General features: G+C 41.8%; 6 protein-coding genes across 9 annotated transcripts in view; 5 read left to right on the top strand and 1 right to left on the bottom strand.

Annotated features, from left to right (window-relative positions):
- LOC107388056 (retinol dehydrogenase 13) overlaps positions 1–7,508 on the top strand; it is a 9,633-nt gene extending 2,125 nt beyond the window's left edge. Inside the window, exons 3-7 of the mRNA XM_015963408.3 lie at positions 70–225; positions 682–786; positions 884–1,096; positions 1,228–1,329; positions 7,099–7,508. Of these exons, the coding sequence (XP_015818894.1) occupies positions 70–225; positions 682–786; positions 884–1,096; positions 1,228–1,329; positions 7,099–7,385 (863 nt within the window). The 3' untranslated portion in view covers positions 7,386–7,508. The remainder of the gene's footprint in view (positions 1–69; positions 226–681; positions 787–883; positions 1,097–1,227; positions 1,330–7,098) is intronic.
- Positions 7,509–15,647: 8,139 nt separating this feature from the next.
- On the top strand, positions 15,648–19,660 carry decr2 (2,4-dienoyl CoA reductase 2, peroxisomal). 2 transcript variants are annotated; one of them, XR_001573263.3, is made up of 10 exons: positions 15,648–15,820; positions 16,040–16,138; positions 16,239–16,307; positions 16,790–16,841; positions 16,934–17,069; positions 17,385–17,509; positions 18,672–18,765; positions 18,844–18,948; positions 19,069–19,361; positions 19,479–19,618. XR_001573263.3 is itself a non-coding variant. In XM_015963409.3 (10 exons), exons 2-10 carry the CDS (start codon positions 16,041–16,043, stop codon positions 19,511–19,513), a joined length of 903 nt encoding a protein of 300 aa, XP_015818895.1. In that variant the 5' UTR covers positions 15,648–15,820; position 16,040; the 3' UTR covers positions 19,514–19,660. The 2 variants fall into 2 exon arrangements, 1 of the variants encoding a protein (XP_015818895.1); XM_015963409.3 differs by having other exon boundaries at positions 19,069–19,257; positions 19,479–19,660.
- A 4,147-nt stretch (positions 19,661–23,807) lies between these two features.
- On the top strand, positions 23,808–45,678 carry rab11fip3 (RAB11 family interacting protein 3 (class II)). The gene is made up of 14 exons (XM_015963410.3): positions 23,808–25,403; positions 31,537–31,630; positions 33,997–34,073; positions 36,057–36,229; positions 38,527–38,727; positions 42,799–42,936; positions 43,848–43,883; positions 43,965–44,058; positions 44,153–44,397; positions 44,548–44,629; positions 44,728–44,865; positions 44,981–45,136; positions 45,216–45,356; positions 45,430–45,678. Exons 1-14 carry the CDS (start codon positions 23,973–23,975, stop codon positions 45,541–45,543), a joined length of 3,120 nt encoding a protein of 1,039 aa, XP_015818896.1. The 5' UTR covers positions 23,808–23,972; the 3' UTR covers positions 45,544–45,678.
- A 3,990-nt stretch (positions 45,679–49,668) lies between these two features.
- Positions 49,669–84,066, top strand: telo2 (TEL2, telomere maintenance 2, homolog (S. cerevisiae)). The gene is made up of 20 exons (XM_015963415.3): positions 49,669–50,157; positions 50,238–50,515; positions 50,601–50,669; positions 52,005–52,152; positions 52,253–52,355; positions 52,435–52,503; positions 52,583–52,724; positions 52,817–52,953; positions 53,078–53,157; positions 56,737–56,838; positions 56,947–57,035; positions 57,145–57,236; positions 57,326–57,442; positions 57,521–57,592; positions 57,683–57,853; positions 78,276–78,367; positions 78,480–78,579; positions 80,992–81,056; positions 81,148–81,263; positions 83,534–84,066. The coding sequence occupies exons 1-20, from the start codon at positions 49,817–49,819 to the stop codon at positions 83,653–83,655; spliced, it is 2,505 nt and encodes an 834-aa protein (XP_015818901.1). The 5' UTR covers positions 49,669–49,816; the 3' UTR covers positions 83,656–84,066.
- Positions 84,067–84,683: 617 nt separating this feature from the next.
- ift140 (intraflagellar transport 140 homolog (Chlamydomonas)) lies at positions 84,684–121,193 on the top strand. 3 transcript variants are annotated; one of them, XM_015963414.3, is made up of 30 exons: positions 84,684–84,821; positions 85,230–85,387; positions 85,460–85,681; positions 85,780–85,901; positions 86,114–86,244; positions 86,329–86,504; positions 87,926–88,017; positions 88,206–88,312; positions 93,632–93,774; positions 93,851–94,054; positions 94,135–94,207; positions 94,307–94,398; positions 94,485–94,612; positions 94,701–94,818; positions 94,903–95,024; positions 95,107–95,242; positions 95,353–95,484; positions 96,221–96,444; positions 113,440–113,617; positions 113,973–114,163; positions 114,245–114,340; positions 114,434–114,566; positions 114,633–114,776; positions 114,842–114,970; positions 115,082–115,264; positions 115,343–115,546; positions 118,773–118,985; positions 119,169–119,335; positions 119,985–120,126; positions 120,527–121,193. In XM_015963414.3, the coding sequence occupies exons 2-30, from the start codon at positions 85,241–85,243 to the stop codon at positions 120,701–120,703; spliced, it is 4,326 nt and encodes a 1,441-aa protein (XP_015818900.1). In that variant the 5' UTR covers positions 84,684–84,821; positions 85,230–85,240; the 3' UTR covers positions 120,704–121,193. The 3 variants fall into 3 exon arrangements, with proteins under 3 accessions (XP_015818900.1, XP_070401665.1, XP_054605118.1); XM_054749143.2 differs by having other exon boundaries at positions 84,693–84,821; positions 85,190–85,387; XM_070545564.1 differs by lacking the exons at positions 119,169–119,335; positions 119,985–120,126; positions 120,527–121,193 and having other exon boundaries at positions 115,343–115,561; positions 118,773–118,902.
- Positions 98,810–108,564, bottom strand: tmem204 (transmembrane protein 204). The gene is made up of 3 exons (XM_054749145.2): positions 108,083–108,564; positions 106,359–106,514; positions 98,810–99,897 (listed from the first exon to the last, which is right to left on the bottom strand). The coding sequence occupies exons 1-3, from the start codon at positions 108,342–108,344 to the stop codon at positions 99,653–99,655; spliced, it is 663 nt and encodes a 220-aa protein (XP_054605120.1). The 5' UTR covers positions 108,345–108,564; the 3' UTR covers positions 98,810–99,652.
- Positions 121,194–142,908: the final 21,715 nt, after the last annotated feature.

The following is a 142,908-nucleotide window of genomic DNA, read 5'->3' as shown; positions in this document are numbered from 1 at the left end:
TAGGTGTTGATTTGTTCCCAAAAGGGACAGCCTCGTTTATGCTGTCACTAATCTTTCCTGTGTTTCCAGGAGGTCGGATCATTATGGGATGCCGTGACATGGAGAAGTGTGAAGCAGTAGCAAAGGATATCCGAGGGAAAACTCTGAATCCTCATGTTTACGCATGTCACCTTGACCTTGCCTCAATGAAGTCTATCCGAGAGTTTGCTCAGAGAATCAACCGAGGTGATGAAAGTCAATCTGACTCTTTTTTTGATGGAAAAACAGAAAGCAGCAATCCCGAAGACAGATTTTCAAATATCAGGGGTGTGTCTTGGCAAGAATGTGGCTATACGATATTTATCACAATATATCGTGATACTAAAATCCCGACAATATCTACAACTTGTAAGACTGAATTTAACAGGAAAAACTCAGGCCAGACACTTCCAAAACACGTCCACATCTCTGAAAATTGTTGTTCCGACAGAATGAAGGAAGTAAAAACTGCTGCCACCTAGCAGTTGGAGTTTCAATTACACCCAACAAAAAATACAGTCAATTTTTTCATGTGAATTCTCAATAAAATATAAAATCAATACACTGTTTTAATTATGGATTCAGTATCATAACACAAAATATGGCCATATTTTATTATATCAGCAATTTCTTGCATCCTTTTCCAATATGGTTGTAATGCAGAGGAGGACCGTGTGCACATACTGGTAAACAATGCAGGAGTCATGAGGTGTCCAGAGGGCAAGACGGAGGATGGTTTTGACATGCAGCTTGGAGTTAATCATTTAGGTAAGGCTGGTAAATCTGGTAGCTGTGAAGCACCCAAACACTTCTGAGTAAAACTTCCCCTACTCTGTGATTAACTGGTGCGTCTGACTTCCTCCAGGACACTTCTTATTGACAAACCTCCTCCTGGACAAGTTGAAAGAGTCTGCCCCCAGCAGAGTGATCAACCTGGCCTCGCTCGCCCACATTATAGGAAAGATGGACTTTGACGACTTGAACTGGGAGAAGAAGAAGTTTGATACCAAGCAGGCGTACTGTCAGAGCAAACTCGCCAATGTTCTGTTCACCAGAGAACTCGCCAAGCGCTTGGAAGGCGAGTTTACAGGCTGCTGAAAATGTGGGCATGTGTGGGAGGGAAGTGTGGCCTGTGTTTATGATCAGCCATGTGTGTGTGTGTGTGTGTGTGTGTGTGTGTGTGTGTGTGTGTGTGTGTGTGTGAAACAGGCACAGGGGTCACAGTGAATGCTGTACACCCAGGAGTTGTTGCCACAGAGCTAGGGAGACACACTGGTCTGCACAAATCACCGTTCTCCAGCTCTGTGCTCAGTGAGTATCTGTCTTTTGTTATTGAACTGTGAATTCAGGCAAATCAATAAATGCTCACCTAATGCACAGTTAGCAGCTGCCTGGAGCTGCGTTCTGTCGACCCAGACGCCAGACTTCTCAAGGAGAACAAATCTGTCAGTGTACTTCAACAGAAATGAAAGAAATAACTCTAAATGTCCTCTCCATTCGAGAAGTTTCACTTTTGTAGCTCCTGCGTTGTTTGTTCAGTTCTCTTTATTTGTCGTTTTTAAAGAGGCTTTCATTGAACATAGTTCATAAGGGAGAGTACATAATATAGTAAAATAAATTTTTATTTCTAGTGACAAAAATAAAATTAAAGAAATGTATTCTCTTCATACATATTTGTAAATTGAAAAAATATTTAGGTCAAGAAAAATAGACAGTGGCACGCAAAAGGCGGCCCATGGGCCGGATCTAGCCCACGAGCCCCCTCTTTGTGGCCCCCGAACCCCCCTCCTCAATGGCCGGCCCTTAAACTCGTAGGACATTTTAAATGTGGCCCTTGGCCACTTCAGCTAGTTTTCCAGGAGCACTACTCAGCCTAAAACAGCTCTGTACTGCGTGGTTTGAGTCAGCCCATCTCAGTGTACTTTTGTTCCCATGGCAGCTCCATGACAGAAAGTGGGTGCGCCCCTTATAAGTGTGGGGGAGGAAAAGGGGGAACCCTCGGCACTGTGGGATTTCTACTCGTGAAAAATAGCACGAGGGGATCAGTAAACAGTGTAATGTAACTTGTATCCTCCACAGAAACACAACTCAGCTGAAAAATGGTGGTGTTGCTGAACATTTTGCTCAGTTTTGTGGCTTTTTGTCAGACTCTGAACCAGGAAATGGCTGCAGGCAGTGAAACAGAAGGCAAAAAACTCCAGTGACTCCACCCCCCCAGTCAATCAACGGCCTGAATCATGTTGCCGGCCTAAAGCCTAATTTATACTTCTGCGTCGGGACGCACGCATGCCATTTTCCGTCCTTTCGAGGGCTTTCTGACAGGGTCGCGAGGATGGACGGAAACGAGCTCTTTTCTAAACATTCCTCCGTCGAGACCAAGAACGCAAGCTTGTGATTGGTCAGGAGGCCGCCATTGTCGACAGCGTCGCCATTGCGCCCTCAAAAACGTACAGAAAGCCGGGGATATCTAGCAGCAGACACGGAGAAGCTTGAAGAATACCTCATGGAAAAACTCTAAAATATGAACGTTTTGTTCCCCCATGACTGGATGAGTGAAAAGATACGCAGCAAGCGTTTTATTTCTGTACAGAAATGACGGGAAACGTGGGTTTAGTGGCATGAAGAGGTGGAGGAGGATGAGTGACAAATTTGTCCGTGTTTAAAAAAAAAAAAACAATATACCGTAAATCCTCTAATACAGGCCGGTATTCAATTAAAGGTCGGGTCTCCAATTCTGGCCGGTGTCTGAGTCAGCGGAGGTAAATAATGGCCGGTCTCTTATTGTGGCCGGATGGCATGTGGTAACAAGCAAGTACTAGCGTCCCAGCGGCATGGTTTTAGTCCCCAAATCAACCAGCAGGAGGCAGTAGAAGTTCACGCAGACCTTTTTTAGGCCTTTTCTTCAATGCTTTGTAACGCTACAGACACGATCCTCTATCACGCTCCTACCACACAGAGTCACGGTGTCAGTTAACCATGCTAATTCAACCCGCTCCACAGAACACACATCACCTTCCCTGTGGCTTACATAACACTCACAAAACATGCAAATCAGCACATAGGAACTAGCAGAACGATAGGAAACACATATAACACAATACCCAGAATGCACCTGGCTTACAACCCCAGCCAGGTCATTACACTATCAAGTTCAAAGAGAACGTGCTGATTATGCTGCAGAACACTCTGGGGAGCAGCAGTAGGGGGTGTATGAACTACAGTAATCCCTCGTTTATCGCGGTAGATGCGTTCCAGACCTGGCCGCGATAGGTGAAAATCCGCGAAGTAGGGACTCCCAGCATGCCCCTCGCGGGGATTCCCTTCACGTCGCACCTACGTCACAAACCGCGGCTATAAACGGAAGTCGCCTTTCCAGCTCACCACTCAGTCATCGTTTCTTCAGATTCACGATCAGAGTTTCCAACCTACCGATCAATCCAACGAACTATCAGCTCATAGTAAGTTATCTTACTTACTTACTTCTGGAAAGCCCGGCATTTCCGTGTCACTTCGTTGACGCTCGAACGCTCGGGGGTTTCCTAGAGCACCGACGCTATCACTTCCGCGTCTGTGAAACCACGCTCCCTATTGAATTATCGTATGATCACATTCTCTTTTTGGGGGTAAAACTCAAGTGCCGGACCGTAGGTACTGACACGCGATCGTTCATGTCGGTTAATTTCCTTTAATGTTTTCTGTCTTTTATTTGCGCCTGATGTCTATCGCTGCTGTGGAGCGGGGCGCTTCACCTTGTCCTCCGACGCACAGATCACAGCAGGGAGCGCTCAGCTGTTTTCGCGGTCGGTAGATCTGCCTCCTGAGCACGGCCACAGTAACAATCAGGTGTCGCCACCTCAAAAACTAATTTAACACGCGATCGTTCATGTCAGTTCATTTCCTTTAATGTTTTCTGTCTTTTATTTGCGCCTGATGTGTTTCGCTGCATGCTGTGGAGCGGGACGCTGCACGCATCACCTTGTCCTCCGACGCACTGATCACTGATACAGCCGCCAAACAGCGAGCGCTCCGCTGTTTTTGTGGTCGGTAGATCTTTTAGAACTGCAGTTCAAAGGTAACTCATGAGGTGAATATATATGAACCCAGGTAGCAGTTTTTCTTTAGGATTGAGAGGAGATGCAGGAAGATGATAAACAGACAGGACAGAAAAATAGTCAAATAAAAACAAGTTAGTTTTTGTACCTGCTGTTGCAACAAACAGACACCATTGAAGGTCATCAGAAGTGAGGAACAGAAAATGAAAATTATTTTAATGTTTAGAGCAGCAGGAACTCCGAGAGGCTGCAGGCGCATCAGTGAGCGCTGCGCAGGGGGAGGGGGGAGAGGGCTGAAGCAGGAACTACCGTTGTTAAAAGAAATGTGTTTAACTTTGAAAATGTGGGCGCACTTTTAATTGTCAAAAACTCCAGCGAACCATTAGTTCATTTTGCTCAAATGGAAATAGAGGCCTGCCTCTAATACTGGCCCTCCTTCCAATAAAGGCCTGGAGCTTGATGAGCTTGAGTCAAATACAAGCCCGGGCCTGTATTAGAGGATTTACGGTAAACACACTATCTTGGACTGGGTACATGACAGGATATCACAGAACAGCGCTACGCCCTCTGTTGTCCTGGCGGGGACACTCCCCAGGAGACGGAGAAGGATGAGGGCAAATTGTCTCCCATCTGTGCGTGCGTGTCTCTCCCTCGTGGAGCTGATGGAGAAGTATAAATTAGGCTTAACTCGGACTTGCCAGGTACCTCAACAGAGAAGGGACTAAAAATAGAGGAGAAAGTAGAGGGAAAATACCGAACCAAGCCTGTGGGAACAGCGGTCGGTCCATGCTGCATCGGTCTGAGTTGCTCTGAATAGTGTTCCTGGAAAACCACCTTTATATTTGAGTACCCCTGATTTAGATTTTAGATTGTCTTGAAATTTCATCAAAATAAATAGAATAAGTTGAACTTTTTATTTTTATATATTTTTTTGTTTGATCTTGCATTTTTAAACATTTTACTTTTGAATAATTTAGCAAACAAAAACAAATAGGGACAAATTTGTTTAAGCGACAGTGTGTATTTTCCCTAGCGATGAGGGCAGTACATGCCTAAATCGTTGCAAGCAAGCAGTATTTTGTGTTTGAGTAAGACCTAACCAACGGATGGCCATTTGGGTCAAAAATCTCTGGGAGTGCAACCTCCAGCAAAGTGACACACATCAGACTCCCTTTTATCACTGGCAACAAGCGAAGAAGTAAATGTGTAAAACAACGTTAATGAATGGCAAAACAGTTTTGTAACTGTTGGTTATAAATCAGTAAATGCATTTTGTCCTCACAGGCTCCCGTAGAAGGAAACACAACATCTAATATGGTGTCGCTCATAGACCAAGTCCCTCTCCCATGTGTTTTAGACCCAGTTTTTATGGTTTTATGTTACAAAGCTGTATATTTTTCAACAACTGGACATCATTTAATTCATTTTCAACAACATTTCTATGGATATTTCCAGAGATTAATGGTAAAAACTACACATTGTCTCTCTAATGTTGCATTGTGTCATATTTTCTGTTAAAAGAAATTACTTTTTTTTTATTTAAATGTATTAAATTAAAGTCAATCGTTATTGTCCACCAGGGTGAAGTCCTTCCTCTAGCTCACCAACACACAATTAGAATAAAAATAACGTTAAAAGACCTAAACACAACTATGTAGCAACTACTACATATTAATTATGACCAATAAGATGTGATATTCCATACAAATATGAAATATCAATCTGATTGATCTTTGAATGTTTAATCAGAAGATTCTAGGGTTCTTTGCTTATTCAGGGATCATAAACACACTTCGTAATAATTCAGACAGAGTCAGTATGTAGTTTATAAAATGAATTTGATTGTTGTTCCTAAACTAATGATACATGACAAGATATGAATAATGAGATGTGGTGTGGTGGATGTGAGGTGTTGTGATGGAAGCTAGATGTTGTAGCAACCGTTCTTTGTATCTGAGAGAAATTGTGAAATCTGGGTGTAAAAGAATTTGTTGTTTGTTATAAACTAGAGAGTTAGTTATTGATGAAAACCTCATCAGACACCAGTATGTAAGCTTACGATACCCTTGTATGAGTTGCTGCCGGAGGGTTGCGGTCAGAGTGGTGAGGTCACCGGACGTCGAAACCACAATACTCAGAGATTAGTAGCTTCCTCTGAGTTCAGCTTCCTCGACTATGAGATGCAACCCGGGGTCTACAGGTTAGGTGTGAAGTAGCTCTGAAAAGAGCTGTTGTGTCTGTGATCACTTGCAGCGTCGCAGAAAGGTTTTGACTTAAGGTCAAAGGAGTTTGTTTCAAAAGAGGCTTCTTTCCCGATTTGGCTGAATCAGGGCTCAGCTGGAAACTGAGTTACTCGGGAAGTAAATCCTGTTTTAATAAACTCATTATTTATAATTTCTGGTGTATTCTGGTAAATCAGAATGTGCCATGTCTGGAAGGCTTTACCAAAATGTTCCTCAGAAAGCCACGCCATCCTTCAGATACAAGACGTTTTTAACCTTAATCTTATTGTAATGTGTATGAGTGTAGATAATGATTGACTTGTTAAATCAAACACATACTGATTTATGAAATAAATGGATCATTGTAAGAACAATATTCATTTTAAACTCACTGGTTTAAGCACAGGTTATTGAAACATTTCATTTAAACATCTTGTTCATCCATCACATATGATTATTTAACTCATAACATCGTGGAGTCTTCACTTATTCAGAGTGAAGAATGTTGACGTCTGGCATTCATGCAGAGAGAATAGGACCTTGGGAGAGAATGTTTGTTTGAATGTTTTGTCTTCATGGAATGTCAACACACGCTGAACAGAACCTCCTGGTTCTGGAACGCCAAATAGAAAGTGGATTTATGCTGTAGATTAAAGGTTATTATGTTGATCAATATATATACCGGTAGATGAAAATTGAGCCTTTTGGACGTTACAACTAAATAAACAACATATTTGTTATGTTTGTTGTCCTTTTCTGCTCTACGGTGCTGTAGCTCACAAAAACTTCAACCTCCTGTTCCACAGGTCCTTTTTTCTCCCTTCTGGTGAAGGGTCCAAAGCTGGGGGCCCAGCCTAGCGTCTATCTGGCCGTAGCCGAGGAAATAGAGGGGGTGACGGGCCGGTATTATGACGTGATGACCGAAAAGGAACCAGCGCCTCAGGCCCTGAATGATGAGACAGCTCGCAGGCTGTGGGAGGTCAGCAGCAGGCTGGTGGGTTTGGAGGAGGAAGGACAGCTGAGCCCGTCAAACCCATCAGCAGAAAGCCAAAACAAAGCGGGACTGACAGATCCAGCACAGACACCCATGTAAAGCCCTAAATCACACATCAGTACTGAGAGACCTTTAGACTGTTTTGACCTCTGGAGCAGCAGAGGAAAACGACCTTTGAGCTGTTCCAGGCTTCTAGGAACATTAAAATGTCTGAAACCATCACCGTGACTGGGTAATGGCAGTCTTCTGTCATTGTGTCTTTTGTCCTGCATGAAGACATTTTCTGTTTCCAAAGGGACTTTTGAGCTTTGAGTTGATAAATAATGTAGAAATCTAAAAACAAAAAGACAATGCAGCCTTGATTGCTGCAGAACACTCAGGGATTTAAGGCTATGTTATTAATTCATTGTGTTTTATCTCTTCCTCTTTGTTCTGGTATCCGCCAACTTCATCCAGTAAAATGTCACCTATGGTAGAATTATGTCAAATTGAAAAATTCAAAGCAAATCTAATCAAATCAAAGATACTTTATTAATCCCAGAAGGAAATTAGAGTTAATTGCTTGTTTAAAAAGAATACACTGAGATTGTAGCCTTCATTTGAAAGACAACGGTAGAACCCGCCCCACAACCGAGAGCCGTCAATGGAGCATGGCCAGACTAAATAATACATTTATTTAGTCTGGCTTGCCAGGCTACTGAGATTGTGCTTGGGAATGAAAAGGTACTTCCAATAAGACTAGGAAAATGAAAACCTAAAGTTTCTAAAACTTTATCACCAGAACCCCTTCCTTTCACCACATCACCCCGGTTCTCCAGCAGCTTCACTGGCTCCCAGTTAAATTCAGGCCCATCTTCAAAATTCTCCTCCATACCTTCAAAGCAATCCACAACCTCTCTCCTCCATATATCTCAGACCTTATAAGTATTCACACCCCATCCCGTTCGCTCAGATCTTCTTCTTCTATCCATCTTGCGGTTCCTTCTGCCCGTCTCGCTACCATGGTGAGTAGAGCTTTCAGCCGCTCTGCTCCTCGTCTCTGGAACTCACTTCCCCCAGACATCAGGAACATCGACAGTTTTACCCTTTTCAAAACAAAACTCAAAACACATATGTTTAAATCTGCCTACAACCTCTGATTTTATTGAACTGTTTCTCTCTGTGTTTTTTTTTTTCTTGTTTGGGTTTTATTATTGTTTTATTGTATTTTATTACGTGTTTTCTGTCAAGTGACCTTGGGTGTTCTGAAAGGCGCTTTTAAATAAAATGTATTATTATTATTATAAAACCCATCACTCCTAATATTAAAGCATACATAATTGAATACTTTTGCAAAGTGGGAAAATTAGGAATTAATTTAAAATATAAGTGTCTTTAAAATTTTACATTGTCTTCATCTAGCCTGACAAGCCGTGGTACGGGCTCTCCTGTCTTTCAAACGATCTCTGCATGCTACTGGACATTAAACAACGTGACATACTCACCACAACAGATGTCGGTAAATGAGGCAGTCCACTGTTGAAGAAGGTTTAAAATGCATCCCTTTTCTAAATAAAGGACTTAAATATATCTGCTCCTGATTCTAAAAAAGCTCAAGTCCAAATAGTCCAAAATTGATGTGAAAGCCATTTTAAACAAGCTGTCGCCATCTTGTTCCACGCCATCACATCTTCGTGCCCACCAGAAGAATTGAGGGCCCTGATTGACCCACAAAACCAATAGAGCACTGTGATTGGCCCACCACAGTGGACCAATCACAGTGCTCTTATCAGTTTAAAACCCTTATAGAGAGTTGTGATTGGCCAGCCAGAATGCTGCTGGGGTCTGCAGAGGTTCTAATGGAGCATTCCTATAGACCAAACTTTGCAAAGCAAGAATTTGTTCTAGTTCACTAGGCTAATGTTCAGCAACAAACTGAAATTACTCATCTTTGTTCTTGTTTTTACAACATAATGGCTACCAAGACTTCTTTTGAAAGAAAAAACTGCAAAAATAGCAACTACCATATTTTCCGGACTATAAGCCGCTACTTTTATCCCACGCTTTGAACCATGCGGCTTATAATGAGGTGCGGCTTTACTGAAGATTTTCCTTCACCTGTCAGGGGGCGCTTTAGCAGAAAGTGAAACAGGTGGAAGTCGTCGTCGTCTTCCTCCGCTTATCCGGGTCCGGGTCGCGGGGGCAGCATCCCAACTAGGGAGCTCCAGACCGTCCTCTCCCCAGCCACCTCCACCAGCTCCTCCCGCAGGACCCCAAGGCGTTCCCGGACCAGATTGGAGATGTAACCTCTCCAACGTGTCCTGGGTCGACCCAGGGGCCTCCTGCCGGCAGGACACGCCCAAAACACCTCCCCAGGGAGGCGTCCAGGAAGCATCCTGACCAGATGCCCAAACCACCTCAACTGGCTCCTTTCGATTCGGAGGAGCAGCGGTTCTACTCCGAGTCCCTCCCGAATGTCCGAGCACCTCACCCTATCTCTATCCATTTCCCCAGTATGTTCTTAACTGTGGAAACAGACAGCTGAAACCTCTGTATCCTTCCCCTAAGCCATGATGATGAACAATCTGTGTTTTCGGGTCATGTGAGAGTTGTTTTGAGACCCCCATGTTGCTACTCTTCAGAGAATATTCAAAGAGGAAGGAAACGTACAATTGACCCCTTAAATACTCTTTCTCATATTTGGATTCACTTGTGAATGGAGGTCAAGGGTCATTGAGCTTGCCAAATCAATTTTGAGTTCCAATGATTAGTTCTAAAGATTTTGGAGTTACACAAACTACCCAAATTTATGCAGCTGCCTAATTTTGGAGGGAGGCCTAGCTCCGATTGTAGCCACAGCCACGATGGCCCACCAGTAGCCACAAATGGCTATGACTGCTATCCCGTAGCTATGAAAACAGGCAGTTTATAAGTACAGTAATTGAAAAATGTGTTCATATTTGAAACTTTGTTCATATTTGATATTTAATGAATGTTTTTGGTGCACTTTGAACTTGCGCTCCATATTACGCTAATGTGGCTGTGTGGTGCTCTGCCCGTAGTACAGTAGCTATGCTCATAGCAAATTGGCTGTACCCGTAGCCACTGTGGCTGTAGTTATAGCCACAGTACAAGGCAGCTTGACCAAGATAGCAGCATTGAGGCAGTAGCAGCGCTCCATGAGCATCTCTTCATTACACTAGTACTAGTTGTAGTACTACTACAACTCACTACTTCAACCTAGCTTATACCACATAATTATGAACCTCACTCACATCTGCACTGTTTAAAAATGGACTTCACAATATCAACTTCTGTACTATTTGAGGTTCTTTTTTAAAATGTTTTTCTAATTTTTTATTCTCTCTGTGTCTTATTGATTTTTAGATGTTAGTTTTGGGAATTTTGTTGTATTTACTTTTTATCTTCTATCTGTGTTCGACATGTTTGTATAACGCCGGTTTAATTAACTAACATTTTTAGTGTACAGCGCCTTGTTTGGTTGTAATGCCTTGTGAATGCGCTTTATAAATAAAATTGGATTGGATTGGATTGGATTAGAGCTGAAGCTCAGATCACCTGAGACTGCAGAGGGAATGTGGAGGACAGACACCTTTAGCTTGTTAAAAAAAACGTAACGATCATGGCTTCAATCAAAATAAAAAGCAAGTTACAGTATGTCCAAGATAAACAGAAATCTGCAGCAACGCAGAGACCACCCCATACCTCTTTTATGCTTCCATCTCATAATCTTTCATAAAAAGAGCAAATCCTCCCATCTCCCACAGTCTGACCACTTATAAACAACCTACCTGATGCCGCCACAGCATTGCAGCAAATTGACAACATTGTTTTGTAAAAACGGCTAGTGACTGACAGCAACCTGCATTGTTTGGTATCGGCTCATGAGTGGCCGAGCCAACTGGAGGCATGACCGAGAGTCGGCTGGAGTCAAGTGCAGCACAGTAAAGTAGTAGAGTACCAGCAACGCCTGCAATGGCTGATTCAAAGTCAGCAAATTGCAGAGTTTTGACCTGATGAGCAGCACAATAATGACAGTTCTAGGCTGAATTTTTACATTTGAATTAGGATGCACTAAAATGTCAAAATAATGACTACACAAAAGTTATTGGGGGTAACTCACTCTTGACTTTATTTGACTCTATTTCACTATTTTAAAACATCAAATGTTGGTTACGGTTGAGGTGTACATGTACAATTTTAGTTTATAACTTTTGCTAGTCAGGATGTCTCCTGGAGGCCTCCCTGGTGAGGTTTTCCGGGCACGTCCAACCGGGAGGAGACCTAAGGGTAGACCCAGGACACATTGGAGGGACTACGTCTCTCACCTGGCCAGGGAACGCCTTGGGATTCCCCCGGAGGAGCTGGCCCAAGTGGTTGAGGAGAGGGAAGTCTGGGCCTTTCGACTTAGGCTGCCCCCGCGACCCGACTCTGGATGAGCGGATGAAAATGGATGGATGGATGGACGGATGGATGGATGGATGGATGGATGGATGGAACTTTTGCTAGTGTTTAACATGATGTTTTGATCAATTCTATAAAATCTCACAACATACCACTTCATTAAGGAAAAGGCTAAGAAGGTGAAAACCTGTTCCATACATTTGATATCCAAAGAGCTTTGTGGTGTTGATGGAATTTACAGTGTTTTGTCTGCGGGTAGTCAGGTCCTTGGCATGTAACGCCATCTCTCTGCCAAACATTACCATACAACCTGCACCATTTTACCGTCTCCACCTTTTTACATACAAGTCGTGATGATTTCCTCCACCTTCATTGTTTCATCATCCTGGACATTTTGCCTTTACTTTTGGCCATTTGTCCCATCAAAATTTTTCTATTTAGATTACCAAAGTAACTACAAAAAATAAGGCTCTGCCAAGGAGGTACACCTGACACCCTTGACCCATCATAACATTAATGAATATGCTCCAGATGAGTTTCTGTATGAGCTTATAATCTATTGAAACAATTTATGTTAAGAAGAAAGGAAAGTCTGCAGTTCCTAAAAGTTTGGACCGGATCCATTAAACTTTTGCTTTGGAAGTCTCTCCAAAAAAAAAAAACCCTAATTAAATTAGAAAAAGCTCTCATCTTATTTCCTGATGCTTTCAGACAGCCGCAGCTGCATGTCTGAGAATGATTATTTGAGGGATCCATTGCAGCCTTCATCTTTCTTCGGCTCCTACTCCCAAAGCACAGATCAATACGAGACACTCTGTCCTAATGCACACGGATCTGCATCAACTCTGAAACTGGAAACCCCAAATCGTTTCAGCCAGAGCTGGTCTGCTGGTGGAGAGCCTTGTTGGTGCCATTTTAGAAGATGACTGATGTTGTAGATCAACCAGATCACAGACTTCTATGCTTAATCAGACTCTATATTCATCTTGATCCTCTGGATTTATTTCAGGGTTGTTTTTGTTCCAATCAGTTAAAGTGACATTGTGTATTTTTTTCTGGTGATAGCGGCAGTAGATACCTTAATTGTTGCATGCAAGCTTTATTTTTGTGTTAGAGTAAAACTTTGTCAATGGATGCCCATTAGGGTCAAAAAGCCTAGGAAAGTGCAAACTTCAGCGGCATTTTCAAAACGATGGTGAATCAGAAGCCAGCAGCTACTTCGGGGGCAAATTTCAAGTTTAAATGTAAGTCAACTAATTTCAAATGTTTTTTTAGATCCAAAGAAGTTATCCAAGGTTGGTTAGTTGCTTTGTAGTTGCAGCTTCGGTGGCTAGCAGGTAGTAACTCACTTAAATATTTAGTTTAACAAACATAAAAATTTTAAAAATTAAAGGCTTGTTCTATATTTATATTGAAACTTATACGTACAAAATATAACATTTTCTCCCGTGTCATGTGACGTGCTTCCGTGGTGGTCATGTGATGCAAGTCTGTTCCATTTAACTGTTTTCTTTGACCAAGGAAGGACAGTGTCCTCATAAGCTAGGCGCCTGGCCTCGCAAGGCTAGGTGCCTTGACATTGAGAAACACCCTTAGACCCGCTTCCACGTATTTTAGACCTGATTTTTATGGTTATATGTTATGAAGCTGCCTTTTTTTTCAACAACTGGGCATCATTTAATGAATTTTCAACAATATTTTGGTTGATATTTACAGAAATTAACAGTAAAATCTACACATTGTCACTTTAAGTCTCACACCTTCAGTATTTTTCAGATTGACAATATTTGTTCTAACCTCAAAACATCAATGTCAAACTTTTCTGGGTGTGCTGGAGCAGCAACAGGTGACATGAACACAGAAAAAAACATGTTTATTTCAGATAGCATTTGGCAGCTATTCCTGACACCAATCTTGTCTTTTAGAAACCTGCATAAGATCATAAGTCTGCAACCTTTACAATCCAAAAGGTCATTTTCCCTCTGAGTACACCTAAATAAAACTTGTTTAGAGCTGCAACTGTTAAAGGACCTTTTGAAAAAAGGCCATTAATAGTTTTTGAGAAATATTTATATTTATTTTTAACTGTACTATTTTCTGCAATTTCAGCTGTTAACTTTATTTTCTCTGTAAGTGTTTTTCTCCCCAGAAGAAGCTACAACGACGTTCTGCTGAGCTGTGGTGGCCTCAGGGAGGGGGCCTTCGACTAGCACACTGCTGCTAACCACTTAAACATTATCCCTCTCCTGATAATAACTTTTTGCTTTCCTTGACGTTGGATGTGCTTCTGCTAGTTTATCCGTTTAATTATAGATCCACCAGGACAAATACAATAAAGTTTATCTTTCACCAAATAGAATATTTACTAAGACATCACAATATAACTATAGACACATTACTTGTCTTTGTGTGTGTGCGTGTGTGTGTGTGCGTGCGTGCGTGTGTGTGTGTGTGTGTGTGTGTGTGTGTGTGTGTGTGTGTGTGTGTGTGTGTGTGTGTGTGTGTGTGTGTGTGTGTGTGTGTGTGTGTGTGTGTGTGTGTGTGTGTGTGTGTGTGTGTGTGTGTGTGTGTGTGTGTGTGTGTGTGTGTGTCTGCCTGCTCTGTCTTCTCGATCCCCAGTGAGTCGTGGAGGATGGCTGCTTATACTGAGCCAGGATTCTCTGGAGGTTTCTTCCTGTTAAAAGGGAGTTTTCCTCTCCACTGTCGCTTTATGCTTGCTTAGTATGAGGATTGCTGTATAGTCACTGACACTAGTCAGTGACTTGATGCAATTTGCTGGGTTCCTTATATAGGAAACATTATTTCTGATTGGCTTAATGAACTGACCTGAATTGGAATGTTTATTATGTGAAGTGCCTTGAGACGACTCTTGTCGTGATTTGGCGCTTTATAAATAAACTTGAATTTAATTGAATTGAATTGAATAGAAGATGACTGTGACAACAGAAAAAAAAAGTTTTTTTTTCAGACTTCCGAGACAACCTTACCACTTTATTTGTATGGCGCAATTAAAAACAGCATGAGAGCTGACCAAAGCATCTCCCAAACAACATAAAAAAAACTGTCATGTAAAAATGTAGATATAGCAATCAGTAAAAACTGATCAAACACAGAACTCTGAGATCAAAAGGATTCTGGATTTCTTCTGGGATGACATTCAGAAAATCATTTTTTTCCCATCTTCTGTTTAACTGCTATTTTTATATTAGGATTTAAAATTAAGAAAAACGATCACACTTTTTAATGTTTATTTGTTTTTAATGGGATGCTGATATTTGTGGATAATAATGTCATAAAAATAAATAGATCTGTTACTGGTACTTTTACTGTCATTGTATTGTGGAAATTCAGTTGTTCTATGAAAAAAAATAACTGAAAAGCTGCTTAAACTTGCATTTTCTATTATATCTATATTTTCAGACACAACTTAGTGTTTTATCCTGTTCGTCACTTATGGCTCCAGACCTATGGTTTAGATATTTTTGATGGGAAGTATGTGTCATGAAATAGTCAGCAGAACAAATGAAAGCTAACAATGTCAGTTTTAGAGGGAAAACGGTTGAATTATGAATAAAACATCATTTAAAATCACAAGGTAAATAAACAACAACAAGGTTTTGGACTGGGAAAAACTTTAGTTTAATCATTTTCTAGACATTTCAGAAAGATAACTATCAATTTGATTAATATGGGTGATCATAATATCTTAATGATTAAAAACACATTATTTTATATTTATAATTGTTATCGTCCGTATTCTGCTTTCTACTATATCACTATTAAATAATTATATATGCTCAATAATGTTTGGGAAGGACAACTTTATGCAAGGGAGGCACGCGTCCCCCCTCTCCCCTCTGGGATCTCCGCCTATACATGTGAGTAAAGTACAGAAGGGTTGCATAAATGTATGATCTTGAACGTTACCCTGCAGTACTTCATTACCCATGATGCAACAGTTAACAGATGACGGCAGAAGTAAATGTGCAAAGTTCATTTCTGTCCGTAAAGAAAAAGTCCTTGCTTCGCCAGAGGAACAGATAAATGTAGACAGGTGGCTTTGGCTTCAAGTCCTTGTTGACCCACGTTTGTTTCGTAAGAGAAGAACTTTGTTGAGCTGCAAAAACCAGGTAATCCCACGTAAACGCTTTGGGTGCTGAGCTATGTCGACGTAAGCATCAGCGGGTTTCATCGGTTTTTGAATCAGATTTAATAGAGTAACTGTTAAAACCCGTAGGTTACAGCTTGGTGAATACAAATATGAATGTAAATAACACGAAATTAGCCTTTTTGCCTGTAATGTGCAGTTCGCACTAACATGGTGTGTTTGCATGTATTATTTTCAAAAGCATGGCAGAAGCAAAAGCTAAACAAGAGCTGCCTGAAGACGTTGGCTCTGACGACTGTCTGACGTCATACACCTACATTTACAGCCCAGATTTACTAAAGTAAGAATGCAAGTTCATGCTTTTTATTATTTCTATACGTGCTTCTCTCAGTTGCACGTTTATTTTGAATGATATCTAACAGAAATGTTCTTTCTAAAAGAGATCAGGTTGCTTTTATCACAGGAGGAGGATCTGGAATTGGACTCCGCATAGCTGAGGTCTTCATGAGGTGAGGACTGCCTGCATGTGTTTTGATACAGTTTGTGAAATATCAACGCTGTTTCTATTGTTTCGTGTACTGAAAAATAAATACATCTTTACATTTTCACTATAAACTTATTTTCATTTATACACTGCAACCCCCCACCCCCACCCCACACACAAAAAAGTCACACACTCTAATAATTCGTTGGACCGTGTTTAGCTTTGATTACCAGATTTATTTCCATCCAGTGTTGCATTAATGTTTCTCCAAGATCTTACATTGATGATCGAGTCTGCTGCATAAAGCCTTCTGCAGAAGAGGCTCCTACCCATTTGCTTAGTTAAATCCAGGTGGCCACTTTGTTTATGGCTGGGCAGTGTAACATCCTTGGCATTGCATTTCCTGTCTTCCCTTCCTTTTTGATTCCTGTGTTTTCCACACATACTATGAGCTCTTTGTGGTCATTTATCTCCACAGTGTTTTATACTTTTAAAAAATGTTCTCAGGCATGGCTGTGATACAGTGATTGCCAGCAGGAACTTGGACAAACTGAAGGAGGTCCGTTCTAATTATTGCTTCTGTATTTGTACATATCCGCCTAGTCTTCATCGATGTTGTCATGTTTATGTGTAATGATCACTTCTTCGTAGGCAGCCAAGAAGCTGTGTGCTGCATCAGGACGCCGCTGCCTTCCCGTGTGCATCGACGTGAGGCAGCCTGAGAGCATCGTTGCTGCTGTGGATGAAACAATCAAGCAGTTTGGTCACATAGACATCCTTATCAACAGTACGTGATGAATGTAGCTTGTGCCAGCACTTTGAGTTGATCACAGATGCTTTCTTTAGCCAATTTAGGTTGAACAACGAGGGCAAAATTCAGAGGGAAAAGAGTTTGGATTGATCGTTAACTTTTCTTGCATGTTAACGTTCTATCTTTGCTCCCTTGTTACCTAAACAGATTAGATGCATTACTGCAAGATAATTTTCACTAATCAGATTTAAATGAATAGTTAAATATCTTTTATACGTTTGTTTTGTTTTTAATGATAGATTTGTATTATTTCATAGTTTTTGCTTCTTTACAAAATGTATTTTTGCACAGATGCTGCTGGAAACTTCATCTGCCCAGCCTCTGCTCTCTCCTTCAATGCCTTCAGGACCGTGATGGAGATAGACACCATGGGCACATTCAACACCAGTAAAGTAGTTTATGAGAAGTGGTTTAAGGTAAATAAATCTCTCGTGTTTGTTTTTTCCGTGCATTTATTAGTTTATTATTCATTTTTGCATCAAAAAATGTGTGTACTCACCTGAGTGCTCCAGCCCCCGTGTTTTGTATTTATTATTATTGTCCACAGTTGCTGTGTGTTGCTGGAACACTGTTGTTCCACCAAAAGGGGGCAGTAAAGATTAACAAATAATTTTAAAATTTGTTAATTTTCAACATTTTCACAGTAATTTTTATTTAAATATTTATTTTCAAAAAATTCACTAACAATTTTAAAGGTGTGGGACCTTGAAAACCCATGTTTTAATTATTATTTCAGATCATAATCAGTCACTCTTGAGTTTTTCATGCAGGCTGAGCATGAAAATAGTCTCCTACACCTATCTCCTGCATTAGCTTCTGATAGAAAATAGGCAGTGAAACTCTAGGATTAGAAAATCCTGACAGATCTACAACACACTGTCACTTAACATTCATGGGTTCACCCATCTTGAGTCACGACAGGGAAGGCTGTTGTTGGTTTAGCGTCCAGGAAACAGCAGAGAAATCTTGACTAGTAGAAACTAACCGCTAGCATCAACAACTTCACTTCGCAGAAGCTCCTCCAGGCTTGTGTTATTTGTGGCATGGAGAATTCAGCTGGCGGAGAAAGTAGCTTCACGCGACAGGATGTGGAATCTTATTTGACATCTTGCCTCTGATTGGCTAACAGCGTGATTCTACCACTGACTCAGTTTGCTTTGCAACGTTGATGCTTTATCTCCACAAATATTACAAGCCTGCCATGTTATGAAGTTGCTAATGCTAACAGTTAGCTTCTACTAGTTGAGATTTATCTGTTTCCTGGATGCTAAACCAGCAACAGCCTTTTCCCATCATGAGTCAAGGTGGGTGAGTCCATGAACATTAAGTGACAGTGTGATGTAGATCTGTCAGGCTTTTCAAATCCTAGAGTCTCACAGTCTGTTTTCTATCAGAAGATAATGCAGGAGATAGGTGTTGGAGACTTTTCATATTCAGCCTGCAAGAAAAACTCTGATAATCAGAAACAATAATAAAAAAACTGATTGTCAGTGAAGGACCTCTTTAATAATTTCCCTCTGTAATATTCTGGTGTGACTTTTAACTATATTTGTGATAATGAGGGTATTTTGTGTGTAGGATCATGGTGGAAACATTGTCAACATCTCTGCAACTCTTGCATACAGAGGGCAGGCTCTACAGGTGCATGCTGGCTCTGCCAAGGCAGCAAATGGTGAGAGCTTATTTACAGAAAATAACATAAGATGAATGTACAATTCAGACAACTTCATGTTGCTCGTTTTGTCTCCAGACGCCATGACAAAACACCTGGCTGTAGAGTGGGGGCCCAATGGTGTGAGGGTAAACGCTGTGGCTCCAGGTCCCATCTCCGGCACAGAGGGCTTTCGCCGACTCGGTAAAGACTTCCTACATAGTGCCGTTACTGGGATTCATCCAACAAGACGGTTGAACTGCATGAGTTAGACCAAACCAGTAATATTAGTTGAAGTTGGAGTTTTTCTTGTAAAACTGTCAGGTGGTTCTCATATGGAGGCGACTGAGTCCTTCCGGTCCATACCTTTGCAGCGAGCTGGAAACAAGACTGAGATGGCCCACTGCACGCTTTTCCTGGCTAGCCGAGCATCTTCCTACATGACTGGTGCCATCATGGTGGCGGATGGTGGCGCCTGGCTCACCTCAGCCAATGACGTCTCCATGCTGTTGGGTATAGCCTCCTCTAAATCTGCTAGGCTCTGAGCTGGGGCTCTCCTGTCCTCCTCCGGACCCAGGTGTGTTGGAGGAGGCACAGCTTGAGATCCAGGAGAGACAGTAAGACTGAGAGTGTTTCTGAGCCGTCCTATCCATCATCTCTGATTTAGCGTGTTCAATTCTTTATATCACAGCAATATGCTAATTAAGACTAATACTTTACATCATTTCTTACAGGTTATTGGTCATCTGAAAAGAAGAGAGACAAGTGAACAAGTGAAACTCTTTTTGCAGGAGCACTGATGTGCATTGTGACATAAATCAATGTTTTCCATTGTGCACCAGGGCCGTTATTCCTGTTATCATGGTGGTTAGTATAGGACTACACTGATATAACATACTGTATTATCACTAGCTGTCATATAAGTTATGAATGAAGTGATGTAATAACTGAAAAGTTGTTTTCACATTCCACTGTTCAGTTTTATGACAAATGTGTGTAATTAATAATAAATGAATGAATGACAAACGATGTGCACTTGTAGAGTGCTTTTCTAAGTCAGGACTCCAAAGCACTGTATTGCTCGAGGACAATGGTTGTTAATATAGGTTCCCGTGGTGCTTGCTAAAGGTTTCTTTAATTGCTTCATTGTTATACTGTATAAACCTTGAAGATTGATCTCTGATTATATGGATATTTGCTGTTTGTTTCCTGAGATGCCTTGCTAGTAGTCTACAGGTGCTGGTCATAAAATTGGAATATCATGACAAAGTTGATTTACTTGATTAACTCCATGCAAAAAGTGAAACTTGTAGATGCATTCATTACACACAGACTGGTATGTCACAACTTTATTTATTGATTATTCTAACTGACGACTAATGAAAATCCCAAATTCAGTATCTCAGAATGTTAGAGCACTGTGAAAAGGTTAAATATTGAAGAGCCCTGGTGCCACACATTAATCAGCTAATTAACTCAAAACACCTGCAAAAGCCTTTAAATGGTCTCTCAGTCTAGTTCTGTAGGCTACACAGTCATGGGGAAGACCGCTTACTTGACAGTTGTTCTAAAGATGACCATTGATACCTTTCACAAGGAGAGCAAGATTCCAAAGTTCACTACTAAAGAGGCTGTCTGTTCACAGAGCTCTGTGTCCAAGCACAGTAATAGAGAGGTAAAGGGAAGGACATTGTAGTGACTATCAAGTCCCACTTTTAATCACCCTTGGGTGCGGGTGGAGGCAATGACTCGCTTCAACAATATTGTCCAGGCAGAAAGCGGGTTTGGGTTTATTGTCCCATTTATTGAATATGTTGACGATCACAGTTATGCAGGGTCCAGAATGGCTATGTCTTATCAAGGTTTATGTGAATGATGAAAATTATAACGGCAAATTAGATGTGGCATATGAAACCAAACGAAGCGATAAAAACCGTGTGACCTCCCGTCACCCAAAAAAATGCCAATGCACTGCCACCTCAACACCTTTATAGGCTCCACAGTGTCACCAGTGGTTAAAGGAAATACAAACCATAGTGCAATAAACTGAAATGTACATAAAACATTATCAAAATAAACTTAGACCATAATATAATCTAAACCAAAACAATATTGGCTCCTACAGACATGATGTGGTAGAAAAAAGTAGAGAAAAATTGAAATAACTGCACCCTGAAGAGGATTGTGACTCAAAACCCATTCATAAATGTGGGGGAGATTCACAAAGAGTGGACTGCAGCTGGAGTCAGTGCTTCAAGAACCACCACACACAGATGTATGCAAGACATGGTTTAAGCTGTCGCTTTCCTTGTGTCAAGCCACTCTAGAACAAGAGATGGTGTCAGAAGCACCTGAGCTAAAGACTAAAAGGATTGGACTGCTGCTGATGGTCCAAAGTTATGTTCTCTGATTAAAGTAAATTTTGCTTTTCCTTTGAAAATCAAGGTCCCAGCGTCTGGAGGAAGAGAGGAAAGGCAAAGAATCCATTTTACTTGAGGTCCTGTGTAAAGTTTCCAGAGTCAGTGATGGTTTGGGGTGCCATGTCATCTGCTGGTGTTGGTCCATTTTGTTTTCTGAGGTCCAAGGTCAACGCAGCCGTCTACCAGGAAGTTTTAGAGCCCTTCCTGCTTCCTGCTGCTGACCAACTTTATGGAGATGCAGATTTAATCTTCCAACAGGACTTAGCACCTGCACACTATCCTGTTCTTGATTGGCCAGCAAGCTGGCCTGACCTTAACCTCATAGAAAATCTATAGAGTATTGTGAAGAAGGAGATTCAATACACCAGACCCAACAATTCAGAGGAACTGACGGCCACTCAGAGCAACATGGGCTCTCATAACACCTGAGCAGTGACACAGACTGATGGACTCCATGCCACGCCACACTGCTGCAGTAATCCAGGCCAAAGTTGCTCTATCTAAATATTGAGTGCTTTACATGTTCATACATTTCATGTTCTTACTTTTCAGTTGGCCAACATTCCTAAAAACCCATTTTTCATTGGTCTTCATTTATATTCTGAGATACTGAAATTGGAATTTTCATTAGTTGTCAGTTATAATCATCACCATTAAAAGAGAAATTTGAAATATATCAGTCTGTGTTTAATGAATGAACCTAATATACAAGTTTTGCTTTTTAAATTAAGTTACTGAAATAAATCAACTTTGTCATGATATTCTAATTTTATGACCAGCACCTGTAATATGCTTTTGCTCCTTGTATATTATCACTGTTCAAAAGTATATGTTTTTTGTTTATGTCCCCATTTAAGATGTTGTCTATTTCTTATTTAAATTACTTTGATCTCTTTAAGGATTGAGTGTTGTTAGTGATTTGAAACCTCAGTTTCACTTATTTCAGTTTTTCATCCAAATTAAGATAGGAGTTCATTTTCAGAAGATTCTGTTTTGCTGGTAAGTTGATTAATTTCCCCCTGATTACAGCCTTACAGGCATAGCTGATGGAACTGATTTCTCCTGTATCATTCTCTCTTGTATATTGTTTTATTTATTTCATCACGTGTTCATTTACTTTCTTCTTATTTAGAATACATTTAATATCCCTGCCAGTAGCAAAATGAATCACTTTCTGGGTATCCATCGGTCAAATCCGGTAAGGATTTTAAGAATAATTCTGCTAAGGAAAACAAAAGGTGTTAAAAATAATTTTATTACACTAAACAGTAAGTAAAAGCAGCACAAGATAAAAAATATTACATTTCAGACCCTGGAAACGATTAATGATTAAATGCAATATCGATCGCAGCCAGACGGCGGCGCTAACACACAGCAGTTCCATTGATGGATATATGTTTGACTACAATGAATGTGCCTCTACAGGTCTAGAAAGCCATTATATTTCTTGTTTTAATTTTATTTTAGTAATGAGTTTAGAAAAACAAATATTTAACTGTTTTGGGCCTTTCAACAGCCTTTGTATGATTTAACTGAGAGCTTCACTTGTCATTAAACTGTTAGTTTAAAAGACGAGCATAATTTTCCTAAAATGTGGCCAACACATTACACAACAATACATGCTGAATTTAGAGCACAAAACAAAACAGACATGAAAACGCAGGTGTGATGCCAGCGGTGATACTGCGGGGTATTTTCTACGCTTGCGTGAAACGTCAGCGGTGAGAGTATGCGGCTGGAGGAGGCGGAGGAGGAGGATAGGACACTGCTGATGCTGATGCGAGAGCTCTCGGCGTCTGTGATCACCACCGATGGACCTATTCCGTTTTTGATGGAGCCCTTTACCTCGGTTACCGTACCAGTCGTTTCGCTGTGGGTGTGGATCAGATGAGGCGGCGAGACGCGGACACCTGAAGAGGAAATAACGGTTTCGACTCGTCACTCTTCTGGCCTGGCTTACCCCTACACAGGTGGATTGACGCTGGAAAAGCGGAACCGAAATGAGGCAATAGCGTTGTACTGGGAATGGACGGCTATTTACATCTATGTTCTGATACAAAGCTAACATTTAGTTTGTTTTTATTAGGGAGGAAACGAACCATATGTCGTCTTACGGGCTAATTTTCTGTAGCTAGTCGGCTAGCAGCGTCCTCCGCCAATGACCGCGGACAAGGGAGGAGTTAACGTCAGTCGCTAACATAAACGCAATGGAAGAAAGACGCTGGGAGCTACATGTGCTTTGCCTCTTCTTAATGAGAATTTAAACAGCTGGAGGTTATTTCGGGTGTGCGTTCCGCTATCAGCTGGTTGCGGTTGATGACGAGATAAGCGGCTAATGAGGCTAATGTTGACAAACACGCGTAACTGACGCGCAAATTAGCATCTTTAACGTTTCCAAGGGTCCCCGAGACTTTAAACGCTGTTAGCTGCGTCAGCTCTTCGTTTCGGTGTTTTGGCAGCTCCAGGTAAAGTTATGTTGGATGAGCTGAGGCTGAAACAATTGGCGACGGCATCCAGCAGTGAAGCAGCCATGACAGACATGCACAGTGTGAGTCAAAACGTGTCTACGTTAACTCTGAAATTACCTTCTCTGTGGATGTATTTGTAAACATTCTCAAACCCACTGGTGCTAGCTCAGTTTATGACTCCTATATGATCGCGTTTCACATCGTTAGAAGGAAGTTATCGCGGTGTCTAACCTGAGATGCTCAGTGCCGTATGAAAACATGGCACTGAAACTGAAGACAGCAGTCAGATAAAACCTCCCAGGCTTTCTGGAGTTTATGAAGTAGAGTAGCCAGGACCTAGATGGAGCCGACGGTGCTGTCTGGGCCTCTGGGGCACGCTCAGTGGGAGCCAGAGCAGCCATTTCCTCTGGGATTTCAAACGCTGGATTCAGACAATGGGGGTGTGCTCTGTCTAAACAAGAGTGGCCAGGCAGGTTTGAACTTCAGGAAAGGTGAGGAGGACAAGCTTTTCCCAGAAAGTGATGAGAAAAACGTGGTTTTTATGGATAAGCCAGTAGAACTTGACCACATTTTAAACATTTCTACCTTTCCCTGTGGGGATTTGCCATTCGAGGGAGTGCAGCCCACACATTTCCAAGAAAAAAAGGAAGGACTGGATGGGATTAGTGACTGCACGTTGTCGTGGCTGTTTTCTCCCAACTTTTCAGATGTATATGAGAAAACCTCTGCCAGTAACGAGCTGATGCTCCGACTAGATCCCCCTCTTGAGGGCTCAGATGTCCTCGGTGACCATGCTGACTTAATAAACCTCAGTGTGCCATCTTCTCCAATTAGGATTTCCAGGAGTAATTCTGAGACGAAAGCAGGGGATCCGTGTTTGCTAGTTGATCTTTCAGATGGGCATCTCACCCAGGAATCTACAAGTGAGTTAAAACCACAGGGTGTCACTGAGGAGGTGCCTCAAGAGGAGCAGGCTGTTCTCTCTCCCTCACAGTCACCTGAAACAGGAGACAAAGGTTTATTCCCTGATCAAGTGACTGACCTGCCTGTAACCAGTAGCACGACAGTGCAAAGTTTACCTGAGAGCTACCAGCAGGACACACACACCAGCAAACCACAGGAAGGATCTGCGCCTTTGTTGGATCTGGAGCTTTTAGATTTTGACAGTAGCTTATGCCCTGCCAGTCCTGTGTCTAATATCTGCACAGGTGCTCAATTAGACAGGTTGGAGGTGGCAAATTCGGAAGCTGCTGTAATTGCGAATTTCTCATCGGAGCAGCTGAGTGAGAACGAGTCACCTGCTCCGGGTCTGTCAGACGAACCCTCATTCCTGACACTGCCTCTGACTCAAGATGCCTGCTGTCGTGATGATCTCGCCAGCGAGGGTAGCTCTATGGAGAACATTTCTGAGGATTTGATGGATGGGAGTGCGCCCAGTCTGAAGGTCGAGCGGAGGGAAGAGGAGAGGCTGACCTGCACCAGCCGGCTCCAGGGCTCGGATCATCATGAAGCGGCTTCTTTTGATTTCTCAGTTCAGGACGTAAACATTTCTTCTTCGGAAGCTGAATGGACTAGTGAGCGGACTGTGGGGACGATCTCCCGCTCTAAGATGGTGGGGGGTGACTCACTGCCAGTGGTCCCAGCTGTAAATGCAAGAGAAGACGACATCTCCCCGCTGAAGGCTGTGTTTGATGCTTTAGACCAAGATGGAGATGGCTTCGTTCGTATTGAGGAGTTTATGGAGTTTGCGGCTGCCTATGGGGCCGATCAGGTGAGACGCCTCAGCTTTGTGCTCGTTTTTTGTAAGGGCCTCTTCTGTGTGCGTGGAGTGAAACTACGTAATGTGATCCACAGCTCCATTTATTATTAATTTTCTGCATGACTCTAGAGGGCACACTGCAAGAAGCCTTTTTAATGCTTTCACTCGAATTTCATCCCTGGATTTCACTCAGCTTGTCTGCTTTAGGATTTGAGGAACCAACCATTCCACCGTTAAGGCTGGATGTTTACACTAGCCTTAAAACACTGGGTGTCTGAATTTTTGATGTTAATGGTTTAATTGGGCTTTTTTGCTCTTCACATGCTGTAAAGCACTTTTCCACCCCCCCTGCTGTGTTTCCCATTGGCTCTTAACAAACAGAAAATATGTGGGTTACACCAGAGCAGCGTATTCATTATAACCAGTCTTGGATTAGCGTTTATCTTTGTGATGGGCTTAGGATTTATGTCAGCATTTAGATAAATCTGTCAAGCATATTTTTTTTTTACATGAAGTCAGTTAGGTTTGGAACTCATCCATATGTCAAATGACAAAGCTTCATCTCATTTACATGTCCTGTGGCCAGAGATAATCTGTGGGGCTTATTGCTCCACCCATGTCCTCTCAGCCTTTTGTTGTGCTGCTGCTGAATATTATTTTAGAATCGCATGGTGTTACAAACTCTTGCTAAAACTCTAAAACTTATTTAAAACATTTTCCCTGGTTCGGTAAATGTGGAGCTAGTCTTTGCCTCCTGCTGAAAGCTGAGCATTTAACAGGTAAACACATTTTTAGTTTAATTTCCTTTGCCGCTTGTCCATGCGCTTGAGCGTTTACAAGAACTCAGCAGCATGATCACATCTTTGCGAGTGATGGTAAACAAATGTCTGTAACTAACGACATCCATCTGTTAACAATCTTTCTTTTCTTTTTTCCCTTTTTAATAATTGCTTTTAGCTCAAAATCTGCTAAAATATATTTAAGTCACATCATTTTGTAAGAGCTTTTTACATTATTTGCGACAATTATGAGTTTATAAACAAATATTTGATCCATCGTGTGTTTAAAAAGCTTCAAACTTTGATTCTTTTATTTGTGAACTGGACATTAGTGTGAGCACATGGGCTCACCTGTGTGTGTGTGTGTGTGTGTGTGTGTGTGTGTGTGTGTGTGTGTGTGTGTGTGTGTGTGTGTGTGTGTGTGTGTGTGTGTGTGTGTGTGTGTGTGTGTGTGTGTGTGTGCGTGCGCGTGCTGCTGGTTTACTAATGCTATAATCCCTCCTCCCCAGTTCAAAGCGCCTGATTTGTCCCATGTCTGCTCATGGGTATCTGTGGCACCCCAGCCAGAGAATTGTGAAGGATTAAGAGGAAAATGTGTTCTCCTGAGTCAGAGGAACCTCACATTTCCAACTGTAGGCTTGTTTTAATGACAAAACAGCTATGTTTTTGTTGTTGGTCATTGTAAATCAGGTTCACCTGTTTGAAGTGCTGAGGAATGACAGAGTCGTTTAAAAACATTGGTGTCTGGAAGACTGGCAACATTTTTACCTGTTTTAAAGTAACTGTGAGCAGTTTCCTGCTCCTTTGCTTTACTGGATGAAAGTGGAATTACATCTGTCTAAACTCCCTGCTGCAGCTTGCTGTAGCTCGCGCTAACAATGAGCCAACACTAACAGCCAACGGATACTAAAATAAACCACAAAGTAAAAAGATCCACAATGTTGGACAAAAATATTATTTACAAGTCCAGTAGCAACAAAGTCAGGCCACCATCAGTCCATGGTTTTGTAGCCTCCTTTAGCTTCCTCTAATTAGTGTAGGTCGCACCAGTGTTCTCACTGGTTTAGCTCTTTGCTTCACCTCCAAAGACATCCGCCATGATGCCAACAGCAACAGCAAAAGCAAACTACTTTTTCTTCTTGAGATTTTTATTGTCAATCTGCGAACTGTGAAGATGCTAACAGCTAGCATTACAGCTAACAGCCGTAAAGCAGGTAAAGAGCTCCCCTAGGTCACCTACCCACTTCACAAAACTATAAAGTGTGGCTTTTGGTTAGCAGAGGGCTGCAGAGTGGTGTCAGATATGAAACTGGTCAAATTTCTAACACAACAATCACTGAGATCAATATTAAAGCTTGAGCTTAACTCATTTAGTGCCATCAATGACAAAAGTCATCATTTTAAATACAACCGTTAACCGCTATTGACGAGAAGAAGAAGAAGAAAATATAATTTCTATAACTCCTCTCAAGATAAAAATCACGAGGCGCTTCACAAAAACAAAAAATGTAAAAGTATAAAAAAAGCATTTAGAAAATGTTTAAAAATATATTTAAAATGAGCAAAAATAGACAATTGTGATAAAAAAATGTTAAGAAAGAGAGAGTGAATAGAAAAGAGGGAAATCAAATCTGAGGAAGGTGGAATAGGTGGGGAGAGCAGAATAGAGTGGTGAAGAAGGTCATACAACAGCCAGCTCGAACAAGTGAGTCTTCAGCTGCTTTTTGAAGGGGCGGGCGTTGGAACGAGCCCCCGCACCGTGAGAACTAACATCACAGCTCTTAAGTCGATCTTCATCCACGTAGTCACACGTCACGTGATCAGGAAGCAGACAATCCATGTGTTAGATCGTTTTGAGCCGCTGCTGTAAAAAAAAAAGTGAGTCGTGAAATGGAAAAGCTTCTGCCCTCACTATTCAACAACGGATTATGAAAGAACGGATAATGATCGAAACACGCAGATTCTTCCTGATGTAAGAAGTGAGTCTACTCTTTGTTTTGGTAGCTTTGGCGTTGACATCATCATAGAGCGCAACGTTTTGTGACTCTTCAAAAACCAGTAAAAACACTGAAACGCTGGCAGTGAGAGGCTTTTCTTATCAGGAAACGGTTACTGTTACTTTAATTTGGATGACTGATCTGAAAGGTTTACCTTAACCAGATGGATGGTATCTTCTGTTTTCTGGCTATCGGATATCTGGTGTAGGAGCTGATGGAGCGCCCTTATGACTAACTTCTCTCAAATTCCCATCGTTTTACACTTTGAGAGTCAGATTTAGACATGCTCGGTTTTTTCATTAACCGTAAAGCGGAAGGAGACCAACTAATCTGAAGAATTTATGGAATCTGTTCTAATAAATGTAAGATTTTAGTGGATTTTCTGCTGATCTTACAAGGTTAACACACACACACACACACACACACACACACACACACTGATATGTCTCTCCAAGGTAGGAAATGTTTCGCTCTTAACATCAGCTGAACACACGTGTGCCTTTTTTCTGTTTGAATGAGCTTTACCCTGGTATGTCCTCATATTACAGTAATCTGGAGATAAACACACTTCACACATGAATAGCCTTCATGCCTGAGCAAGTCTGATCCACAAAATTATACTTTGGGCAGTGGAGGGTGACATAAGTATTTAAGCATGTGGTTGAGAAAAGTGGAGGGAAAGGAAGCCATTGATGCTTAAACAACTATAAAACAACCAGAGGGGGTTTTGGGTGTAAAAACGGGTTTAAAGGAAGTGTTTGGTTAGTTTGGACAACAGCTAATTGTTCCCACTGAGCCTTGCAGTATGCATTTCTTTGTAGTTGCGTTGTAGGATGGGTCGGGATTTGCATTCTGCTTCCCTCTACCTCTCTGCAAATTCCCCTGTGTGGCAGCAGGAAGGTATTCCTGTAGCATTTGCATCAATGTCAGCTGGTACTTTCTTAGATTTGGATGTGATGGACACCATATTTACTCCTATCACTTGTGCACCCTTATGTAAAGTCTGTCAGACCAAACATGAAGAGCCACAACATGCTGCTTAGTTCTACATGCTGGCACTCCGTTTCTTTTCTGTAGCCTTTACTGTTGGTGTGAAGTTAAAACATCTCATTCGCTGTAGCTTAGTGGTATTTGTGGACAGAGCTGGGAAAACCGGAGAGCAGATGGTGATTACATGTTACACCGTTTGTTGTAAATCAGTGAATTTTGCCTCCTAAAAGACATTTCTCACCAGTCCCTCTCTAGTTTTGAACCTGATTCTTCACAAAAGCCAACTGAACTGCCCCCGTGAATCGACACTATCTATCCCATTTTGAAACAACCCCCCCCCCCCCCCCCCCCCCCCCCGTCTTTTTATGTGCTGCACCTCTAATCCACAGTGGAATGTCCCCCAGCCTAAACATGAGTTCTGATTAGACACCTGCTAGTTTTTCCCCTTTAGCATCACATTTGCCATCACAGCATGCTCATGAAGAAGGGTATCTGCGTTTTGTTTCCAAACTGATGTAAATTCCCTCTGAAGAAGGCTATTCTTCCTCTTGGTGGGTTATGCTCAGCAGTGGTCTGCGTGGAGGCGCTCGGGCGTGCCTCGGCACTGATTAGACACGAATAGAAGAAACAGAAAAACCACAGTGCCTTTGCTGCCTCGCTAAGCCGTGGAACTGACATTTGAGTTTAGTTTTCAGCTCCGTTTGTGGCTGAACTTTTGAAGTGTGCCCTTGCAATAAATGTAGGTGTCTTAAATTGTTGGATAATTAAACGGCTTTCCAGAAAGTATGCACGTTTTATAAAATCGTTTTGTTCAGGCATCACTGTGTGAGACGGAAAACATGAATCTAGCAAAGAGTAAAAGCAATTTCCTGAAATTCATACTTTTAGACAGTTATGACAAACATACTGAAGGCAGCTGATGTTTGGTGAATTATTTACCTTGGTGCCGTTTTTTCTTTTTTTCATTCAGATGAATCAGCCATGCAGAGGCTTTTCCAGCTCTGAAATCATGTTCGCCTTTCCATTTTTAGGTTCGAACCAGGAATAGCCGATGAGCTTCTGCTCACCAGACCTCAGGGGCTGCTGTAAAGTATTACCAACTCCGATGTAGGCCATGGAAGGGAGCTTAAAACCTGCCAGTTGTACAGTCATGACTTTAATAATGACCCGACCCAGTCCCAGGCTTAAGAAACAATACAGTGTACCAGTCTGCTGCTAATTATAACATGTCACATAATGAATTCCCCAGTCAGTCACACCTCAGGTTTCTCACCTCACACAGCAGATGCACTGAGGTGTTTCTGTATGGAACAAAACCGCTTCCTGTAAACCGTGACTGTGTGCTGAGGTATATTCAGTCACCTACATCTGACCTCAGACTCAACCAATTTATTTTTTGGCCAGAAATGTATAAAAAGCCAACTTAACGCACCACTGCGCCTCGGGTGAGGCATAATGTATGTGCGTACGCTTGCTAAACCGACTGCTGCGGTGTCCCCGTTCACAACCTTTTAGTCACATCTCCTCTTCCTTTACTTTAGTTGAGTACAACTTGGTTTAACTCATCAAAGGCAGATTGTAATCCACGGGGGTTGCTGGAGTAGGTTTATTAGGATTTTTTAGCCTGAGTCAAGTCAGAGCTGTTAAGCAGATCGGCTTGTTTTCTGTAAGTGGTAGAATTAACGCAGAAGAAGCGGAACCATTACAGTCTTGGGTGGTCTGATCAATGAATAAATACTGGTTTATGTTTCATTCCCTGATAAAAGCCCTATTGGAGGTTTTTATGAACATACATAAATAACTAAAGGGATTGGTTGCCTGGATACTGGAGAAGGAAGGCTCAGTATGTAGGTGCTCTTATGTAACCTGTTTTCTACAGCTTCTGTGTAGCTGTGATGCTTTGTGCTGTGAATGCTGAACTGAACATCTGTGTTTTAGTGATATATCCAGAAAACGGTTTGCTAAAAAGCCACTGGTGGTATGGTTTTTGTGTTGTTTTCCTTCCCAGAGTGCTTTAAAATAATTTGCACGGAGAAAGCTCCCAATAAACCTGCTATTGCCCTGCATCCTATAAAGTAAAAGTAGATTTTCCTCTGACGGTCAGACGTGTTTTATTGGTGACGTTCTGTCATCAGAACCTAAAGCCATGTGAGTAAAACTGTTGTGTACTCACCATGGCCTAAATGCAGTTAAAGCAGAGCTGTTCTTTTGTGTTGTGTGAAGTCACAAAGCAAACACTGGCTGTTAGTCATTTGGCCCATTGTGCTAAAAACTCTCTTGCATCATCCCAAAGCAACTAGACAGAAAAAAATTATTGCATTATAATAGATTTTTTTAAATCATAGGAGTGCTAATATTAGTTTTCCATGTTTTTCTCAGGTGAAGGATTTGACCAAGTTTTTGGACCCCAGTGGCCTCGGAGTCATCAGTTTTGAAGACTTCCACCGTGGAATCTCAGCAATCAGCAATGGAGGTGAGACCAGCGTTCCTCTAGTCTTTCTCTTTTTGTAAAAACACTTTTTTTTCTGCTTTCTTTCCTGACCTGTCATCAAACTTTCAATATTTTAAACTGAATCTCGGGTGCTTCATAACTTTGATCGTAACTGCAGCAGTTATATTAAAAGTCCACTAATACCAGAGGGAATGGCTAATATTAGTTTCATCAGTATTACAGATTTAGAGGTATTCAAACAGGCAGATAAATGGTCATTTGGCTCCATTTCTCAGATTAGCAAAATATCTAATGTTCAGTGAAAGCATGATGGTTGTCTCGGCATTAGAGTTGATGAGTTTCAGGTGATGTCTCATTCTCAACGTCCTATTGATTTCTAGGATTCCTTCTCAAGGCTTTCTAGGTTACTCAGCTCTGGTTACGTTGGGCATTAATAAGTCATGCTCTGGAAAGTGTGACACACACACACACACACACGCACGGGCTGATTGGCCTTGGTTCAGAGCCAGAGTGACAGAGTTGAGGTTTGGGCTGAGTGTCTTATTCTCTTTAATTATTTACCTTCCTGTCCTCGTTCTCCCGCTACTCTGTTTTGTCTCCTAGGCATCATTATCAAAATCACAGTAAAAGTGGAAAACATTCAGTCACTGCTATCTGTGGACAAATATGTTCAACTTGGATACATTTGTAACTCGTCTGTTTATTCAAAGTCCTGGTATCGTGTTTCGCGTGAGTTAAAAACCACGTTACTGTAGTTACTGACTGCTTTAACACCAGAAAAGACTCGTTTCAGCTGATTTATTTTTCTCTTTTATACCGCTTGGTGTGCTTGTGTCAGTTGCCATGGTTACATGATGTAATGTAAGAAAACAATCTATAGGTCATCTCATTTATTTGATGGGATAGTTAAAAATATACAGACGTGATCACAAATTGTTTACTCCCCCCAGTGTATGCTTGACTCAAAATGAGTAAAGGCTCATTTTCACTGAACAAAGCAGAAATTACAGCTTTACTTTCAATTCTTCAGATTTTCTGATTTTGTCAACTAAATTCAGAACTGAAGAGTTTTTTTTTTTGTCTGACTTGTCATTTTTCTGGCAGACTGATTATTTTATGTATGACCCAGTGAAGCCTAACGATCACAGGACTTTTTCATTTTCCCGGTCACGTGCTAAACTAAAACTTGACTGAGTTTAGCTCCTGCCCACTGTCACATGCTCCTCTCTTAAGTACTGTGTTTACCGCTTGATGTTTGGTGAGTCCGTTCCATGTTTTTGGCAGGAAAACGGTTTCCCGTCCGTGTACGATAGTCTGATATTTATTTTCCCTGGTTGCTTGTACACTGATGGTAAAATTCTTCTATTAACAATCTGTCATTAGATCTGCTGGATCCGTTTACCTTTATTGTGTCTACGTTTAAAAGAAGCCAAAACCTGCTGTTCCTGCTTGAGATTCAGTTTCAGTATCAGCCTCCTCTGTTTAATTTCTGCCTCCGTCATCGCTGACATGTCTGCTTTTATAATAAAGACATTCCTGCTGGCTTTGGAAATGCACAGCACCATGTGGTGTTATGGCATTATGGCATTATGGAGGGGAGGTGAGCTAAGAGTCTGCAGGTGCGTTGTTCAGGAGAGGACAGCTTCTGGAGACCTGTCTCAGTTTAACAATCTGCAGGGCCGCTCGGGCAAAGTGTTACATAAGTCCCAGGAGCACCAAACCCTTTGGGTGGACTGGTACGCTGGAATCTCTGTTTGTGTTCTCTTCCCTCAGCAGGGCGTCTTTCACATCTCTGTTTACTAGTTACAAGAGCTGCAGAATGGCTGATGGGACTTTCGATGGTCCATCTCAGGTTGCAGCGCAGAGTGCTCACTGACCGATATAAATGTGATCTGGGTAGCTTCTAGTCCCTAGTTTCTATATGTTTATTTATCTCTGCTTCTGTGGAAATCTGAGCGTAAAAGGTGCATAATGTTTGCAGTCACACCACGTTTGGGTTGCTGCCTGTACATGTACCAGGAAGCCAGTTGGGTTCACATTAGAGAAATACTGTTTTAAGTGTCAACACATCTTACAAACCTAATCCAAGAGTTAGAATAAGACCACTCTGAAACGGTGACGATATTTCTGATCGTTTTCTGCCTTTTCTACTTCTGCTTTGTTCCTGGTTATTAAATGGCACCAGTTCTCCTCACAAGTCAGCTTTGGGCATTTCAGGCAGGAAGTAAACAAGCAGACACCTCTGTGCTCCTCTCTCTGCATATTGAATATCTGTTTGTACAATGACGTGTGCCCCTTTACATCAGGTTTATGTTTGCTGAGTCTCTGTGACTGACTTTGTTTGTTCTGCTCACTTTACCCCCCCCCATCCCGTTTCATGTTGCTAGGCCCTGAGCCACAGCTCTACAACGTCCCCTACAGCCCAGAGGACGGAGCCGTGGGCTGTCCGGAGGAGTACGACGAGGTGAGGTTTAACCCTTCTCTTGTCAGACACGTAGTTTACATGTCGGTGTGTTTGGTTTGCAGCCGAGCAGACCTGAGAGAGGCCACAGCATGAACTCCTGGTGCACTATGACTCTGACCTGCTGTAATCCACCCAGCGGCTTGCAGCACTATCATTACCTCTCTGTGCGGGCGCCACAGACCCAACACGCTGGTTTGGCTGACACAAAATAGCATCTGGCAGTAGAGGCTTTAGCGTATTCTTTAACAAATATCGAACAGACTGGAATGTGCAGGGGTTTCTGAAGGTTCGTAGACGTGTGTTTTTACAGTTGTGGTCGACATATCTGGAATTCTTCCCTCCCCTCGTGCACAAAACTTGTATATTTAACCACCAGTACTGCTGGCCTCTGCAAGATTCAAGTGTTCTTTTGTTCCTATTTTGTTCCCTGTAGGAGTTTCACTCTCTCTCTCGTTAGTGCCCCCTCCTGTCATGTTTAGGAACTGCTGACACATAGCGCCCCCACCAGGTCTGGTTACTGCGCAGAAGTGTCTAATTGACCATCTAAATCAGGGATTCATCTAATACCTTTGGTAAAAAGATACTTTGTAAGAAAATCTTTGGGTAAAAATGAGATTTGGGTTATTTAATATTTTATCCCCATGTACTCTAATCAGAAAAGGTATTGTTTCCCTTTCCCTGTGTTCCCAAGTCTGTAACACAGGGAAAGGTGTGTACTGGGGCCTTTTTTTGTAATTTCAGCTTTTTAAGCATAGATTTCTTTATTTTAAACTGAATCTATTTAATAATGTACTCATAATCTTAGGTATTCAATGTGAGCATGAACTATACGTGCGGTATACCCAGTCTGTGTGTTATTTTACATTAAATATTCCCCAGCTGACCCGGCTGCTGTTTACTGGAACTCATGAGAACTTTAAACTTTTTTTGACGTACGCCACACCTGTGTTGGTTTTTTCCCCTGAAACTTCAGGCAGAGGGAGCTTCTCCTCTCAAAGGCAGGACTGTTCTGTTGCTGTTTGCTTTCAAAACAAACAAGTCGAGGGTGTTCAGCTGAATCCTGGCATGAGGAAACTAACACCCCATCCAGCACACGTTTAGAGACTCGTGTTAAGTTTAACGTTCCTAAAAGGTAGCTGTGGGTTTTCCACACATCACAAATGAGCAATTCTGTCGTTATCGTTGTTTTAAAACACCGTGTACCGTTGTCCTCCCCATCGCCGCTGTCTAACAGCACGTTCATTTCCTGTTGGCGCACAGCGTTGGGACTTGTAGTTCTCTCTCACTGCAGCTGTAGACCTGAGGAACGTGGAAGAGTGATTGATACGCTTAATACTTGGACAGGAAATTTAAAACACTTGGCCAGCTGATGGTGCAGTGTTTTCACTTTAGAGCTGGCAGGAGCTGGTCCCACACTACAGCTGACTTTGGAGTTTGACCCTGTCTCCGCCCTCTGACCACCCACTGGAGCAGAACACGGTGTGGCAGTAATTTACATTTTTTCCTGAGAACACTCTGAGCGTGTTTTGTCGGAGGTGTTGGGAGGCTCTCATGGCAGGGCAGTGAAACTGGGCAGAATGGTTTTGGATATGGTGAATATCCCCCTGGGCCCTGCTCCTGCTGCTCCTCCATGCAAACCGGTACGTCCTCTTTTATTGATTTGCAGCTGTGACACCTGAGGATTTGTCTTACGACTCGGTAAAGTGATGGCTGGATGTTTGTGGTGTTGTGTGATTTGTCTTTCTACCCACTCGCATTCAAAATGAGCTCCGTTTGAAAATGTGTGTATTTTTTTCCATTTAGTGTTTTGATCAGCTGCTGACATTTTAATTATTTTAAGTAGTCCAATAAAATATATCCTTGTTTGCTGATAAAGTCCTACTCATAAACTTCCCCTGTTGGTACTATATTGTAAATTATCCAGATTATTATGGATTGGTGTGTCAGCTGATAAAATGTGTTTTTTGTTTTTTGTATTTGCAGCAGAATGAGGTGACAGACAGTGCATACCTGGGCTCTGAGAGCACATACAGCGAGTGTGAAACCTTCACAGATGAAGACACTGGAGCCCTGGTTCCTCCTGAGATGCATGAAGAGGTGGAGACGGACAGCGGCATAGAAGCAACACTCAATGACCCTGAAGATGCTGGGAATAGGTCTGTGTGTGTGTGTTTTTCCCCACATGCTCACATTTCTTCAATCTGTCTAAAAATGACCACATTTCATTCTGAATCAGTTGTTTTACGTCACAATTACGTCTGATTTGTTTGTCTCGATACCCAAAACAACGTGGTGCAATCGTAAATTTACCATTAGTTCTTGTTTTTAATCTCCAGCCAAAAGGTTAACCCTGAAGCGTTGCTGCACTGACCTCCATCACCCATCACATGATTGATGACCATACGCGCCCGATATGGGATCACTTGGGTTCTATCTGGGTCAGACGGCAGATTAGATGGTGGCGGTGGACTGCCACCACTACGTTGACTTAAAACCTTAAATTCCCATGTGTACACCAATCTGCAGGAAGTCAGCTAAACATGCATTTGCTCCTCTTGACTTACCCTAACGCCCATACTGATGAGAAGTGTGAGTTTAGGGGAAAACGTCGTCACTTAGGGAGGTGTTTTCAGCTATTCTTTACCACAAAAAGGAAATTGTAATTAAATGTTGAATGCAGCTTTGTTTATCATTGCGTGACATGATCACGGCCCTTCCTCACGCCGGTAAGACTTTACTGTTTACACCTGCTGCAGGCTAGCGCTGTACTCCTGCACATGACTGTTGCTGATTCAGGCTTTTGGCCAAACGTGAGGAAGTCCAGTTCAGCCTTGGTACTTGGTATCTGCTGACCAAGTGGCCTGTCCATCCGGCTTCAGGATGGATTAGTGGTCTGCTTGATGTGGAAGGGGTTTGACTTCCCAGTCCATGTGTGAGCCTTGAATTCCAGGAAGTGTTGACATAGCTCATTTTTTTCTAACCTTGTATTTTCTCTTTTAGCTCCCTTTGACAAAGCCTAGTCTGGTTCCTTTATTCCCCCACTTACTCAAGCCATCATCCCACCAGGTTTGCTGCTGACTGGGATCTAACCGTTCTCCTTCTGGAGTCCGTGACCTTGACACGCTCACATTCCTGCAGTCTATTTACCAAACACTGTGGGCTCAGTTTACTGGAGAGTCCAGACTCTTTGCTGTGTTGGACTTTAATTACAGGCTTAACTGTGGGGGACAAACATCCTGACCCTTGAAACCAGTGTTTTGTTGTCCTGGTTGGCGAGGTGAACCCAGTCCAGACACAGAATCCAGTGCCGTGTTAAGAAGAGTATATGCACTGAGCTATAGATTAGGGCTCTAACAGGATTACCCCCCCTCTCCTCTGTCCTGCCCATGCGTCCCCACACACATTCGGCTCTCGGACAGTCAGCAGGACTGTCTGTTGGTTGTCACTGAGCCTCAAATCTGATTAGGCCAATCACAATCAACCCTCTAACGCTGCAGCCTCAGACCTTCTGGATGTTACCGCCATGTTATTTGGGCATTCTTGTTAGCTTCTCTCCAAACTGGGAAGCCTAGGTCTTTGTTTAAATTGGTGAAACCTGTAAAACTTCAGGATTCCACTCTGGTTGTCAGGAGTTTTAACTCCAGTTGCCCCGAGGCTTTCACGCCAGGGCAGCGGAGGGCGGTTAAAGATGCGTTCTCTCTCTTCGCCATCTCTAAGTGTGAGGGACCTCAATATGGGGCCCCGCTGTAAGAGGCTGGGTAAAGGGTAAGTGACGACGGCGTCAGTCGTTCTTGTTGAAGTGATTCAGCTTTGACTCTGTCTAGGTAGTGCTAAGGCTGAACCACTGCTATATGATTTTAGATGTTTGTCTGAACCAAGCAGCGGATTGGGATTACTCTTATAGAAAAGCTAAATGAGTAATGTTTTAGTTTGCTGAGGAAGCGAGCTTTTATTGCTGAGTTAGCCGTCCTCATCCTGTGTTCAACAACTCCTGTAGACAACAGGAAAGGCAACCTTTTCACCTTTCCTGTTAAAGACAAATACGACCTTTATTGAAACTCTACTCAGTCGTGACTTCCAACGCCAAACACACTTGCTGCTGAGAGCTAAAGCGTTTTCCTCTCTTCTGTATTCAGTGTCCAGGCCTGTTGTTTCAGGCAGAGCAGCCTTTGGGATTAATGTGAATTAAGAGATTACCTTTTGAAGAACAAGTCCAGATTGTTGCTCTTCAGGGGAAGATTAATTGTGCTTGTTTGGGATTTAGACCAACGCCTGATCAGTTCCAGGCTTCTGTAGCTCATTTAGTTTGACTGAGTCACCATCACACGACCGTTTCCACCCTCTCAGACATCAGCCTCATTGTTGCTTATCCCTTCTCTTTGTAAGTCGGACTCTGTTAGCCGTTGTCCCTGTTATTAGCATAGCTGCTAACACGATTGTACATGCCCCCCAGGTTTTCCCTGAACTCTGAGCTCCACAACCACTCGCTGGTGACGGTCATCGGTGGAGAGGAGGAGCACTTTGAAGACTTTGGGGAAAGCAACACTTCAGAGCTGATCTTGGAGAGCAGCGTGGACGGTTGTAGGGTAGAGGGCGACTCCCTGCTCTCACCGCCGCCCGAGCACGCCAATGGCTCATTGCTTCTCTCTCCCAGGTAGAAACACACACTGCTGTTCACATCATGTAACCTGACACTAAAGCCGGGTTTAAATTAAGACAGCCCAAATGTTTAATTTCAGAATTAAACAATCCTTCAGAGAGAGAAGTTTCTAAAGTCTGACGTCAAGCATTCATCAAATTCTATTTAGAGACGTTCCTCTCCCTTTAGTCTGCCTCATTTATTTGTCTAAGGGCGAGATAAGAGGAGCTGCTCTTGTCTTATCAGTCTGAAAATGCTGACTGCGTTTTTGTTACCATCCTGGATGTTCTGTGCCTGTTTGAGTCGGTGCGTGCTACAGGTGGCATCTGCTGTGTTCTGGGACAGTCGTGAGCGGACGTGGAGTTCAGACATCTTGAGAGGGCCTAGTCACTCCTGTCATACAGATACAGGCTGACTAACCAAACAAAAACACTTGATGCTCTTACTCAGGTCTTTTCCCTTTTCCCTCCCTCGCCCCTTTCAGCTGGATAATGGTCATTTCTCATTTGGCTGATATTTCCAAGCTTTGCCAGGAAACTAAACCACTTACTGCCTGCTCTGTAACAAAGGGCCAGCCTGGGTTTAGCGCTGGTTCATTAACCACTTTTAGACTTCAATGGATTTTTTTTTTTTTTTTTTACCATTTTGATGTGTAAAGGTTATAATAACCATTGGAGATAGCTTCCTGAACAGCCTCTGTTTGGAGAAATGGATTACATCCAACAGAGCTGATGAGTTAGCTGCTAGTTGCTGAATCTAATCAAGGGTTCAGTGAAGGCAGCTGGACATCTGCAGACATCAAAATCCTTCACCTTTTGGCGAAATTTGCAGTTTTGAATCCAAAATGGGTCACCTACATGATTCGTGCAGATCTGATGAGAAAACATGGGGGGGGCAGTTAGACCAGCTTTTCCAGTTCAACCAGTTTCTATATTATCAACTGGGGAAAATATTCAAGAGGATTTTTAAGATGCCCCCGACACACCAACAGTAGAAATTTTTTTAAAAAATGTCTGTCGGCACCTTTTTCACCCTTGACCCGTTTTCATGTCTGCTTCTGGAGACAACTGGATTTTTGCATCTCCTCTGAGGAGCTTTGTCAAAAAAGCAATACTGACTACGTTTACATGCGGCCAATATCTGGGTTATGATCGGGTTAAGGTCGGCATTCGGGTTTCTGAGTTGATCAGAATAACCCGTTTACAAGCATAAATAGAAAGAGCTACCCCTAACTTGCATAACCCGATTTAAATGCGGATGTTGGGGTAGCGTCAGGACGTATGGACTACGTCAAGACGCAATATGCGCTTACCTTCTTGTATATTTCGCTGTCTCTGTACTTTCGGCCGTCAACAAAAGACATAATGTTCATACTTTTCACCAGACCGATGAAGACAGAGGTTTTCTCGTCACTCCAAAAGTGTGGTGCCCTGCCGCGACTCGCCACTCGCCATGTTGCTCCCAACTTGTTGTTTACTTCCGGTGTTCTGGCGCATACAAGACGTCTCGCTACTCAAAAGACCAAGATTCCTTGCGAACAGAGCATGCGCAGAACACACGCCTTGATGGGGATATCCCGATATGCGTTTACACGACCAAACATTCGGGTTAGAAAAGGGTTACCCCAGGTGTAGAAACCGACTTTTTGGCGGTGTTTACAAGGACCTTCGGAACCCGGTTATTGTGAATATTTGTGTTTTAAAAGGGTTACTGGCTGCATGTAAACACACTCACTGACACAATAGGTCTTAACGACATTAGCAACTCTTTAGGGAGTAGAGAGGTGGGGCATTCATAGGTAGTTTCAGCTCGTTAAGCAACAACAAACGGCTACAATTTATAAGCTTGACCCTCCCATATTCCTGTCAGAATTGAAAAAGCTTCTCGGATGAGAAGCAAAATGTTTTCAAGAAACCAAAAGAGTCCAGTTGCCTTAATTAAACCCTTTAGATTACCATGACCTGGATGACTGAGAACCTTCACCAGCTTATTGTTGAATCTCCTTTTTGATTTCTAAAGTTACTTAATTTTCTATTTCTTCATCTGTCTTTGTCAGACACATGACATGCATGTCAACCACAGCCCCTTAGCACCATTTTTGGGGGTGTGACTCGCGTTGCTACGGAAAGCCACAGCTGAAGTTGAAGCAGCAGCGAAAAGGATGAATAAAAAGAACAAGAACGTATGCACTCCTTACAGGAATAAACTTTTAGAGGAGGACAGGGATCTGTATTTTCAGAAACTGTCTACAGTCGACAACGTAGATCCCTACGACCTCAGAGGAACCAAAAGGAGTTCAGACGTTTTATTACTGCCGAAAATATGACTTGAGTAAGTGTTCACTACCTCAACATATTTATAGTCAAGTAAAAGTAAAAAGTAGCCTTCCAGAAACATGACTCCACTAACAGGTGCTGCGCCTGGTTTTATTGTCTAGACGAGCCTTTAATTAAACAAGTTATTATCAGTATAAGTTACAAGCAGGTACAGAAACAACACCTACATCAGATGTCGTGCTAGTTTGTTTTCATTTTGACTAACAGAGTAAAAAAAAAAGGTCATGATCGTTTCCTCCGTTTTAGTTCCATAAATTTTTCATTAACTTATTCGCTGCCAGCGTTTCTCAGTTTTTACTGTTTTTTTTAAGAGCCACAGAATGTTGCGCTAGGATGATGTCGACGCCAAAACACCCAAAACAAAGAGTAGACTCACCTCTTACATCAGGAGGAATCCTCGCGTTTCGAGCGTTATCCGTTCTTTCATAATCCGTTGTTGAAATGTGATCGGCAGAAGCTTTTCTGGTTCGCTCATCGCTTTTTTTTACAGCAGCGGCCCAAAACGATCTCCTAACTCATGGATTTTCTGCTTCCTGATCACGTGACGTATGCGGATGAAGGTCGGCTTTAGAGCTCAGAGTTTGATCTCACGCTGCGGGGGCTCGTTCCGATGCCCACGGTAAAAAAAATGCAAATGACTACTTTAGTACAAATCATGTCTATACTGAGTCCGTCAGTCCAGACCACATCTATAGGACATCCAAACTAGGTCTTCACACAGTGGGTTCTAGTGAAAATAGCATGGAGTGTAGCATTTTCTGCAGCTTTATAAGCTCACGACACACAAAGCAATGCTTGTGTTGTTTATACACCTAGCTATCCTATCATGCAATGCGCTACAGCACCTGATGCATCTGACAAAAACCGATATAAGCAAAATTCTCCTCATGCATGTTGTATCGTGCTAATGGAAAAACATGGATGTGAGAAGATAATGGAGCTAATTAATTAACAAAATATCCATGAATCCAGCCTGATTAGTTGGTGAAACATTGTTCCCAGACAGCTTGAGCAGAAATCTGCTTCAACTTTAAGCTGAAATATTTATAATCTCCCAAAAAATCCTGCATCCCACAGACTTCACCCACTCAGTGTGAATGCGTCACCGTGTTTCAGCTCACTGGTGCGCACGGAGCAGAGCCGCCTACACACATGCCCACATCTACACGCTACAGCACCGAACACACAGCACCGAACACACACACACACACACACACACACACACACACACACACACACACACACACACACACACACACACACACACACACACACACACACACACACACACACACACACACACACACACACACACACACACACACACACACGTGTTCCTTCCCAGCTTTGGGAGAAAGTGACTCGTTGTGACCCTCGTTGGTCCTTTTTTTCTGCCTCTGTAAACAGAAACACGTTCCAGTTTGTTGTGAACTGAGGCCTCAGCAGGAACAGTTGTCTCTATAAAGCTAAAAGATTGTTAAAACTCCTGTTTCTGTGTCGCCGTAAGCCCAGCTGTTGCTGCAGGTCTGTGAAGCTCTTCTGAACAGAGGAAACTGATTCTTTTATCTGAGGGACTCGCTGATTCACAGCCACGCTGCAGCCTGTTTGACGTCTCCTTTCACCTAAAATCCTCTCACTGTTGCTCTGTGGATTTCACCTGCACCCCCAAAGGTGTTCTGTCCCACCTGAACCTCCTGTCTGTCACTGACCACCACCTCCCCCTCTTCCTCCCTGTTTTTCCTCTTTCCAGCACACCTGCTTCTCTCCCCGACCGCTTTCAGAGCTATCTCAGGGAGGAGGCGCTGGACTTTTTCTGTAGCCAGTGTCACAAACAAATAAATCGCCTCGAGGACCTCTCGGCTCGCCTCAATTTCCTAGAGATGACTAGGTAACGCGTCATCCCCCAGCCCGCTCGGACGATCAGCTGTGTTTGCAGTGCTGATTAGATGCAGCTCAGAATGTGTGCATGCTGTCTTGGTTTGCAAACATGCTGTGTGTTGTGATGGCACATACTTACGCACATGTGTGTTTTATCACCTGGGCCTTCCTCCTCCTGCAGAGTCGGCTCTGATTTGTTAATAACAGCATTGGTTTAAAAATCCACAGCCAACATGTTTCTTAAAACCAACTAAATTAAAATGCTCACCTGAAAGTTGGCGCAGGTATTTGCATTCATCTGATTTTTAAATGGATGAAAAAGTGATGCTGTTTTCACGGCTCAGTGATTATTTCACATCATGCCTTAACACGTAGATTGTGTTGCTTCAGAATAGTTTTCCCGTAGTCGGAGATTTTAGGATTTGTTGGAACAGCTGCTGATCCAGGATTAAGGACCATTAGTAGAATTACAGAAACTTACAAATAAGCAGCCTAATTATAAGAGTTCAATGTTAAAGGAAAAAAAGTGATCATTTTTGTTTTACTTTGTGATTTTAGTTTAAAATAAAGCAAAAGTGATTTAGAGGTTATGAATGTTTCTGTGATTCTGGTCCAGGTCCATTTAAACCTGTTTAGCAAACCTGATCCAGCATCAGCTCTCTGTAGAGACGTTTGTGTGTGTGTGTGTGTGTGTGTGTGTGTGTGTGTGTGTGTGTGTGTGTGTGTGTGTGTGTGTGTGTGTGTGTGTGTGTGTGTGTGTGTGTGTGTGTGTGTGTGTGTGTTTAGTTTTAGTTGAACTCAACATCAACATACCGTTTTGTTTTATGAATGTAGCTCTAAGTATAAAAGACAAAAATGGAGTATCGTATCAGTCGTTTCATCTTCCTGATCTTTCTCCCTTTTCCGTTTCTCCCCATCCAGTGCTGGCAAGAGGCTGTCCAGTAAAAAAGTGGCGAGGTGGGTCAAAAGCCTCCCGCGTTTCAATGGAGAGCCCTTATATTTATTGTGAATAATGTTTGTTCCTCTCTTTACTCTCAGACACCTCCTCCAAAACAGCTCGATGACGTTGGACACCGTGAGTGACTTGACGCGGGACATTCTGGAGCTTGCTGATAATGACATCTCAGACAAGGTGGTGCTCCTCTAATTTGAGACCAGTTGATTAATCAAATGAAAGACTTTTGAGCATTAGATTGACCGTTGGACTTGACGTCATTTTCTCCCAGGTGCTCCTCCTGGAGCGCCGCGTGGCAGAGCTGGAGAAGGAGTCTGAGGCATCAGGAGAGCAGCACGCGCGGCTGCGTCAGGAGAACCTTCACCTGGTGCACAGGGCCAACGCGCTGGAGGAGCAGCTGAAGGAGCAGGAGCTCCAAGCCGACGAGCAGCTGCAACAAGAGACTCGGCGTCACAAAGATGCTTTGAGCAAACTGGAGAGGGAAAAGAGTCTGGAGCTGGAAAACCTGCAGGCCAGGTGAGCAGGTTCAGATGATGACCAGGATGCGGTCATGTTTGTGTTAGAGTGTGTATGACTCTTTACTGCCACCTTGTGGTGTTGAGAGACCAGGACAAGTTGTCTTTTAGGTTTTATTTGAAATCTCATGAGATGTGTTGTTTTGTTCAGGCTGCAGCAGCTTGATGATGAGAACAGTGAGCTGAGGTCCTGTGTTCCTTGTCTTCGAGCAAACATCGAGAGACTAGAGGAGGTAAAACTACCGCGTTTCTGCTTTCATCATCACGTTCCTCTCATTAGTTCAAGTTGTTTTAACATCCCTTCTTCCAACCTTTAATTTTTCATTTTTAGGAAAAACTAAAGATTCAGGATGAGGTAGAAATCTTGTCGGACAGGTTTCAGGAAGAGACAGAATCACGCAGGAAAATGGCTGACAAGCTGAGTCATGAGCAACACCAAAACCAGAAGGAGAAGGAGAGCACGCAGGAGGTGGGCTCAAACATCCTATATGTACACTGAGATTTAGCTGTAATTTGTCCTCCTCTGCTCTATAAATAAAGCTTTATCTCTCTGTTTTCACCCCTTTGATGCGTTTGTCCCTCAGCTTATTGAAGACCTGCGTAAACAGCTGGAGCACCTACAGCTTTACAAGCTGGAGGCAGAAGCAAAGCGAGGCCGAACCCCCGGGGCGGGGCTGCAGGAGTATCAGACCCGAACCCGCGAAGCAGAGCTGGAGCAGGAGATCAAACGCCTCAAACAGGTGGCTGCCGCTTTGTCCAGTCTTCGTTTTACTCTTTCTCTTTGTTGCAGGAGGTTTTACAGCCTCTGTGTTCCTTTAGGACAACCGCTCTCTAAAAGAGCAGAATGACGAGTTAAACGGACAGATCATCAACCTGAGCATCCAGGGAGCCAAGAATCTGATGACCGCCTCGTTCTCCGACTCCCTGGCAGCTGAGATCAGCTCTGTGTCTCGTGCAGAGGTGGGTTTAGTGTTAACGTTTTAATGTTCTGTTTTCAGCAGCACTCTTCCTGACGTCAGTTTTTCTGTTTTAGTTGATGGAGGCGGTTCACAAGCAGGAGGAGATAAACTACAGACTCCAGGACTACATAGACAAAATCATTGTGGCCATCATGGAGTCCAACCCTTCCATCCTGGAGGTCAAATAGACTCCACACAGCCAGAGGGACCTCTGACTCCACAGGCTGTAACATATATATGAAGACATGAAGGAGGAGGAACACGATTCAGACGGGATGTAAAAATCTAAATATTCAGACGTTCATCTGGAAAAAGAAGACATCTCCCAACATTCTTCAAGAAAAGACGAATACTAGATTTCTGAGAAATCCGTAACTGGTGGAAAAAATAAGCTTTTTTTTTTCTTTGAGTTTGTGTGAATCTTTACGTTCGTCCTCCTGAAGGCACTTGGGTTCTGGTGACGTCCATGTTTGTGGCTAGAGGGACCCGGTAGACTTCCTATTTCCTGTTTGGATTGAGCTAAAACAGTTGGACCAGAAGGCCTTCTAAAAGGTTATTCACCAACTCTCCACCCATGCCTCGGCTCCGTCTGCTCCAGGATGGAGATCTGTGGGCCGATGCCCTGAACAGCGCTGAGTCGTTCTAATCATGAAGCGCCGCTCACAGGAGGAGGAGGAGAGGAGGTTGTTTTTAAAGCTTCTCATGCTGCTCTTCAGCCTGGTCTGGCTGTCATCCCAGCAAACCCAAGTGAGGGACGTTTCTGCTGATGTGCAGATGAGAAATGTCTGGAGGGTTTGTTCCTGTGTGTTTGTGTGTGTTACAGCCCCTTTTGTATTTAGTTTTGGGCCAGTTGACTATAAAAGGAGGTCTAAAGATTGACTCGTTATTTTGTTCCTAAGTCTCACAAGTTTAAAATCAAAGTGGCTGTTTTTAGCGCTTGGTGGTTCATTTTTAACGATGAAACAGGGTCCTGGATCTCAGGTGGGCTGAAAAAGCACTACATTTCCAGCTCGTCCCATTAGACAGAGTTCAACCGACACGTGTTGACATGGGGGAACCTGATGAGATCTCTCAGCGACTTGGTTTTTGAAGTACAGCCCACCTGATTCCAGCATTCTCTCTCTCTGAGTGAAATCTAGAAGCTCATCCTTACTTTTGTCAGTAAAACCGTTCTTGCAACTGCAATGCCGGCATTTGACCGATTGTATGTAAGGGACTGAATGGTTGTACTTTGCACTACGTTTTGATGTGTTGTTGTAAAGCTGTTCATCATGAAGGGATCAAGTCATAAATGAGGATCGTTTTACAGCCTTTGTGAATATGTAAACGTGGGATTAGTTGCTGTTACCGCACCATTGTACCGCCATGCTTAATGTGGCCTCAAACAATCCTGCAGCTGTGTCTTAACGTTAGATTATAGCTAGATTTTTTTTCCAGAAAACATGGCAGAACTTGTGCAGCAATAACACTCGGTGATTGTCCTTTAGGTGTAGGCTGATTGAACAAACATGCTCTTTGTTCCTTCTCCTGATGTGGACGATTACCTGGATGTTGGGAATTGTGTTTGATTAGTAGATCGGGAATGTTGCAGGTTGTTTTTGAACTGCGTGGCACCAGTGTGCTCAGTGTTCCTGTTTGGTGTCCCACTCTTCTCCACTATCTCAATGCTCTTCTTCACCTGCCACTCCGTGGGGGGGGGGGGGGGGGGGGCCTTGGATGTAAATGACTTGTAAAGATTTTTCTACACTCATTCTAGATTCTAGGTATTTTTATAGTCACAAGAGGAAAAGATGGTTTTGTTTTTGTTTGTTTTACACAGGATCAACAGCGGCCTGGACTCCTCTCTAGCATGTAGCGTGTACAGCATCTTTTAGGGTTCTTTTGTTTCTAAACATGCAGATATTTATTCAGCGACAACTCACACTGATCTGTTCTGCTGAAAAACCCTTGTTTTGACTTCCCCTGGGGAGGTTGTACACTGATTTAAATGTGAGGGGGAATGTTTTAAGGTTTGTGGGTGTGTTGCACAGAAGGCTTGAACCTGGTCATTCGCTGAGGTCCCTTCCAAAACGCTGATGTTGCTCTGATCTGTTCAGATGTGGCAGATCGTGCTGTTGTCTTCCCAGATGGAGTTGGGTTCTGCATGAACACTCACATCTCTAGTATATCTTTCACTTGCATTTTGACTGACAGATCTCACACTCTGACCTTCATCGCTGGAGTTGTTGGATGTGCGATTTTTTTTTCCTTTTTTTTTATCTCAACACTTACATCCTCACCCCCCAGTTCAGTCTTCTGCTCTTTAAGGGGAAAGGGTGAAAATATTCCAGACATGTGAGCTTAATTTCATATATTGTCTGTTTCTGACGGTTTGATGACCAACATGGCTGGCAACAGTACGATTAGACAGAAAACATTTGCATTCATCGGAGCTGTATTGCACTTTAACCAGATCTAATTTTAATTCCAGTTTTAAAATGACCAAAGATGGGATTGCTTTGAATATCAGCGATTCCTCTTTAGATAATACTTAACCTGTTCTTGTTCGCCCTGAAAAGAGAGTCAGAAGCTGGTCTGCTAGTCTAAACACTGTGCCTCTGCGTCTCAAACCTTGCCTCTAAGCTGACGTGAGGATGAGCCCCTGGGGTGAAAGCACTGACCACGTTCCTGTCAGTTTGTTAAATTATTCTGTCAACCTGAGCTGTAAATATCCGTTATCTTTTTGTTTTGTTTTTCTGTCTCAAGCTCACTTCCAGTGTCCAAAGAAAGTTCGCTCAAGGCACAAACGGCACTACTGGAGTAGTGCATGGCTTGCCATTATGTGACATGGGAAGATTTAAAGAGAATATTGTAGAAAGGAGAATCTGTAAAACGTAAATTTATTCCTATTTTCACATATAAATGTATAAATTATTACAGTATTGGGTACAGCTGTATATTATTTTTGAAGCTCCCCAAAGTGATTTAATCTTGATTGTTACAAGGGAAGTATGTTGTAAAGGCAATTTTATGGTAAGAAGTGAAAGTAAGAATAGAATAAATAAATAAATGGAATAAAATACCCGTGTGTGGTTGTCTCGTTTATTTAGTCATGTCTGATAGAAGCAAAAAACAGTTATTGTACAAATTTTTCCAAACTCTCATCACATCTTCCTTTTTGCTGCCCTCAGCCCCACCTGCTGGTTGAGAATTGAACTGCAGAAACTGTCAAAGGAGACACAACTCTACCTGCAGGATGACCAAGAGAATTACGGATTATATTATGTGATTAAAAACTATTTAAATTAGTTTAAAACAAAATGCTTTAATAAAGGTCACAAGTCATGTTTATCCACTCAAGTCCTGAGGCTTTGTCCTAATTTTGACCAACCTTTAATGACAGTGTAATAAATAATTTCCTGAAATTAGTGTTTCTGGAAAAGTTTATTTGGCAGTAAATAAAATTCAATTTGATTTGAAAAAAGAGGATATTGATCCTGAATTTTAATCTAAATATTGCTCATTTTCTCTGTGTAAGGGATACAATATTTAAAAGAGAAAAGGTCCAAGTCTGAGTCAAGTCCCAGAAATCTTTGGTTTCAGTCAGACTCCTTTACAAGTCATTTTTCTCCACCACCTCTGCGAAGGATTTCATTTGGAAACTCGGGTGTGTCTGACATTACTTGATTAAATCCTAAAATTGTCTGCCTAAATTTACATTGTAAGTCTAATTTCATCCTCGCCTCTTTAGTCGTGTTTATGCTTTTTAATAGAATGTGTTTAATATGTAGGTAAGTATTTTTAAACCTACCTTAAATCTAAGTGCTCACGTGTCAACGTTAAATCTCAACACACATACACACAGTCCCAAATGTCAAATATCCAAATAAATAAAAGTACGTTTTTTTTGGCATATTTCAAAACTTTTTCACATGACCTGAAAACACACACACACACACACACACACACACACACACACACACACACACACACACACACACACACACACACACACACACCGCGTTATTATAAAATTAATTGGTATGGTAGAGTAAACTGGCTTAATTTTGGCTTCTTGAACGCTACATTCAAGCCCGGAACCAAAGATTGCCGTTTTGCTCCGGACGGATATATTTTGGTGAAGCACACCGGGTTCCGTGGCGTCACGTTTTCCCACCGAGTTTGAACAGCAAATATCAACTGTTAAATATTTGTCTTATTACAGCGACCGCGCTGTATATTTCATTTATTATCTTATATCTTATTTGTATTTTTTCCTGTTACATTTTAGCAACAGTGGATTTATCCGGCTAACAGACTCAGCGTGGCTGTGTTTTCAGACTTTAGCATACATACTCGAGTCTTTTCATTTCCTTATTGACAATGGGCCAAATATTGTGATGTTTATTTACTTATGTAATAATTTTGTGCGTGTTATTTTTCTAAAAGTGACGGTAGCTGTTGTTTATCTTTTCTAATACCATGGAGCAAGGCTCGATGAATGCTGCTGTCCGACTCACAGTGACTCAGTGTTTCCGGACTCTCGCTTCCTCCGCGGACCATAAAGACGTAGTCGCTGCTCTTCAGACCCTTAACTCACACTTGGATGATGCATCGCAGAGTAACACCACATCGGCTCAGCGGGAGGAGTTCAGGAGAGTCCACTACAGTCGAACCCTTCAGTTTCTGGTCAGCAACATCCACTCAGACTGGCTGCACAGCCTCTCAGCCGCACACCGCAGAGACTTGTGGGACGACCTGTTCGTCAAAGGTCCTCCCGACCAGGCCCTATTGGTGTTGATGGATGCAATAACAGAGCTGAGGTGAGATGAATCTGAGAGTAGACGTGTCAGCTATTGTGTCCCTTGTCCTCTGATGCTCACATGCCCTCTCTGTCTCTCAGATCGTCCGCAGGTCTGGACCACCTGGTCAGCATCACTGAAAGGTTCCTTCAGAGTCATCGTCTAGCTGACCTGCTGTGGTCCTACTGCCTCCGATCAGCTCCCTCAGACTCCCCCCAGCTCAGAGAGACTTTGCTAGGTCGTATAAGCGCGCTGCCGGACATCACAGCCAACAAGTTGCATCCCAACATTAGACCCCTTTTCCTTCCCCAGCAGTATTACTCACTTCTAGCGACAGAGATGCTGACAGCGCTGGAGAGAACCTGCCAGACTCTCAGAGGTCACCGTCTGTTCAAAACTTTTATTATGCATAATAATAAAATGTATATATGTCTGTTTTGTGTAGCTTGTGTTGTCATCCACAGGCGGAACGGACTGTTCTCTGAGTTTTCTGGCTCAAACACTTGGAAAAGTGTGCATCCAGGGGCACAGTGGTGAGTTTGATTCCTTTTCTTTGAATCTGTACAGATAATGTAAGCTTGTTTAGTGGTGGCCTCCATGCTTCAGACTCTTTGGTAATTCATGAACCCACCAATAATTATCATTTATGTGATGGGATTCAAACCAGCCAGACATTATGTTTTTCTGTTTTAACATAATAATGGAACATCATGTGGGAACAAATTATATTTGAAAGTCAGGTTCAGTTTGGAAATGTGTATCAATTCTTATCAAACATATCTCAACTTCATCTCATCTCACTGTTGTGTTTCTGTGCAGTAATCATGGAAAAGGTAATTGTTTCTATATGGGGTAATATGTCACTAAATGGAACAACAGAATTATACAAATTCAACAGCAACAGCAACCAGGTAGTGCCAGTGTATAGGGCATTGGCGCTACAAATGTCTTGACACATAACTGAAAAAACAAAAGTTAAAGTACATCAATCAGAAAAGGGTGGAATGCCTTCTCCAGGTCAGGGATAATGTCCTGCCTCAAGCGGAGGAGTGTAAGTATATCAGGGTCTTGTTCACGAGTGAGGAAAAGATGGAGCGGGAGATTGATGGACGGATTGGTGATACGGGTGTTGTAGTGATCTGCCGTGGTGAAGAGAGAGCTGAGTCAGACGAAGAAGCTCTCGATTTACTGGTTGATCTACGTTCCTACCCTCAGCTGTGATCACAAGCTTTGGGTAATGACCGAAAGAACGAGATCTCTGATACAAACGGCCAAAAAGGAGTTTTCTCAGGAGGGTGGCTGGGCTCCCATAGAGATAGGGTGAGAAGCTCGGTCATCTGGGAGGGGCTCAGAGTAGATCCGCTGCTCCTTCACATTGAGAGGAGCCAGTTTAGGTCCCTCGGGCATGTGATTAGAATGCCTCCTGGACACCTCCCTGGTGAGGTTTTCCAGGCACGTCCAACTGGGAGAAGACCTAAAGGAATACCCAGGACACGTTGGAGGGACTATGTTTCTTGCCTGGCCAGGGAACGCCTTGGTGTTCCCCGGAGAAGCTGACTCAAGTAGCTGGGGAGAGGGAAGGCTGGGCCTTTCTACTTGGGCTACTGCCCTGCAACCTGTCTCTAGATTAGCAGAAGAGAGTGGATGGATGGATGGATGGATGGACGGACGGATGGATGGACGGACGGACATCAAATATATATTTTTTTAAAAGCAACAACAAAGTGGGTAAAACTAGTGTTTTTGAATCTTTGCTGCTTTCTCATGGAAAATGGTTGTATTTCAAACCCTGGGTTGACTTTAGCAACAAGCATTTTTGGGTATTTACTGTGCCCGCTATTAAACAGAACCATTTGTCTCCTCCACAGGCCCAGTTCTGGCCGTGATGGCTCCTCGGCTGTCTGTCTGCACCCGCTCAGACATGGTGTGGCAGAGGGTTTGTTGGAAGCTGCTGGAGAACGTTCCTCAGCGCTGGATGGAGGTCGTTCTCACCGGGCTGGTGCAGGCTGTTAGTGGGTATGTTGGTCCGGCTGGGTCAGCCGTCGGTGTAAATAACACGGTAAACTTTAGTTGTGGTCGTTTATGAAACCCTTTTCTCTCGTTTCCTCTATTTCAGACCGGACGCTTTGAGCCGAGTTATTGGAAATCTAGCTCTAACAAATAAAACGGCTCAGTTTATCTTGACTCATAAACTTCTGTTACTACAATATAAATATGAGGTAATACAGAAGCTTGTGTTGCAGTAAATCCTATTTGCTCTTAATATAAAACACTTGTTTTCTTTTCCGTTTTACTCAGACTCAAGTCTTGAAAACGATACTGGGTTACCTGGCTGCAGACAGAGATCGACGGCCGCTTCTTATTCAGGTTTGGCCTTACAACCGGATGTTGGCAGCCCAAAGTGAAGCATCTAAAACTCGTATTACGTGTGTGTGTGTGTTACCAGGTTGTGCGGTCTGTGTCGCAGGCCTGGGCGAACCCCAGTGCAGTAAAACACACTCCTGTAGAGCAGCAGCTTTATGTCAGCAAAGCCTTCCTGCTGAGTGTGAGTCTGCTGAAGGACTCTGACCTACAAGAGCTTCGCTCAGGTACAACAGAACTAGCTACACTGCAAATATAATCAGACTAGCGTTCTCTGTACTGATGTGGAGTAATTTGCAGATTGCTAGTGCTTTTTTAGATTTGTTGCAGTGCATGCTGGGTGGAATGCAGAGCCACCTGGACAGCAGTGTGGTACGCATCAGAAACATGGGCATGGTGGTAGGGGAGTGTGTGAGCTCCCACGTGGATATCAACGGAACCAAACTCAAGTTTGAGGTAGGGTCTGTTGCAGGTTGGACGGCGATAAACAATCAGCTGGAGATTCAGACTTTAGACTCCCAGTTGGACTAAAATAATCCTGTAAGACATTCATATAAACTTTCATTATGTTGTGTTTTAGTATGAAAAGGACGAGGAAACTCGAGAGCTGCTGTCTCTCATGACTGCGAACACGTGTGATGAGCCTGAGCTTGTGAAGGGGTAAGTGTGACAAGAACTGTTATTTATTCTTCCATCGAATGACTTATTTGATGTCTTCTGCTTGCATTTGTGATTCTTGAAGCATTAACTGACAGTTGGAACAATTTGCAGAAAATGTTCTAATTTAGGGATGGGTACCAAATCAAGCCGACCAAATTTCGTGGTACCGGCCCAGTACCGATTCACAAAATATGAAACGGTGCCTTGTTTATGTACCATAGAGTTCGGTACTTGTCCATTATTATCCAGAACTTGCGAGACAGCGGTTTTCCAAGATGGACAGCAGTGCAAGAGCATTATGTCGTCTGCCGCTGCGGGCCAGCTGTAAACAAAGCAGCATGGTTTGGGTCCACTTCACTAAATGTGATGAGAGACTAAGTGATGACGAAACCAGCGACAACGATCTAAGAAGGAATGACGATACACAGTAAATTTAGTTCACAGCAAAGACGTTTGCTTCAGTTTAATTAGCAGTTTCATAATTCCACAAGGACCCACCCTTCACACAGTTTGTCCAGAGGAGAGGAATGAGCTGGGTTTTAGGTTGTGAAACACCACAATATTAAAATACAAAGAGTTATATGTTATTTGTCGTGATATTTATCAAATATGGTTATATATTGAGAAAAAAAGTTTACTTAAAATATTTAATTGATTAAACATTCAAAAGTATCAAAAATTGGTACCATTAAGTATCGGTATTGATTCCTAGGTACCGGGATTTGGTACTGAATCGATTCAAATGTGAAAGGTACCCATCCCTATTTTCTATTGTAGTTATAATCTAGTGGAGCCTACGTGATAGATGCTAATTTAATTTTAATAGGGATACACAATATATCAGCATGAATATTGGAATCTGTCCGATAAGTAAGACTGCGCCGATATTAACTGCAGCTACATGAGGTGAGATCCACCACGACAAAACTTAACCCCAACAAATTTGTGAGTCCAGACAAGATATTGGGTCGGACTCTGAGAGCATGTGCTGACCAGCTTGCTGGTGTTTTTCTAGACATCTTTAATCTGTCCCTGCTAAGGGCAAAAGTTCCAGTCTGCCTGAAATCCTCAATTATTGTGCCTGTACTAGGGGCTGCATGACTTCATTGTTATTAAAGTCGACAGTCAAGTAATGAAAATGGAGACGACTTCGACTAGTCGTTGATGATGTCATACACGTGGGGGGGGGTTGTTCGCTGGTGTTTTTGAAAATTAAAAATGCGCCAACATTTTCTAAGTCACACACATCTCTTCTAACAACGGTAGTTTCTGCTTCAGCCCTCTCCCCCCTCCCCCTGCGCAGCGGCCGCAAACTCACCGATGCGCCTGCAGCCTCTCGGAGTTCCTGCTGCTCTAAACATTAAAATAATTATTTCATTTTCTGTTCCTCACTTCTGATTACCTTCAGTGGTGTCTGTTTGTTGCAACCACCAGGTACAAAAACGAACTTGTTTTTATTTGACTATTTTTCTGTCCTGTCTCTGTTTATTATCTTCCTGCATCTCCTCTCAGTCCTAAAGAGAAACTGCTACCTGGCTTCATATTTTCACCTCATGAGTTACCTTTGAACTGCAGTTCTAAAAGATCTACTGACCGCAAAAACCGTGGGGTGCGCGCCGGCCGCACCAGTGAGGTGAAATCACCGGAAGACAAAACAGGTGATGCGCTCCGCTCCACAGCAGCAAAACGCGTCAGGCACAAAATAAAAGACAGAAAACATAAAAGGAAATGAGCCGACATGAACGATTGCATGTTCAATTTGTTTTTGAGGTGGCGACACCTAATTTGATAATGTTACTGTGGCCGTGCTCAGGACGCAGATGTTTGGAGCGCGTCAACGATCAGAGCTTTGCATGCGCACGCTGGTTAAGGTTAGGATGGGGGTGAGGAGAAGGTTAAAGCACATCAGGGAAACCATAGCTGATGGATCAGACAGGAATCAGTTTGCCTATAAGGAGAACCGATCTACAGAGGATGCAGTCTCACTTCTACTCCACTCAGTCCTGTCCCACCTGCGTATTCTATTTGTCCACTTTAGTTCTGCTTTCAATTTTAGCTGCATTTCCACTACCGGAACTTCAGAGGAACCCCGAGCCGTTTTCCGAGCTATTTTCAGGAACCTTCTGAGTACCTGCTCAGGGTTAGGTACTCCAGACGACCCGGTGGAGTAGCTGAGCGGAACCTTTGGTTTACTCATGCTGACTGGTTGTAACTCAGTAGGAAATGACATCAGCAGACTTCATCCAGAACAAGCGACATTAGTAAAATTAGAAGAATTGCTGGTGAAGCAGATTGTAAGCAAAGGAAAATAAGCATTGATCACACTTAAAATCTAACTCCTGACACCGGGAAACATGGCGGAATGACGAGACACACTATAGACAGGAGGTCCAACATCTGACAGAGTGGTGTTCACTAGCAATAAAAACAAGGAGGTTATAGGTTGGAAATGTACTTGCTGTTTGTTGATGCTTGTGTTCAAAATGGCTGCCTCGCATCACTTTCATTGATTTAAAGCGTTGTTTGTGCTTGTCTTCTGAAATTAATGCGTCCGAACGCTGCAATATACGACCAACCACCAGGTGGAGTTGACAAAACAAGCGAGTCACACTCATCGCGGTCACTCCATCTCTGGTGTAGAGGCCTTTCATATAATCTACGATATCGCCCTGAAAACAGCAGCATAGACCTGCATATGTTTTGGTGCTGGTATTCTGCCAGCATCCATGAGATGCTAGTCTAGAATGGGATGCTGGGCCAGCATGCTAGACCAACATCCCATCTTGGACCAGCATACTACATACGTATGCTGGTCCACCAGCTGAACACAACACATGCTGGTAACGCTGTCTTTTTTTCCTGCTGTGATCTCAAAATTCACCAGGTACTGATCTCTTATACTGATGCCATATTTGTTTTGGTTGTACCCCACAAACCTGGCTCCCTATGTGGTCTGAGTACTCTACTGTGTCCCCTAGTGGCACTACACGCAGTGTGGTGCTATGCAGCAGCAAGTACGTGAACAAATACGCATACCTGCGTTAATGCAAGGTAAAAAAGCAAGTATATTTCAAGCCATTGTGGACTACAAGAGGAACAGTAAGAGGGTGTACACCCCTATTCTCATACATGGTGAGGTGGTGGAGTGGGTGGACAACATCAGATTCTTGGGTGTGTACTTCATATCCAGTCTGACCTGGAACCTTAACACCTCTTACCTGGTGAAGAAAACCCAATGCAACCTAAAGAAACTGAAGAGGGCTGGACTCTCCTCATCTGCTCATAAACTTCTACATGGCCGTTCTAGAGAGTATTCTCTCTTTCAGTGTGACTGTATGGTATGGAAGCTGCACAAGACAAAAAGGACCTGGCCAGGTGGTGAGAACAGTGTAGGGGAAAGTGGTTGGTCCTTTGTCTGACACCTGGACTCAATATATGCTGGCCGGCTTCAGGGGAGGGCCAGATGTGACAAAAGACAATAAAGAGTTCTATTCTGTTCTAGTTGTGGTTCTAGGTCTATTCTTATAAAAACAAATGACGACACATTCATGTTGGATTTTTTGTGTGTGTGACCTTCAGGGCCGACTCACCTGATGACACAGGACAAACCTCAACATCGGCTCAGGAATCGGTGTCACAAAACAAATCAGACAAAACTAATCCAGGCTCAGATCTGGACAGGTTAGGAGCTCTCTCAGTCATCCAGCCAGTAAATATGTTTTAGTTTTCTCTGTTTCACACAACATAAAGGGATTTTAGAAGTTTTCCTTTTGATCTCTGTCAATCCAGCGATGATGACCTCACGCCGTACGACATGTCTGCCGATCAGAAAATGAGTCGGGCATCTTCTCCTCGTTACCTGCGTGACTGTCTGGAAAGTATGGTGTCTTGTATTGATTTTTTAAAATCTGAGATTATCCTCTAAAGTTTTAGAATTGATATTTATCTGGTTCTGACAGATACATTCCTGTGTGTCCACTGATACAGACCTAATATCCTCCGATGACGCAGAGCGCGTGGAGCTGAGTTTGAGAGTTGCTGAGAGTTTAGTCAGGAGGAACGTCTTTGCAGCCAAGGAGGTCAAATCAGACCCCAACTACTCATGACTTTTAGTACTGTCTTTTTAAAGGTGGTTCTAAACATGAGGCTTTATATTTGTTATTTTCAGATTAGTGTTCAGATGACCAAAGTGCTTCTTCACATGGAGGATAAATTCAACACCAGTGGCTTCCTGCGTCTCAGACAGGCAACCATGGTGGCTCTCACCGTCACTGACTGCGTTCCTGTACGAGTTGATGTTCTCTTCTTGTTAACCCAAAGCATCAATGTTTCATTATTTTTAATTAAACTGTATGTTTATTAGGTGACTCAGTATCTGACGACAGAGTTTTACTCCTTGAACTACAGTCTCCGCCAGCGGCTGGACATCTTGGAGGTGAAAACCATGTCATTTATTTTGTTTTAAGTAGGCCGGGTTCTGTTTTTTGTTCCATATTTTGAGTTCTGTCATGTTTTGGCATCGCAGGTTCTTGCTCTAGCAGCTCAGGAGCTCTATACTCCAATCACGGACGCAAAATTATTAACCCCTGGCGCTGCTGCCTGCACCGAGTTGACTCGGCACCCGAAAAATGACCCGGTTCACTGGAGACAAGCTGTAGAAAAAAGGATTCAAAGCAAAACAAAATGCATCTCCAAGGTATGTAAAGAGAATTCACTCCTTGGTTTTTCTGTCATGCATTTAACTTTTCTAAAAACAAACTAAAGAAAATCCCTTTAAAACCTTTATTTTAGCAGGAATTGTCCCGTTGAGGTTAAAAATGACTTTTACAAAGAAATTCTGACTAAAATAGGCACCTGATAGTTCCATGTAATGCCACTATTAAAATGGCCAAAACACACTAATTAGAAACTAAAACGGTTTACATCAAAGTAGTATAATCACCAGCATGTGTTGGTAACAGGCCGGCTACCAGAACATGGGTCCAAATCAGTGGCGGCTGGTGAATGCTTTTTATAGTGCATTTTAACAGATGTTGTACTGTTAAGAACATGCCTGCCAAGAAATTTGCTTGCCCTATGCATATGAGTAATGAGCCAACTAATTAATATGCTGCTATGCCAAACATAAATTCACACAAACATAAATTATTTAGGCTTTTAGAGTCATTTTTGTGAGAAAGTTTTTTTTGGCCAAACCAAGTGACGTCATCTGAGGGAGTCCTGTTAGCTTAATCCAGTGAAAAATATAGATTATAATGCCGGCGCTGACATGGAGGAAACTTTTAATGTTTACAATTATACTCATGATGGACCAAAACCATAAAGTTATGAGTTTGCTGCTTGCCCCAGAGGGAGAAACCATCGGCCAAAGCAGAGAGATTAAGGAGGAGAAGCAGCAGGTATCTGGTGAGTTAACCATGTTAGCTTAAACTCGTGTGCTAATATAACAATATTGTACTGATTGCTATCACGTACCAGACAACTAAAATAGTATCTGTCAGTTAATATAATATTAATATTAATGAGCGTCTGTCAGCGGTCTCATACTCGCTAATATCCGTTCATGTATCGTAGTTTAGCGCTTAGAAAGAGACGCCTGTCATCCAGTTCTGGAGCTCATGCAGGCTTCTGTGAGCTGGATCCCACCCAGACCCCAGCGAGCCAGTTGAGCTGATATTTTTAAAAGCTGCACACGATCCTTCCCTAGAGGTCCACGGTGGTTCTGATCTGGTTCCGACCAGAAAGCTTGCTCGGCTGGTCCGCTGAGCTGAGAGATAGAGATGCCTGTGATCCGGTGTGATCCACATTCTGTACTGTTCACTTATTTCCACATATTTAAATTACTGTACAGAGGTTTGGGGAAACACCTATAAATGTGCATTATCATCATTATCTGTGTTACAAAAACTGGCTAAAAGGGAGGGGAGGTATCAGTTAAGAGGAGAGTTATAATTCAAACATGCTCGAATCGGTGTGAAACTGTGGAACAGAATGAGTGATGAATTGAAGCAATGTCCAAACATGATGCTGTTTAAAAAAAAGGCTTCAACTCATGATGTTTATGTTTATGTGTTTAGCAGACACTTTTGTCCAAAGCGACTTACAAGTGATAATCGGCATGTTGCTCTTGAGGCTAACAACAACAATAACAACAACTTGACATCAATCATGGAGAGGAGGGAACAAAGGAGTGGACAGTGTGGGGGTGGTGGTGGTGGTGGTGGTGGTGGTGGGGGGGGGGGGGGGTTGCAGGGAGGGTGCTAGTTTAGAAGATGCTCTCTGAAGTGCAGGGTCTTCAGGAGTTTCTTGAAAATTGAAAAAGAAGCCCCTGTTCTGGTAGTGCTTGGTAGGTCATTCCACATTTGTGGAACAATGCATGAGAAGAGTCTGGATTGTCCTGAGCGTGGTGTAGGCACTGCTAGCCGACAATCGTGTGATGACCGGAGCGGCCGGGCCGAGACGTAAACCTTTGCAAGAGGATTCAGGTAGATGGGAGCCGTACCATCTCGGACTTTGTATGCTGGTGTTAGCAATATGAATTTGATGCATGCTGCTAGCGGTAGCCAGTGGAGCTCAATGAACAGAGGGGTGACTTGTGCTCTTTTTGGCTGATTGAAGACCAGATGCGCCGCTGCGTTCTGGACCTTTTGAAGAGGTCTCACAGTACTGCCTGGAAGACCAGTTAGAAGGGCTTTGCAGTAATCGAGGCGGGAGATGACAGTAGATTGCACCAGGAGCTGGGTGGCATGTTGTGTTAGGTATGGTCTGATCTTTTGTATGTTATACAGCGCAAAGTGGCATGAACGAGCAACAGAGGTAACATGATCTTTAAAGGTCAGGTGTTCATCAATCACAACACCCAGATTTCAAACTGCCTTTGAAGGAGCCAGAGATAGGAAGTCATTTCGGATTGAGATATTGTGCTGTATGGATGGTTTTGCTGGGATGGCAAGTAGTTCAGTTTTAGAGCGGTTGAGTTGGAGATGGTGGGATTTCATCCATTTTGATATGTCAGAGAGACAGTTTGATATTCGTGCAGAGACATTGTGGTCGTCCGATGGAAACGACAGATAGAGCTGGGTGTCGTCTGCATAGCAGTGGTAGGAAAAGCCATGTGATCGAATGATCTCACCCAGTGAGGTGGTGTATATGGCAAAGAGAAGAGGTCCTAGTACAGAGCCCTGGGGGACTCCTGTGGCAAGATGGTGCACAGTAGAGGATTGTCCAAGCCAAGATACACTGAATGATCGTCCTGTGAGGTACGATTCAAACCAGACATGTACTTTCTCTGTGATGCCCATGGTAGAGAGTGTGGACAAAAGGAAGCCATTGCTGACAGTGTCAAATGCAGCCGATGAGTCAAGGAGGATAAGCACTGAGGATTTGGCAGTCGCTCTAACTTCTTTTAAGGATTCAGTCACTGCTAACAGAGCAGTTTCAGTGGAGTGGCCCTTTTTGAACCCAGACTGGTAAGGGTCAAGCAGACAGTTTTGTGAGAGGCATTCTGTGATCTGCTTGAAAGCCACCATTTCAATGATTTTGGACAGAAAAGGGAGGAGAGAGATAGGTCGGTAGTTCTCCACATGATTTGGAGGAAGAGATGGGTTTTTTTTTAGCAGCAGTTTAACCTGAGCATGCTTGAGAGAGGTGGGAAATGTACCGGGTGTCAGTGAAGCGTTGATCACATGTGTGACTGCTGCAGCTACTGTCGGAGCAATAGCTTGGAGCAGCTTAGTCGGAATGGGGTCGAGTGGGCATGTAGTAGGGAGGCTGTACGTGAGAAACTTGGACTCACAGTTCTCAGTGAGAGGGGAAAAAGAGGAAAATGAAGCAGTAGGGCTTGAGATGGTTGGGCTAGAAAGAGTTTGTAGTAGCGAATGTTCAGGAGTGGCCAGTTGAGTAAACTGTTTGCTTATAGCTGCCACTTTGTCAGTGAAGAATGAGGCAAAGGTGTCAGCTGATAGATTGTTGGTAGGAGGTGGAGATGGAGGGTTGAGCAGAGTTTTGAATGTTGAAAATAGTTTCTGAGAGTCAGTAGAGCTGAGAATTTTGTCAGAGTATAAAGCTTTCTTTGCGTCAGTGATGCTGACAGAGAATGAGGACAGTAATTCATGAAATTTCAATTGATCACCAGTATTTTTTGTTTGCGCCATTTCCATTCTGCAGCTCTAAGATTGGTGCGTAGCGACCGGAGGGAATCATTAGCCAAGGGTGCGACTGAGAGGATCTAGCAGGTCTAGTGGCTAAAGGGCACAAGTTGTTAAGACAAGAGCAGAGTGTGGAGCAGAGTGACTTGGTGGCATCATTCACTTCATAAGCAGAGAATGTGCTGAGAGATGGAAGAGTGGAGGCAACAAGAGAGGAGAGGTGGTTGGGTGCCAGATTGCGGAGGTTGCGGCGGAATGATAATGATAAATGACCCGCACTTGTATAGTGCCTCTCAGAATAAGGACTCCAAAGCGCTTTACACTACAGTGTATCATTCATCCATTCACACACACATTCACACACTGATGGTGATGAGCTACAATGTAGCCACAGCTGCCCTGGGGCGCACTGACAGAGGAATGAGACCACTGGGGAAGAAGCAGTGGACCTCCCTTGTAGGGTCGTCCTGAAATGGATGAAGTAATGATCGGAAAGATGCAGCGGTGTGACAGAGATTGTGTCTATGGCACAGTTTCTGGTGAAAAATTAGGTCAAGTGCTTTTCCAGCTTTGTGTGTTGGAGGACTTTGTACTAGTTTTAGATCAAATGATGACATTAGTGACAGGAAGCCTGATGAGCTGGGATTGTCCAGGTGAATATTCATGTCTCCAAGGGCCATTGTGGGACAGTCGTGCTCAGGAATGGAGGAGAGCAGAGTGTCGAGTTCATCAAGAAAGTCTACGAGTTGACCTGGTTGGCGATATATGACAACCAAAAAGAATTTTTTCAGTACAGTTACCTGGATGGCATGGTATTCAAAGGAGTTGTATTTAGTGATGGGTAGCAACTGACTGTATATCCATTTGTTGGAAATTAACATGCCCGTTCCACAGAGGTGCGAATCTTCACTTGTCTCCCGATTCGATTCAATATCCCGATGCATCACGATTATTTCATATTGATTTGTTTTCATCGATAAATAGAAGATGTCAGATAATTGCTTTTTATTCATTATTTTTTTAATCAAAAACATAATTGACCCAACCTGCCATCCCTCAAAAGCTCTCCATTCACAACAGGTTAGGACAAAACATTTTAAACATTTAAGAAGATTTAACAAAGTAAAACAATCCGTTTCCTCGTTCAACACCACGCCTCAGGCTGAGAAAAACACGCTTTGCAAAAACTCACAAAATCTAAAAAAGGACTGAAAACCTACAGGACACATCATGTAATAATAAAATACATAACGGGTTCATATATGAGTGTTTAATGTCTCTGAGAAGCTTTAGAGTCAAATATTTATGCTGCAGTTCAACGGTGTCAGAACCAAATGAAGTGTGTGACTTAGCTTGTTATTTTATTTGAACCCAGTGGTTCATTTCTGAAATGTTGGAGAATGAACCAAGTTCTGTTTGATGCAGAAAATAATAAAACATAAAACAAATTCTACACTTCCAATAATATTTAAGATGTGTGTTTTATTCTTTCTGATAATAACACCAGCAGAAGGCTGTGGGCTGGATTAGGATTAAATTACCCAGCTGATGGATCTTCACTAACCAGCTAACTACAAACCTTTCCACTAACCTGTCCTGTGGGACCCTCACCATGTGACCCTCATGTCCATGCTGTCTCTGGAGGAGCAGATAGGAGACAAGACCTCCTGTAACCTAAAATGAACCAATGCTTCCTCCCAGCTTCTCTTTCAGCTGAATTTAACATCAGTTTATCATCATGAAACAAAAGAATAAAGTGGAACAAGAACTTCTATCTTCTATTTCTCTCTCCTTTTAACTTCTCCGTGTCGGTCTCAGGTTACAACTCTAGCGCTCAACCCTGCAGTCCATTAAGGCGGAGGAACCACTTGGTAAATGTGGAGGACGCTCACTCTGACAGATCTGGATGCTGCGCTGGTGCCGCCATTAAAAAAACAAAACTGCATTCCACTATAATCAATTATGGCGTACTCTTCTACGATGCAGAATCGTTTATGTCCGCATCCCGATGCATCGATTATTTGATTACTTTCCTCAGCTCTACCGTTCCACCACCTTGGCCAGATGCACGGGAAGTGTGGGAGAAAGTGTGGTTAATTGAGAGAGCAGATGGGGTAGCATTGTCACATGGTTTGATCCAGGTCTCGGTGAGAGCCAGTTCATCGAGTGACAGGTGGTTTGCGTATGCGGTAATGAAGTCTGCTTTGTTTACAGCTGATTGGCAGTTCCACAGTCCCATAGACAGGTGGATGTCTTCGGGGGGAGTTGGTTTTAGCGAGCGGAGGTTTTGAAGGTTGCGAAAGCGGTTTGCTGTGTGTGACCTTCTCTGAAGCCAGTGATCACAGGTATAGGATAATGGCACATTTTGCAAGGTGTCGATGGAGCAGCGTCTGGGTCAAGTTTGTTTGCTCTGTGGACACGCGCAGGTAGACACGGATGTCTTCACACCGGAGGGGCTGAGACACAAGGGCTGACGCTTCAGTTATGCCACCAAACTTATGCTGTGCTTCTAGTTGGAAACAGGTGTTCATGCAGCAGCTGATTGCAATGGTTAAGACCTAGATCACCTTATGAGTGTTTTCAAGGAGGGCAGAAACAGCTCGTTCACAGCCCCTGATTGCACTTGTTTTCAGTTGGCCCAAACCAGAGCTACTAGACAACAGGATTACCCACAGATGAGTTTCCTTCTCTTTCCCAATGGAAGATAGTGCAAAGCAAAAATTTAAGAAGACAAAAACAAGCACTAACAGACACTCAAGGCCCTTCGGTGCAGATTCAATTCTGTTTACCAAATACAAGGAAGAAGGTCCAGAAGTGTGTGCCTAAACACAAAATATTTGTATTTATGATATGATCTTGATAAACCACGTGCCATTTGTGTGAATATGTTGCAAAGTAATTTGCCCAAAAAAACTACCAGACAACATTAAATAACTATTAGTTATTTGATGTCGAGAAAGGGGTGGGATTAAATAAGCTGATGCTTCTTCCTACTCCCTTTTGAACATGTGTATAAAGAACAGAAGGAGAAGTTACTTATGTTGTGTGTATTACTATGTGTATGTACGCATGTTCAAAATAAAGACAAAGATCTTAAACTACACCAGATCAGTATTTGTTGATTTAACAAGTCAATCTATCAGTATACTAATACATCATAAGATTTATATTCAGGTTTTAACATTCACTTCACATAAATGTGTAAAAAGCATTTCCACTTCACACTGAGAATTAACCTCTTGAGTATCTGAGTGAAGACGTGATTTCTGAGGTATTTTGGTAACGCCTTTTTAACGTGTCAAATTCTGATTTGTCTAAGTTTAGAAAGAATAAAGTTTATAAAGGCTTGAACACTTCCTGGTCTTGCCGGTCTTTGCCGTTCACTCGATAAGGACATTCGGGTGAACAATCATTTTGAGACCATCTTTTGACCTCAAGGTCAAAGCCTCTCTGCAATACTTGCGAGTGATAGCAGACACGACGGCTCTTTTAAGAGCCACTCAACACCTCAGACAGACATCTAACCTGCAGACCCTGGTTGCGTCTCATTGCCGGTGAAAGCTGAATTCAAAGGGAGCTACGACTCTTTCTCGTAGATTCTCATAGTCTCGACGTTCGGTGAACTCACCACTGGGGCTACCTTTCCTCCGGACCGCCGGGAGCGACACATACAAGGGTATCGTAGACTCTGCACACTGGCATTGGATGGTTTTATAAATAAAGTTTAGCTTATCAAACCATACAGCCTAATTGATTTTACTACCCAGACTTCACAAGCTCAATCTCAGATGTTCACAAGGTTCTACTAAAACATCTAGCTTCCATTCCATCACTTTATTCTTCATCTGTTACCTGTATAACTATCATTTCATTCATACTTTGTCATGTACAATCATTTAGTTTAGGAAAATAGAATTAAAATCATTTTTATAAACTATTCTTGACTCTGTCTGGATTAATGTGAAGTGTGTGTTCCCTGAATAAATTCAAATTCAAATTCTAAAATACTTTATTAATCCCAGAGGGAAATTGATTGCTGTAGTAGCTCAGAATAATAATAATAATCAAGTCATCAAAGAGTTGTTGTATATTACAATGGCTGTTGGCAGGAAGGATCTCCAGTAGCGGTCAGTGTTGCAGCGAAACTGAAGAAGCCTCTGACTGAAGACACTCTTCTGTTGTCGGAGTCTTGTGAAGAGAATGCTCAGGGTTGTCCATCATTTTCTTGATTCTCAGGAGAATCTTTCTTTGCATTATCTCCTCCAGTGGTTCCACAGTCGTCCCCAGAACAGAACCAGCCTTTTTTATTAGGCTGTTGAGCCTTTTCAGGTCCCTGCTTCTGATGCTGCTACCCCAACAGACAATGGATGAAGAGATTACACTCTCAACAACAGATGTGTAGAAGATCTGCAGCATCTTGCTACAGACATTGAAGGACCTAAGCGTCCTCAAGAAGTACAGTCTGCTGTGCCCCTTCTTGTAAACAGCTTCGCTGTTCTTTCTCCAGTCCAGTCTGTTGTCCAGGTGAACTCCAAGGTATTTGTATTCCTCAACCACCTCCACTTCTTCTCCCATGATGGAAACAGTGTTCGACTCCACCCTGTTTCTTCTGAAGTCTAAAATCATCTCCTTTATTTTGTTCACATTCAAGGTCAGATGAATGTTTCCACACCATGCCACAAAGCACTCCACCAGCTCTCTGTACTCAGCTTCCTGTCCATCTCTGATACACTTGACGACTGCAGAGTCATCTGAGTATTTCTGTAGATGACAGGTGTCTGATTTGTACTGGAAGTCTGAGGTGTACAGGGTGAAAAGAAATGGTGAGAGTACAGTCCCCTGTGGTGCTCCAATGTTACTGATCGCCTGGTTTGATGTGCAGTTCTTCAACCTCACAAACTGTGGTCTGTTTGTCAGGTAGTCTTTAATCCAGGCGATAGTTGAGGCCCCCACCTGTGTCTTCTGGAGTTTCTGGCAACGTACTTCAGGCTGAATTGTGTTAAATGCACTGGAGAAATCAAAGAACATGACCCTCACAGTGCTGCCTGCTTTGTCCAGATGACAGTGGATTGGTTGAAGCAACTGGATGATGGTATCTTCAATTCCAACTCCATGGCGATAAGCAAACTGCAGCGGGTCCTGATATGTTCTAGTTTGGTTATTCAGGTGGACCAACAGGAGTCTCTCCAGGACCTTCATGATGTGGGATGTCAGGGCAACCGGTCTGTAGTCATTGACTGATGGGCGAGTTTTCTTTGGAACTGGAACAAGGCAGGATGTCTTCCACAGGACTGGAACCTTCTCCTGGGCCAGGCTGAGGTTGAAGAGGTGCTGCAGAATCCCACAGAGCTGCTCTGCACAGGCCTTCAGTACTCTGGGGCTGACACCATCTGGACCTGCAGCCTTGTTCCTGTTCAGTCTCTCCAGCTGCCTCTTCACCTGACTTCTAGAGACAGATAGGTGGGAGGGGGAGGTAAATGGGGCAGCATCATCTCCTGACTTGGTTGAAGACCGATTTATAGGACCAGAAGAGTCCACGATTGTGTTGGAGGACAAAAAAGCTGGTGTGTGACAGGAAAATGTTGGATTAGAGGAGGATGCTGGGTTTGTTCCTGAACTGAACCTATTGAAGAATTTGTTCAGTTCATTGGCTGTGTCCAGGCTGCCATCTGTGCAATCCTTCCTCTGCTTGAAGCCTGTGATCTTCTTCATCCCTGACCAGACATCTCTGATATTGTTCCTCTGTAGTTTGTTCTCCATCTTCTTCCTGTATGCCTCCTTGCTGTCTCTGATCTTGATCTTCAGTTGCTTCTGTATGCTCCTCAATAATTCCCTGTCTCCCTCCTTGAAGGCTCTTTTTTTCTCATTTAGCAGATTCTTCAGTTCACTGGTGATCCAGGGTTTGTTATTAGCGAAGCATCTCACTGTTCTGGTGGGTATTATATTGTCCACACAGAAGTTTATATAGTCAGTGACACATCCAGTCATGGCATTGATGTCCTCTTCATATCCTTGGCAGAGAGTCATCCAATCTGTGGTCTCAAAACAACCCTGTAGGGCTTCTTCAGCGTCCTGTGACCATTTTCTCACAGTTCTTCTTGTCACAGGTTGCCTCTGAACAAGTAGTTTGTATCCTGAGCAGAGAAAAACAAGATTGTGATCTGATTGTCTCAGAGGAGGTCTTGTTTTGGACATGTATGCATTCTTTACATTTTCATAACACAAATCCAATGTCTTGTTTTCTCTGGTGGAGCAGCTGACAAACTGTTGAAATGTTGGAAGTGTAGCAGAAAGCGAGGCATGCTTAAAATCACCAGATAAAGCCACAAAATGCATTGGGGTGCTGGGTTTGTAGCTTAGCGACAACGGAACTGATGGCATCACATGCATTTTCAGCAATGGCTGAAGGTGGAATATAAACGGTTGCCAAGACAACACTGGTGAACTCTCTTGGCAAATAATATGGGCGACAACTTACTGCCAAGAGTTCAACATCTGGGCTGCGGAGACGACATTTCACTGAAACATGACCTGGATGGCACCATCTGTTGTTCACAAGCACTGCCACTCCACCTCCTTTTCTTTTCCCGCTCCTCTTCAGATCTCTATCTGCTCGTACAGTCAGGAATCCTGGCAGAGACGCTGGAATCTGGGATATGGTCCTGCAGCCTCGTCTCACTGAAACACATAACACTACACTGCCAATACTCTGGCTGAGTCCTTGAAAGGGCTTGGAGTTCATCCATTTTGTTGGCCAGTGATCTCACAATGCCCATTATGATCGATGGAAGAGATGGTTTGAATTTCCTCTTTCTCTGTCTCCGTTTTGCTCCCGCTCTGCACCCAAGCTTCTTGCGTTTTAGATCATTTGGGATTTATGGTTTCAGTTGCACATCATAACAAATGCTCAAAAAGTGAAAAAATAGCAGTAAAAATCCTCCAAGCTTCACAGCACCAGAAACAGAAAAATAAAATGTCCAAAAAAAAAAAAAAAAAAGCGTTCCTCCCGAGAAACCAGAAGAAAAAATGTCCAAGAAAAGGAAAACTTACACATAGTCAACAGAGCTACTCCAGCATGCAGCCACCCAGAGCAGCGCAGTCAGTAAGTCAAAGAAACTAAAGTCTTCTGATTAAACTCGGGGTTTGGGAGGACAGAGCTGATGCATAAATAATGAACAGATGAACTGGAATAGGAATAGCCATCTTTTTTTCTTTTTTCAGATTTAAAGTATATATAGATTTATAGACATAGACAAACTGATAATATAAAATAACAAGTAAATCCTAAAAGAATGCTGATTGCTGTTAGCTGAGCAGATCCATCAAGGTAACGTGTCAGTATTTCATGATTTTGGCCAGGGGGCGAACTGGAGCACCCAGAGAAAACCCCCCATGTAACACAAGGAGTGTTTTCTGTGACATAATCCTTGTGTTAACTTTATTTTTTGTACACATGATTAGGTGCATATGGTGATGTGTATAAGGGAAGGGATGTGATTTATAGTCACCCTTGACAGAAGTGCTCTCTTTAGGTTTTTTGTAATATGTAAAAAAACTAACGTAATAGATTATCCATTGCCTAAATAACTAAGTCATATAAGCTAATACCCATGGGTTTACACTTATTTAATCTTCAGAAAGCATTCTTTTCTTATGGACTTGAGTCTACAATAAAGTTTTGAATCTGATCCTCTCATAAATCACTTGTCTAATACAAGTTTTTTTTAGCATTTGTTATGATGTGTAACCATGGCAACAAACTGGTTTACAATCGGGAGCAGCTGATTAACATAGGAAAGGTTGAAATAATACCTCAACTGAAGCCACAAATCCCAAACGAGCTAAAACGGAAGAAGCGTGGATGCAGAGTGGGAGCAAAACGGAGACAGAGAAAGAGGAAATTCAAACCATCTCTTCCATCGATCATAATGGGCAATGTGAGATCACTGGCCAGCAAGATGGATGAACTCCAAGACCTTTCAAGGACTCAGCCAGAGTTTCGGCAGTTTCGGAACCACTGGAGGAGATGATGCAAAGAGAATCAAGAAAATTATGGACAACCCTGAGCATTCTCTTCGCAAGACTGTCCCACAACGGAAGAGTGTCTTCAGTCAGAGGCTTCTTCAGTTTCGCTGCAACACTGACCACTACTGGAGATCCTTCCTGCCAACAGTCATTGTAATATACAATAACTCTTTGATGACTTGATTATTATTATTATTATTCTGAGCTACTACAGCAGTCAATTTCCCTCTGGGATTAATAAAGTATTTTCGAATTGAATTGAAGACACACCTTCAAAATATGAAGACGTTTTCTAAAATTGGGGCATACGTCTCTTAATATTGGAAGAAAGTGTGGGTTTTCTAGGAATAGAAGGAAGTGTGGGTTTTCTAGGAATAGAAGGAAGTGTGGGTTTACTAGAAATAGGAGGAAACTTGGATTTCTCAGCAATAGGAGGAAGCACTTTGTGGTTGAGTGACCCTTGTTCAATGGGTCTCTCTCTGACTGGAAGTCGGGCGGACTCCGTTGGTAGGGGCTGGAGACCTGATGATGATGACTGTGGTTCTCTACTCACCACGCCATCTGAACAGCCAACAGCCTTCTGTATTGTTTTCCTATTTTCAAAATTTTCGGATTGATTTTTGAGAGACATTTTCCCTGGTAAAATGACATCCTTCTTCTTTGGGGATGTTTTCATCTTTCTGCCTTCACCCCCTCGTTTATCGGGAGTTGGCAGGCATCTATTTTCCTTGGGAGAGGTTCGAGCCACAAAAATCTTTTCATTTTTAAACGTAGAGTCCGATGAGCATGATCCATCGCTCCAATCTTCAGACGAGCTTGTTTCACTTTCGCACTCAGAGTTTGATGACCATGGTGAAAGTTCACTTTTTTTGTGTTCAGAAGTCCTGTGGTCATGACCTAGTTCAGACTTAGAGCCTAATGAGCATGAGGCTTCACTTATTTCCCCTTCAGATGTATTTTCATTATCAGAGCTTGACAAATGGAAATTTCTTATCAATTCAACATCACGTGGGTCTATACCATCCAGTAGCAATTCATAGTTTTCTCTTATGCCTGAATGAGTTTTGTGAGATGTTTTCTCTGGTGAAATGACACCTGTGCCCTGTTTATTCTTCTTTGGAGGGGTTTTCATCTTTCTGCCTTCACCCCCTCGTTTATCGGGAGTTGGCAGGCATCTATTTTCCTTGGGAGAGGTTCGAGCCACAGAAATCTTTTCATTTTTAAACGTAGAGTCCGATGAGCATGATCCATCGCTCCAATCTTCAGACGAGCTTGTTTCACTTTCGCACTCAGAGTTTGATGACCATGGTGAAAGTTCACTTTTTTGGTGTTCAGAAGTCCTGTGGTCATGACCTAGTTCAGACTTAGAGCCTAATGAGCATGAGGCTTCACTTATTTCCCCTTCAGATGTATTTTCATTATCAGAGCTTGACAAATGGAAATTTCTTATCAATTCAACATCACGTGGGTCTATACCATCCAGTAGCAATTCATAGTTTTCTCTTATGCCTGAATGAGTTTTGTGAGATGTTTTCTCTGGTGAAATGACACCTGTGCCCTGTTTATTCTTCTTTGGAGGGGTTTTCATCTTTCTGCCTTCACCCCCTCGTTTATCGGGAGTTGGCAGGCATCTATTTTCCTTGGGAGAGGTTCGAGCCACAGAAATCTTTTCATTTTTAAACGTAGAGTCCGATGAGCATGATCCATCGCTCCAATCTTCAGACGAGCTTGTTTCACTTTCGCACTCAGAGTTTGATGACCATGGTGAAAGTTCACTTTTTTGGTGTTCAGAAGTCCTGTGGTCATGACCTAGTTCAGACTTAGAGCCTAATGAGCATGAGGCTTCACTTATTTCCCCTTCAGATGTATTTTCATTATCAGAGCTTGACAAATGGAAATTTCTTATCAATTCAACATCACGTGGGTCTATACCATCCAGTAGCAATTCATAGTTTTCTCTTATGCCTGAATGAGTTTTGTGAGATGTTTTCTCTGGTGAAATGACACCTGTGCCCTGTTTATTCTTCTTTGGAGGGGTTTTCATCTTTCTGCCTTCACCCCCTCGTTTATCGGGAGTTGGCAGGCATCTATTTTCCTTGGGAGAGGTTCGAGCCACAGAAATCTTTTCATTTTTAAACGTAGAGTCCGATGAGCATGATCCATCGCTCCAATCTTCAGACGAGCTTGTTTCACTTTCGCACTCAGAGTTTGATGACCATGGTGAAAGTTCACTTTTTTGGTGTTCAGAAGTCCTGTGGTCATGACCTAGTTCAGACTTAGAGCCTAATGAGCATGAGGCTTCACTTATTTCCCCTTCAGATGTATTTTCATTATCAGAGCTTGACAAATGGAAATTTCTTATCAATTCAACATCACGTGGGTCTATACCATCCAGTAGCAATTCATAGTTTTCTCTTATGCCTGAATGAGTTTTGTGAGATGTTTTCTCTGGTGAAATGACACCTGTGCCCTGTTTATTCTTCTTTGGAGGGGTTTTCATCTTTCTGCCTTCACCCCCTCGTTTATCGGGAGTTGGCAGGCATCTATTTTCCTTGGGAGAGGTTCGAGCCACAGAAATCTTTTCATTTTTAAACGTAGAGTCCGATGAGCATGATCCATCGCTCCAATCTTCAGACGAGCTTGTTTCACTTTCGCACTCAGAGTTTGATGACCATGGTGAAAGTTCACTTTTTTTGTGTTCAGAAGTCCTGTGGTCATGACCTAGTTCAGACTTAGAGCCTAATGAGCATGAGGCTTCACTTATTTCCCCTTCAGATGTATTTTCATTATCAGAGCTTGACAAATGGAAATTTCTTATCAATTCAACATCACGTGGGTCTATACCATCCAGTAGCAATTCATAGTTTTCACTTATGCCTGAATGAGTTTTGTGAGATGTTTTCTCTGGTGAAATGACACCTGTGCCTTGTTTATTCTTCTTTGGAGGGGTTTTCATCTTTCTGCCTTCACCCCCTCGTTTATCGGGAGTTAGCAGGCATCTATTTTCCTTGGGAGAGGTTCGAGCCACAGAAATCTTTTCATTTTTAAACGTAGAGTCCGATGAGCATGATCCATCGCTCCAATCTTCAGACGAGCTTGTTTCACTTTCGCACTCAGAGTTTGATGACCATGGTGAAAGTTCACTTTTTTTGTGTTCAGAAGTCCTGTGGTCATGACCTAGTTCAGACTTAGAGCCTAATGAGCATGAGGCTTCACTTATTTCCCCTTCAGATGTATTTTCATTATCAGAGCTTGACAAATGGAAATTTCTTATCAATTCAACATCACGTGGGTCTATACCATCCAGTAGCAATTCATAGTTTTCACTTATGCCTGAATGAGTTTTGTGAGATGTTTTCTCTGGTGAAATGACACCTGTGCCTTGTTTATTCTTCTTTGGAGGGGTTTTCATCTTTCTGCCTTCACCCCCTCGTTTATCGGGAGTTGGCAGGCATCTATTTTCCTTGGGAGAGGTTCGAGCCACAGAAATCTTTTCATTTTTAAACGTAGAGTCCGATGAGCATGATCCATCGCTCCAATCTTCAGACGAGCTTGTTTCACTTTCGCACTCAGAGTCTGATGAAACAAATGAACTTTTATCGTTGTCATCTTCAGATGACCTACTTTGATAATCATTATCAGAGACTGGTGATCGTGTTTCTGCATTCTCATGAAACATGTCATCGTCATCTGAACCCGCATAGCATGGCTCATCAGTTTCAGATGAACCTGGATCCTTCTCCATTGTTTGCAAGATTCTCACTTTGCCAGCTAGATCTTCAGGAGAACTTTTCAATGCTAAAGTTAACTTTTCAGGTTTTTCCATCTCTTTCATTCCAGGAGACATCCTAGAGCCTGACTTCTTATTTTCACCACTGAGTTGCTTAACTTGTATTTTGAGCTCCTCACATTCCTTCTCCAGCGTGTCTTTCTCTTTCTGAATGCGTTCCAGCCTTTCCTGGCAAAAAAGAAGCTCTACAGTGGTTTCTCCAAGCTTCACAAAGATGTCTGGGTCTTGCTTAATTTGAACGCTTGCCTGGTTTTCAAGCTCCTTTTGAAGGTTTTCCTCCAACTGCCTAACTTGGTTGATGTATTTTTTAGTTTCTTTTTGTGTATCCAGTTTCAGCTGTGCCAGTTCCTCGTCGTGTCTCTGTTTCATCTCCTTAAGTTTCTCTTTAGTGTGAGCAACGTTCTTTCTTGCGGTGGATTCGTTTTCCTCTTGTTTATTTGATAGCATTTGTTTGCAACTTTCGTTGGCCTCATACTTTTTCTTCAAAGAGTTAACTAAAATCTCCAGTTGTTGATTTATTTGTTTCAGCTCCTCAGAGTTTCTCTCGGCACTTATTTTTTCACGCTCAGCCTTAGCCAGGTCTTCATTAAGGCTTGCAATTTCTTCATTGCACTTTGAGCGCTCTTTTCTAAGACCAGAAACCTCCTCAGAAAGTGCAGCTTCCGATTTCTGCAACTCTTGAATTTGTTTTCTGTAAGAATTGATCTCTTCTTTGCTGGGGCTGTCTTTCAGTTTATTTTTCAGCTGCTGAATTTCTCTGTCAGCCTCCTTGTTCTTTCTAGTTAATTCTTTATAATCAACCTCCATTTCTAGAGCCCTCTCTTCAACCTGACTCAAGTCTGTCAACGGTTTGTGGAGTTTCGGGTCATACACTGTCTCACTTTCTTCAGCAAGGTCCTTTATACTTTCCTCAAGTTGATCAATTACACCAGACAAGGCCTTCGCCTTACCATTTTTGACTCCGATTTGATTTTTCCACTTACCAAATTCATTGAAGGTTGACTGTAGATGCGAAATATGTTTGTTATACTGCTTGAATTTGATCACAGCTCCCTTGACCAAATCCTCTGTTTCATTAGCACAAACTTTTGCATGTTTAAGGTCCTGCTCTGCTTTCTGTGCTCTCATTTTTGCAGACTCTAGCTCAGTCTTGAGGTTTTCAACCTGTTTAGAGAGATCTGACACCTCCCTGTCTTTGAGTTCAACTGCCATTTGATCCTTACTGAACTGTAATTTTTGTTCAATTTCGTGCGTATAAATTTTCATCTGCTCATTTAGCTGACATATTTTTTGTTCACTGTCTATGATTGCGTTTTGCAAAGCAGTGATACAATTTCCACTAAACTGAAAGGTGTCTGATGGCTTCTGAACGCTCCAGGCGAGTTTCATTTCAACCTGAAGAAGTGCTGATCGCACATGCTCTCTTAAGTTGCAGATGAGACGGTCCTTATTCTTTTCCAGGTCTTTCTTGGCTGTTGCTGTGATTGCGTTAATTTTATTACAGGTGTCTTCAACTGTGTAATTAGTCTGATACATTTCAAGAAAGCTTTGGCTTCTTTCATAATTCACTTGACTTGTAAAGTCATCAGATTCATCTAAAGTCTTCTTCATATTGTAAAACTGTGTTGCCATCATTCCCATATCTTCCTTGTACTGTTCAAGACAGCGTTTCAATTCAATATTCTGTGCTTCTAATCTGTCGTTCTCATTCTTCATTTTCACAGCATTCGTCAAACTTTTCTGAAGCTCATATTGGGATTTCTCAAGTTGTTCTATGAAATAAGCGTTCCTTTCGGACATCCAGCCATCTTCTGGATTACAAGAGTGTTGCATATCTGTGTAAAGATGATTGTTTTTCATTTCATCTTCAATAAGAAATGATATTTTTCCTAAACTATTTCCATAACGCGGGCTGTCGTCTTGTTTCAACAAACCTAATGTTGAGTTCATCTCTTCCACTCTTGAGAACATTTTGTTTGAGCAACAAGTTGAACCAACAACTTTTCCTGCGATTGTTCTTTAAATTACTCACCAGTGATCAGAAACTGATTTCTGAAGTGAGAGTATAAAAAAACTGAACGCAACTGAACAGTAGACAGAACTAACTGACAGTGATGTGTCACTGTCCTTTGATCTAGCTGAGTGTTGTGGCAACCAGACCCTGCCTACAGAATGACGTCATAAAGAATGGAATGTACCAAGTGATGATGCATGAATCAACTAACATTAACATTGATAATAATGTTATTTTGAATGGAATGTACCAAATGATGATGCATTGTGTCATAAAAATATTCATATTTAGTTCCCGAAGTTAAAATATATAAATATTTGTTTGTATCGTAAATCTGTGTTTTATTTTGGAACAAGTGGTATCTTCCTCATCGAGTTACCGCGAGATTTGATGTGAGATGAGACTTGTATGTGCATAAAGAAGCACGCAGACCGCTTTGTCTGAGCCATCTGCAGCATCTGCGCTGCCAATTACTCGAGGTAACTTGTTGTATTTGTGTGTAATATTGTAAATATTTGTTATGCATAGTATTGCAATTAATTTGTGTGTTAATTTAGAATGTGGAAGACTAATTGTACTCAACTTGGACCTCCGAAGTGGCACGCGGCCATGAGGTATTTCCTTTTTTTAATTTATTTATTTTTTTGCTAAAGCACATGTTCTGTCTTCAAAGAATGAAGCGTCTGAAGCTACTGTTTCTCAGTGTGTAGTTTTCACGGCGTTTAATAAACAAGGCTAAGCGCCTGTCGTCAGGAAGCCGAGCCAGTGTGGTCATTTCGGAGTAACATGCATTAATCAACTAACATTAACATTGATATTAATGGTATTATGAATGGAATGTACCAAATGATGATGCATGAATCAACTAACATTTATGGTCACACCAGACAAGGCCTCTGTCTTACAATTAATTAATTAGTAATTGTCTGGTGTGACCATAAATGTTAATGTTAGTTCATTCATGCATCATCAATTGTACATTCTATTAAAGTGTTAATTAATTTATTAATTAATTAAATAATGTAGCAATTAAAACATATTAATTATGACCAATAAGATGTGATGATTCCATATAAATATGAAATGTCAATCTGATTGATCTTTGAATGTTTAATCATAAGATTCCAGGGTTCTTTACTTTAGTGACCATAAACACACTTCGTATTAATTCAGACAGAGTCAGTATATAAATGGAAAAAATGTTGGAAGTGCTGCAGGGGTGTAACAAATTTTATCTGGTGCTCTCAGTGGTGCTCCTCAGCCAAAGGATCCACATGAATGTTGGGCAAAAGGAGATCTGAGGCACTCAGGAAATGCAGAAAAATTCTATTTTACATCTCTTGAGTGCCTCAGATCTCCTTTTGCCCAAGAGTTAGTATATAGTTTATAAAATTAATTTAATTATTTTTCCTAAACTAATAATTTATACATGACAAGATATGAATAATGAGATGTGAGGTGTTATGATGGAAGCTAGATGTTGTAGCAACCGTTCTTTGTATCTGACAGAAATTGTGAAATCTGGGTGTAAAAGAATTTGTTGTTTGGTTCTAAACTAGAGAGTTGTTTATTAATAACAGCATCACATGCATTCTGTCGTGCCAAGTCTATGCACCCTTGGTGTGGAGGTTCTCGTTCGATCCGGGGGGTCGTGCGGGTCGCTGCCTGTGGAGTGAACCTCTGATATCAGGAACCCGTAGCCAGTTCCGATAGGACCCGTCCGGTCTGAGATCACTTGAGGTGAAGGCTAAAAGCTGGAATGCTTATTTGCATCTAAGGCTGATGTTTGCTTGGCTCTTAGAAGAGCCGGTTGTTTGTTATCAGCCGCAGCGTTGCAGAGAGGCTTTGACTGGAGGTCAAAGGACAAGATGGTTTCAAAAATGCTTGTTTCCTGAATTGGCCGGTTCGAGGGTCAGCGAGAAACTGAATTACTCGGGAAGTAATTCTTGTTTTATTCAACTACTTTGTTATGATTCCTGGCCAAGTTTGGCAAATCAGAATTTGACACGTTTCTGAGTTTTTACCAACATCCCTCAGAAAAGCCACGTCCTCCTCAGATACAAAGATGTTTTTAACACTGTAAATGAGAATGATCAAAACCTTATGTGAGGTGCATTTTAACCTTGATGAGTATCTTATTGTAATGTGTATGAGTGCAAACAATGATTAACTTGTTAAATCAAACACATACTGATTAGTGATATAAATGGATCATTGTAAGAACAATATTCATTTTAAAGCCATCATTGGTTTAAGCACAGGTTATTCAAACATTTCTTTTAAACATCTTGTTCATCCATCACATATGATTATTGTAAGCATATGAGTTGTAAAAGTCATGGAGTCTTCACTTGTTCAGAGTGAAGAATGTTGACGTCTGGCTTTCATGCAGAGAGTGTAGGACTTTGGGAGAGAATGTTTGTCTGGGTGTTTTGTCTTCTGTATGTAAACACGCACTGAACAGAACCTTCTGGGTTTGGAAGGCCAAACAGAAAGTGGATTTATTTCTGTAGACGAAAGTTTATTATGTTGGTCAATATATAGGTGAAAGTTGACCCTTTTGGATGTTACATTAATTAATTAATTTAATTATTTAATTATTTATCTGTTAATTGATTGATTATTAAATACAATTAATTACCAAGTATATTAAGTAATTCATTAACACTGGTCATTAGATTATTACTGTTTTTGCCATAGGAACTTTTATAGTTGTGGATTACTGTCACATGGTAACAGACCATAACAACAGCAAGAAGCAAGTTTAGCTTTTTTTAAAGGTATTTATAAAGTATATTATAAAGGTTAGATAACTGCTTCATAAATTAATGCTTCATTCACAGGAGCCACATAGCCCCAACTTTTTTTTCTTCTTGCAACTCCCTGCCCCATTCCAGGCCCCTCCTGCCTGTCCCGAGTGCCGCTGGGGTGATCACCCCAACTTCAAGAAAGAACATCCTGAATATGTTCTCCCTTTTTCTCCTTCTTATAATGTATTACTCAAGTATAGTATCTGGACTTTGTATGGGCGGATACTTTAAATTTATCGTGTCAGACTTGGAACGGGAGCAAAGTTATGTGATCGAAATAGTTTGAATTGAGTTGTTTCATATTTTGTGAAACTGTTGTATTGTTCCTCCAGGGAGCCTCACAGCCTGCAGTTAAACCTTGTCCAAACCGTTATGCTCCTGTTGCTGGATACTTCTTCTTCCCTCTGCTCAGGAATTATGACAAGTATGTCTTTTAGTTTATGGAACCTCATTTTTTTTTAAGAACAAGAGTCAAAATTTATGTGTGAAAGCTTTTAAGAGGAGATTTTAAAACATTAACATCTTTTTTTTTTCAGGCCAGAGGTGACATTTGACTTGCTGGGCAGTGACCACCTGGTACTGGGCAGGTTGATCCACACTCTGGGTCTCTTTATGCATCTGGCTGTCAATGCACCGGTAGTTTTGATTACCTTTTTTCTTATTCATTCTCTTTGTCCATTTCTTCACTTTTTCTTCATTTTATTATTTACATTGACTTTTATCATATTTTAAAATCTTTTCAAATTTATTTTTATTTCATTTAAAAATTTTGCTCTTGTGAAGCGCTATTTAAAAGATTGCTTCTTCTTCAATAATGTGTATTCATTAGGGGTGTAACATTGGGGGGGGGGGGGACCATTTCGTACCAATTCAGTTAATTTTTTTCTGTAAAATAATGACTTTTTTTTTTTTTTTGCTTGATTTAAGTGCAGCATATAAAAGTTCCTAGGCGAGTTTCCGCATGGACACTATTGAGTGAAGCATGATGGCCGCACCCGCCCGATCTCCGTTTAAAAATGTGATCTGCTAATTCTGATCAACGACTTTCAGAGTGTATCAAACCAGCTGGCTGTCGCTGCTACTGTGGAGCCTGTAGAGAAGCTGAACGGAGCGTTGCGTCGTCCCTCCTTCCCTTTTTTCACTCTGTGCAGGCTCGCAGCGGCAAAAATGTAAACAAATACATCTGCAGAACTTTTCCCCTGGGACAATTGATGTAAAGTTTTCATCCTACAACAAAAAATACGGTGTGGAGGAAGCTCGTTATTTAATATGAGTTTTGAATAGGGCTGCACGATATTAGGAAAACCTGCGATATTCGATAACAGTGCTCAGTCACCCATATCAATATTACTTGGGATAAATGAACAAATACTAAAGTATGCAGTGTTTATGTTGTCTGGCGTGTGACGTCTGCTCTGGGTTCAAAGTAAACAAAAACTAATGCATGATTTCCATTACAACATAACATTTTTATTGCAAAAATATGCAGGTGCACCTGCTACTGTATTGGCTGCTAAACAACAAACTGCATGCAGTTTCTCAGTGACTTTAAAACATCACCTCCACCATAAAACCTTTTCTGATGCTCCAAATACAGAAAAACATCCCTTACCAGGGTTTTAGAATAAATAAAAATGTCTGAATATAACTTTAAATGTTAAATAATAGTTAACATCATTTAAATGCAACAGCAAATTCTCTCTCATTGCTACAGAACATTTTCTCCACTTATGTGGTTATGATATAAGGCTGTTGCTGTAATTGGAAAGTGAACTGTGCTGGGCCAAACTAGGAGAATATTAAGATTTTCTGAGTGAAAGAGCAAAACAATTGTCTACCTTTCAGAAGAGGAACTGGCAAAAAACTACATGGAAAATGTGTGAAAACGTTTGTTTTTAACCCCAAATTGAACAAGTTTACCTAGATCTTAAAAAGCAGCTCAGATGATGAAACTGCAACTATGATTCTGATAACAAGCTAACAAATTGAACTAGCTCCTCTAAGATAACCGGCTAGCAGAGCTTCTGACTGACAGTTTATGTGCAGCAGCAAATCAACTATCCTGATTAAGAAGGTTATAAAAGCTCATAAATGAAAAATCACTTTGATGTGTGGGGGAACTTTTCCAGGCCCTCTTTAGCAGGGTAGGACTGGGAGGAGAGTGCTGTAGCCTTTTAGCTGGAAGCTAACCGGAGCCTGGGGCTAACATCACCACCCGGTGGAACACTAGCGACGTGAAGGTGGGTTGGTTCACCAGCACGTGTCGGAGTCAATCCGGTAAAAATGATTAACGAAACCGAGCGGACTCATGTTCATGTTTGAAAGCAGTGCTGAATCCAGAAACCTCAGCACAAAGTGTGTTCGTTGCTCTGAGCCAGAATGGCGAACAAGGGAACGGCGCCGCTTACTGAGTTCGGGTGTTGCTTTCCATTCTAAGGGTCTACGTAGGGGGCAGGCGTATTACATAAACTGACCCATCTAATTGGCCGCATATCGGAAGGGCTACATTTGATTGGTCAAATAATACTTCCACGTAAAAAACAGCTGGTTTAAAAAAAGTTGATGTATAACACAGATGGAAATGTTTGAATCAAACAGTTATCGCCGTTTTTGACGTGTTTTGCGATGGGCCTATCACACGTCCTGTTATCGCGATGACGATAATTTTTCGATATATTGTGCAGCCCTAGTTTTAAAGAAGAAACTGTGCGGTGTGAGGTGAGTTTTTAAGGCTCACTGCAGAAATAAAAACATGGAGCATCAGCAGTCAAACACAACACTTGTCTGTATGAGCGTGACACTCATAGCTGCGCAAATCACCTGTGAAAGACATCATGTTAGATCAGCAGCCTGTGATGACACCTGGTCCTGCTCACTATAAAAGCTGCTTCAGATATTCAATAAATAAATACATATAATAATAATGTTCCAAAAATTAATCGAACGGAGCTCTTAAACACTGAACCGAACCGAATATGAATTTAGCTGACCGTTACACCCCTAGTATTCATGCTTTACATCTAGCTCATTTAAATGTTTATTTTGCAGATGGCTGCACAGATGGGTTGTGCTTTGCTGGACTTTGTGTGGGCAGTTCGGTACCATGCTGACCAGTACGTCTGATCCAAAATCTCTGTGTAAAATTATCTAACTACATTTTGTTGTGTTTTTGTAAGCGCTTAATCTGCTGTATGTTTCTTTAAGGATGGTGAGAAGAGGCGTCCTCTTTGCTGTCTGCTCCGTCTTTCTGAGCATGCCCAGTCAAAACATACTGCTGGACCTCAGCGACCAGCTGTTTGAGACCAGAACTTGGCTCGCAGGTAAATTTAAATATTGTGAAATAAAGAGTTTAAAGAGCAAGTCACCCACCTACCAGAGTCTTACTCCACTCCCACTTCCTGTTTGAAAAATGCAACAAATGCTGTTGCCTGGGAGACCAAGAGGGCTGAGCCACTGATAAATACACACACACACGGGCTCACAATGACATTGTGACATCATGATGTACCAGCTAATGTCATAGTAGGAGGCTCTTGAATGTGTTTTATCAGGGGATTATGGCCAGTGTGTTGTTTTATGCTGTGTTGTGTTGGGGCAGGAGCCTCACTGCTGAGGACAAAAACAGGATCAACAAAATGATCAAGAAATCTGGCTCAGTGGTTGGGCAAAGCTTGGACTCCTTTGATATGATCATCGACAAAAGGATGAAGAGTAAACTTAAGACAGTTATGTCTCTGGAGGATCACCCCCTTCACCAGATTTTTAAGGATCTCAGGAGCTCTTTCAGTGGACGAATGTTAATGCCCCGGTGCTCCACTGAACGTTTTAGGAACTCTTTTATTCCAGCTGCAGTGCGTTTTTACAATGAGCATTTCGTATGATTGTATATTTGATATTTTTATATTTTATCAGGACCAGTGAATGTTTTATTGTGTGGATGTGCATGTTGTGTTTACTTGGCCAAGGCAATTCAATTTCCCCCTTGGGGATTAATAAAGACAACCTTGAACCTTGAATAGTATACCCCTTAGCCAAAAGCGATGACTTAAATTCAAATGCATTGAAGAGTTTTTACCTGAAGATGGCACAATAATTTTAGGCAGAATATGTCAAATTTAACTAAGGTGCACTCAAGTGCCAAATTGTGGACTACATGTGTCTAAGACACAATTAGACTTCATTTATATAGTTTTATCAGCAAAAAGAAAAGTTGATTTGGGGGTGACTTGCTCTTTAAATAGTCTAAACTCTAACAACAACAATAATAAAGTGAAGCCTAAAAAATCCCATATGTTTTCGTATAGAACATCCGTGTTAAAGGGACTATAAGGAAGTTTAACAACCAATACATGTGGAGAAATGTAAAATATATTCCTCGTACATTCTCCTGCAATGCCCTGGTCCTGTAGAATGCTCCCTGGCATTTTAGGGTTGGGCATCAAGCATCGGTTGAAACTGGGACCAACTGTTAGTTTTTCGTGGAATCGTTCAGTTTTTTATGTCTATTCCTAGTTTCGATTCCTAGAACGCCGACCGGAAGAGGAATTCGCGGCCGATCTTCTTGGAAAAAAACGTGATCTGCAAATTTTGATCAACGCTTTTCAGAGCTGATCACACCAGCTGTCTGAGTGCAGCACCGAGTCCCCCCTCCTCCCCACCCGGTGCGTAGCAGCCAGATATAAACAAACACGTCTGTCAAACTTTTACTCCTTAATGTAAACTTTAACTCCTGCAGCATAGAGGAAACTTGTTAAATACGTCAACACGGTGGATTTAATAGAAGCTTTAAAGAACAAACTCTGGACGGTGCTGTTCAAGAAAATTCTGGTAATGCAAATGTGACAGAGTCTGTGAGAATGAAGCGAGCAGGAGGTCTGAGCTATGTCCCATAACAGAATGGTTTGGATCGCCACACCAAATCTGCTCTAATATCACTTTTATTTATACTTTTAGAATTGATTTTACACATAAAAGCATTTTGGGCCATTTTAATTATACTAATTAATCGTTTTAACTAATAAAATAGTTATGGGGGAAAGGGTTGATGCTTTTAATGCAAGCTGGGTGCTGACTCAGCTGTTTTCGTTCAGGAGTGTGCACATACAGCATGCGCGCCTCATGCACGAGCTTACTATTGAAACTGCAGTTACAGTTGGCCCTGAGGGGGCAGTCGCGAGCATAACAATGTCAAACTCCTTATAGTCCCTTTAAAGATAAAAATAGACTTATCTGAAATGCTGTGGTGAGGATTTAGCTTCAAAGCTGCACCTGGATCATGTATTTCTGCCATCAGTATCCTGTCAGTGACACACGCAACACATGCATGGCTGGATCGAGCATTTCTGGGAAATACATGGGTAACCAGGATGTCCTGTACTGCACAGCTGTCTGTGAGCTGGCTGGCTAAACTGCTGGGATTTTATTTATTAGCTTTATTCACTCAAGCAGTGAACCAGAACTGCTTACCACTAAGGGCATGCATTACATTTTGGAAATGGTAAATTGTGCAAACTGAGATCTAACATTCGTTGCTGCATGATTTCAACTCTCTGGAACATTACAAATCTTTCTGTGCCATCACTGTCCACAGATGTGGCTGAAGGAGACCCTGATGCAGACTGCAGGAGTTTAGCCATGCAGAGTCTGGTGCTGCTGGATAAGAGCCTGAAGAAGCAGCTGCAAGATCAACAGGCACAGAGTCTGGAGTCATGATCACAACACAGAGCAATTAGAATTGTGTCTACAGAGACGAACACTGGTGACGAGAGATGAGCTTCATAGAGACTAGATAACTATTGATGTTGAAAGTTCTGCCTGAAGTTTATTTCCTGACGCAAAGGTCTGGTCTGCCAAAAATGGATGGTACTGGTTATGTGCTGAAGGCTGTTCTTTGAGCTCAAAATCTGCTACTGCAGGTGTTTCAGTATTTTACACATCCTGAAACAATTAGCTCACCAGTGGGGACAAAGATACGTTCATGAGAACCTACATATTCACCACTTTGTACGTGTTAAGAAGTATTTAGTTTGTTTAAATCTTTGGATTTTTGAGTGAAAAACCCACATGGTGTCCCTTTTGCCCAGAATTGTTTTAAGTATTAAAATTTTAAATGACTTAAACATATTTTCTGTTTGAAGATTTCCTTTGAACATGTGTGTGCAGACATGCTTGTACAGTAACTACTATTACTTTTGACCCATCATTGTCATTGAAACTAGTTTGTATAGTTTCACCATTAAAAATGTTGAATTAATTATTGATACAAATCTTTATTCACACTTTTTGAATAGTTCCACCAGAGCAGGAAAGTTTATTTCTAACAAAATAAACCAGTTTTATTTGAATAACAGTCTCTCAGTATTATGATCTTTAACCAAGTCATCCTCACTAAGGTCACAGGGGGCTGGTTTGTCTACCTCCAGCAGTCTTCAGGTGGGGTGGACACCCTAGACGGGTCACCTTCACAGGGATACACATTCAAACTTACTGTCATACTCCATGCAGAAAGATCAGCTGGGATTCGAACCTGTGACCTTGCTGCAATGGAACTGAGAAAACCAATGTTCCACCTTGCAGCTCAACACAACTTCTAAAGCCTAAAAATGAAAAAGTAAAAATTAAATTATATCTGATATATGTAGGCGAAAGGGGAAAAAACTACTGTTACCTTATTGATCCCATTCGGCAGCAGCTCGTCATCCCTCGTTGCTTTCCGTAACCCCGCCTCCTAGTCCTCCCACCGACGTTGTCAGGGGCAACTAGGAGAGACGCTTTTTTTACTCACACAGGAGGGTACACAACCGCTGAAAACGGCCCGTGTTTCGTTATTTTAGTTTGTCTGGACAAGAGTTTCGTTCATGTAAAAAAGTGACACAAAAGTAAGTTTTTGTAAGCTTACCGAAAGGTAAGGTAATTAGTTTCAGCCCGCGAGGGTCACCCGCTAACATTGGCTACCAACGCTAATGCTAGCGGCTAGTTGAAGCTAAAATGGGTTAGCCACTTGTCACATAATGATATTTTTACTGCATGAGGGCTCACTTTTACGTTCTACAGTCTGGTATCGGTTAATCTATGCACATCCCCCCGCATCCAGGTAAAGCGGCCACATACAAAAATACATTAGTGTGTACATATCAAGGTGGATTTAATGGTGAACTTGTAATTAGTGAATGTCCAGAATAGCCAGAGTCGCGAAGCTGTGAAAATTAAAAAAATGTAAACAAAAGAACGCATCGATTCCCTTTAGGTATTTCACCCAGCTGGCACCATCACTTGTGTTTATACAGAGAGGGGGGACATGGCGGTGTATTTTGACTACCGTATCGAGGCACCTGAAAGCAGCGATGTGCCCTCTCACCTCACATGGCACTCGAGCTTTCCCCTGTTGGCTGTGGCTTCTAGCAGCCCTGCTTCTGGAGGCAGCGTGAACCTCTACCTACAGCAGGTAAGAAATAGTGACTGGGCTTGCTTCTCTGAACGGTCTTGATCCCATTAACCAGCCCTGTCTTAATTACAGGGAGAGCAAGTGGAGAGCTGCCATGTAGAGCGACCCCAACAGCCCACTAATTTGCGCTGGCACCCCTTAAAACCAGTATTGGCACTGGGCTGGGAGAATGGAGAGGTAGTCCTGCTGACACACCCATCTGGAGATCAGACGGTTCTGCCCAGCTCACACACATCCTGCATCACATTGTTGGAGTGGAGCACCTCTGGTAGCCGTCTTGTAACTGGTGATCAGGTAGGTTGTAGGTGCAACATAGAGATATAGGTGTTTGTGTGCGCATCTGAGACTGTAAATTATTTTCTATGATGTTAGCATGTTTTTGTCTCTTACAGACTGGTGTTCTAGCAGTATGGAAGTTAGATGCCAGAGGAAGACTTATAGGAAACCATCTAATCAGGCATGAATACAACAAACCTTTAACTTCCTGCCTCTTCAAACCCGCCTCTCCTGGCGAGTAAGTAGTGTCCAGTTCTTCTTCCTCTGGTGAATCTATGAAACATTAATTTATCACCTGGTCGTCATGAAAGAAAATTGCAATCATGTTGGTCAGTAAGGCTCAATGTATTCACACTTCTAAATGCAATAGAAAGAACAAAGCCAGACTCAAACAAATCCTTGAAGTTTAATTGAACACAGACTGATGGTAGCCTCTAACTCTCCCAACAGTGATGTGCTGATGTTAGCTCGGGCGTCAGTGAGTGGAGATGAAAATGCTCTAGACATGTTCAGCTGGAATGGTGCACCTCTGAAGATGGGCCCACAGGAAGGACTTGCATTCTATGTCGGCACTGCTGATGGTAAAAGTTTCATTTGAGTCTTTTTTTTTCTTCTTCATGTGCATTTTGTTATGTTCATTGATTATTTATCCCAATGTTACACAGGGAAAGTCCATGTTGTGGATGAGCATTGTCAGACCAGCACTCTTCTCACCATAGAAGGCTCCATCAAGAAACTTTTCTATTTTGAGAAAAGAAAGGTGTTTGCTGTGATCACAGAGAATCTGATGTTGTCACAATACATGCTGGGACCTGAAGGTGGAGCTCAGGAATTCATGAAGGTTTGTTGTTATTTATACTTTTATCTCATATATTGAAAAAAGGTTCTACTGTTCAAAGATCTAGGTTCTTTGCTGCTTCAGTGATCAACCACACTTCGTGTTACTTCAAGAAAGAGTCAGGTTTATAAAAGTAAGAAATTTATTTTACAAACAATTTAAAACACGACTAATTAACTAAGCATTTACTGTGGGTGGATGTAACTAAATGTGATGAAGGAACCTATGTGTGACTGCGATGTCAGTCAGAGCTTCCTTATCAAAGAAAGCTGAGTTCTGGTGAAAAGAATTTGGTTTGCTCTAAGCTATAAAGTTGTTATCATCAGAAGAACATCCAGACGCAATCAATCTGTCGTGTCTACTCCACCCATTTTGGAGAGACCTTCTTGGTGGATCCGAATGTCACAGTGGTCGGCTGACCTCTGGCACCGGAGATGTCTCGGGTCACAACAGCTGGATGGAACCGTGCGTCTGGCGGACTCTTAAGGAGTCTAACAATATCAGCTTTGTTTTTGCAGGAACTGTTTGCTCACCAGCTTTGCAGGTGCAAAAAAAGGTTTTGACGAAGTGTCAAAATCTTTGATGGTTAAAGAGGTTTTGCTACAGATAGCCGGTCTGAGCGATTCTCTAGAACTGCCGAAAAACTCAGGATGATTCAGTTTTAAGGTTATGATGTTATGATTTGCACAGCCAATCAAAGGCTGACAAGTTTGAGATGTTACCAAGACAACTCAGAAACACGCCTTCTTTGATACAGGATGTTCTGACTGGTTTAATACTATGTGTGTCAGGGTTTAATTTAGCCGTACTTGTTATTGTGTGAATGCATGTGTGAGGACCTCGTCGTATAAACATGAACACATGGCAGTCTCTGTAGACATAACATAACGTCCATTCAGTGAGCACAGATTAATGAAGCATTTCATTATACTATAATTATTATAAGTGGTAATAAACAAATGTTTATTTAAAGATTATCTAGATTATAGGTCGTGGAAGAAGTTCATATTGATTTAGGAAATCATTCTTGAATTTAGCAACTGATTCAAGCTGGAGTGTTCCTTCTGTGGAGGCAGACAGATGGGACCTTGGGAAAGCAAGTTATTGTTTATCTTTCAGATTTGCAGAGTCTGTGAGCTGGTATGAAGGCAGGCTCATTTAAAGGGAACACATGCAGTGTTGTGTCTCCTTTCTGACCAGATGTTGAATAGATGTTGAAAGGTCAGACTGTACCTAAACTGACCATTGCTGGACGTTACAACTGACTGTTGGCCAGCTACATTAAAACAAAACTACAAAGAGAAAAGAAAAATATAATTATCCTGTAGCCTGTCAATAACCACGTGAGCACTTTCCTAGATGTCTTATAGCATCCTGTTTCAGATGTTTAAACGAACACATTTAGATTGTAAACCTGTTTTTAGGTAAAGCTGAGCAGCAAGGCTGGGCAGAACGTTGATATTATTTGGACAGAGAACAGCTTCCTCATTACAGCGACTGGAGAACAAATAATCAGGTGAGTTTTAAGCATTTTCTGCCTTTTAGCTTACACACATCTGTACATTCAATACATTCTCACACCCGATGCGGCAACAACTGACGATGGGTGACCAAGCGTTTCCGACGCGTTGGGAGCCCCAATGGGTGTGAGAATGTGTTGGAACATTTTGAACTTTGTTAATAATTGTCTTTTTTACTCTTCAGACTGTGGGACCTGGAAAGGGATGACAACTATAGTTTGTCTCTTGATGAAACGTTGGGCTTTGAGAGGGGAGAGATGATAAACTGTGTTGCATACTGTGCAGCAAAAGGTTTGTGTGAAAAATGTAAAGCTACAGTAAAACGTGCAGCAATGCTTGTTTCTCATCGTTATCTCACTCTGTCTTTATGGAGCTTTTGTCTGTTTTAACAAAACATTTCACTGGCTGGTCAAACACAAATGAATCAGCCTTAGCAAACACAGAAGTGGCAGCGACTCACTCAGTTTTACAGACTTTGAGCTAAAAGATGGTAGCAGAGTCACAGCCATCCCATACTTGGTGCTAACCGATTGTGCAAAAAACATTTTCTACAAATTTTGCCATCAAAGGGACAGCAGATCTTCTTAAATGTGCATCTGTGAAAAAGTTAAAGAGGTCCTTCACTCATATTTTTAATATTTGCAGTGGTCTCTAGTAGGAATGAATGCTTGTAAGTCTAATTGTGGGGAAAAAGCTCAGATGTGCCTGTTTCAGCACGGAGAATTCAGCTAGAGGAAACGTAGCTTCAGATGACAGGGTTTGGATTCTTATTTCCTGATATTTTGACCAGGGGGAATTCTGCTCACCTCTGATTATTATCTTATCTCCATCTGTCCATCCATTTTCATCTTCTTATTCTGGGTTGGGTCACAGGTGCAGTAACCTAAGCAGAGAGGCCCAAACTTCCCTATCCCCAGTAGGGCTGGCAATGTAGATAAAAAAGCTTATCAGTTAAAAAAAAAAAAATATATATATATATATATATTGATCGATATCAATAATTATGAAAACTATATAAAAAATCTCAAAAATATATTTTAAGTGCAGCCCTGGTCATCTTAGGCCATTACTTTATGCTTGCATTACCAGACTTGTTTATGTTTATGTATTTAGCAGACGCTTTTGTCCAAAGCGACTTACAAGTGATGATCGGCATTTTGCCCTTGAGGCTAACAACAATAGTAACAGAGATTGATTCTCTGTTGCAAACCACCGTTTGTTATTTGTCAGACTTGTAAGAATGAAAATATTGCCACACTGGTGAGGTACTGTAACAATTTCTTCCACCTCTCCTTGCTGCAACATCTTGTTTTAGTCACATTGCTGTCTGTTTAGGTTTGAGAGGGGAGGGCTTGGTGATGGAGCGTGCTTGGGTCTGTTTTTTTGATTGGTTTGGTGTCAGTAATGACTCTAGTATAAAGCTATCCAGTAGGCTATAATGGAAAAAAGAAACTTTTATTGAAGTTTTTTATTGATCCATTTTTTTTCTATTGATCGATAAATATTGTTATTGAATTATTGTTCAGCCCTACTCCCCAGCCACTTGGGCCAGCTCCTCCGGAGGAATCCTAAGGCATTTCCTGGCCAGCTGAGAAACAAAGGCAAAAGACTTAGTTCAGGGAAACAGAAAAGACTTCTAACCTCACAGACAAGCCCTCAACTAGTCTGAGAGTATTTCTACTGTCTTAAAATGACTCTAATCTCAAAAGTTTTATAGTATTTCATTGGGATGCACGATATATCAACACCAACACTGGTATCGGCCATTGTTAGTCTTTTTTTTTTTAACATATCGGTATCGGTCCAATAAGTAAAACTTGGTTGATATTTGCTGTTAGTGTTATGGAGAAATTCTAGCTAGTTTCTATCCACCATCATTTGTCAAAATCACCATGAAATATGAATTTTATGGCAGTGTGATAATCATTAATTTCCTAATGAAATTGTGGAGGGCTTTAGTCTGTGTTTCTCTAAAATGTATCACCCTAACTTAGCTACTTACTCGACTAGATCATGTTTTTGTCACAGACTTGTTTTAGTAGGTTTTCACTCTCACAAATTTTTCCTTCTGAGGTTTTACAAACAATACGTTCACTGTCAACTTCAAGTGCTCCTGGTCCAGAGGGAATTGAGAGTAAATTTGTTGCAGCTCATGAGCTTGCTATTCCATTAGCTGTACCTTTTAATCTTTCAATTAATACTTACTCAGTACCTTCAGCATGGAAATGTACTAAGATTTTCCCTTTGTTTAAGGGAGGAGATGCTTGTGATCTCAATAGTTATAGACCTATAGCAATAATAAATGCTGTTGTTAAAATATTTGAAAAGATAGTTTTCAATCAACTTTATAGCTATTTAGAAATTAATAACATACTTTCTCTATTTCAATCTGGATTCTGGAGAATCCAGGCCATTGCTTTTTTTCAGTTTTTATTGATGATCTTCCTCTATGTTGTTCCACGTGTGCTGTGCATCTGTACACTGATGATACCATATAATGTAGGTTTAAGTCCACCGCACTGGAAATTCAGGAGTACCTTCAGTCTAATTTTGATAGCTTACAGCACTGGGTTATCAATAACAGACTTATCCTTAACTAATCTAAGTCTTATGCACCTCTTTTTTGGAGACATACGTCTGCTCCAGTCATTAATGGAACTCTCAGCTTACACTTTTTGGACTCTTCACATCTAAAATGTGTTGACAAAGTTAAATATTTAGGAGTTTGGTTTGAATCTGATCTTATTTTAAAGCTCACATTCAGTCAGTCACTAGTAAGGTTAATTATCAACTTAAAACGTTATATCAATCAATTAACTGCTTTGATTTTAGAGTGAGAAATCATATTGCAACTCAACTGTTGTTTCCAATCTGCGATTACGCAGATATAATTTACCAATACCACTGCATCTTGGCTCCATCCACTAGATGTTGTTTACAACAGTATTTGTCGTTTTGTGCTGCGTTGTCCTTTTAACACTCATCACTGTACTATGTTTGAAAGTTTGAACTGGCTTCCTTTAAAGGAAAGACGGAGCTTTCATTGGTTATTGTTTATCTTCAAATTTATATTTTTTAAATTTTCCTGAGTATTTAAAAATGTATTTAGTGCCCTTTGAATGTCCATATAGTATCTCTTTTGTTGTTCCTCCAGTTAAGAAGGAAGTTGGGAGACTTGCTTTTAGAGTTAAAGCTCCATTGGACTGGAATAAGCTCTCTGTTGTTATTACATCTTTTCGTTTATTTAAGAACTCTGTTCATTTACACATTTTACCCAATTGTAATTGTTTTTAATTGATAATGTGCTGCACTTAATTTACCACTGGTAAGAAAGAATTTATTTCTGTGATTGCCTATTTTTCTGTAAAATCACAGAAAAAGAGAGCTGCTCGGGTCAAGCAGGCTGCTTAATGCGCGTTCACGCTCAGACATAGCCCTCCGAATCGTTCTTAAATGGTACAGATACAAGTGACGTCACTGGCGCGTTAGCTCGCCTAGTAAGACGTCGGACTCTCGTGCAGAAGACCTGGGTTTGATTCTGGATGTGAACATAGTTTATTTAGAGTTTCTTTTTTACATTAATGGTATATTTTTTTTACAGTAAGAAGCCCAAATTTTTATTTGAGACTCGCCGAACGGCATTGCATTCACAGATAAAAAAGATGTGGGTTCAACTTTCATTTTGGAACAATTTTTCAAGAGCATGCAGGAGGACTGACCCATCTTAAACCTTTGTCGGCTGTGCTGAAGAGAAAGGTACAGAACCAAATTGTTTAATTAATTAGCTGCGCGTTCTCCTGTCCTCTGTCCTCCGGTACAACCAGGACTAAGCTCGTTTTTGCCAAATCGAGGCCCTTCAAAGAGCTGTCTACAATGTGGACTGATCATATCCTTACCACAGAACCCCAATTCAACTTTCCCTTAAGTCAAACTGTGTCATTGGCCGTGTTCGAGTTGAGCTGCGCCTCGCCTGGAAAGCAGACGAGAGCAGGGGGAGTGGCTGAAAGCCGGCATTTAAGTCGGACAGATTTCCCTACATGTGTAGCTCGGGGGTGACGATGGATGAAGATATTGCGTTAGAGTTCATACTTGTTTAATTATTTATTTTAATTCTGGTACCTGTTAGCAGCTGAAACACATCCTCACGTGTTTGTGGATGTCATATATTGTATATGGAGACCTGACTAACCCCGGGTTTCCACCGGAGTCGTCAGCAGCACGTTACTGCAGCAGCACGTCTTGCTCGCGTAAGCTGCTGCTTGGCCCTTCCCACGAGACGCGAATCAGCAGGGGAGCAGCTGTCACCGACCGAGCACGAAGTCACACGAGTGACTTCGTCAGTAAACACAACAACAAGCAGGAGAAAACTACAACATGGCTCCAAAATGTTTGTGTTTTTATGTTCTGTCCGTTTTATAATCGCCAATACGGACCTGAAAAACAAAGGAGACCGCTAGCTAGGTGATAACTTCTCACGGGGCCGCACAGTTAGTAACGTTTTTTAAAGTAAAACGACCGGAAGGCAGTACGTTCTTTATTCTGAAAATATCGGGAGCTTCTCTCCATTTCCGCGTCCGATTTCCTGTCTTTCCTTCCCCAAAAATGTCGAACTTGACCCGTTTCAGAGGCGTCGCGCGTAGGAAATAGAACCGGCGCGTAAAGGCCGCGACATGCTGCTCCTGAGACGCGGCCGACTCGCGCTGCTGACGGCTCCAGTTGAAAAGGTTCTGTTGACCACAGCCGTTCCTATCAGCAGCTATGACGTGCTGCTGCAGTAACGTGCTGCTGACGGCTGCTGTGGAAAGCCGGGGTAATAATAAGTAATGGTTATCAGCTGCAGCTTTAGTGTGCTCATATGAAACGTGACAAATAACACAAAACACATTTGTCTTTATGGCCTATATAGTTGTCATCATCGACGTTACATGATTTACAGAATACATGTGACCAACTAACATTTCATGTTCTACCACCGGATGTTTGGATCAAAATATGAACCAATCAGATCTTAGATCAGGTTTGAGCCAGGCGTTTCCCATCATGCCCTAGGTTTTGCAGCCGATGGAGAGCAACTGCAGCGCCTTGCTCCAAAATCTGCAGCCGCCTTGATCTAACAAGGTTATCGTTGTCTACGTATGCATGACGGCAGAGCAAGTCGGCGTCAAGTCGGACACAAATCTAATCTGCGCAGAACTGGCTCATCTCGAACACGGCCATTAACAGTTAGAGCCTACACCGTCTGATTCCCGGAGATCTCACCAGCCACCAGGGGATTTGAATGAAACTTTCTGAAAATAATCATTGGATGTACAACTGGTTTACTTTCAAAGTCAATCCAATTAAGATGGCCGCCACAACCAGTTGACTTTGACAAACAAAAACACGACTCTCACTCTGTCAGTTTAGAGCTGCAAACAAATGTGGTTGCAGCTGAGGGTAACCCCATCAGATGCTTTGTGTGTTGTCTAGAACTCCATAATTTCTAGACTAAACCAGATCTTAGTTCCAAACTCTGTCATGATGTGTTTCTTTAAGGAATGCAGGCTTTTACATTTTTATTCACTCCAATCTGAGAAGATTTGGGAAAGTCATTTTTTTATTTGTCTGTAGAAATCCTGGCAGCTGGTACCTCCCATGGGCACATAGCAATATGGAAGATGGTGGTGCAGCCAAACAGCAGCAGCAGAGAAACAAAGATCCTGTGGAAATTACAAGCACCCACAGAAATAGAAGGAAATGTCCTTCAGCTACAGGTACCATCTAGACCAGCATTCCATCATGATAGGCGTGCTACTGTTTTCAGAACATTGAACTGAACTTCAATTTCAGTGGGGCTCCTGCCAGAACCTTTTGGCAGCCAATAATTCAAAGACGGTGCTGATTCTAAGTGAGCACGTGATGTCCGCCCACTTCAGCCAGCAGGTGTCAGCAGTGCAGCTCACCCCAACACAGGTCATCATCACTCAGTTCTCCACTGGAGCGCAGCTTGCTCTCATGTCTGATATGCACATCAAAGGAGTGTGTGTTAGCAAGGTAGGAGGGAAGGTGAAGCTTTCACAAAGCGTTTCTCAGAAATACGTCTCAAAACCTTTTGTCTTTTTCTGTTCCATCAGGACTCGGTGACAGTCTGGAACGGTAAAGTAGTCACAGTTTATGAGCTCTCAGGAACAACTTTACGCAGCACAGGTACATGTTACAAACACAAACTGGTAAAATGAACTACATTTTATATTTTCACCACACCTAATTTCTTTTTTCCTTTTCTCTCCTTTCTTGATCTCTCAGGATCATTTTCTTGTGATTCCCAAGTGGTAGCCATGCATGGTGAGAACCTCTACACTGTAGAACCAAACAGGGTTCAAATCCGTACACCGCAGGTCTGTTGGCTTGACCCACTACTAAATAATTTTTGGGTAATTTTCAGAGCATGTCAGATGTTTGTGTTCACTTTCTGCACTATCAGGGCACAGTGAAACAACTCTTAACGTTCTCCAAGACAGAGGGAAACCCTGTGCTCCTCAGTGTGTGCCAGTCCTACCTGGTGGTGGGCACAGACACGGCGCACATCAGAGTTTTTGACCTTTCTAGAAGGTATGGAGTCCATGTGGCTCCTTTATAAATACTCTTATCAGCTGAATTTGTGAATTCAATTGAGATTTTAGTTTTTTTGTTTTTGTAGAGATGCCAAAGCTTCCTGTAGCGCTAAGAACCTGGCAGACCAGATTTCCAATCTGGGAGCTCTGAGGTCTGTCAATTGCAACGCCAATGGCAGCCAAGTTAGCATACTAATCTCTAAGGTAAACGGACAAACATGCTTTACTCTGATATTTTATGCTTTCACACCATCATGAAGTGGTTTTAAGTGGAGTCTTTCTTCTCAGGTAAATGGACGACCTGATCACAAAGTGTACTTTTATGACGTTGAGATGGACACCGTGACACACTTTGACTTCTTCACTGGAAGGCCATCTAGTGGCGTCTTACAGTCAGAAGAAAGTGAAAAGTAAGGTGTTCTCCTTTTGACCATGTGGACTGTAATAGCTGTGACCCCACACATTGATCTGTACGTCTTCTCTGTTTCTCAGGCAGAAGTTTCAGGAGACAGAGTGTAGCGGTCGCCGTCCTGTGTCTCATTTCTGGGACCAGAGTGAACCTCGTCTTTTTGTTTGTGAAACGGTGCCAGTCAGCTCTGAGTCCTCATCGAATGGTTACCTAGAAATGGTAATAAAACAGCTCTTTAAACTAAGATACTGGAATTTAGAGTTGATTTTTTAAAGGGATTTTTTAGTAGATGAGGTGTGATATTATGGTGCCTTTTTTCTTTGTTCCAGGTGGACGTGTCAGTAGTGACACTCTTTTGTACACAAGAACACGGACTCCTCCTACAGGACTACTTCCCTAAACCTTCAGGTCTACAAGCCCTACTTGCTCTGGACGTACCCTACTATTATTTCAGCTGCAAGGTGCAAACCACTCTACTCTTGCATTATGGTTTTCGGTTTCCACATCTGGGTCGGTATGGTCAGGGCAGGCTCACACGGGCGGTTTTGTTCACATCATGGTTCCCACGGACTTCTCAGGAATGAGCAAATCCCTGAGCATGTGGATTTCAGCTGGTCAATCAGTTCGTAGAGTCACCTCAGTCCCAGTCAGACAGCCGAGGAAGAGGTCTGAAAAAAAGGTAATCTGAGAATGGAAAATGCACATATGACCCAGATGTGAAACCAAAAAAGTTATCCAGCCTGTATCATATGGACCCAGATGTGGAAACGGCAATAATGGAGCCTCATCATACAGATTTGTTGTTGCTCTTTATTTGTAGCCTTTCTAAGCATATTGAAAAGTGATTGATCTTTCATGAGCCTCTGTTTGATCTGACACACAATAGCTTTTATTTCGGAAAGGAAATGTCTTCCTACCAGAAGTAAGTGTCTGTCTCCCAGAAGTCACCCCAAAAGCCTTTGTGTTTTTGCCTCCTAGCCTCCAGCAGCTGTGATTGTTTCTACTTTGTGCTGCAGTCAAAACTCCTGAGATGTTCAACACAAATCCACCCATTATCTATCTAGACTTTGCTTTCAGTCCGTAATGCACTTAATAGATGTGTTGTTGATGTCATTATTGGATTTGTTTCTCCTGCCACTCATTCCTCATTGTTACTTCATTTTGCTCCAAATCACTCTAGATTTTTTTGTTTTTCAGCCAGGTGAGAGCGATCCATGCTCATCATCACCTTCAGATGAGAGTCAACCAACTAGAGGAGCTCCTGCCAACTTGCCCCATATGGTGTCCAGGCGGGCCCTTAGAGACTTTGTGGGCCTAGAGAACTGTGAGAAGGCCACTCGTGACGCCATGCTGAACTTCAGCTTCTACCTGACCATTGGTGACATGGACGAAGCTTTTAAGTCTATCAAGCTCATCAAAAGGTAGGTTGACCTTATATTAAAAGTTTAAGAATAGAGAGAAGACATGCAGGCTGGTGAATCCACAAGAGACTCGTTAACCCGTTAGACTGCTGTCATCACATTCCTACAGGTCTTCTCTACCGGGGATATTAGTTCAAAGACCGGGGGGGGGGGGGGGGGGGTGTACATTGTTACAGCAGCCTTGACTTTTCCCAGAATGCTACACTGTTTTCCTATTTTCATTTCTTACAGAACATTTTAGTAAACCTTCCTCTAGCTGTGCTTCCTTCAGGTTCACACAACGGCCCATTTAGTCATCACTCTAATGAATGATAAATGATTAGATCAGACTGTTGTGTGTGCATGCACGCATGTGTGTGTGCTGTGGGAAGGAACTCTTCATTTTGTATATGTGACTGTGCTAGGGTGCGGGTGTATTCTGAGGGGATGCGCTTTTCTAAACACACGGGGTGACACACACCCATGCACGCACACACACACACACACGCACACACACACACACGCGCACACACACACACACACACACACACACACACACACACACACACACGCACACGCACACTCCCTCTACTAGTTTAAAAACAGCACACCCTTTCCATTCTTGCAAACATTAATTCATGCTGGTAGGAAGGTGTGTTTCATTCAAGTGTGTGTGTGTGTGTGTGTGTGTGTGTGTGTGTGTGTGTGTGTGTGTGTGTGTGTGTGTGTGTGTGTGTCTATCAGAGAAATGCTTTGCCAATTTATCAGTAATCAGATTATTTCCTTGGAAGGAGATGTGATTCACATCACTCATTGGGAATGTTGTGGCACTGCTGGTTCTACACGTACAAGCATTACGCAGAAGGGGAAAAAGAAACAAACAAATGGCAGAACAGTGTATTCAACAGGCCGGATATTCCAAAGAATTTAATAGATCTGATGACAGCTTTACTAAGTTCTACAGTGATGGTTATTTTTAAAGCTGCTTCTTTTCCCCCTCACCTTTTTAAAATTAAATGTCAGTATTGTGTTTGATTCCTGCTTACCTCCACCCACAGGAGTAGACGTTTCCTGCAGCAAACCCCTGTATCATCTGGGACACTTCCCCTCTTGATTATTGAGTTAACAAATGTTCCCATAATATTAATTTGGTTTACTTTATGAGGCTGATGAGGTTCAATGATAAAATATGTACTGGGAGAAAACAGACTCGGCAAATGTGACACTTTAGTTCATTTTACCCAAGCCAAGCAGTGCTGGAAGGGTTATGTAGGCCTGCAGCTTTTAAGATACAAGCTTTGTTTTAAGCCTTGATAAAAGATACAGTGAAAAGGTAAATTGAAATCCCAAAAAGTTCAAACATAGACACATTCAGAAAGACCAGATGGAATATTATTGGATGTTTTTGAATCAACCTGTTTGTCTTTGTCCTCTTTGTCCTTGTTGCTCACAGATTTATGATTGCAGCTTCAGTAAAAGTGTATAGGTTTGTTAGCAGTTGATCAGTACATGCAGCTGTATCATACTTATGTGGCTCTGAATGCAACAAAGCTTGTTAGACGGTTGATTCTGAATCTATTTAGCCAAAGAAAATGGATCTTTGCTCGCAAGGGTCATTAATAAATGAAAATGTTGACTGGAATCTTTAAATTAGTGTGGAACACATAGAATTGGGAATGAATAAATATGTAGGAAGGAACTGTCCGTATTAGAATCAGCTGTACAGTCCAGTTGATTTGTGTCGGTGTGAGGTTTATACTTTTTCCTGAATGTTCTGAGTCAGCTAGACACCTCATGCATTTCATGTAGAATATATATATATATATATAATTTTTAAAGCCATACATTGCAATTTTTTTCATATTTTTAAATCATTATCTTGAGCCAGTATGCTCTAAAATGCTCCTTTACATGGTTAATGAAATGTCACTCAGACACCCACCATCCACTGAGGCCAGATTACCCCATTTGCAACTTCAGACTGGCAGGCAACTCTGTTGGGGGAAATGGAGCTGACATACCTGGCGCTGCAGTCTGGTTCCAGCACTTTTCCTGCATGTTTTAGATCAGGAACACTGCTGATTTGTTCAATTTAGTGATGAATCACTCCTGAAGAAACTAATGAAAGCTGGGAGAAATGTTAGCAGTTAGATGAAGGTGTAAAAAGGACAATTAAAGTGTTAGAAAGACAAACACACAGCGAGGATAAGTTTCATTTCCGGTTTGAGCACAGATAATTAATAACGGACACAAAGTGGTGCTAAAAGCAAGCAAAACTGCCAAGTGTGCCTTTAAAAGAGAAAAAAATGCCACAACAATTTTTGTAATTCCTCCTCTTTTGCTCACATCAGATGTTGCAACAGAAGCAGTAACGGCTGCAGTCGAGTATTTGAAAATGTTTTATTGACATTGCAGGGCATTATCTTTTTCATGTGCCCTTTGGTTTGCTACCATGGAAGAGCCCACATAGCTCAGATTGTTGGTGGTCTGGTCCCAACTTCTAACAACAACTCTCATATTAACTTAAGGGATACACTTTGTACCACAAGCAAGCAGAGTTTTAACGGTTAAGCATTAAATATAAGCAATGGAAAGTTCATGTTTTTTTTATTATTATTTTGTACATGACATCTACAAATTCATTTTAAATGTCAGCATGACTAAATGTTCCCACTGATTTGGTTAAACTGAATGAACCTTTTAGCTGACTTTTTTGTCTTCTGCCTTGTTAATTTTCCAGCTTACTTGCTACATATATAATTAATATGCATTTAAACTGTAAAAAAATTAAAATATAGAAAAATATGAGGTAATGTAGCATCTTAAGGTCCATTGTTTGTAATAATTTTCTAGGGACCATTTAATAAGTGCGTGTTTCATTAAAAAAAGGTCAAGTTCCTGCTCGATCTTTCTACAAGGATGGCTTATAAAAGACAGTCCTCATCCATACCAGCAACCAGTTAGCTTACACAAGTGGTACTGCGTGAGTTCTCTACCAGTGTGGAGATATGGTTAGACTGTCATAAATATGCAACTTTTGTGCCTCAAATAGCAAAATAATTCAGATGTATTTATACAAAAGGAAACATGTGCAATCGCAGGTATGAGTTAATCCAGCAGTTATGAAGCCACAGGAACGCAGTCTTCTCGTATGAGTCACGTTCCAAGCTCAAGGCTGGAGTTATTACAGATAACATCTCTGCTGGTTTTGCTTGTGAGGTCCTGTGGCTCAGCAAGGCGACTCCACATAGTCGTTGTCCAGACGCGGGTGAAAAGGTGATGCTAACGAGCGGCTGATGATGATAACTCGGGGCGCCAGACAGTCATCTCGTCGGTGTAAAATGTTCCAGATGAGCATGGCCGCGGCCATCGTGGCTAAGAGACAAGCTGCTATTTCCACATAGCAGGAGTAGGACAAGTGTGTGTAGGGTCCAATCCTATAGAAGGTCACAAGACCGATCACAAGCACGAAACCTATGGAGGAGCACAAAGAGAACATGGATGACTCAGTCTGTTACAACACATAAATAGTGCAATGTAAATTAGATTTTGTCCTCTCGGGAGTATTATAATCTTTCAGCAGATTTGGAAAAAAATACAAAGCTATGATGCTTCTGTTCTGAGATGCAGACATGTGCTGGTGCAGAGATGAGCTGAAAACAGCAGACCTGCTCATTATTATTAATGATATGCACACACCTTGCTTCTGATTGGCTAACAGAACGCATTCAGCCCAATTGCAAAGACACTCTCCTTTCTCTACCTCGCTGCATACTTTTTTTTTAATAAAAAGCCATCCTGTGTTCTCTTGAGTGCTAACAGATCGCATGAGATCTGGCCAAAATAGCTGTATCTCCATTATTTAGCACCATAAAATGATCTTTAAAATTCAAGACAAGGAACAGGCTGGAGCACACTACTCAGTGGAGAAGACTAACGTTTTGACATAAGTGATTTCAGAGTTATACCTCTAAACTCTGCCATGAAATACAGCTGGCAGAATGCACTCCGTCAAGGAACGCTAGGCCTTTGATGCAACAAAACTCTTTGTCTAATTAATTGAAGAAACAAAACACTTTTCACCTCGAGTGTCAGTTATTTGCCAAAATAGATCACCCTTTGAAGTTTGTATTGATCAGAAATTCCTACAAAAAGTTTTTATTTATCTTTAAAAGTTGCCATCAGGGAAATGTATGTCAAAACAAACTCGCGTGGTCATGTGTTTATTAGTAATAGGACTTTTAAGGGCTTTTTCCAAGCATGTTTAATGGACCATTCCCATCTGTACTGGGTCGGCCCGGGCCGGGCCGGGTAGCCCCAGTCGGCCCCAGCCTGGCCCGGTTGATTCCACACATCCTTGTCTTAAGCCCATGTGGGCTGATTCTACCAACCATTCAGAGGCTTGCTCTAATGGAAGGTGTGAATTTGCTGTCAGCAGTGGGTGTGTTGGCCCTGGTCGGCCTGAAGCAGACCCCCTCTCGAAGAGGGCTGAGAATGAGCCTTGGTTGGCCCGGAAAAATACCAGGCCACCCAGATATGTAAACAACCTACGCTACCCGGCCCGGGCCGACCCGGTACAGATGGGAATGGCCCATTACATGTTGATGTCTAAAACCCACTTATCACAAGCAGACATCTATCCCCTTTGCTTGGGTTGCTCTGTTGAGTTAGAGCTCTGTGTGAGGCCTTTGAGTTTGAAAATATGTTTCCTCTTCGGAAGAACATCTGAGCTGTCCTGATTAAAGTCTTCAATAGCATAAGAGCGGAGCAAATGTATTGGGGAAAAGTCTTTGATACATTTTATCTGCACATTTCTTTGATTCACTGATGTTTGGAGCACACAATGAGGAGCTCCTGTTTGCATGCAAAGCCAGAACGCCCCGGAGCTTCGGCCCTGTGCTGCTCAGGTGTGGCCTATTCAATTGTTCAGTTATAACACACGTCTGAACTTACTCCATCCTCAGTGGTATAAATAAAAGGGACCAAAAATAATGACTGGAAACAGGGATGTTAGTACTTTAGGATATGAATCAGTTTGTTTCCTGGTGTAGTCGGTGGCACCAGGCAGGGGAGTTCATTTATAATTTTTTCTCTTGCTTCTACAGAAAGATGGCTGTCATTGTTTCAAGTAAGGATGTGGATAATTGTGTGTGTATATCACAGCATGTCTGCCACCGTATGTATGCAGAGAATGCAGCTGTTTGCTCCATCTGCGCCTGTTTAACCTGTCTGGCTCCTTAGTCCAGATAATGAATAATCTCCTGTTCATGTTTGGGTCGGTTCAGACTGTGTGAACCTCTTTTTGGCTCAAACTTATCTCCTTCCCTTTCTTCCTCTTTCCGTCCTTCCTTCCTTCCCTCCTTGCCACGCCCAGAGCTTCAAGGTTAACATATTTACTGGACATTTGACAGCTAAACAACTCCCGTCTCAGACTAGTTCATGTCAGTTTAATTGTCTTCTGTATTTCTTTCCATTTATAATGGTCTTTATCACTAAATGACAAATAGTTATTTAAATGTATCCCATACTTCTCATCAGAACCCACTTGAAGAAAAAAGATATTTTTTAAGTAAAGTAGATCAAATCTGAACTGATCAGTCTGAACAATCTAGATTTTTAATGGTAGACATCTGCAGTCCTGGCACATAGACAACAGACTCTAGAAGGGCCAGTTCTCTAATAACAATGCTCCGATGTCACTCTGTGGATTGTTATTTTACACTCTCACACTTGATGGATCATACCAGAGAATTTTGGCACGTCTGAAAATGACCACATTCCAATAAAAACACCTCTATTCATTCACAACTGAAGCCCATTGACTGGCTCACTGGAGGAGGCCTCAAGTAGGAACTGATTAGTGAATGGTAGCTGCCTGAGTCTTATCAGAAGATTAGGCCACTGTGTGGTTTTGATAAAGACAAACATGGCTTTTTAAAGTCTGTTTTCAGATTTAGTTTTAGAGAATGTTCTTCTGATGACACTGTCCTGTTTTATCTTCACAATTGTCAGACACACTTAAAGGGAATTTAATTCAGAAACTCCTAAGAAGGGATGTGATGCCATGTCATCCCTCACCCATGTAATCTTCATGTGAGACATTTTAATGATAGAATCAAAACGCTAGATGTAAGAAAATGAGGAAATCAGTGACTGTTTGTCATTGTAAACAATACAAATGACAAAAAATAACAAAGCATTTTTATCCAAAGGCAATTTTTTAACCTTTATTTTAAACCATCACTGCTATCAACGCCACATTTCATGATATTCTGGCGGGGATGTCAAACTTATGGAACCCTTTGCAGGTGTTTTGGGTTTATTAGTAGAGTCTAGACTATTGAACTTTTTTACAATATTCTTGAATTTGTGGTTTTCAAAGACTGTAAGCCATAATCATCGCAACTATAACAAATAAAGGTATGAAATGTCTGGCTTTGCCTGGAATGAGTCTATCTCATGTTTTAGTTTCCCCTTTTACATTCAATTACTGGCATAAATTTTTTGAGTTTCACCCTGAGCTCGTCATTGTCAGATCTATATTACACACACTGCCCATACCAAAAAAGTCACTGCCTGGATTTAACTAAGCAAATAGGCACAAGCCTCCAGTTGAATAATTACTGCATGGGTTCTAATATTTCAGCTGGCAACAAGTGTTTTAACCCCAACTGTTGCAGTGAGTTGCTTCTCGTGTGGAAATACACATCTGGTGGTCATGGAAAAGATGTTAGTCTGTTTAAGAAGCATGAAAGTAAGAGCATTTCCACTCACACAATGTGAAGGAAACTCGGGATTGGGCCTGAAGAGCTGTGTAGCCGTAAGAAAGCCACTAATCAGTGAGGCCAACTTTGGAGGCAACAATTGGACTCTGGAGCAATGGAAGAAGGTCATGTGGTCTGATGAGTCCAGATGGACCCTGTTCCAGAGTGATGGTGCATCAGGGTAAGAAGAGATGCATATGAAGTGATATAGTCATCATGCCTAGTGTCTACTGTACAAGCCTGTGGGGGCAGTGCTATGATCTGGGGTTGCTACAGTTGGTCAGGTCAAGGTTCAGCAACAGGATGTGCTCCAAGAATGAGGTCAGCGGACTACCTGAATGTACTGAAGGACCAGGTTATTTCATCTTCCCTGATGGCACAGGCATTTTCCAAGATGACAATGCCAGGATTCATCAGGCTCAAATAGTGAAAGAGTGGTTCAGGGAGCATGAGACATCATTTCCACACATGGATTGCCCACCACAGAGTCCAGAATCTTTGGGGTGTGCTGGAGAAGGCTTTGTGTAGCGGTCAGACTCTACCATCCTCAATGCAAGATCTTGGTGAACCATTATTGCAACACTGGATGGAAATAAATCTGGTGACATTGCAGAAGCTTATTGAAACAATGCTACAGCGAATGTGTGCTGTAATCAAAGTTAAAGCTGTCCAACCAAATATTAGCGTTTGTAACCTTTTATTTTTTGGGGTGATGCCTTTTTTGGCCAGGCAGTGTTTAATCTCCATGAGATCATTCCGAACACTCTCAGCCAAAAGTTAAAACATTATTTTTTCATAATCTGTTTTTACACATAGATGCATATTTTAGTTCTGTGTAAGAATTGACAACATATGAAACATTTAAACATGGATTTGGAGACACTAAATCATTTTTGCCTTATATAGAACCGTATCTAACCAGAGTAGATCAAGTTATACTCATATGACCTAAATGTGGAACATTCCCATGTTTTCTATTAATATTCCGGTTTAATATCCTGGTTCTGACTGGGAATGACCCTGGTATGTTGTCTCTCTGCAATTCTGTTGACCTTATATGGAGAGCACATAGAACTGGAGAAGGACATTTTTCCTGAGAGAAAAAAAAAACGTTTTTAGGCGTTAAAACGTATCTATTTTCAAAGCAGCTTTCTCTTTGCTGTTGTTTTCTCTGAGATGAGTTCCTGACCCGTGATGCTTTGTTGCTGCTGGTGCTGCCTAATATGGAAAAACTGTTTCCAATCCGCTCACCAAGGTCTTTAGATAGTGGTGCTCATCTCTACTGTGATTTGAAAAGATTGAATGCTTTATTAACAGACACATCGGTCCAAAAACAATTAAACATTGATTAAAATACAAGAACAATAAATAGATAAAGTAAAATGGATACAATAAAATATATCTATTTAAAAGAATGAATAAGAATATATAATAGCATTGGCTTAAAAGAAACTACATAAAAGCTCAAAGTTATCAAGTAGACTAAAATGTATAGAGAGCACTAATCCGATATTTCTTGTAACACAATGTATATCTGGTGTCACTGTGTGCAGGAGAGGCTAATGCTTTAATGATCTCATTATCAGAGCTATTTAATCTACACATGAATTTGTGCATGAAATTCTGGATTTGACTGGATTACACTAACAATCAAGAAGATTTCTTTACTTAGCTGCTTTCTTGCTTTTCTTGTCAACACATTAAAGCTTATCTGCCAAGGCAATTCCCACCCTGCTGTCATACAGCGGGATATTCCTCCACCAGAGCGCATAATAAACACACAGTCACAACACACACTAAACATCTGCGCACGTAATCCGTCTCTTGCAAGTGCACACGCAAACACACAGTCCCTGTCGAAAACCGTCTTTCCCGTTCATTCCCCTCCCCTCTTTTTCCTTCTTCAGCTTTGCATAACAGGTAGTCACAGACATTTCCTCGTCCTGAGCAGGGATATCCTGGCGCCCGATAGTCGCTGCTCCCTGGTTCGCTGCTGCTCTGGCCCACGAATTCTGGACTGGGACTAAATTTAGAACCCAATGCAGACCCGTTGGTTTTGCTCTAATGCCATGCAGCTGAGCGACCACTGTGCTCAACACTACACACTTCCTCAAAACGAGCTCAGGGACCGGTCATGCCAGCTATTTCCTAATGCTGTGAGTGGTTGGGTGGATGTTATTCTTTGAGTTTGATTCAACAGACGTACCGGTGTGTGTCTTAATGGGAATAATCGTGACAGGAACAGTGTTTCTAATTAATGATCGATTAATTTGTTTTCCCTGTGTTCTCCTGAGATTGATTATAGAACAGATTTTGAAAAAATTTAGAAAAAATTTAATTAAAGACCAAGCACCCCATGGAAGGAAGGCACGCACCAAGATCTCATGCATGTCTGACATAATGAAGTCTTAGCCATTTTGATCAAATAGAGAGAATAATGTTGAAATCTCACAGCAATAATTGCAGGGTTTTTTCTATTATCGACTAGTTGTGGTGGTTGCAGTTGTAAGTGTAGATTCAGTAATAACTTCCTGACAGTTTTATTAAAATTTGCCGTGTGGTTCATGAGGTATTGGATATCAAATAAACCTGTGCACACAAAGACACAGATGATCCTCTTTAGGTGTCGATAACAATGGCATTAAGTGCATATTGTCTGTTTGTGTTTGCTTGATCACATCTGGACTTAAGTTCAGTACCTTGTCTCCCTGACGTTAGAGTGTCTAACTGTAAAGAAATCAGGCTTGATGTATTTAAAGTTAATGTCCCATTAGTCATCACACACTGGTGTGTGGTGAAATTACATTTCTGCATTTGATCCATCCCCATGGGGAGCGGTGACCTGCAGACATCTCCGGGCTAGGAGAACATTTGGTGATTAACCCCCCCCCCAAAAAAAATCAAACCCCTTAATGCTGAGTGTCAAGCAGGGAAGCATTGGGTCGCATTTTTTAAAAGTCTTTGGTATGACCCGACCATGGATTTGAACCCACAATCTCCTAGTCTTAGGGCGGACACTCATACCATTAAGTCACTGAGCCAGTTGTTTTAACTGGTTTTTGAATTGTTTTAAAGTATTCTTTAAAAAGACATAATATTATTCTCTCCGTCTCCGAATCAGATGCACATATTGCATTAGACTTGTTCACATGGTTGCTTTCTGGTGCTTACTAGCTAGCTGGAAGAGTGCAGCGATGGCCTCCTCCCACCACTGGGACTCTTGTGTGATGAAAGGGAGCTCCACCAAGCCTAGAAGAAAGATCAGCTGACCAGCAGTCAGGGCCACTGTCGCCATCAGGTTGCACGCTCGCATCATGTTGAACTGCACTGTAGGGACCAGAAGAAAAGTTGTCATGTCTCTTTCTCTGATGATACAAAGTATATTCAACCTAAACAAACAAGACTAATGAGTGATGAGTGGTGTTCGCTAAAACGGGTGTTAAATGAAATTACATTACATTATATTAGGGCTGCCATTTGACAAAAAATAACAAATATCGATATTAATCACGAGTCAACACTTAATCTGTGATTAGTCACATGGTTTTGTGTGACTTTCTTTGACATGGAATGTGCTACTACTAGTTCACCTGTTGAATTCATTATAGATTCACTCAGATTAAGACAACAAAGTTTATCTCTGACTAAATAGAATATTTACTAAGAAACCACTATGTAGCCATAGAACCGCTACTTGGTATGTTGTTTGTGTGTGTACAGGTGTGTGTGTGTGTGGGTTTGTGGCGTTGTGTCTGTATGTGTGTGTGTGTGTGTGTGTGTGTGTGTGTGTGTGCGTGCGTGTGCGTGCGTGCGGCTCTGTCTTCTCGATCCCCAGTGAGTCGTGGAGGATGGCTGCTTATACTGAGCCAGGATCCTCTGGAGGTTTCTTCCTGTTAAAAGGGAGTTTTCCTCTCCACTGTCGCTAAATGCTTGCTTAGTATGTGGATTGCTGTAAAGACACTGACACTAGTCAGTGACTCGATGCAATTTGCTGGGTTTCTTATATAGGAAACCTTTTACTGATTGGCTTAATGAACTGACCTGTATTGGAATGTTTACTTTGTGAGGTGCCCTGAGATGACCCTTGTGATTTGGCGCTATATAAATAAACTGAATTGAATTGATCAAAGTAGGGCTTTTCTACACTCTAAATCCACGGTTTGGTTGACATTCACTCATGCAGATGCTGTTCCTCTCGCTCAGAGCAGAAATGCCTTCTTGCTGAATTTTCTGTCGCTCAGTAGTTTATAACCTCCTCTCTCTTTTCACATGAACATGTTCTGTAGTTAAGGTGTGTGCACACAATGTGTATGCCAACTGTATGGAGCCAGCAAGCAAAGGACTTGCAAAAAAAATTAATTGATGTTGTTAATTAATGTGTTAAAAATGCGTAAACATTTTTATACTTGTATATAACATCAACTGATAATATATTACTTAATCATACATATAAGATTAATAACATCCTATGTGACATAGATCTTGGAGAGACATCTATTATGAATTTCTAAAAAGTTGTGGTTACACACTTTTCATGAATGGTGAAGGATTCCTTTTGTCTAAATTAGTTGAGGAACTGCCAACTGTGCCCAGTAAAGCTCTCCAGTGGAAGTTCGGCATTTCCCAGAGTTGTTCTTGAATGAGCACTTCTCAATGGGGCTTAATGTAGTAAAACATATAAATCCATCACAACTCTAGGAATATTTATCCAGAGACTAAAATGTAAAGCAGAGGTTGAGAAATTGGACTTTTCAAAGAGTTGTTTACAAAATTAAACCGTAGAAGGTTTAAGGTTAAACCACCGAAGGTTTAAGGTTAAACCACCAAGACAACTAGTCTGTTTTCCTCGCAGATCTGGACTACATGTGAAACTCTAAAGTGAAGTAGAAACTTACGTTTGGCGGTGCTGGGGGATTCCTGGTAGCCTGCATTTTCAGACCCCCATCCCAGGCTCTCACACTGCCTGTGTGTCTCTTGCACCTTACTTGCAGCTCTTTCTCCTCCACTGGGGCACATCTTCCACAGTCCCACATTACGCTTCCGTCCACCCTCCAGAGCCTGAAGAACCCAGCTCGGGGTGAAGGCAGCAACATTATTCAGGACCAGTGACAGCAGGGCTACCACCACCGCTGCCGCCACTAGCCTCTGCACGGCCATGTGACGCCTAATGCCCGCCACTTCTCCCCCTCCGTGGTGTCCCTCCTCCAGCTGCAGTTGGTCCTCAGCGTTCAGTCCTCTCCCCACCTCTGGGCCAGAGGCACTAGATGTGCTCTGTTCCCCCTGAGTCCCCTCCACGACCTCCTCTTCCTCCAGCTGTCTGCTAGTGTTCTTACAACTCGTACAGATGAGTTGCTGAGAGTTTTGATTTAAAGGTTAGCTAAAGAACATCTCCATTCATCCTCATTCAGGAGTTGGTTGTCGTAGCAGCAGGTCTTCAGCCCTCTTCTTCAGACAACAGTGTGGGCACTTTATTATTAATCCAGCTGGGACCTGGGTCCATTCCCCTGGCTTCCACTGGCCACAGCTTGGCTCTTTTGTCCTTGCTTGACTTTTTTCTTTGAACTTAATTCTCTTTTCCTTGCTTTTCTGCTTTGCCTTTTGCACGTTTCTAACTTATCTTTGTGCAATGAAATTCTCTGTGCAGGAACTTTTCCCTACTCGCTCCCTTAAGCAGTCCTGCATTGCTGTTAAAGAAACATAATTAAAAAATATATATTTCTCTTAATGGCTTTGCTAGGAGCTAACTTGTTGCTGGTTTTGCTTAAGCTAGCCTAGGCTGTCTCAACTTGAAGAGCCCCTGCTGCCTGACTGGAACAAGAAGTCCTCTAGCCCACCTCCTGCAGCTTCTCTCTCTCTCTCTCTCTCTCTCTCTCTCTCTCTCTCTCTCTCTCTCTCTCTCTCGCTCTCGCTCTCTCTCGCTCTCTCTCTCTCTCTCTCTCTCTCTCTCTCTCTCTCTCTCTCTCAAAAAAAAAACACGGTGGAATTGCTGTTCATCATGGTCCAATACGTCAGTTTGCAGATGTAGAGAACTTGAGATAAATGTTACTCTTTTTCGCACTCGCTGTATGCTTGTAAAGTGTGTGTATGTGTGTGTGTGCGCGCGCGCGTGCGTGCACGCACATGCATGCCTGTGTGTCCAAAAAAAAAGACAGTCTTAGACGTCACTGATGCTTTCTTTTGTCTGCAGACCAGGGGAGGCGTTTGCTGAAGTCCTTTCTCTCATGTGCAACAAGCCACCACAGCCAGCCAGCAACAGGATGTGTTTCCTGAGAGCAAAAGAGGATGGGAAGCGGGGCCAAATGTAGACCCGTTTCTTCTCTTGTCTTTCCTTTTCTGGCTTTGTAGATCATGTTGCTTTGGGTGCAGCCAGCTGAAATTTCGTTGTGCTCTTCTTTGGCCATACAAAGCAGAAATCTGGCTAAGAGTTAACTGTTCTTGCTCTCTTATTTCACTTGGCCTCCATTACCCTTCTCACAACAGGGCCCCTAAAGATTTGGGGTATTTCCTGTTGCTAGATTTTCTATAAACAACCGACATCTGTATCTGCTGAAGCAAAAGGGAGGGAGTGGATTCAAATAGAAACCAGATGACTGTGGAATCTGGAACTGTAGCTAAAGTTAAAAGGGATGATGAATCGATTTATGACAGCATGCCAAATGGTGAAACAAGATGGGAGACAATGAAAAGCTCATCTCTTCTCTTAAGTTTCATTTCAGCCTTTAATTTTTTATTTAGTTATGCAAATGGGATTGTTCAAGACTTTGGTTCTAAATGCTGAAAAGTATTAAAGGTCTAGCAATAATCGTTCCATCCATTCATGGCAGAGTTGGGAAATGATGAGTCATCACCGTTTTGGTCCAGTCCTGATAATAACATTATGTGCATTCTCGCACTGTGTTGCAACATGTAGTGTGACCTCTGAGGACTCAGAGCAGTCATCCAATGGTTCATGAGAAGATTTCTAACAAACAAAATGGATTAACTCCAACTGTTAACGGCAACGTTTCAAACAAAAATCTTGTGCAACATTTTGCTTTGAAACCTGGAAGCACTTTCATTTTAATTGTGGTATCTATCCATCCATCCATCCATCCATTTTCATCCGCTTATCCAGAGTCGGGTCACGGGAGCAGTAGCCTAAGTCAAGAGGCCCAGACTTCTCTCTTCCCAGCCACTTGGGCCAGCTCTTCCAGGGGAATCCCAAGGCGTTCCCTGGCCAGGTGAGAGACATAGTCCCCCCACCGTGTCCTGGGTCTACCTTTAGGTCTCCTCCCGGTTGGACATGCCCGGAAAACCTCACCAGGGAGGCATCCAGGAGGCATCCTGACCAGATGCCCGAGCCACCTCAACTGGCTCCTCTCGATGTGGAGAAGCAGCAAATCTACTCCGAACCCCTCCCAGATGACCGAGCTTCTCACTCTATCTCTAAGATAACAGCCACTCTGTGGAGGAAACTCATTTCAGCCGCTTGTATCCGAGATCTCGTTCTTTCGTCACTAACCAAAGCTCATGACCATAGGTGAGGGTAGGAACGTAGATCGACCGGTAAATAGAGAGCTTCACCTACTGACTCCGCTCTCTCTTCACCACGACAGACCGGTAGAACGCCCGCATCACTGCAGATGCAGCACCAATCCGCCTATCGATCTCACGCTCCAGTTTCCCCTCACTCATGAACAAGACCGAGATACTTAAACTCCTCCATTTGGGGTAGGACCTCATCCTTGACCCGAGAAGGCATTCTACCCTTTCTGAATCAAGACCATGGTCTTAGATTTAGAGGAATCTTAAAGTATTTAAATTTAATGTTTAACAAAGTGCTTTAAACTTTAATTGAAATTTGTTTGAACACAATACCGTTTACCTTTGGGAAATAATGAAGTTAAATAAAAATTTTGAAAAATCCTCCTGCTTAAGCCTATTGAGTTTTTACACATGATGGCTATAGTTTGCCAGAGACCATTTGGATGATCCAGAGGAAGATTGGGAGAATGGCATGTGGTGAGACGAGACCAAAATAAAAGTCTTTGGTACAAACGCCACTCTCTGAGTTTGGTGGGTAAGTATGCTGAGTTACATCCCATGAACACCGCATTTGGAAATGGATGAATGGGGCCACGTATGGTGAGATTTGGGGCAAAAAACTCATTTTATCAGTGAGAGCATTGAAGATGAAACACGTCTGGATCTTCCAACACGACAATGATCCCAAACACACCGCCCGAGCAACGACTGAGTGGCTATGTAAACGCCATTTCAAGGTTCTGAAGTGGCCTAGTTAGTCTGCAGACCTCATACCAACCTGTGGAGGGAGTGGAACGTCCGTGTTGCCTAACGACAGCCTCAAATCATCACAGGAAGAATGGGCCAAAATACCAGCTACAGTGTGTGCAAACCTCGTGGAGACCTACAGGAAACGTTTGACCTCTGTCAAAGTTACATTACAAACTATGGAGGTGATTTTTTTGTTATTGACCAAACATTTATTTTTTTCACCATTATACAAATAAAATCTTTTTAAAAAATCATACAATGTGATTTCCTGGATTTTATTGCATTCTGTTTTTCTTTACTGTTGAACTGTGCCTGTGAAAATTATAAACCTCTCATCTTTTTAAGTGGGGCCACTTGGGGCAAATACTTTTCTGCCCCACAGTATGCTGTCATCATCACTGTAAGGTGCTAATTATCTTAAAAACTCACATTGAAAGTGCTTGAAAGGTGCTTGAATTTCATTCAGTAACAGGTGTAGCGTTGTGGTTTTAGGCTCTTTTATGAAAGAGGAACCATGCTACGTATTTGGAATATTAATTTTTAATAAATCAATAACCAAATTTTATATTGTTAAGAAGACTCAAAGGTTGTTTTCATCGATAAACTGACGATAATATCTGTGTGTCTGTGTTTCAGTTCAATGAACAAACAAGTTTCAAAATTAAAAGTTTTAATTCTTCAAACTAGACTAATGATTTTGAAATTGACAAACATGGAAATAACAATCAACTTTGGCAACTTGTGGGACAATCTTTAACAGTTGATATGATCAAATAGACCTTGTGGTGAATTTATGAAGATTGAGAATGTTGTGATATGAATGCGTGTGTGAGTCTGATTTTGCTTCAGGAAGAAACAGGTGTCTGAGTGAAGTGATGGTTTGGATAAACTTAGGTCTTATCAGAGAACTGCATCAAACGCTAAACACCGTGTTCTGTCTCACCGAACTCTTGTGGACCCTCTTTCGGATCCGGGCCGTGGAGGATGGTGATGGTTCATCCAGATGACACCAGCGGCTGACAGGGGAGACGTAGGTGTCGAACGGAACCGGTCCAGAGTTGCCCTCGGTACACGTCGATGGAAAAGCGTTTTGTCGATGCGTTTGTTAAGTTTAGTTCACTCAGAAATCAAAAGACTCGGGATGAGCCTGCGTTAGAAGTTGCAATTCAGCTATTCTGTCTGGCTTGGCAGGAACAGCGTGATGGGGGGGGGGGGGGGGGGGGGGAACGAGCCAACCGGCTCTGTCCCCCCTTAGCGTTTATTCAGGTCCTCTCTCTTTCGTTGTCAAGCACGAACTGAAATCATAAGACTGAAACTTACCAAAAGCCTTTCTCCTCTCAAAGCAAAACGTGTACGTCAGCAAATGTGTTTTGGAGTTTACTGTGAGCAGATGTGCGTGGGTGTGTTTGGGTGTGTGAAGAAGCAGGAGTGTGAAGGTCGTTACCAAACATTCTCAACATTAACATTTAATTAAGAATGGATTAATTAACTGTTAACTTTGACACCAACTTTTAGTACAAGATTTGGAGTTTTCCTAACTCAGGAGAATCCGAAATGTGTTGACTCGACATGGGGCGGGGCTACACATAGAGTTCTGGCTGCTGCCAAGTTAATCTTTAATTGGGTCATCACTAAATGGGAATCCGTTGTAGATTTATGTCTAATGGTTTAATTTTCAAAGTTTAATTAAGGTTTATAAGACCTAATATAGAGACACAAGCAAAACATTTTTATTTAAAGATCTCGTGTTTGTGAGGACTAAGTATTTTACATTTTTGGTGAAGAAAGAAACTTTTTAGCAAACAAATCTCTTAAGAATAAGTGAAATATGCATCATCATTGAGCTTTTTCCCAAACAGGAACTCTTTCATCAGATATTCGTGAATGTGTACCAATGTTTTCACAGTTAAATAACAAAATACCTCTGGAGGTAGCAATGCATGACTTGTGCAAACAACCATTTCTCTTCTCTCTGTAGTAAAGCAGTATGGGAAAACATGGCACGGATGTGTGTGAAAACCCGCCGGTTGGACGTAGCACAAGTGTGCCTGGGGAATATGGGGAATGCCAGAGCATCAAAGGCGGTGAAGGGGGCGGAGGCGGAGCCTGAACCAGAAGCCCAAGTGGCAATGTTAGCCATTCAGCTGGGCATGCTGGTGAGATGTTCATTCATCATGGGTGTCAACACTTTTACTAAATTCAGAACGTGTCATTTCTCTGTTTTTAACTGTAGAATGTACTGGTAGGTTGCTTTTGTAATATGAAAATAAGAAGCAAAAATGATAAACACTGCACAGATTTCTCCCTTCCTTCAGTTATTAAAACTTGATTATTTTCTTCTGTGTTTTTTCATGTATACCCTGCTGTCCAGCATGCAGTAAAACCACATCCTTTGGCTACAAATAGCACATCCTCTTTTTTTAGGTCCGAGCATGTAACCACACACAGACCGCGGGACTTTCCTGACTGGGAACGTTTATCTTTCCATCATCATTTCCTGTCCTTTAACAGGAAGATGCAGAGAAGTTGTACAAGAGCTGTCAGCGCTATGACCTGCTGAACACCTTCTACCAGGCCTCTGGCCAATGGCAGCAGGCTCTGGAGACGGCTGAAACTCACGATCGCATCCACCTGCGCACATCCTACTACAGCTATGCCAGATACCTGGAGTCCATGGGCGATAAGACATTGGCGCTTGCTTAGTAAGATGCAATTGGGGAAACAACTAGTACTTTAGAATTTGCATTCATGTATTACAGATTTAATACTTGTTTGTTTTTTAGTTATGAGAAATCAGACACACACAGGGTGGAGGTGCCCAGAATGCTTCAGGACGACTCGTCATCTCTGGAGATCTACGTCAACAAAATGAAAGATAAGTAAGTTGAGACTGGGACATCTGCAGACAGTGAGACTTGGTGCATGCCATGCAGTAGGTTAGAAACACCAGACCTACCGTCTTATCACTGCAGGAACATCTATAAGTGGTGGGCCCAGTACCTGGAGAGCCAGTCAAACATGGAGGAAGCGCTGCAGCACTATGAGCTCGCTCAGGATTTTCTTTCCCTGGTTCGAGTCCACTGCTACATGGGGGACATTCACCAGGTAGTCGTGTATATTGATTAAGAGGCAAAAATGAAGCATGTTTGTAATATTCCATTTATTTTCCAGGCATCCGAGATAGCCAATAATACGGGAGACAGAGCAGCATCGTATCACTTAGCCAGATATTATGAGGGTCGAGATGACATCACGCAAGCAGTTCACTTCTTTACGCGAGCTCAGGCCTACAACAACGCCATCCGGCTTTGTAAGGTAGGGCTGTCAACGCTTGTGGGTGTTTCAGGAAGTGTGTTTTAAGCAGTTTTGTGTCTGAGCAGGAGAACGGTCTAGATGATCAGCTGATGAACCTGGCTCTGCTCAGTAACCCTGAGGACATGATGGAGGCTGCCTGCTACTACGAGGAGAAAGGCACGCACATGGACCGGGCTGTCGCACTTTATCACAAGGTCTGTTCCATTCAACCAGTTTTCAGCCTTTCATAAGGGGGTCACATTGCTGCATACGTTCATCTTGAGAAAATCAAAACATTTGTTAATTTCTTCCTTCCTTTCCTCCAGGCCGGTTACGTCTCCAAAGCTCTGGAGTTGGCCTTTGCCTCTGACCAGTTGTCTGCTCTCCAGCTCATCGCAGAGGACCTGAATGAGAACTCTGACCCCATACTCCTGGCTCGCTGTTCTGACTTTTTTATCCAACACTCCCAGTATGAGAAGTCAGTGGAGTTGCTGGTTGCAGCCAAGAAGGTACCTGTCTTATGTATTTTCATCCACCAAACCACGACTCGGTTTTTATACTCAAGTGGAATTTTTGTACCTGCTCAGTACCATGAGGCTCTGGAGCTGTGTTTGGCCCAAAACCTGACAATCACCGAGGTTCTGGCTGAGAGTATGACTGCGACAGACTCAAAGGTCGTGTCTGAAGAGGCCCGCAAAGAGCTGCTGGAGAAGATAGCTGACTGCTGCATGCGTCAGGGCAACTACCACCTGGCCACGAAGAAATACACCCAGGCTGGCAACAAGCTCATGGTGACATTATGAACAGTGTGTTTAAAAACTTAGAACATCTCACAGCATTCGGGCTAACGTGAGAAGAAATAATGCTGCTTTAGTCATGTTTCTTATCAGTGGGTTTTCAGCTCGTAATCACATGACCCTGATGCATTTATTTGAATGTTTCTACTTTCACATAAAAAAGTGTAAAGTACAAAAGTTTTAAAATATTTTAACCTGTTTTAATATATTTTGTAATGATACAAAACCAGGGTACACCAGATAGACTTTTTAATTGATAATTGCTTCGTAACCGAACATCAATAAGACATTTTTGGATTTTTTTGCATTAGTTTATTACTTTTTGAAACAACAAGGTGAGGTTCACTCAGATACTGTTTTTTACTTGTTCTTTTTGTCACTCTTGAGTTTTCCATACAGGATGAACATGAAAATAGTCTGTATACATATTTCCTGCGTTATCTTTTAATAGAAAATAGAATTGGGAACTCTCAGGTCAGGAAAAGCCACACAGATCTATGTCACACTGAAAACTAACTTTCTTGGACTCAACCATCTTGACTCACGATGGGGAAGGCTGTTGTTGGTTTAGCCTCCAGGAAAGAGCAGAGCACGTCTCAGCTAGTAGAAGCTAACCATTAGCATTAGCAACCCCACAACACAGCAGAACTCCTCCAGGCTTTTGTTATTTGTGGAAATAAAGCATCAACGTTGCAGAACAAACTGAGTAAGTGGTAGAGTTGCATTGCTGTTATCCAATCAGAGGAGAGATGTCCGAGTATCATGAATATTAAAGGTGTGGATCACTAATTTAATTCATTTGCAGTGGTCTTTAGTAGGAATGAATGCCTTGTAAGGTGTACTCTGAGGAAACGTGCACCAGTTTCAGGAAGTCGAAGTGAGCCACATCAGCAATGAGTTTCAGATGACAGGATTTGGACTTTTGTTTCCTGATATTTGGACACCACTTTTCTGATTGGCTAACAGCTACATGACTACCACTGACTCTGTTTATTTTGCAACATGGATGTTTTATCTCTACAAATAACACAACCCTGAATAAGTTCTGCCTTGTGGTGGAGTTGCTAATGCTAACAGTTAGCTTCTACTAGCAGACGTTCTCTGCTGTTTCCTGAACGCTGAACCAACAAACAGCCTTCCCCATCTTGAGTCAATATGGGTGAGCCCATGAATGTTAAAGTTGGAATATGGAGCATTTTAATTAAAAGCTAATAAAATAAAATAAAATACCTCCACGGGGCGTTCAGAGTTGTGCAGAATGAATGTACAGTTTTTCCTGTTAAAGCTACGTTTAAAAAAACAAATAATCTAAATTTCATTTTGTCGAGCACGATGCTGGGTTTATGTTTACATCCACCAGCCAATAGAGGACTTGATAAGTAAAGCAGCTGATTCTGAGCCCAGAAGATGTTCTAACGGTAAATACTGTTGTAAAATAAACTTATTAGTAGAAATGAGTCCTCATCCTGTACGATTTGTCTCTGAACATGGTGCTGGAACATGTCAGCAGTGAACCAACATCCAGACAGCTGAAAAATTAGTCCTATTGTTGCGATACCACCTCTGAACGCCAGAGTGCCCGTGTTCCAAATTCAACCTTTAATTGATAGTGTGACGTAGTCTGGCTTTTCATATTCTAGAGTTTTACCATCTATTTTCAATCAGAAGCTAATGCTAGGTGTAGGAGACTATAGTTCATGTTCAGCCTGCATGAAAAACTTGGAGTGACCAATTATAATCAGAAATCATAATAAAAAAGTTTTTTTTTCAGTGATCCACACCTTTAATGAGTATAGTCCTCCAAATCCTGCTGTTTTCCACCCTCCCGCTCCTCTGACGTTTACTTCCTGAAACAGAAGTCCAAGAGCTTTTTTCCTCCATAGTAAACAATTCACATCCCTTTCATTCATACAGTGGGTACAGAAAGCATTCAGACCCCTGTCAAATTTTCACTCTTTGTTTTTGTTTTGCAGCCATTTGCTAAAATACAATCTAATGTACACGGCACCCCATGTTGACAGAAAAACACAGAATATTTCTGCTGATTTATTAAAAAAAGACATATCACATGATCCTAAGTATTCAGACCCTTTGCTGTAACACATATATTTAACTCGGATGCTTTCTATTTCTTCTGATCATCCTTGAGATGGTCCTACACCTTCATTGGAGTCCAGCTGTGTTTGATTCTACTGACTGGACTTGATGAGGAAAGCCACACACCTGTCTATATGAGACCTTACAGCTCACCATGCATGTCAGAGCAAATGAGAACCATGAGGTCAAAGGAACCGTCTGAAGAGCTCAGAGACAGAATTGTGAAAAGGCGCAGAAGGCTACAACAGTGGTGCCCCCAAGGGGTGGCCAGAAGTGGCCATGGCCACCACTAAAAAATTTCTCCCTACCCCACTGTCCACACCCAGAGAAGACTGGTGTTCTTCAATTAGTTATATTAATGTTGTTGTTTTTTTTAATGAAAATGAATAAAGGAGGTTCCTAAGAGCATGGTGGCTTCCATAATCCTTTAATGGAAGATGTTTGGGGTGACCAGAACCCTTCGTGGAACAGGCAGTCCTACCAAACTGAGCTATTGGAGGAGAAGAGCCTTGGTGAGAGAGGTAAAGAAGAACCCAAAGGTCACTGTGGCTGAGCTTCAGTGATGCAGTCAGGAGATGGAGAAAGTTGTAGAAAGTCAACCTTCACTGCAGCCCTCCACCAGTCAGGGCTTTATGGCAGTGGTCCGTTGGAAGCCTCTCCTCAGTGCAAGACACATGAAAGCCCACATGAAGTTTGCTAAAAGAAACCTGAAGGACCCAGAGATGGTGAGAAATAAGATTCTCTGGTCTGATGAGACCAAGATAGAACTTTTTGTCCTTAATTCTAAGCGGTATGTGTGGAGAAGACCAGGCATTGCTCATCACTCATCCAATAAAGTCCCATTTTAGCAAATGGCCGCAATATAACAGAGTGAAAAACTGACGGAGGTCTGAATGCTTTCCGTACCCCCGTTCTAGAGACCACAGCAGATTTATTAAAATAATGTTTGTATGCCCTCTTTTACCATATTTTTTTATGTTTACAGTAGCTGTTGTCTTTCCCATTTTTTCTTCTCTGCCTATTTAAAAAAGGGATGATGGAACATGGATTTAACTTTGTTTTAGTCCAAATGTGTTTGGATTTTCTTTTTATGCACTTTTTAAATAATAATGTTCTATTTCAGGCAATGAGAGCACTCCTCAAGTCAGGAGACACAGAGAAAATCATTTTCTTTGCCAACGTTTGTCGTCAGAAGGAGCTGTTCATCATGGCTGCCAACTACCTCCAGTCTCTGGACTGGCGTGAAAGCCCAGAGATCTTAAAGACCATCATTGGTTTCTACACCAGAGGCAAAGCACCGGAGCTGCTCGCTGGCTTCTACGAAGCCTGTGCTCAGGTTGAGCAACACTGTTTGTTTTTGAAAAGACTTTTCACACCATTGTTTGTCTTATTCCATCCCAACAGTTAATATCTGAATATTCAATAAGGCCAAGATTCTGTTTTTAATGTCTTAATATAAGATTAATGTTCTTTTCATGTCTTAAAAGAAGAAGCAAACATTTTTGTCGCTGTGGTGCAGGTGGAGATTGACGATTACCAAAACTATGAAAAGGCTCTGAATGCTTTAACGGAGGCCTTCAAGTGTTTGTCCAAAGCTAAAGACTCTTCAGGAGGACAACAAGAAGTAAGACTAGCGGACCTTCATAACAAGATCAGCCTCATCAAGAAGTTTGTCCACATCCGCAGGTGTGTGAAAAATAAAAATGTCAACTCTGATGTATTTAGACAAGAAAGCGCTGGCCACAGGGAAAAGAGATCACGTTTTGCACGACTGAAGGAAAAGCTGTTGAATAGAAGCGTAGAATTAAAACTAACAGAATGTTTACTCTTCAAGGCTGATGTTATTTTCTCGTTTAAAAGACCATCTTCAGACTGGCTTCCTGATTATTTGATTGTTTTTGTTTTTCATAAATGACTAAATCAGCTGAGAACATTCCTCCCCTTTGCTGCTGACAGTCCAGTTAACATTGAATTCTGGGTTTATCTATTTTATACAGGATTCTCGTCGTGTTAAAAATGTTTTATCTGGTTTATTTTTATGTGTTAGTCGTTGATTCATAAAGCTAATGCTCCTAAATCCTTTCAGTTTGTCAAAACACAAGAGTTCACTTCTCTTTTTGTTGCTGCTTTGTTTTTTGTTGTTTTTTAATAATAAACGTCAGAAAATCCAAATAGTTTATATTCACATTCTTACATGAAGTTATATTTATTCTGGTTTTTTTTCCCCCACTGAGAAATCTTTTTTTCTCCTGAAAAAACGGGTTTTTGTGGTGGTATGTCAGTCTGGGCTTCTCGGTTTATTCATTTATTTACTGTATTTATTTGTTTTGTTTAGTTTGTACTCCAAGGATGCCGACGAGGCGGTTCTGTTATGTGAAGCTCTGCTGGAGGAACCAGAACTGGACCCTGCTGTCAGGATCGGAGATGCTTTTGGTTTCCTTATAGAGCACCACTGTCAGCAGAGGAATTTCCAAACGGTGACTCTTTTCTATCCATTTACTCAGCTGATTTTGTAGAAAAAGCTTTTTGCATGAGTTTATTTAACTCAGAATTAACATATTCAGCAATTTAAAAAATAAGATAGCATCAGAAACATAAAACTACAATAATTTAGGGCCCTTATTTCACTAAGATAAATTATTTCGAGTATCTTCACCATCTAACCTTTGCAAATTGCCCCTGATGGGTGATTTGAATAGATTAAATAAAAATCTCAGATTACTAATTCCAGCAAAGATTTTTGGATTAATTTCTTTTCTGTTTCCTTATGAAAATCTGGTAAACTTTAACAAATTAAAAACATGTTTCTTTTGTTTGAAACAATTCTAAAAATATATAAAATATAAGTTTGTTTTGTTTTTGTGTTTTTCTCTGCAGGCCTACCGGAAGTTGGAGGAGCTGCAGAAACTTCTTCCCTCACAAAATGTCAGATATTACATCAGCCAGTCAAGCTTCAATGCCCTGCAAAAAGAGATGGGAATACCTGCGAAAGTCGACCTCGGGAAAAATCAGAACGAGGACGACGAGGTAGAGGAGGAGCTGCATGAGTCTTAGCGTCATTCTTTACCATTTTCATATAAAAAGGCATTTTCACACTGAATGAAACTGCAGTTTTATTTAAATTTAATCTGATTTACTTGCTGAGCAGAAAAAAACTCATGCTCATTTGCAAACCAGTTTTGAATAGAAAGATGATTTTGAAATACATTTTCAAAATAATAATAATTAAGAAAGCGGCTTATGTACAGGATGGATGAAAGTTGCATTAATATGAGTTTATTTGTAGTTTTTGAGCAGCTTTTGCACCAAAAGGTTCAACTTGATAAACAGATTTTGCCTTCAAGTTAAATCAGTCTTTTTGTGGTTTTCATGCATTTTATACTAAATGTTTCTAACTGAATTGATTTAAAAAGATTCTGTGTCAAAATGTCCAAATCTGTCCTACATTTTGCAGCTATTTTTGATAATCATCTCTATTTGTAACTGGCACTATTTATCTGATACATGGTGAAGTTCATATAATAAAAGAGACTTTTAAACATGAGTTGTGTTGTTTTGGGGGAATAACAGCACAGCCTATAATATCTTTCAATAAGCCAGGCCATTTAAATAGTTAAAAGGGATCTAAGCATAAGTTAAAATTTATTTTTGTGTAAATGTCTCACGTCAACGCTTCAGAAAGACAGGCGTGTCGTCTGATTAGAAGGGTTGAAGAAAAATCGCAGCACAAGTTCACTGAATTAGCTAAAGCAGTAGAAAGCTAGCCTGGCAAGCCAGACTAAATAAATGTATTATTTAGTCTGGCCACGCTCCATTGACGGCTCTCGGTTGTGGGGCGGGTTCTACCGTTGTCTTTCAAATGATCTCCACATTCCACTGGACAAAGAATGTGACATCCTCTTGTTTCACTCTGTTGCATCATCCCACCCACCAGGCATATAGAGTGCCCTGATTGGCCCACAAAGAAGATAAAGCTCTGTGATTTGTTCACTAAGCAGATAGAGCACCATGATTGGCCCACCATTATGGACCAATCACAGCTCTTTATGTGTTTGAAACCCCTCTAGATAGCTGTGATTGGCCAGCCAGAGTCCTGGTAGGAGCTGCAGAGGTTCCAATGGAGCGTGCCTAGACCAAAATTTGCAAAGCAAGAATTTGGTCTAGTTCACTAGGCTAGTAGAAAGCCAAACTGTAGTGACCATTTCCCGTGACACCATACGGCGCACACTGCAGAGGAATGGCTTGCATGGGTATCGTCCATGAAGGAAGCCTCTCCTAAAAGCCCATGCACAAAAAGCACACCTAGGATTTGCTAGGGCCCATGGTGGAACAGATGAAGACTACTGGGACTTTAGGCTCTGGAGTGATGAGACAAAGATAACGGTTTTAGGAACTAATGGTCTCAAAACTGTACAAGAGAAATGCATGGTGCCTACAGTGAAGCATGGTGGTGGCGGTGTCCTTAGTGTTGCTGGTGATGGGGAGCTGCATTTCACTGATGGTATCATGAACTCAACAATGTACTGCTCTATACTGAAGGAGAAGATGCTGACGTCACTGTATACTTGGTCATCGTGCACATTTCCAACACGACAATGATCCAAAAACGCATCTAAAGCTACTGTTGCATTTCTGAAGAAGAACAGAGTGAAGGTGATTGAATGACCAAGTATGTCTCCTGATCTGAACCCAATCCAACACCTGTGGGGAACTCTGAAGCGGCAAGTTGAGCATCACTCTCGTCCAGCATCCAGGCTCTATAAGAGGTTATTCTTGAATGGAAACAGATAGATGTTGCACTATGTAGCCAACTTGTGGTCATACCAAGTCTAGAAGACTTGGTGCTTTATTTTATTTATTTATTTATTTATTTATCTCAAACCACCGAAAACATGAAATTGCATATGCACTCCCCCATATTCCTGGTGCATACAAAAAAAAATTTTTTTTTTTAAATGAGGAATACGATAAACATATGCTGTTGAATGAAACAATACAAAACATACAATAACATAAAACCATTTGAGAGGGAACTGGAAGAAGCAAAAGCTTATCTAGTCCAGCCCCAATTCAGTTAATAAATCACATTTGCTCACATTAACAAGCTGTCCTTGAAAATCATGGTGGTCATACAAAATTCTAGATGTAGTAGTTTTTGTTGTGGAGTATTCTTTTTTGCTTCAACTAGTTTTAGTAAAACTGAAGATTTAGTGATCTAAGTTATGATACTAATCTTAATTTCATGTTATGGAGTTAAACACGTGTTCAATAAAACCCAGCCTTGTGTACACTCTGGAAATTGTTCTTTTGTTCATTGAGCTGCTGATTAAATTCATACTTTTTAACGGGGCGTGTACTCCTTTATGCTGAGAACGGTGGTCAGACAGCAGTTATCCCGCTTATAGTCACACGAGGGCGCTGTTGTCCATCTTTAAGGCACTTTACCAATCATCAAACTTTCAGATTTTCTACGGAGACAAAATAAACTAAAGAATGTTTAGGAAAGGACACATCACAAACCAAATAGATAACTCGATAAATTTATCATAAAAATGCCAAGATACATTTCATAATCCAAAAATTTCTCCAGGATTAAATGGAAAATGTACAAGAGATAGTTTATCTTTGATTTGAAATGTATTTTTTCAAGGTAGACTTGGCCTATAGAAAGTTACAAGCTAAAATATTTAAACTTGTAATACAGTAAGTCATACATGTAATAACCAAAGGAGTCAAATGAACAAAGATGTTAAAATGACCAACGCGACATTATAAAAAGTCAATTTAATGTCAGTTGTTCTGGAATAACAGTAAACTGGTCACATGTGAAATTTGAAATCTTAAAATCTGGTGCAAAAGTTAATGTCAGCAATTCATCTTAAAAGGTGAAACTAATCGATTAGACTCATTAGCCAGAGATCTCAAACCTTTATTTGCTATAATTGTGATGATTATGGCTTGAAGATTTTGAAAGCCCACATTCAAAATCTCAGACAGCTAGAATATTGTAGAAAGGTTCAATATTCTGGACTCAAAGTGTCACTATCTGTCTATGGGCATTCCTCAAGGGTCGATACTGGGCCCAACCTTATTCAAAATCAATGTTATTAATAAATCTAATAATAACATTGTTCATGCTGTTGACAGTTTTCCTATACATTTATATGTGGATGACACCATTTTATATGCATGCAGTTCTTCCTGGAATGCAGTTTTGTCCTCCTTGCAGCACAACTTTAATTGTCTTCAACATGCCTTCTCCAATCTTTATTTTCATTTAAACACAAGTAAAACAAAGTTCATGATTTTCAACCGTAACTTACCGCAATCAACTTTCCGTCCTAGTACTGTTTCCCTGGATGGTACAGAAATACAACTTATAAGTATCTGGGTATCTGGCTTGACACACTTTCATTTGACATTCACATTAATTCATTACTTTGTAAAGTGAAGTCAAGGATTGGGTTTCTATATTGCAACAGGTCATCTTTACTCATTCTGCAAAGCAAACCTTGGTCAAAATGACAATCCTTCTCATCTTACATTATGGTGACATCATTTACAGGACTGCTTCCAATAACTTCTTCATAAACTCGATGTAATTCATCACTCAGCAATCTGTTTAACCACTGGTGCCCTTTTCACTACTCATCACTGTGATCTGTACTCACTTGTTAACTGGCCATGACTCCATTCCCGCAGGTTGTTACATTGGTATCAGTTCATTTACAAAACAATCATCAGTAGAAGAATCCCATCATATCTTCGCTCGTTACTCATCACTTCCAACAACCAGCACATTTTACGTTCCAGTTACTTAATCTCTGGTTATTCCCAAAGCTCACACCTCCTTGCTCCTCATTCCAGTTTGCTGCTTCCAACGACTGGAATGAGCTGCAAAAACCACTGAAGCTCACTACCTACATTCCATTATCTACCTTCAATAATTCATTGCAATCAAAAGTTTCTGATCAACGTATCTGCTTCTGATTACTTAGACTGTTTTAAGTCTGTTTTGATTGCTTATACATATTGTAAATGGGAACAGTCCTTTGTCTTTATGTCTGTTTTATCTTATTTTGATCTTGTTTGTTTTTATCTAATCTGTTTTTCTTTGATGTAAAGCTAACTATGTGCCTGTTGCTGCTGCCTCCAGATCGTCGTTGTAAATGAGAATGAGTTCCGACTCATCTGGTTAAATAACAGTTAAATAAATAAAAATAACAGTCACACGAATCAGCTAATTCGGTGCCATCTTGTCCAGCTCAGTGACCTAGTGGTAGAATGTCCGCCCTGAGACTGGGAGATCGGAGTTCGATTCCTGGTCGGGTCATACCAAAGACTTTGAAAAAGAAGGGACCCAATACCTCGCTGCTTGACACTCAGCATTAAGGGGTTGGATTGAAGGTTCAAACCACCAAATGGTTCCCGAGCGTGGCCGTGTCTGCAGCTCACCGCTCCCTAGTCAAACGCGAAGAACAATTTGCGCACACACATTAGTGTGTGTGACAACTAATGGGATTTTGACTTTAATTTTAACTATATTCTAATTTTTCCAGTTTCACCTGTATGTTCAAACCAATACAACATACTGAAAACCTGTACACCAAATGACCTTTAGGTGGCAGCAAAGAGCTACAAATGTGAAGATTTGAATGAACCACCAGAACGAAGTAATCACAAAGAAACACAAACACAAATAAAACAATAGAAATGAAGAAACTAAAACTCTCAAATGTGTCTTGACAAATGTAAAGAACACAATATCTGAATTTCAGCAGGATGAGTTGGCCCTCTGTTGGAGGGCCAGATAAATGTAAAAGGCTCCTGATAAACAGTTCCCGTTTACGACCAACAGATCATTTCTGCAGACTATAAGCTCTAAAAACTGCACTTTTGTAACCTTTCACTTTAATGTTGCTGCAGCTCTGTGACTTAAATACACATTTTACTGAAGTGTGACTCCTAGAGGGCAGACTTCCACTATCCACAGCACAGATCTGTCCTCCAGGCTGGTCCAAAGGGAAAAAGGAAATGGCGAGGGCAAGAAGAGTTATGTTCTGATGTGTGAGAAAAGGTTTACAATAACTTTTATGTATCTAATTCAAATAACCAAGGAACTTGTGGAGGTGACATTGAAATAAAACAGAAGTAAACGTAGGAGTGACGATGAAAGAAAAAACTTGAAGAACGATTGATCACCTGATTATTTAAATCAGAAGCAGACTCCTTGGAAGCAAAATAAGTTTTAAAATTTTGAAAAAAAGCTAGAGGTTCTTTAAAAAGTTACTGCAGCTCTACAGAAAATAAAACTACCCCTTCTTTAAAAGATGGCACTGAACACACACTTTAAAGCCCCCGTGTGGAAACCAAAACCAGAAAACATGCAGAAAATAAAGAACAGATACGAGGAGAAACAGGAAGAAAAAGTGAAGCGTATCCTTCATCATCATTGCTCAGTCACCAACCATGTGTGTGTGTGTGTGTGTGTGTGTGTGTGTGTGTGTGTGTGTGTGTGTGTGTGTGTGTGTGTGTGTGTGTGTGTGTGTGTGTGTGTGTGTGTGTGTGTGTGTGTGTGTGTGTGTGTGTGTCATCCCACACACATCTGCTGTGTGGTTGTGTTGGACTTAGCTTCTCAGTTGCGGTAGGCTGATGTCTGCTGCGTGTTTGTGATGTGGTGTGTTCGCCTCTTCCTGTCATGTGGTCACACATTTTGGTCAGAGCAGTCTCTCTTTTGTGGTGGGAGCCTGTGCTTGGCTATCAGCATGGCGGATAAAGAGCACCACGCATACAGCAGGGCACTTTTTCATTATCATCTTTAGATCTTCAGCAGATCCTGGTGGTTCCAGAGCTGCTGAAACTCCTTTAATGAAGAAGTAAGAGACGAAGCAGAGGAGGAGCTTGTTAGAACAAGGCGAGGTTGGAAGGTCAGCTGCAGGTGACCAGGAAAGAGAAAAGGCTGCTTTGAAGTGAACTGATCTGTTTTTGTTTAGTCAAATGAAAGCTTGAATCAGGCCTGCAGGAATCCTTTGTGTCTGCACTTCCCTCATGGAGCCGGAGAGCCTTTGTTTTGGGAGTAGTTATCTGTGGAAAAGGACTTCAAAGTATGCGTCCTGTAGAGTTAGCAGCTGCAGAGGTGGAGTTCTGATCGTGTGACAGCACTGATTTATTACGCTTTACATCGACTTAAATCAACACATTCAGTGACTTTCAAGAGCATAAATGTGCTTTTTTACTTACTGTCCAGACAGAGATCAGAAATGATAAAACACCATCAATAAAGGACAGTTTTTCTGTGGTTTCTATGAGAAAGTATTCATCTGTCAGCTTCAGATTCATGTTTATAATAAACATGATATATTATATATAAACCTACTGAAAGTTTTTGGGAAATAATGTATTTCCTATAAAACAAAAAATAAGCAGAACATTTCTCACTAACATTTATCACATTTGACTTACTTACACTGACCCTGGCCCAGTGCATGATCTGAACATGAAATGATACAAAAAGACTCCTAGTGTCTGGAATTTAGTTTGATCAAACATCGGTGGTTTTCAACAAGTAAACGCCATAAAGTGATCACCTGTAAAAACAAAACAAAACATTTGCTGCTTTGTTGTTGTTTATTCCAATAGAGTATATGTCCTGTAAGACTGAGGAGCTAACTGCTAGTCCAAACCAGTAGAGCCCAAAGTTTGTTGTTGACTTTTGATTGACATTTGTAAATCTGTCAATTCAGCATTGCAATTATCTCAAGGAAATTCTCTTTATTTAAACTCAGATAGATAGATAGATAGATAGATAGATAGATAGATAGATAGATAGATAGATAGATAGATAGATAGATAGATAGATAGATAGATAGATAGATAGATAGATAGATGATAGATAGATAGATAGATAGATAGATAGATAGATGTGGACAGCTCAATGCCAGAGATCACTGCAGGTTTTATTTGTCAAGTGTCACAAGTTCACCTGCACAAGGTCAGGCGTTTTAGGAAATTATGCAAATGTATGCAGGTTTAATAGTTCTTGTGTTAAAGGAGGAAAGATCAGCCTAAAAATGCAGCACTCTAAGTCACAAAATATGCAAAATATTCTCAGTATTTTAGTGAAAACAGTGTAAAATGTTAAGTTTTATAAAAATATTCTCCCAAATCACTCTAAAACTCAGGAGATTTGAGCAAATTTAAGTTAGCACTGCAGTAATACTCTTTGGTCTTGTTGTGCTGGGACTGGCTGTTAGCTTATCAATCATTGGAATAGTGACTATGATGGGAATCGTTTATCATTTCTACACATTTTTATCTTTAAGGTTTTGAAGCTTCCAAAACAATGGTTTTGGAGTTGCAGGACTAATCTGATCCTCTCATGTCCAGGACAGGAAGTTACCAGATATTTAATGGAGTCTTGTTTAATTTCACATGAGTTCACTCTTCTCCTCAGATATGCAGATGTGCTGCAGGACGTCTACAGAGCATTCATTTATTTATGTCTGACACACACATCCTCAGAAATAGCTGTAAATAATATTATACTACCATTCCGTTTAAATGTAATAGTGCACGTGCCATCGTGCATGTTCAGAGCGCTGTGACCAGTGCTTTCATGCGCTCTGTAGAGGGCGCTGCACACTCTGATGAATTCCTCTATGAAAGACCCCAAAGAGATCAGGCCTTGGGAGAAAAATGCCAGGAATGTTTGCAGAGCTTATGTCAATTTCACGAGCGGAGGAGAAGAAAGCGCTGAGACAATGAGGGGGTCACCGTGGTGAGAATAATGTCATTACACGTTACCCATACATGCCTGTGAATACTTCCCCTCATCTCTGCTGAGAACTGTGTGTTGAAAACACGTCCCCGTAAGGAGGGTTCATATCTATAACCCGACTGAGGGTGTGAACAGGCAGCTCTTCCCTTTAAATCGGATTAATGGCGACAAACGTTTTACTTCAGCAATAATTTAATCCCAAAAGGTAAAGAGTTAGCTGTAGGTTTGTGTTTAAGGGGTGAAAATGTTGATGTTAAGGTGCTCCTGGGAATGATGGGAAAAGTAGGAGCCGGGCCAGCTACGGGAGGGTGGTAACGGAGGGCAGGGGTGTGAAAGTTTGAGAGGAATGGGAAGTGGGATTTTGTTAGTGATGTATTAAATACCCAGGGCCCTGGGAAAAGAGTAGGGGGGGTTCAGTTTGGGCCTGTGCCAACATAGTCAGTGTGCCAAAACGCTGGGTGTTGGAGACCACCGCTCTCACCAACAAATCTGTGGGAAAAATTACAACCAGGTTGGATTTTGTTGCTCCAAACCAAAGATAAATAAGTGAAAAGTCTGCAGCAGCAAACTACTATAAACAGAATTTACTATAAATGAATGAAAAGCTGTAACATTACAAATGCATGGAGAACCACAGCTGGTCTTCAAGGCAAAGAGCCAAGTTCTCCTCCAGGCTGAGGCCCTTTGGGCCTGTTGACTTTCTGGTGTTTATCCATCTCTTACAGTAGGTGGTCACCATTATGATGCAAATACAAATCATTAAATTAGCTTCAGAGGGTTCAAACATGGCGACAAAAAGACGTTTTTACCGTCATGTTGGAACGTTGACGTTAAAGTTATGGTCAAAGTGGTTGGTGATGTCATGTGCTTCCAGATTTGACTGAGAAACGACTAAAGCCAGATTATTTTATGTCTACTGTAGAAATGTGCGTAATTAATGTGAGTTCATGTGTCACACAAAGGTTCCCTTCACCCACATTTCCACAGTTAAGTGCAAATACGAAGTCTGTTGAGTCATTTTTACTGAACGACCTGAATGAACGCCCCCATACATCAAAAAGTGGAGCAAGTTGAGGGGCTGTCAGAGTCTGAGACAGTGGGCCTCCCCTCAGACAAAGCCTGGATGAGACCCCCCACCCCCAGCACCCTGAACCGGACTCACTCCACTTCTGGAGGTCTATAGAACCATGATTATGTTTGTCCACACCACAGACACTCAGTGAATGAGCCAAGATTATCAAATAATGCTGTCTGACATGAATTCAGACCAGCACCGCAAACACGAAGACCGTCTGTCTGAAGACATTAATCATTAGAAATCACACAGTAGTACTGAAAGATCTCAAATCTGATCATGTATTTTTATTTTTCATATGCTTCTTTTGATAAGGGACTATTCCACCTTCATTCAAGCGTGAATAATTTACACAATCAGCCTTAATAAAAGTCTCTGCTTTATTATCATTAATAAGGTTTTAATTTGTATGATGGCATTTTTACATTAAAGAGATGGTTCAGAAATCTTTAAATATGTCTTTTTCTTTTATTTAAACAGTTAATGGCTCACCTGTTACTTCTGAAGAACCTCAGTTTGGAGAAACGGGGATTTGTTATAACTAGATAGTGAAACCGAAACTGCTGTCCCTCTTTCATAATAAAAGAAAAACATTTTAGGTTACTAACATCTCATATCTCCTATCATGCATGCTTACATTTCAAACACTTTCTGTGCAAAATGACAACTACTTCAATCTAAGGTAGTTAAAGGAAAAGTGTTTATTTTGTCTCCAACAGCAGCTGTATCGCTTTCTCCTTAAGCGATAAGATGTGTGTATTAGTCAGTAATGTATTTTTCTTTTTCTGCATATTGCTGCTATGGTGATAAAACATTTGTAAAAAGCTTCAGATAAGGAAAACAAGCTGTGGGTAAAGATTATAGCATTTATTTGAGTTTTTTGTTAGCTGGCTAGCTACACGTAGCTACGTGCAGTGATGACAGCCTATGTTCACCTCACAGGGTAAATTTCTACTTCACGAGTTGTGCCAAATTAACTAAAATAGTAAAGACGTTACCTCAGATCTGTCATATTTTGACACTCTGAGAGGAAAAGTAGCTGATGAGTTTGATGTGCATGGTATGAGATAGTTGTGTCATGAGAAGACTGAAAACCGATTCCAATATTCTCCAATAATAAAGTTGTTTTTTTTACTCAGGGTGAAAGATTGAATTAAAGTTAAAATATATGTTCTACATTGTTGAAAAAACCACTTTTCCCTGCAAACAATTAGACTTTTTTCCTCTCCTCTATGCCGCTGTAGATAACACTGAGCTAAAGTTTATTTGAACATTAAAAATTAAACTCTGAACTTCTCATCATCACAACAAATAAACATAACGCTCATTCATTTCCTCTCCTGTCACTTTGTACAGACGTTTGTTTTGGTGGTGGGAATGTGGGCAAAAAGGTTGGATGTTGCTCACGGAGGATGGGAAGTGGGGTGTAGCGGTGCACAGGAAGTACCTCACATGGCCTGAGACGGTCCGCTCGTCAACAGAGCCTTTGTTTTAGGAGGTTAATGCCTAACTGATACAGACTTAATGAGAGCTGTGTGTGTGTGTGCACGTGCATGCATGGGTATGTGTGTGTATGCATGCTTGCATGTGTGTGTATGTGTGTGTGTGTGCGTGTGCATGCATGCATGGGTATGTGTGTATGTGTGCGCGTGTACACGTGGATGGGTACGTGTGTGTGTGTGCATGCATGGATCTGTACATGTTTTTGTGTGCATGCATGCATGCATGTGTGTGTGTGTGTGTGTGTGTGTGTGTGTGTGTGTGTGTGTGTGATCCAGGCCCTGGACAGCCTTATTGTAATTGGAACGGATAAGCCTTGTGTGGAGGAGAGCACATGCAGGGAAACGATTTATGGGAACATTAGGAGAGGGAGTGCAGAGGAAGAGAAGGTGAAAGTGAAACAAGATGAGAAAGAACCGCAGAGACAATAGAAAAATGTTCATAATTACAAAAGAGCCAATCGAAACTGTCTGCTTTCTGAGACACCTGTTCCCTCTTTCTGTATTATTACAGGCTGAGGCTTTTCACGTTGGATTCCTCAGCTTCTCTCCAGACGAGCTGTCAGCATGGAGGCTGGAGAGGGCTTCAGAGGGGGGAGGGAGGGAGGAGGGGAGAGCTGTGTGCTTCAGGAAACCTTCAGCAATTACAACCCAGATTCTGGGTGGCTTCATAAGAGGGGGTGGGGAGGGGTCTCTGTGCATAATTACAAAAATGAAGGGAACAAATGTCTGCTTTTTCTTTTGAGGAAGTAAACCAAAGCAGGTAAAGCCATATGAAAGCATACCAAATGAAGGGGTGTGATGATAATGGAAAGAATGGGTGACAAAAAGAGAGGAGGGCGAGTTACAGTAAGGGTGAGAGAGACAGGAGGGAGGCAGGCTGATGAAGAGAAGCGAATGAGAATGAGGCTGAGTGTCAGTGAGGGAAGGAGGGAAGCTTTCCCACACTCGGCCGGTTCCCACACTGGGCCCGGCTAATCCCTGTCTTAATTGGGGGAGAATTCCAGTGCACATGTTCCCTTGGAATGAGAGAGGAAAACTCTGCAGCTCCTGACACATCAGACAGGCAGCAGCAGCGGCTGGGCTGGTGCACGGTGTGTGAGTGCACTTTGTTGAAGCATTAACACGCCGCCTGACTGTCAGCACATCTGATGCATCAGCAGCTTCACATGTTGTTCCTTTTTATTTTCATCTAATCCCGCATGAGAAGAGTTCTCAGCAGCCACTTAGGGATGCTTCCTTACATTCCTCTACGACACAGTATTTAAAGTTTGGTTTTAAACTTTAAAGCAACAATTCCTTCCTGGACATTCACATGATGTTTAAAGGGAAACTGAAACCCAGTTTCTACAAAGTTTTCTTGTTGTGTTTCACATCTGATGATGTAATTGTTGTCTTTATTTGACTTTATCCAAATGTTTGAACTTTTGTAAAATAATTTATTCTCCTGTAATAAAGATAGTATAACAAACCTGCTTGGGACCATCAGAGCCTCCTGCTGCTCACGATCCAAAATGATGTTTCAGTCTGTCTTTCAGTTGTCATTCAGCAACTGTTCGTCTGAGGCTCAAAGTTCAATCTGTACTTTTGTCTGACTCATTTAGCTTGCTGTCAGGGAATGAGACATGAGTCGTTTCTCAATCTGCACACTTGTCTGTACTTGTGTACTCACGTCCTTGTGGAACGTCATCAACACTGACGTTCCAGTACTGTTCCAGTCCTAAGAACGCTTTTATGCAAGCACGCTGACAGGTCCCGGATGTGTTCTTGCTCCACACATTATATCGAGGATACATTGGTATGGAACTAGGATTGGGACAATATTACCTGTAACTTGTACCAAGCTTTGTAACCTGTAACATGTTTTGTAACTGTGACTTTCATTTTGTAGCATGTAATTCTCGTTTTGTAACACGTGACATTTGGTACGTAACATGAAACGTTCATTTTATAACTTGCAGAAAAAAATCAACGTACAAGTTTCAAATAACAACTCTCAAAACACAAATCTCAGTCTACAGTTACAAAACTCAAGTCTACAAGTACAAAACGTTTTGTCCCAATTCTAGCTTGCTTCCCAAAGAAACAATGACAGGCTTTGTCTGACCAGCCAATCATGAGTCTTTGATTCCTGTCAAAGACAATTCCTGTTGGAAGCAAGCTAGAATTGGGACAAAACGTTTTGTACTTGTAGACTTGAGTTTTGTAACTGTAGACTGAGATTTGTGTTTTGAGAGTTGTTATTTGAAACTTGTACGTTGATTTTTTTTTCTGCAAAAATAGAAGTTTCACATTACAAAATGAAAGTTATATGTTACTAAGCAAAGTTACGTGTTACAAAACATGTCACAGGTTACAAAGCTTGGTACAAGTAACATGTAACATTGTCCCAATCCTAGTTCCATACATTGGCTGCATCCTTCTGTGGACTTGGCCAGCAAGGCATCCCACAATGCATTGCATCACAAACTGTTTTGCTTTGAACTGCTGAGGAGAAAGCTCACAACTGTAACGGAGTATGGTTCTGTTCCAAATGCCGTCCTCGTCTTCCCATATTCGGTAGACCAGACTTTCTGGTGTCCTTGCCAAGAATATATTTGTCAAGTACACAAGAACGTATTACCATACTTGGGTATTGAGAAATGGCTATGGGTGTTTGGTTGCCATGGTGACCATAATGAGCTACTGGCAGCACCATTAACATTTCTTCTGAGCTTGGGCCGTTTTACACTCCTAATACCGTTTGATGTAAATGTTCACTGCTTTGATTATTGGAAAGTTGATGTTGGAGTTTTGGGCGTGATGTCTTTTCTGATTTTCTAAAGAATTTTTTTTTTCTGTTTGCCTTTTTGAACTAACAGCATTAGTTGAAATTTAGTGAAATGGTCATGTGCATAGCATAGCATAGTTTATTTATGTGGATTTAAAAGTGAAAAGAAACCCTACAGAGTAAACCCAAATCCAGTAAAAAGTTTGTCTGAATGCCTTTGTACACGTTGATAATTTGAGCTGGGATATTTCCTAAACCCTTAAAAGCTTCGCTGACTGGAATAACTGAAAATAAATATATAATTTTAAAACTGCTAGTGTATAAAAATCAGTTGAAATGTGGTATACTTCATGTTTGGTGCTATACACTCAAGTATTAGCATAGAGTAAACTATTTAATGGCTCATAGAAAACTCAATTTTTTACATCTTTATAACATTTATGCATCAATAGAGTTCAAAAGTACTGACACTGAGTCATTTTAAATCTATACCCTAAACAAACTAATTGCTTTTTAACCGTTGATATAAAGCTGTTCAGCTTTAGGTCCTCAGTCACTGCGTTTGTATTTCTGTAACTTTTCAGGACCATCCCACCATGAAGAGCTACAGTTCAAACGTCTGCAGGTTTAGACCCTTTCTGACGTTTATGACCACAAACAGGTGCGACACAATGAGGTCCCTAAAAACGGCCTGTAAGTCGGCCACCATAACTTATCCCTTTGACTTTTTTCTTCTTGATGTTTTTTATTTGAGTCCCAAACGATCCAACATGATGTCTGCTTCCTTTTAGAGCAGCTTTAAAGCAGTTTTCAGATGTTTCACTTTGATTTACATGTAAGTGTCAATAATACGTGATAAAGATGGTTTACACTAAAACTCAAAGGCTGATCAGCGGTAACAGTCAGATGTTTTTCTCTGGGAACAGCAGAATTATTTAGGAAAAATAAATATGACACTTGTTTATGTTTTAAAAGCGTGAGAAGCAGGACACAACTCAGCCTCCTGTTGATGATATCTAACAGAATTAATAAATTTGTTCTAGCATGGGCTCATCGTCACATCTCACAGCCTTCCTCTTCAGATGTATCTCTTGACAAATCTTTGCCCAAAGGCATGTTTGAAGGAGAAAAATGCAAGGAGAAACCAGTAACCTAACAAAACCACTGTGAGAAGCAGTTTCGCTCCAGCCTACCTCTTTATTTATTAAACAACCAAACAATGGGCACAGTGCAGAGCGTCTCTGAGGGCGAAACTCAAGATGTTTTCTCTGAGGGAAAAAGTAACAGGCTTAAAAATAGTGCATCAAACCCGCTCCAGTCAACAAAGTCAGATGGGACAAAGGTGGTGGTAGAAGAACCCATCTCGTCTGGAAACGCACACCACTGGTGCTGACGGCTACTGACGTTTTGTCAACTAATAAACAAACAACAAAAACAAGTAATCATGGGGGCGCAGCAAACTCCTAAAGAAGGAGTGTACAGGAAAAAGGTAATGTTCAACATCCTGATTATTCATAAAGAAAATGAATTAATAATAATAGTGACCAATGCACCAGCAGGACCTGCACGTGATGTACCTATGGCACATCATCAGGTGTGTTAGATTAATACTGTCATTTTTGAATGCTGACCTTCAGCTTTAATCTTACATGAGGATGGCCTGTTTGTCTTTTTCAACAAGGTCGGGGTTGTTTGTTCACTTTCTGCCACATACTCGTCGGCGTAGTCCCAGCACGCGTTATTCAGTAGAACGAGACTTTCACACATAGCTTTTGTAACAACTGATTCAGCGTATGGGGATAGGTATCTGGGAAGGGAGGGTGCTTTTTGAATGGCCACCATAGGAGACGTTTCAGCTATTAGATTAAGGTGTTAAAAAGATGAACGCACAGCGAGGAGATAGCAAACTGCCAAGTCTGTTTTCATAGTTCTTGTGTTATTTTGAAGCCCTACATGTAAGAGCTCTGTCTTTTCTGTTGGATCTGCTGCACCAGTATCATATTGGTGCAGCAGATCAGCACCACATTCTCTTTAGTCCACCAACCAGTGCCTACTGGTGGTTCCCAGGTGCAAAATGACATTGAGAGGTGACCGTGCTTTTTCGACCATGACTCCAAGACTGTATCGGTTTATCTCATCAGAATAGCTCCCTCATTTGTGATCTTAAAAAATAATTTGCAAATGCACTTTCATTATTTAGCTGTCAAGCAAACTTGGCAAAGAAAGCTCTTTGTAATAGTTTTATTTAGAGTCTTGATCTAATAGTTTTACTTTTTGTTTCTGAGACTTAGAGTTTGCATCTTGCTTGCTAACTGCATATTTTACATATACTTCTGATGCGTAAAGCACTTTGGTCATGTTCGTGATTGTCAGAGCACTTTATAAATAAAGTTTGATGATAATTATTCTGGAAGGAATATTATGTAATTCTGACCATAAGTGCTGCAGAGTTTTTAGATTAATGAAGTGTGTCTGACTCTTTATGTTTAATTTGAACTCTCCTGAGTCAAACAGCAAAAACAGAAAAGCAAAATTCAAAGGATGCAAAATAAATCTAAAGTTATTCTACATCAGTCATCGGTTTTTGCTCCATTGCACATCCTTGTGAGGCACTGCATCTATAACTTTAAGTAATGTGACTGGTGTTTGACGTCAGCGTTTGGAGAATCTTGTGGTCGTTCTCCCCTCAGGCAATATCAGCTCCCAGATCCGGAGAGGAGGTGGCAGCTGTGGTTGAGCCTGGCGTTTGTCAGAGGGGGCTGAGATTCATTCCCTCTGTCTTTCCTCACAATACTTTTATTTTGGCGGGAAAGAACCGAAGACGCTTCTTTGACCCAACTTGTGCTTCACCCGCCTCCACACCCTTACACCATGTCCACCCCGTCTTGATGGATTTTCACCGCACATTTTGGAGGGGATTACGGCCATCTGCAGGCTCTTGAGGAACAAAGAGGAGGGGGTGGGGGGGGGCTCCTTGATCTCCTCCCTTCAGCACTTCAGAGGGATAACATGGCCAGATAAACATGCTCATTGCACTTGCTCTCAATTCTACCTTGACCCCCCACTCAAACCCACCCAAACTGCATGGTGGCGCAGTGGTTAGCACTGTTGCCTCGCAGCAAGAAGATTGCAGGTTCAAAACCAGCCAGTGGCCTTTCTGCGTGGAGTTGCGTGTTCTCCCCATGCATGCGTGGGTTTCCTCCGGGTACTCCGGTTTCCCCCACAGATCACAACACGCCCTATAGGTTAACAATTGAACGTCGCTTTGGATAAATGCATCTGACAAATAAATAAATATATTAAAAAATATATAAAAACTGAACTCCTTATCCAGACAGTTTTCCCAGATCAAGATGAGTCTAAAAATGTCATCCATCCAGGAGGAGCAGAACGGCAAGGGGTATGCTGGCTAAGTCACAGTCTCCATTTGGAGTTTGTCACCTCCGGCTGTTTCGGAGCGTTGTGGGAATGAGACACTGTCAGCTGGGAATCTGGGATGTCTGCAAACTGATTCCCCTTGCTCTCAGCTGCTGATAGATAAACAGGACAGAGCACAGCCGCTGACTCATACGAAGACATAAGCAGACCACATGGTTGGATGGGTTTGTTTTGCCTTCATGGAAAACTTTATTGACATGGAAAAGCTGGTGGTGCATTCCATATCAGAAGCCTAGCTGCAATTTCAAATACATGGTGGGATATAACACGTTTAATAAACAAACAAACAAAAAACTATGATGGACTCAAGACTGTCAGGGGGGAAGAGGTGATTCTTAGGCAGCGATTTAGCATTTAGGCTTCAGGAACAGAAAGTCAAGTCCTAACACCAGAACCTCATCTGCAGGATTCTGGAAGGTTGAACTGGGCTTTCAAACATTCTGCTGCAGATCTAGTAAAAAAAAAAAAAACAAAAAAAAAAACAACAACCTCAAATTTAAAAGAATCAACAGATTTATTTACAATGATCTAAAAATGAAGGGTGCTAAAATATGAGCTGTAGTGTGAACGAAGACAAAAAAGATACTTTATGATACCTCATGACATCCTAAGTTGCAAAAGTGGGGAAAGCACAGGTGGAATCATGAGGACATGTTTGTGAGAACCTCTTCATATTCAATAGCATGCACAGCTGCAGGAATGGAATGCAGCCCTCATTAACACACACGTCCTTTCCCTCTTTTTGTAAATAAAGATTGTGGTGAAATAGATCCACCACTAGTGAAATGCTCCACTCCTTGTTATGAATTCTACTTCCTGTTCAGAGATATTTTCTCTTTTTCCTTACTGGATTTGCACCAGCAACCCTGCAGCCTGAATGCAATGTTGCTTTGTCTCAACACTTTTAGATAATATTTTATTTTCAGATAAACACTTAACAGCAGGGCCGTGCAAAGACCTTTGACAGGGCGGGTGCTCAAATAAAAAAAAGGGGCACTTATGGAGCAACACTTTTAAACAGATTCCCAATCCAACAAGTTAGAAAATTCAGATAATGAGACCCTTGGGTTCAAACAGCATAATAAAAATATATCAATTAATATCATTAGTTTTAATGTTAGTTCATAAATAATAGTTTTAGTTTTTAAAGCTGACTTATATCTAGAGATGTTACAACCACTTTTTTGCCCCTGATCCGAGTCCAAGTTGTTTGATTTTTGATTATCTTCCAATACTGAGTCCTGTTCTGATACCAGGTGGTGATGCAACGCATTATAAAAGAAGAAAGAAGTCGTCCTTCTGTCTGTATTTGTTATTTTGTTATTTTAGCCTTAAAAGTCACTCATTCAGGAAGTACATTTAACAGAAATCAAGATAATTTATTGCTGTTGCACAGGTGTACAACCAAATTCACTTTGCACTTACCAAAGACAGCTCTAGTAAGAGGTAGTAAAATAAATGCAACCACAGAAGGTTATCCAGTGTGATCTACAGCTATGTTAGCTGAGATCTTTTTCCTGTCAGTAGAAAATTCTTGATCCCATTCCATGTTCTCACTGGACTTACCACTAAACATGAGAGCCCTGTTACCAACCTAACAACAACAACACCCTTTACACAAAGGCACCATCATCCCATACGTGGCAGGAGTCTCAGAGAAACTTAGAAGAATCTTCTCCAAACAAAACATCCTGATAAACTTTAAACCCAACAACACCCTCAGACAGAACCTGGTCCATCCAGAAGACAAAACACCCAAACAGAAGCTCAGTGGGGTCGTTTATGCAGTCCAGTGCAGTAAGGACTGTCCAGCAGATGTTTACATTAGAGAAACTAAACAACAATTACACGAGAACATAACACAACGCAGGAGAGCCACCTCTTCAGGTCAGGACTCTACAGTCCACCTTCACCTGAAGGACAAGGGATACACCTTTGAAGATGACAAAGTCCACATTCTGGACAGAGAAAAGAGATGGTTTGAGAGAGGAGTAAAAGAAGCTATCTATGTCAAACGTGAAAAACCCACTTTAAATAGGGGCAGGATTTAGATTTCACCTTTCCAGTACCTATAATGCAGATTTGAATCTCATTCCTAAGCAGTTTCAGTCTAGGTCACACATTCCTGTGTCTAATCAATATGACTCCCTCTGTCATGGTCTGCGTCCTGCATCTCCCTTATGTGTCTCCTTGTCTGCATCCCTCCTCAGGTCATTAGTTATTTATCTTTGGTTCTCCTGTGCCCTTAGTCATTCTGTCATGAACTGAACTTGGAAGACCCGTGAAGACGCCAAACACAGTAAAAATAGATTAAAAAAAATCTTTATTTGAAGCAGAGTTACCAGGTGGGCGAGGCTGGAGACAGAGTCGGAGACAGGCGAAGGCCGAAATGGCAGGCAGCATGAATGGCAGGGGTCAGGAGAAAAACGAGGTCCAGAGGCAGAGATCAGGCAGGGTGAATCGCTGGAGAATTTACTGGCAGGGCTGTAAATAGTCTGGCAGGGAACTGGTGGCAGACTGGTGAATATATAGCAGGTGTGAGTGATGAGCTGAGGAGTCAGGAGCAGGTGAAGTGGATGAAGCTGATTACAGGAACAGGTGAGATGAATGGAGTTGATGGTGGTTGCCAGGGAAACAGGGCTTGTCAGGAGCTTGGTGAGGGGACCAGGTGAGCTGAATGAAGGCTGAAAAATGAGAGTCATGACACATTCAGGTTTATTTATTTAGAGATTATTTAGAGATTCATAGTCGTCGTCTTCCTCCACTTATCTGCGTCCGGGTCGCGGGGGCAGTATCCCAACTAGAGAGATCTAGACCGTCCTCTCCCCAGCCACCTCCACCAGCTCCTCCGGCAGGACCCTAAGGCGTTCCCAGACCAGATTGGAGATGTAACCTCTCCAACGTGTCCTGGGTCGACCTGGGGGTCTCCTGCCGGCAGCACATGCCCGAAACACCTCCCCACGGAGGTGTCCAGGAGGCATCCTGACCAGATGCCCAAACCACCTCAACTGACTCATTTCGATCCGGAGGAGCAGCGGTTCTACTCCGAGTCCCTCCCGAATGTCCGAGCTCCTCACCCTATCTCTAAGGCTGAGCCCGGCCACCCTACGGAGGAAACTCATTTTGGCCGCTTGTATCCGCGATCTCGTTCTTTCGGTCATTACCCAAAGCTCATGACCATAGGTGAGGATTGGGACGTAGATCGACCGGTAAATCGAGAGCCTGTCTGGCTTTCTGGCTCAGCTCCCTCTTCACCACGACAGACTGGCTCAGCGTCCGCATCACTGCAGATGCTGAACCAATCCGCCTGTCGATCTCCCGATCCCTCCTACTTTCACTTGTGAACAAGACCCCGAGATACTTAAACTCCTCCACTTGAGGTAGGACCTCTCTCCCGATCCGGAGTTGGCAAGCCACCCTTTTCTGGCCGAGAACCATGGTCTCAGATTTGGAGGTGCTGATCGTCATCCCAGCCACTTCACACTCAGCTGCGAACCTACCCAGCAAGAGCTGAAGGTCAGAAGATCTTTCATAGACGTAAAAACAAAGAGTCGGAGTACCTGTCCCGGAGGGTTACCAGGGTCCCACCCTGGAGCCAGGCCTGGGGTTGGGGCCCGTGAGCAAGGCTATGCCTCCAGGGTCTATGCCTGCAGTGTGCCGGTCCACTCCTGCAGTGTCTACACCTGCAGGGACTACGCCTGCAGTGTCCACGCCTGCAGGGTCTACACCACAGATTCACCAGAAAGCCAGAAAAACAACCAAAACCAGTGATAACCCTCCCATCAATGACATGCTTGACAATTTTGGACGGTAAAATCTGACGGAAGACCGGAAAATGGGCATTTTGGGCACTTCGGACAAAAGGCGCAGGTGCTCAATCCCCCCCCCCCCCCCCCGTACATGCCTGTTCCCAGCCATAGTCATGAGTGATGCAAGGCAAAGAACGTAGCATGACAAAGTTAGTGATATAAACTGCAGGAAGAGACAAGGGGGCGTGCCCTTAATTAGCAGACAGTTCAGCGTTCTACCACTGCTGAACATCATTGGCCCGTTGTAGTTGTACAGCCAGCAGGTGATTGGTTACCAACGCTGACTGACGGCACCTTCCGCTAATCAGGAGAGGAAATGATCTCCCACTACACTTTCAAATCAGTTTCAATGGTTCTTCAGCCAGAAACTTTAGCAATGTCACATTGGACTTCACTCTGTAGCCCTCTGCTGAGCAGAAACTGTGCTTACCCGCTTTAAGTTTGTTCTGTGTTTGTTTATTTAGATCCCCATTAGTTACTGACATACAGTCGCTATTCTTCCTGGGGTCTCATCTTACACAATCATTAAATTTTATATACATACACATACTGTGCACGTCATTCGTACGTATCCACACACACACACACACCCACACACACACAAACAAATTTCTACTTAAAATTGCGGTGTAGAGAAATCACATTTCAATTCTGAAAAGCCCAAACATACCAAAGCACATTAGCTTACCTCAAAAGACGTTTAGCTTGACATTATCTTTGGGAAAATAAAAGTATTGGGAGTTTTTTCTGAAAATTTTTTTTGTTACTTTCCATCAACAGAAATCCTGGTAGCGCTAACTGTCTATCGAAAGCGACTTGAACCGCAAGCACGTGATTGGTCAGGATGCTGTTTCCTTTAACTTTGTCAATAGCACCGCTATTCCCCTCAAAAGTATAAAACAAGAGCTGAAGATATCTACTGACAAATACGAAGCAGATTGACAAATGTCTCATGTAAAAAGTCAGATGACATAAACATTAATACACACGTGACTGAATGAGTACAAAGACACGCAACAAATGTTTTATCCATGTCAGGAAATTGCGGGAAACGTGGGTTTGGAGGTGGCGACTGCATGAAGGGGGTGAAGGAGAACGAGGGACAATTTTTCTGTGTTAAGTTTCTGAAATACATTAACACATTGTTAACACACAGTGGTAAACATACCAGAGATGTGGCTGCAGTGATGGCAGGATACCCCAGAAACAGTCACGCCCCCTGCTGTCCTGGCAGAGAATTGCTTCACAACCCTCACACACCAACGGAAAAGTATAAGGAAAACCTCAACGTCAATATGCAAACGAGTGCAAATTTCTGACAGAGAAATATGAACTTGGCTTATGAGAGTATTGTCGTTGGAGGTGAAGCAAAAAGCAAATGCCAGAGTGACCATCTGTGGAGCCTACAGTCATTTGAGGGAGCTAAAGGAGGCTACAAAATCACAGATTGATGGTGACCTGGCTTTGTTGCTGCTGGACTTGTAAGTAATAATAGCAGTCAGATCTGTTCCCTTTGTGGCTTATTTGGTATCAGTTAGCTCATTGTTAGCGCTAGCTACAGCAGGCGGCAGCAGGGTTGTTTACGACAGTTGTAATTCCACTTTCAGCCAGTAGGAGGAAGAAGTGGGAAACTTGTTTAGTGTTGCTTTATGTCTACTGAGTTATTCCACTAAATTATGTTGAAATTAAATATGTAGTCTTTACATTTAAGCAGCTCAGTGTAAATTTTAGTGTCAACATTTTATGTGTTGTATTGGAATAAAGATTTTCTCTTGACTGAAAGCAGAAACGGGACTTCTGGGATGGAAATGGTTACAGTGCACTCTAAACTCTCATCTCCTCACTCACTGCCTCTGATGAGTAAGACGTGAATCCCAGACACAAACCTTAA

Source organism: Nothobranchius furzeri, chromosome 16, assembly GCF_043380555.1.
Source record: "Nothobranchius furzeri strain GRZ-AD chromosome 16, NfurGRZ-RIMD1, whole genome shotgun sequence".
In the NCBI taxonomy this organism is placed as follows: Eukaryota; Metazoa; Chordata; class Actinopteri; order Cyprinodontiformes; family Nothobranchiidae; genus Nothobranchius; species Nothobranchius furzeri.
The sequence above is the reverse complement of the archived record's forward strand: the minus strand, read 5'-3'. Positions and strand labels throughout refer to the sequence as shown.

What these genes read in the sequence shown, in the direction of transcription:
- decr2 (XM_015963409.3), top strand. Translation starts at nt 16,041, where the DNA reads ATGGCAGAAGCAAAAGCTAAACAAGAGCTGCCTGAAGACGTTGGCTCT. An exon ending in CATAGACATCCTTATCAACA is followed by an intron (nt 17,070 to 17,384) that starts GTACGTGATGAA and finishes ATTTTTGCACAG; the next exon opens with ATGCTGCTGGAAACTTCATC. An exon ending in CTCTGCCAAGGCAGCAAATG is followed by an intron (nt 18,766 to 18,843) that starts GTGAGAGCTTAT and finishes TTTTGTCTCCAG; the next exon opens with ACGCCATGACAAAACACCTG.
- rab11fip3 (XM_015963410.3), top strand. Translation starts at nt 23,973, where the DNA reads ATGGAGCCGACGGTGCTGTCTGGGCCTCTGGGGCACGCTCAGTGGGAG. An exon ending in CCTGAAGATGCTGGGAATAG is followed by an intron (nt 36,230 to 38,526) that starts GTCTGTGTGTGT and finishes CATGCCCCCCAG; the next exon opens with GTTTTCCCTGAACTCTGAGC. An exon ending in CTGGAAAACCTGCAGGCCAG is followed by an intron (nt 44,398 to 44,547) that starts GTGAGCAGGTTC and finishes TGTTTTGTTCAG; the next exon opens with GCTGCAGCAGCTTGATGATG.
- telo2 (XM_015963415.3), top strand. Translation starts at nt 49,817, where the DNA reads ATGGAGCAAGGCTCGATGAATGCTGCTGTCCGACTCACAGTGACTCAG. An exon ending in CTGGTGCAGGCTGTTAGTGG is followed by an intron (nt 52,153 to 52,252) that starts GTATGTTGGTCC and finishes CCTCTATTTCAG; the next exon opens with ACCGGACGCTTTGAGCCGAG. An exon ending in GACCAGAACTTGGCTCGCAG is followed by an intron (nt 81,264 to 83,533) that starts GTAAATTTAAAT and finishes CACTGTCCACAG; the next exon opens with ATGTGGCTGAAGGAGACCCT.
- ift140 (XM_015963414.3), top strand. Translation starts at nt 85,241, where the DNA reads ATGGCGGTGTATTTTGACTACCGTATCGAGGCACCTGAAAGCAGCGAT. An exon ending in CTGTCGCACTTTATCACAAG is followed by an intron (nt 114,971 to 115,081) that starts GTCTGTTCCATT and finishes CCTTTCCTCCAG; the next exon opens with GCCGGTTACGTCTCCAAAGC. An exon ending in AAGTTTGTCCACATCCGCAG is followed by an intron (nt 119,336 to 119,984) that starts GTGTGTGAAAAA and finishes TGTTTTGTTTAG; the next exon opens with TTTGTACTCCAAGGATGCCG.
- tmem204 (XM_054749145.2), bottom strand. Translation starts at nt 108,344, where the DNA reads ATGGCCGTGCAGAGGCTAGTGGCGGCAGCGGTGGTGGTAGCCCTGCTG. An exon ending in ATCCCCCAGCACCGCCAAAC is followed by an intron (nt 106,515 to 108,082) that starts GTAAGTTTCTAC and finishes TGGTCCCTACAG; the next exon opens with TGCAGTTCAACATGATGCGA. An exon ending in TGCACTCTTCCAGCTAGCTA is followed by an intron (nt 99,898 to 106,358) that starts GTAAGCACCAGA and finishes GCTCCTCCATAG; the next exon opens with GTTTCGTGCTTGTGATCGGT.